The sequence below is a fragment of the Pistacia vera genome, unplaced genomic scaffold (genome assembly GCF_008641045.1).
Source record: "Pistacia vera cultivar Batoury unplaced genomic scaffold, PisVer_v2 Contig42, whole genome shotgun sequence".
Classification (NCBI taxonomy): Eukaryota; Viridiplantae; Streptophyta; class Magnoliopsida; order Sapindales; family Anacardiaceae; genus Pistacia; species Pistacia vera.
Window position 1 is genome coordinate 398234 of NW_022196246.1, and position 144179 is coordinate 542412.

A 144179-nucleotide genomic window follows, 5' to 3' on the forward strand; every position below is an offset into this window, starting at 1 on the left:
TTTTTATTTGTGCTAAATGTGATTTTCATTTTCATTTATTTTTAAATAAGTAGATCTACTTAAGGTAAAAGGTACTTAAAAGATCTTCCTGCATTTCTACTAAAAAAATTGAAAGTAATTTTACAAAAATAATTTATACTAAAAAACACTCTTTATAGCTATTGATTTAAGACATAGGGCGATTCATTTTTATCACTATTCATTAGTTAGTTTAATAGCTCTTAACTTGGTTTGATTATGCAAATGGATTATTGATTTGATATTTCACTTATTTGAGTTCTTAACTGCTTCAACTTAATAAAAAAACCTTCAGTCAAATTGAGTTGACTGAATTATCCTGAAGTAATTTTCTAATAAATTAGACTTATTTGTACTCCATAAAATCTTCTCATGTTTCTTTTCAATTAAAAACTTAAATATTTGATTTTTGTTTATTTTAATCCGAATACTTGCATGTATCTTTATTAAATTTTTAGTAATCATAGATAATCTCAAAAGTTAAAAAGAATATTAGTATTATATATTCGGTTAATTTTATCAAAGCTATTCCTAATTTATTTTGTCTCATTTCTTAAATGATTTTTCCTGCCAAATTCCAGGAAAAAGCTAGGTGGTTGTTCCTTTTAATTACTTTGTTATCCAAAGGCTGAACTACACAAACCGGGCATAAATAGTTGTGCAAGGTACTTAAAATTATTTCTTACATTAATCTTGTTTAATCTTTGTTGGCTTTATAATAGCTATGGTTATTTCATTCATCCTAATCAAACTTTATTATCAAATAGGTTGGAAATGGCATCAGAAATCTTGAACTGTACTTTGTCAAAGATTGGAGATTATTTGCTGGATGCCACCATACGTCAAATTGGTTACATTTATCACTTCAAAACTAACATTGAAAGTTTGAGATCCTCAAAAGATTTGGTGAAACAAGATGTTGACACTGCCATAAGAAATACTGAAGAGATCAAGAACAACGTGACAGAATGGCTATCGGATGTTGAGAAGTTGGAAGAAGAAATACAAGAAAATAAGACACGTCTATATGGAAGGTGTCCTAACTGGTTTTGGCGATATAAAATTAGTAAGAAAGCAGCAAAATTAAACCATGGTAACAGATTTGATAGAGTGTCCCAACATCGGGTTGCTCTACCGGGCGTAGATGTCTTTGCTCCTAAAGGTTTTATGCCTTTCGACTCAACAAAAGCCACTCTTGATCGGATTGTGGAGGCATTAAAAGATGATAAGACTAATGCGGTTGGATTGTATGGGATGGGCGGGGTGGGTAAAACGACCTTGGCAAAAGTACTNTCTATTCTTTCCAAATCTCTTTCAAATAAGGGTGATTGAATGCCACAAATTGAAATGTGTCTTTCCTATCAATATAGGCCGACATCTTCAACAACTGCAAAAGATAAATGTTATAGGGGCGAATCAACTAGAAGAAGTATTTGGACATACAGATAGAACTGACCTCATAAATAACAAAGAAATCATGTTACCTCAACTTCAAGAATTGTCACTCGTTGATTCACCAAACGTCACCAATTTCTGCTCAGTGGGTCACCAGTTCATATTTCCGTCTCTTAAATATTTGTGTGTTCGGGATTGTCCCAAGATCACTACACGATTTTCCTACGCACAAAATGATCAATCCGTGCATGTCGAGGCAAAGGTACTTGTAATTCTTCACACCCTCGAATCAACGTATTGTCTTATGTTTTTGTAGTGAAACAATAATCAAGAATTTACTAAGATATACTAACAACATTTCACTGATTTTGCCATTAAAATGGACCAGAATCATTATTATATTCATGTTTGTTTCTTGTACTGTGAATAATAACATGATAAATTAACTTTAATATTGTCATTTGTGCAGGCAACCAAAACAGGCAAAGAAGATGGAAGTGTGGAATTCCCTACAGAGATCAACGTGGATAAATGGAGTGATTCTAAATTGAGTGATATATTACCGCCATACAAAGACCAATGATAAGGGAAGTGTCAAATAGCAGAAAGAATAAACAACAAAGGGTAACTCAAAACAATAATCAAGAATTTACTAAGATATACTAACAATATTTCACTGATTTTGCCATTAAAATGGACCAGAATCGTTATTAATTCATGTTAATTTGTTTCTTGTATTGAGAATAATAACATGACAGATTAAGTTTAGTATTGTCATTTGTGCAGGCATCCAAAACAGGCAAAGAAGACGGAAGTGCAGAATTCCACAGCGTGGCTGACTGGAGCCATTTTGATTTCAGTGATGTATTACCGCCTTTCGTAGAACAATGATAAGGAAAATGTCAAATAACAGAAAGAAGGAAAAAAAAACAAAGGTAACTCAAAAACACACTCATAAATCATAATTGTTAATTGTTAGCAAAGTAATATAGCTCCAGATTAATTTTTCTCTTTTTGTTGCTCTTGTAGCCTCTAATGGTTATCAGTAGCACTAGACTGCTCAATCTTAGTTACAAGATACGATCATATCATAACATGGACCATATCTTCAAGTTCAAAGCTGAGACCACAGCAGGAGGCTTTGTGAAAGGTATATAAGTTATATAAATCTTTCTCAGATAGTCAAACACATATGTGATATATCAACAAGTGATTCTGTTGACCGAATTTCTCATCAATTTCCAGTTCCTAAACCCACTGAATCCAAAGAAGAAAGGGGCTTGTTCCAAGGCAAGAAAAATCCAACTCTCTTCAATTCCTACGTTTGGATATGTTATGCTGCATTGTGTGAAGAAGGCTATGGTTCTGATATCTCTTCACAATTTCATGCGTCTTTATAGTGCTGTCCTTCATTTCGTATGCACAGACATTGATCACGAGTAAATGTGTTTATTCCTTTTTCTTGCTGAACTCTTTTTTTTCTTCTGGTCTAGACTTCAACTCTATGAAATAGAGAATTTAGCGACATTTTTGTTTTTTACTTTTACTAAATTCTGTTGACCTTTTATATTTTATTATTTTCTAGAAGTTTCTGTTTGGTTTATGAGGAAACTGAAAAATTAATATTATTACTAAAAAGTGAAAACACACCTTTCCTACAGATTATTGTCAGTCAAGATGGGCCATTTTAAAGACAAATTCTGAAAATATAAATGATTTATAATAAAAGTAGTTTTCTTGCTTTATATGAGATTATATTAAAGTTAATAGACTTACAAGGGCTTTTATATCATTTTTATATCTTTTATTGCCTCCTGTGGCAATGAAATAAATAATAATGTTGCTTTGAAGTTTCCGCCACCATCTGATTCTCAAAGGTTGCTTTGAAGTTTCTAAAGACCATGGCATGATTACATAACAAAACAAGCTAGCCAATAAAAAGAGAGCAAACAAAGCCAATGCTTTATGCGATTGTCAAGGTACACAAAACAGCTAAATTCTGAAAACTGTAAAACATATTGAGCAATTTGCTCAGATGCCTCTCCCCGTGACTGGTGGTTGAAGAGCTACTTAATAGCCCAGAACGAGAAAGATCAAAGATTTATATGAATTTCTCCAATCAATTTCTTATTCATTAGAAATTTGGAAAGACTGGAGTTTGTTTTCTTTTTCTTGCCACAGACGTTCTCATGGTTAAGTACTCTTTTTGATTCCTTTGCCATCAAATCATTTTTAGTGATAAAGGTTTGACCATGAAGCCCTGGTGTTTGATTCTCCTGAAGATGTTGAGAAAGTGAATCATTATGCGTGAAGAAACTTGTCTTAGTTTTTCACAGCAGAAACAGATCATGAGGAAGGACCAGTTTGTATTTCTAGCAGAGAGCTTCTCCATCTTGTATTTTAGTTGATTTTAGTGGTGTTCTTTTTCTATGCACGTCTGTTCAAGGGAAATAAATTCATTGATTTTCCATGCATTTTTTTCCCTTGTATTGTAGTTACGATTGGTTTTTGTTTTAATGGTTCTACCCATACCATAATTCATGAGAGGTCTATTTTTGAGTTATTGATTCTGTGGCTGCGTGAAGTCTTATACATTTCTTCTCCCAGTCCAGTTAAAATGTCCTGTGATATGTCCCATATTGAAGGAAATGTTCAACAATGATAAAGGAATGGGATAATAAGTTTTGACTTATTGATTTAGTATTCAGCAAGTGGTTTTATATACAAAATTCAATTACATTTTTTCATTGTATTTTCATGCTTTGATATTTTTTTTTAAATGACGTTTTCTCTCGATTGCTGTCCTCGGGAATAGTTTGATTTGTTGAAGGCGAGACGGAAAGATAGTTGAACACCTTTGTATAACGTTTGGAAAGGTTTTTGTAGAGCTTTTCATGTGTAACAAATGTGTCATTTTGCATCCACATTTAAGAGCATTCTTTTTCTAAAATTAATAATGGTTTAAGAAGCCAATTTCTCATGTGTTTGTAATTCAATCTGATGTTTTCGGAGAGATGATTATGTTTCTGTATACCATGTTTCAGTTGGACCAAAATCATACATTGACCCAGACCAATAAATTGTCTTGAAGTTTTGTTTTTTGAATGAGAATGAAAATTGCCTTGAAAAAATGCTTTCAAATGAGACTAGGCCATTAACAAATTGCCCTGAATGAGTTTGCAAGTGAAATTGAGAGCTTAATAAATTTTTTTGTAATATGTATAGGAAATGTATTTTTACAATAATCTTATCTATGTCGCGCTGGATTCTCAATTTTAGACTTTCCTAAAAAATTGTTGAGATGCCTCAGATGCCTTGGCCTTGACCACTGGCATTCACGGTTGAAAGGCTACTTTGTGTTATCAGCTAAACCATTGGCATTCCCACGGTATGTTCTCTGACGTTTCCTCTTTGAACTCCTCTTTTCCACTTTCTTCATACGTCTCCATTTCCCCTGATTCTTTAACCTTTTTCCTTTTTCATGAATCACCTGAAGAGGAAGGCAATGATAAAGTGAATTGTTGCTTCATCATCACACGATCTATTTTAGTTTTCCAACTTTGAAATTTTACTTTTGGAGTAGTATTCCAATGCTTTGCTTCCTTCTCTCATCTACCTTCTAACTTAATGGTGAAGCAAGAAAAAGATCTTGTAACGTGCATCAATCATCTGGAATAATTTCTTTTGAGTTTATGCATCATAGGTTGGACTTTTCAAGTTCTATTCTCAAATTTTCAAGCTCATTGGTGTTAAAAATTTGCTGGCCAGGTGCATTCCAAGAGTAATATTCATTGGGTAAGTTACTTCGATTTTATATTATTTCTATTCTGATTTTAGCTACCATACTTCAATCCTTTTTATAATCAAATTATATATCTACCATCTAATATGTTATGATCAAGCAACATCTTGACATCTTCAAGCAACTTCATGTTCCCTCTGTTGGTTCTCTTTCATTTTTTTGTTTGCAGGATATACTCTTGTCTCTAATCATACATCTATAGTCAAGTGAAGTTCTGGGTATTATTTGAGGGCGTCTCCTTACAGTAGGTACCAAAAACGTTTTCTATGTGTTTACTTCACTCATCTCATGAATTCTCTAACTTCAATACTTTATTTTCGAGCATCTGTAGTCACATAAGCATCTTATACTGTGCGCTGTTTGGCTTCGTCATATAAGTGTTGATCAAACGAAGTTCTTAGTAGCGATTCCATTCCCTCAATTTTCCTTCTTAAAACTAAAAGTAACAATGGATATTGCTTCCTCTATTCTCATTCCTAATTCTTCTTTAAACTATTTGTCATCCTGCTAGAAATTTCTATCGTGATGAAAAAAATTACTTTAAAAATCCCACCATATCTTCAGTTCAAAGCTTAATTAAATTGTTGTTTTTTTTTTTTTTTTTTTTAAATTAATATCCTTCTTGCTTATGGATAATCACTTGGTGGTCACCAAACATCTCTCTTGTCATATTCAAGTAAAATTTAAATTCCTCTGTTTGTTCTGTTTCATATTTGCAGGATAATACTGTCAAGTGAAGTCTTGGGTAGTATTTGAGGACATCTCCTTACACGGGTACCGAAAAGAATATTATTGCATTTGTCATGTTAATCTAAAATTTTGTTTTTAGTTTACTCATCGAATTTGGGCATTCTGTTCTCAAATCTCATGCTCATTGTTATCATGGATTTGCTAAGTTCTAACAAAAGAAGCTCAAGTGCTTTTTCCAGGATAACATCCTTCTGTTTTGGTATGATTACTTACCCTCTCTAATTGAACTTCATTATTTACTTTAAATATTGTTCGTGTTCTGAATTTTGCTTGACTCCATATCCTTATCCTTTCACTTTCAATATTCGCTTTGATTTTTAAAGAAATAAAGATTAGAAAATCAGAGTCAGGGAAGGATATTACGTAGAATTTAGCTACTTATTGAAGATAAAATTCTATCTGTATTAACTCTTTTATGCAATTATGTACACTAAATCCTGGTAGAAGTCAGCTGAATTGTATCATGAGATTGTTGAAATCACTAGAACTCTCCTATAAACAATATGAAATTAGAGGTACAAACAAATTACTTATTTGCTTATGCAAATACTTTCTTGATCTTGATTTCTCGCCCTAATTCTTTACAATCCAATTCTTTATTGTCAAGAACGCTTTAATCACATAAGCTTTAAGTTCCCTTCATTTGTTATCTCTATATCATTTGTCTTACATCAGCAGGATATTTTTTTTTCTCTAAGATTGTGTATACATTTGCCTTCGAATATCTGTAAGTGAAGTTCTTGGTAGTGATTGAAGTGTCCATGCAAAAGGTATGGGAAAACTAGCTTTAGTGCACTATTTATCTTAATTGTTAATTAAGGTTTTTACCAATTCTTGTATGGATAATTCCAATTTGAAATTGATGTTGAATTGAGGAAAGTATAGAATAAGAAGATACTGATAATTTTCTTTTCTTTCTTGACATTGCTTTAAAAGAAACAGCGCTTGTTATAATACACTTGCTGTTTGGAATAAATTGTGTTTACTTTGCGATGAAGTTGGGCACTGCAAGTTGTGTTCTCAATCTTCATTCTCATTGGTGATAAGAGAATTTGCTAAGCTGTAAATATACAAGCTTGGGTGCATTTACAGAATAACATCATTCGTGTATGATTATTTTATGACTTTCAACTTCATTTTTTTTTTTTTAAGTTTTTTTATTAATATATCGTTATTTTAGCTGTATTTCTTTCACTTTCAAAATTTCAATTTGCTTCCAAGAAAAAGAAAGATTAGATTAACAACTCAAGAACTGGGAAATATAAGAGTACTTTTGAATATTATGTGGAAGTAATTAACTTCACTCGCTGTTTGTTTGTCTTGACTCGTTAAAGATAGTTTAGAATCACTATTAATTTTATGAAGCATAGATGAAAACTAAGATACAAATGTTCCTCATGAAAATATGCATTTCTTTCTATTTATTTATTATTATATTTTAAAATATCATAATCCTTTATTATTTTTTCTTGGTCTTTCATTTTGTAATAAAAAATTGAAAAAACGAATTTTATACAAATTGAAGTTTGATTTGATGAAAGCTTATAGTGGTTCCTTAATATGTGAACATTAATATTGAATTGAATGAGCTTACACCCTATTGACTACCTTTTTACTTTAGTTTTAAAGACACTTTTTGGATTGAAAGACTCTTTAATATTAGTGGCTGGTATAGAACTTTTCCTTACTGTTCTTGGTGATCCTCTATTCTCATGTTAAAGAATATAAGAGAGCTTGTTATAATGTGCAATTGTTAGCTTGACATTAAGTGTTTTACTTATCTTGACGTTAGTCATAGAAGATTGTGTGATCTTGATCTTCATGCTCATGATGATCTCAAAGACTACGTTAAAATTCAGGAATGACTATTTATGATCTTTCAACTTCATTTTCAATCTGTAGATAACTTGAACCACTTCCTTTCACTTTCAAATTATTCAATTCGCTTCCAAGAAAATAAAGATTAGAATAGGGAAAATGAGGGCTTTGAATATAGGTGCAAGTAATTTTAATAGCTATCTGTGCCACTGCCTAAGAAGTATTTGAAGTTACTATTATTTTAGAAGCTTACATACTTTTTTTTTTTTTTTTTAATGAATAAGATCTTGTCTTCATTCTTGAGCAAAATTGAAATGCGATTTTTATATTTTGTTCTGTGTTTAAGCTTTATGTTTCCTTGATTTGGCTCTTTCATTGGTTAGCCATTCAATGTACTATAAATTTGAAGGAAATTTATTACTCTCTAAACTTGTAGGCATCTTTAAATGTTAGTTCAACTGAAGTTCTTGACACTAAAGGAAAGATTCCTTACTAAAGGTAGAAAACCTATTTCTATGAATTATTATTCTTCAATTAAGATGCTAACTAGAAATGTCTATTATGATGAAATTACTTAACAGTTTAAAAATATTAAAAACAAATCTAATAACCCTAATAATTCCAATGAGAAATCGAAATTTTATTTGAGCCATAACATGCTGTTTCTTTAGGATTAATATGAGAGTAAAATAAGGCTTCACTATAAAAGAAACTAAAATTCTAGTACATTTTTCAGTGCAAGAGATTGAGAAGTGCATTCGCAATGGTTGATAATTGACGTCTATTTAATGAATTTTGTGAAAAACAGAACCATAGAACATACTTAATATTTTCTCAAATGAAAAGGTGAAATACATTGAATCTTGATAATTGAAATAAAAATTAGAATTAAATATAGTAACTATATATAGTTTATTTGAATGCTAAAGTACTTGTATCTTATACTGAACTCAGTAATCATAAATATTCTTAAAAGTTTAGGAAATTATTTCTATCTTTGTTATGATGATCGATTTTGTACATTCATCTCAGTATCATACATTTTCATGTGTCCCTACATTTGTTATATCTATATTATTTAATTACTGTTCATTAGCAATATATTACTGTTTCTAAGATCGTGTGCAATTTGGTTCATATCTACAAGTGAATTCTTTAATGCACTAATTTTACATTAATTTTTCATTTAAGGTATTAGCCACTCTGTAGATATTCTATTGCAATTAAAAGAGACTACTTAAATATTAATCAATTCAAAGCCTAAATCTGTTGTTTCTTTTTTTTATCCTTCTCGTGTTTGCATATACCAGTTTGAAATTGATGTTTGAATTGAGGAAGAGGTAGCTGTTTGTTAGATATAATGGATTCTTTTTCTTCTGTTTTCTGGAAAAGAAAAGAGCTAATTGGTGTTTTCACTTTTATCGAGTGGATTGGATGGACGTTCTGTTCTCAATATCTACGCTGATAGTGGATCAGGACTTTGCTAGTTGTAAGATACCATCGACTGGGGTGCATTTCTAGGATAACACAATTCAGGTATACCTAACTATCAATAATCTTGCAACTTCAAATACTTACTATCTGTAATTAATTTTAACTACATTTCTTTCACTTTAATCGTGCCACCCTTGCCCCCTCTATCCAGAATTCACTAAACTTTTCATACAAAGCGTCCCTGTGATAATACATCAAAATATTAAATTCATTGGACATCTCCACACCAAATGATTAACTTCATTCCTATTAACAAAATTGTTTCATACATGACAGTGATCACTTTCAGATTTTTCATAGAAACTCCATTCACTCAATCAAACTAAAATTAATGGGGCATTCAAGACACACTATAAGCTCAGTAAACTACCCAAGCCATTCCAGTAAAAAGTATTTAAAACAAGATTTTCCTTCAACTCCTTCAAAACTGTCAACTGTTCCAGGATTGATGTTGCTGAATTTAAAATCCATACAAATTAACTTTTCCTGAAACATCATGAAATCTCCGAAATAACTAGATATTAGAATCTCGAGAATTTTACATCATTTATTTGGACAAGTAGAGGTACTAAATCATTTCCTAAAAGTACCTAATCTGCAGAAACATATTTTCAGAATTCACAGGGCCGACTTAAAATTCATAGAAAATCCTCAAAAGTCTAACAAAATATCTTGATTTGAGCTTAGACTGAAAACCCAAACATAGATAAAATTATCGGAACTCAGCTTGTCAGAATTCACAGGGTAATTTTGTTTTACAACAGTCACAATTTAAGCAATTTTGGTCTTTAGAATCGCGTATATATACATATCTGCCCATATAACCTTATTGCACTAAATCTCAATTCAGATTACACTTATGCAGTTAGCACCCAAACTTAAACACACAACCAAGGATTTCATAACCAATTAATCATCAGTCAGTCACCAACAATAACAGTCTAAGCTCTACTTACCACCAAATTGCAAGACTTCCTTTGTTCCTCCACCACTTACCCACCAAAATCACCAAAGTCTTCATCTCCTACTCTTGGCTTACTCCCTCTCAACCTTCTCTTCAATTTTTTTTTTGTTTCTTTCACTTTTGCAAAAATCGGCCGAGGTGTGCGTGTGAAAACTCTCTCTCTCTCTCTTCTTTTCCTTCTTCTCCTTCTCTTCTCCTTTCCTTCTCTCTTTTCTCTCCTTTCCTTCTTCTCGATCTTCTCCATTTGGGAGAACATAAATATTTTCTGAAAGCCTGAGATGCCCAAAATACCCCAAGACGTCAGCCTTATCTTGCAAAAATGTCCCAATCTCTCCCATATTATTGTAAACGCAGCAGCTCGATTCTTTGCGTTTCACCCCCAACAATTTAAGACTATTGCAATATACCTCCTGAAAAGTGAAAACACCAAATTAATTACACAAATCTCATAAGTAAATAAACAAATGGTGGCTTACAATCTCCCCCTTAAAGATTTCGTCCTCGAAATTTACCATGTGAAAGATAAGCGATATATGTCCTCTTAAAGTCTCACATTTCCTATTACTCCAAAACAAAGGATAATTCCAGCACTAAGCCTTATAATATAGAAACCTTTCTATTTATTTCTTCTTCATCAACACTTGGTATTAGCATATATTCTCCACAATAAACAAAGTGGGTTTTACGTCCCACCACTGTCCTGAATGACGTTTTGCCACATTTGCACACAATTGCCGTTAATTTCACTAGAAGTTCTATTATTCGACTAGTGCCGCTAGAAGTTTTAAAGAAGCTTTATGATTGAAAACTCTTTAGTAACTGTGGCTGATGTAAAACTTTTCCTTACTGTTCTTGGTGATCCTCTAATTCTCATAGTTAAAAAGAATATAGGAGAGCTTGTTATAATGAGCAATTGTCAACTTGACATAAAGTGTTTGTATTTATCTTGAGTTGGACATTGGAGCTGTGATCTTGAATATTCATGCTCATTGTAATCTCGGAGACTGCGTTAAAATTCGGTATTCTCTTATGATCTCTCACTTGATTATTTACATCTGTAGATAAGTTCAACCACATTCCTTTCACTTTCAAATTATTTCAATTCACTTCCAGAAAATAAAGATTAAGTTGGGAAAATATGAGGGACTTTTGAATATTATGTGGAAGTAATTTTATTAGGTGTCTGTGATTAACTAGGTAAAGATAGTTGAAGTTACGTGTTTTGTGAAGCTATGTATTTTTTTTTTTTTTTTTTCTAATGATAAGGATTTTGTCTCACATTCTTGAGCAAAAATTGAAGATCGATTTTATATTTTGTTATGTGTTTAAGCTTTATGTTTTCTCTATTTGGCTCCTTCTTTTCGTAGTATTTGATGTTACTGTACATTTGCAGGAAATTTTTACTCTTTAAAACTTTTGAGGCATCTATAAGTGTTAGTTCAGTGAAGTGCTTGGCACTGAAGGAGAAGATTTCCTCGCTAAAGGTAGAAATGTTTTTTTTTTTAATGAATTAAATTTCTTCATTAGGATACTTAACTAGTATATCTGTTATGATGAAAAATATTACTTACCATTTTAAAATATTAAAAAGGAATCTAATGATCCAATGAAAATTGAAATTTGATTTGAGCCATAACTGCCGTTTCTTTAGGATTAATTTAGTAAAATAGGCTCACTAGAATAAGGAAAACATGTAAATTCTAATCATTTTTCAGTGCAAAACTTGAGAAGTAGCATCCCCAATGCTTCCTATTGATATCTATTTAATATCTTGTTAAAAACACAACCATAAAGACAAACATTAATATTTCTTCAAAGACAAAGTGAAATAACATTGAATCTTGTAATTGAAAACACAATTAGAAATAAAGAAATAGTATTATATAGATTTATTGAAGTTCAAATACTTGTATCTGTATTGAACTTTGGTAATCATAATCTTCTTAAAAGTTAGAAATTATTTATCTTCATTATTATGATCAACTTATACATTCATCTTATTATTATACACCCCCTCTTCCCTCATTTGTCAATCTTAATCACTGTCATTAGCAATGGTCTAAGATTGTGTGCAATTTGCTTCATATTGTAAATAATTTTGTCTGCAATTTTATCTTATTTTTCGTTAAGGTATTCGCCACTCTGTAGATATTTCTATTGTAATTAAAAAATTACTTAAAAATATAATAAGCTCTACCTTATATACTTCAATTCAAAGCTTAATCTATGGTTTCTTTTTTATCCTTCTTGTGTTATGGGATAATTCCAGTAAAATGATGTTGAATTGAGGAAGAAGTACTGGCTTGTTAGATATTAGAAGTTACATATGGATTTTCTTTTCTTTTCTTTTTTTTTTTAAATTTTTTGGGTTTCGTAAAAAGAAAAAGAGCTAATTGGTGTTTTACTTTTATCATGAAGTTGGATATGGAAGTTGTGTTCTCAAATCTCTACGCTAATTGGTGATCAAAGACTTTGCTAAACATTAATTCAGTAATATAACTATTAATTTAAACTACCTTCTTTCACTTCAATTATTCAAATCACCTTCCAAGAAAAGAAAATTAGAAGATAAAATTATGTGGAAGTAATTTTAAAGATATAGTTGAAGTTACTATTGAATTTTATGGAGCTTATATATTTGTTTGATAATAAAAGATCGATCTTTTTTTTTCATTCTTGAGCAAAAATTGAAATTTCGACTTTATTTTGGTTTTGTGTTTAAGCCTTATGTTTCTCGTTCATTGCAGGAAATTATTACTCTCTAAACTTGTGAGGCATCTTTAAGTTTAGATCAAGTTGAGTTCTATCTTGAATGAGAAACTTCCCTCTCTAAAGTACGAGCTATTTTCATGAATTAATTATTCTTCAATTAGGATGTTTAATCGGCTATGTTTGTTACGATGAAAAATATTATAAGCATTTGATATATTATTAAAAGGAAATATCAATTCCCTCCTTAAATATCACAACAGTCATAAACACCATTGAAATGGTCGTCGTTGACTGTCAATGACGGCCACTAAATCTTGCCACCGTGACAGGACAATGATGGCTATCTCTTTTATCCTGTTTTCAAACATTTGATTTTTGTTTTTGGAATTCAAACACAAATAATTTAGTTAAATTAAATAAATATCATAAAGCTACGATATTGCTGAAAATTTATTAGAAAATTTATATTGTAATTTTTTTTTTTAACTTTTTTATCGTTTACTCCGCACAATGTCTTCCATGGTTTCGATCACATTTAAACTCTTCCTTTTTTTAATCTACTCTCACCAGGTACACAACTCCACTGCAACTACCAGTCCTGTTAGTATTATTTATAAAATCTAACGATCTGAATGTCATTTTTTATATTGTATTATCAATTCTTAGCTTTGAATCTATAAATGAAAACATTTAAAAATAATATAATAACATAATGTAATAGTTATTTAATACTGCTAATCTTGCATTACACAACTCTACGCAACTACAGTCATGTAGTAGTATTTATAACTTGTTTAATTTTGTCAAAGCTATTCTTAATTTAGTTTCTCTCATTTCTTAAATACTTTTGCTGCTGAATTCCAGGAAAACGTGGTTGTGTTCTTTTCAAGTACTTGTTATCCAAAGGGCACTGCCAAACGTGCATAATAGTTGTGCAAGGTACTTCAACTTATTTCTTACATTAATCTTGTTAATCTTTGTTGGCTTATTGCAATGGTTATTTCATCTATCCAATCAAACTTTATTATCAAATAGTTGGAAATGGATCAAATCTGAACTGTATTTGTCAAAGATTGGAGATTATTTGCTGGATGCCACCATACGTCAAATTGGTACATTTATCACTTCAAAACTAACATTGAAGATGAAGAAAAAGTTAATATGAGATTCTAAAAGATTCGGTGGAACAAGATGTTGACATTGCCAAAAATACTGAAGAATCAGAACGATGAAAATGGCTTGGATGCGGACATTCATGGCCGTGAGAAGTTGGAAGAGAAATACAGATAAATAAGACATGTCTATATGATGGTCCTAATGGTTTGGGCGATATAAAAATTAGTAAGAAGGCAAAAAGACAAAGATTAGTGTTGAGTTAGCGCATGTAAAGATTTGATAGAGTTCCAACATCGGGTTGCTCTACCGGCGTAGATGTCTTGTCCTAAAGGTTTTATGCTTCGACTCACAAAAGCCACTCTTGATCGGATTGTGGAGGCTTAAAAGATGATAAGACTAATGTTGGATTGTATGGGATGGGCGGGTGGGTAAACGACCTTGGCAAAAGTACTGGCTAAAAGGGTCAAAGAAGAGAAACATTTTTGATAGTTGTGATGGCTGTTGTATCCCAGATCCTAGCACAAAAATTATTCAAGGTCAGATAGCAGACTCGTTAAATTTAAATTTGAGGAGGAAATGAGCAAGGAAGCAGGCCGATTGTATTGAGATTAAAGAAGAGGAAGAGGATACTCATAATCTTGGATGATGTTGGGCAGAACTTGACTTGACAACAGTAGGAATTCCCTTTGAGGATGATCAAAAGGGTTGCAATATCTCTAACCACTCGTCGACAACATGTATGTCCTAGCATGAGGTGTCAACATCAAATTCCACTAAATGTCTCAATGAAAAAGAAGGGTTGAGTTACTTAAAAGTCATGCAGGTATAAGTGATGAGTCTCCCACCTTGAATGATATGGCAATAAAGTAGCTGGAGAATGCAAGGTTTGCCTTTAGCAATTGTTATCAGTTGGGAGTGCTCTAAGAAAAAACTATCGGTGAATGGAAAGAAGCGCTTCAGAAGCTAAAATTCAAAACTTAATGTTATAGAGAATGTTGATACGATGTTTATGCTTGTCTTCATTGAGTTATGATATTTGAAAGCAGGGATCAAGTTTTATTTCTTATTGTGTTCGCTGTTTCCTGAAGACCATAAATTGATTTAGAGGAATTGGTGAATATGGAATGGGTTAGGTTTGAATCAAGATGCTGACTCATTGAAGACTCAAGGGGCCAATTGCGTGTAATGGTTAGAACCTCAAAGCTTCTGTTTGTTATTAGATGCTGGTGAAGAGATTTATTAAATGCATGATGTGGTTCGTGATTTTGCCTATGGATGGCATCCAAGCAGAACCACGCATTCTTGGTTAATGCTGGCATAACGAGTTGCAAAGGTAGAGAGCCAGGAACAATACATGGCATCATTTGGTAAATGGGAAAGGGAAATGCTTCTGATGTTGATATCCAATCTCCAATTTTATTTGGATGCAGATAGATATGGTTTGATGTATCCAAATGTCCAATTTGATTTGGATGCAGATAGATATGGTTTACTTTGAGCAAAGCTTCAGATGCATTTTTGAAGGGATGAAAGCACTGAAAGTTCTACTCAACTCAAGGGGCAGTTCATGAAATCACTTCAATTCCTCACTAACCTTCGAACTCTGCATCTGAAATATTGCGAACTGAAGGCATATCTCCCTGGCATGCTGAAAAGGCTTGAGATTCTTAGTTTAGAAGGTTCTGTATTGATGAATACCAGAAGAACTGGGGAACTTAGTCAGTTAAGATTGTTGGATTTGTTTAACTGTTTTACGTTGAAAGGATTCCCCCTAATGTGTTGCAGGAGGTTATCTCATCTGAAGAATTACATAGGTAGCAGCAGTTATAGCTCATGGGCGGGTGAAGGATGGATGCAGAAACAAGCAATGTCAGCTTGTCTGAGTTGAATTCACTACCCGATTGACCCATCTATACTGCACTACATGATGATGCCTCCCAAAAGACTTTGCTTTCTCTTCCACATGCAAAGTTATGATAATAAAGTGAATGAATTTTTGAATCCATTGTGCTTGGAAGAACACAATTGCAAAAAGGAATTTTCCAAGTCAAGAATCTTGAACATCAGGAGTGGAAATTCACCAATTTGCTGCATTCAAGCATTGTATCCGACTTTGGAACTTTTAGTGGGTTGGGACTATTGAAGATCCTGAAAATATTGTGCACACCATTGATCCAAAGGGCTATGAGTTGAAGTCTCTTCGAGCTTGAATATTGTAGGAGTTGAAATGCTCGTAGATGCGTCACGCAGCAAGTGCCAGCCACTGGCTTCTCTAATTGGTGGAATTATCTCTTGATTATTTGCGAGTTTGAGAGAAATATGCCATGATGGGAGGCCTCCGAAGGAGTTTCTAGAAAATTGGAAGTATATCTGTACTATGATGTAAGGATATGTATACTTTATTTCCGACAATGTTGCTTCAAAGATTACAAAAACTGAAAAAGCAGATATAAACTACTGCTATAAGCTACAAGAAGTATTTGAACTTGAGGGCTATGCCATAGTGGGGAAGAAAATCTTGTTTTGCTCTCAAATTAGAAGGTTAAAACTATTGGACTTTCTGAATTAAGGTATATGGAAGGGGCCTACCCAGTATTTGAGGGCTCAAAATCTTAAAAAGTTTGAAGTGATTTGCCATAGTCTTGACATATCTCTTCTCTCGTCCCTTGCTCAAAGTTGGTACAATTAGAAGAATCATTGTCGATGGTGTAGAGAGGGCATATTTCGTCTCATCATCAGAAGAAGATAACAAGGGGGAAAATGTAGTTGCAGCAAATGGAAATGACATCCTTCCCAAGCTAAGAAAACTTAAGACTTCAATACCTACCAAACTCACAGCCTTTGTCCACAAAAATTACAAAACAAACTTGGCCAACAACTTTAGAAGAGTTACGACTGTGGGGATTTGCGCAATTCGCGCCGTCTTTCATGTTAACGTGAAGCCGTTATGAAGACTGCATTTGGTATGCTTTTATTTTAAGTTTAGTAAAAATTAACTTTACATCTTGCATGCATGCAATATTGTATAGTATATTATATAACTTATACAGAACTTTATGATGTTTGATAAAATTGATTGTATATATTTATACTATACTATGTTTGTGTGTATAAACTATATTACACAAAATTATTTTTTAAATAAAAAATTAATAATATTTTTAATATAAAGTAGTAATAAATAAATTATGGACTCTTTAAAGTAGGAATTTAAAAAAAAAAAAAAGAAAACCAATACATAACATTTCTCTATAACAAATTAAATATTAAATAAAATAAAATTTAATATTTACTAAGAAATATGCAAATCATGCTGCAATTTCTAAAATAAAATGATAACAATATTTAAATTACCTATCACGTGCCTAATAAAAACATAAATTATCCAGTGTGTATAATAGTGCAATCAATAGAGCAAAAAGTTGGATGTATGACTTATGAGAAGCTGGGCCCTTTGGGCTACTTTTTCCTGTTATTTTAAATTAATTTTTGCAACCTTAACGGATTAAAACCAAGTTTCATGGTTCAAAGTTTGATTAATTAGTCAATTAAGTTTCATAATTTTCACTAAGTTTCAATTATAATAATATTTACGATAGTTCAATCACTTGACTTGGACAATTGCTGTAAGCATAAAAGAAGCTCATTATTACACATATAAGGTTGCCATCAGCATTTTATTGGTATATACTTCTGTATCAACTCTAATCTATTTACTATACTCAGTTTATTTATATTCTCAGAAATTACGGATTCTCGAGTTGATTAATACAACCCTAAGGTGTGTAACGTAGTTCTGTTGTTGAGATTTGGTCTGCCAAATTTGGATAATATTAGAAATTATAAATGTGAAGTAATGAAGTGATATTTGCAACTTGACGTCCTGCCTGCTGTGGGCAGTCCAAACTTTCCTACTTACCCAAATTTGGAAGGAACTTAAATTACATATCTAGCAGAAACTAGAAAGTTTATTTAAGGTCCCCCATTCATGTTTTAGGCCGCCAGTCTTCCAACTTAGAGATACAGGGGGCAATGATTTGAAAACATTCTTCCACTCACCCTTGCTCAATCTTGGTGCAATTGAAACATCTGGAGAGTGGGAATTGCGAAGAATTGGGCAGAATATCTGGTTGTTGGATGATGAAACCCTATTGAATATAAGGCTCGATTGAATTGAATTGCATTCTTACGTTTTAGGGGAGTTATAATTCCAATATTAAGAGACAATTCCATGATAAAGTTTTCATTTTTTTTTATTTTTTATTAATTAGTTTTTTAATGAGAAAGCTTGGGTGATTTTGGTTATTTGTCTTTTTTTTTTTTTTTATTAATTAGTTTTTTAATGAGAAAGCTTGGGTGATTTTGGTTATTTGTCTGAAATTATAATTTATAATAGTATCTTAGGATCTACTGAACAGAAACTGTTTTGACTCACTGTTTTGAATGGTGTTCTGCAGAGAACATGGGAAAGATCAAAATTGGCAACCACATTGGATTACTTGGGTATTGTATATATTTCCTTACATGATTTTGTTGTCAATTCAATAACGCACTATGTTAACATTTGTGGTTCATGTAATATTAACTTCGTCTTTGAGATATGTTGGTTTTATTTGAGCTATTCAGAGTGAATACTCGTGAAGAAGGTGTTTTTGAATTTGATTCTGGATCTAAATTCAATTGTTTGCTTCTGTTAGTTTGACTTTCTGTTTGCATCACATATTCACATCTAGATACGATGCATGTTGAATAGTGCCTTTGGTAGTCAATTTCCCCTCGTTTCGTTGTACGATTATTTTGAAGGTGAGAATTAAGATATGCTTAGATTAACAATGTTGTTCAAAGTTTCATTTGGATATGGCAGTGAACGTAGCTGATATTATAAAAGATAGAGCGTAGTTTGATGTTTGCTACTTTTAATATGAGTTCCAGCAAATCATTACGAGCTTCTGGTGTTTTAGATTTTATTTTTTATTTTACATCTGTGCTTGTTCCTATGCCTGCACTTTGTGTGTATAATGTCTCATCTTGTGCTCTTATGCTCTAATTGTGGCAATGGATGACAGAAAGATTGCAGAATGTTGCCGAGGATTTGGCGCTGATGTGATAGTGACTTTAGAATCCTGCCGAAATTGTAATAATTTCATTGCAAATTTTATGTCAAGATTGGATTTGCTAATAGTCTTGTTTAACTTGTAGGTACCAAACGATGCAATGAAGCACTAGAAAAACTTGATAAGAAGTATGATATTCTTGTCAATATTTAAGGGGTTGAGCTTCTTATTGAACCAGAGATAGTAGATGGCATTGTTAAAGCTCTGCAGGTATAGTTTTTTTTTTTTTTTTTTTTTTAGCATGCATATGCATTTAATTAAGAAAAAAAAGGTAATATGGCCTATCGTAATCCAAATAATTCAGAGAAAGTTTCTTTGAACAATATGAGGTGTCCTTTGACCTTACTTTGACATCCTGATATGGGTTGAGTGAGCTTAACTATATGCGTTACAAATTGTAGTTGAATCTCTTGATTGTGTTATCATATTCACATAATACTTTAAGTTTACTTGTTCTGCTGCAGGTAGCTCCAGATGCAGTTTTTAGCACTGCTGTCACATCTTTAAAACCTTAAGGTGCATTTCATCCAAATCGAGTGAAATGTGAGGTGGATAATTGTGGTTGTGCTATTTATTTTTCAAGGGGACTGATTCCATATACCAAGTGAGAATATATATCTGTATATGTACTATGTTACTATTATTATTTTTTTGATAATTTATTGGGCTGGTTGATGAACTTGCCTACTACTTGATACAGGTTAGGGAAGGTTAATCCACAGTTTCCATGTATGCTTCATCTTGGAACTCAGGTGTCAAAATGGCTCCACCCTTTTCCTTTTCTTGAAAGAAAAAAAAAATGAACCTTCCTCTTGTCAATGTTAACATTATTGTCATTATTATGTTATCTCCCTATGAGTTAATAGTGTTTTATTGTTGGGCCAGAGCTATGATTCAAAGTTTCTGAAGATATATCCTCGGCTTCAACCTACCCCACTTCAACTAGGAAAAGATCTTGAACAGCTGAAAGTTATTGAGAATGGATATAAGATGAAGGTATAGTAGACTTCTTTTCTGTGATTGTGCCTTGAGCGACTTCTTTTATATTAAGTCATCAAACGATAATTTCAGTAAAGCATCACTTTTTTAGAACCTACTGTTAGAAGTGTTTGGATGTGTCATGGAAATCTGATCATTTGGCTGTCTCCTTAATAGCATTGCTAGTAAACTATTTTTCTTTTTGATCATACCTATGACCACATAGGTTTTAATCCTTATTTCACGTTATAACCTCTTTGGCAACTGCATCGTGTAAGGTGGAGTAATACTAATATGCCTAACTTATATGAAACATGTTTCATTCCATGTGGCTTGAACTACTGCATTGCAAGAATACTATATGTTCATATTATAAGTTTTCAATGTAAATATTTATTCTGCTCCACTCATAGAGGTTCAGATCTTTAATAAGCAATCGGTTATTACGTAGTCTGAATAAGGTTATTCAAATGCCCTAAAGTATAGGCTCAATGTTAAGAGTGAAATATGCATTTATGCCATGTCATTGTATTAGAAACTGTTCTCTTTCCTGCACTTAATAATATATAAGCTAATTCATTAGAAATTTGGAAGACTGGAGTTTGTTTTCTTTTTCTGGCCATCAAGACGTTCTCATGGTTAAGTACTTCTTTGATTCCTTTGCCATCAAAATCATTTTTCAGGTGATAAAGGTTGACCATGAAGCCCATGGTGTTGATTCTCCTGAAGATGTTGAGAAAGTAGAATCATTTATGCGTGAGAGAAACTTGTCTTAGTTTTTCACAGCAGAAACAGATCATGAGGAAAGGAATCCAGTTTGTATTTTCTAGCAGAGAGCTTCTCCATCTTGTATTTTAGATTGATTTTAGTGGTGTGTTCTTTTTCTATGCAACAGTCTGTTCAAGGGAAATAAATTCATTGATTTTCCATGCCATGTTTTCCCTTGTATTGTAGTTACGAGTTTGGTTTTTTGTTTTAATGGGTCTACCCATACCAGTAATCATGAGAGGTCTATTTTTTGAGTTAATTGATTCTGTGGCTGCGTAGAAGTCTTATACATTTCTTTTCTCCAGTTCCAGTTAAAATGTACTGTGAATATGTACCATATTGAAGGAAATGTTACAACAATGGATAAAGGAAATGGGAAATAATAAGTTTTGACTTATTGATTTAGTATTCAGCAAGTGGTTTTATACAAATGATTCAATTACATTTTTTCATTGTATTTTCATGCTTTGATATTTTTTTTTAAATGACGTTTTCTCTCGATTGCTCGTCCTCGGGAATAGTTTGATTTGGGTTGAAGGCAGGAGACGGAAAAGATAGTTGAACAAGCTTATGTATAACGGTTTGGAAAGGGTTTGTAGAAGCATTTTCATGTGTAACAAATGTGTCATTTTGCATACACATTTAAGAGCATTCTTTTTCTAAAATTAATAAATGGTTTAAGAAGCCAATTTCTCATGTGTTTGTAATTCAATCTGATGTTTTCGGAGAGATGAGGATTATTGTTTCTGTATACCATGTTTCAGTTGGACCAAAATCATACATTGACCCAGACCAATAAATTGTCTTGAGAGTTTTGTTTTTTGAATGAGAATGAAAATTGCCTTGAGAAAATGCTTTCAAATGAGACTAAGGCCATTAACAAATTGCCCTGAATGAGTTTGCAAAGTGAAATTGAGAGCTTAATATAAATTTTTTGTAATAATGTATAGGAGAATGTATTTTTACAATAATCTTATCTATGTAGCGCTTGGATTCTCAATATTTAGACTTTGCCTAAAAAATTGTTGAGATGCCTCAGATGCCTTGGCCTTGACCACTGGCATTCTCACGGTTGAAGAGGCTACTTTGTGTTATCAGCTAAAACCATTGGCATTCCCACGGTTATGTCTCTGACGTTTCCTCTTTGAACTCCTCTCTTTCCACTTTCTTCATACGTCTCCATTTCCCCTGATTCTTTAACCTTTTTCCTTTTTCATGAATCACCTGAAGAGGAAGGCAATGATAAAGTGAATTGTTGCTTCATCAACACGATTCTATTTTAGTTTTCCAACTTTGAAATTTTACTTTTGGAGTAAGTAATTCCAATGCTTTGCTTCCTTCTCTCATCTACCTTCTAAACTTTAATGGTGAAGCAAAGAAAAAGATCTTGTAACGTGCATCAATCATCTTGGAATAAATTTCTTTTTAGGTTTATGCATCATGAGGTTGGACGTTTCAAGTTCTATTCTCAAATTTTCAAGCTCATTGGTGTTAAAAAATTTGCTGGCTCAGGTGCATTCCAAGAGTAATATTCATTTGGGTAAAGATTACTTCTGATTTTATATTATTTCTATTCTGATTTTAGCTACCATACTTCAATCCTTTTTTATAATCAAAATTATATATCTACCATCTAATATGTTATGATCAAGCAACATCTTGACATCTTCAAGCAAACTTCATGTTCCCTCTGTTGGTTCTCTTTCATTTTTTGATTTGCAGGATATTACTCTTGTCTCTAATCATACATCTATAGTCAAGTGAAGTTCTGGGTATTATTTGAGGGCGTCTCCTTACAGTAGGTACCAAAAACAGTTTTCTATGTGTTTACTTCACTCATCATCATGAATTCTCTACAATTCAATACTTTATTTTCGAGCATCTGTAGTCACATAAGCATCTATACTGTGCGCTGTTTGGCTTCGTCAATATGAAAGTGTTGATCAAACGAAGTTCTTAGTAGCGATTCCATTCCCTCAATTTTCCTTCTTAAAACTAAAAGTAAACAATGGAATATTGCTTCCTCTATTCTCATTCCTAATTCTTCTTTTAAACTATTTGTCATCCTGCTAGAAATTTCTATCGTGATGAAAAAAATTACTTTAAAAAATCCCACCATATCTTCAGTTCAAAGCTTAATTAAATTTGTTTTTTTTTTTTTTTTTTTTAAATTAATATCCTTCTTGCTTTATGGATAAATTCATTGGTGGTCAACCAAACATCTCTCTTGTCATATTCAAGTAAAATTTATAATTCCTCTGTTTGTTCTGTTTCATATTTGCAGGATAATACTGTCAAGTGAAGTTCTGGGTAGTATTTGAGGACATCTCCTTACAACGGGTACCGAAAAGAAATATTTATGCATTTGTCATGTTAATCTAAAATGTTTGTTTTTAGTTTACTCATCATGAATTTGGGCATTCTGTTCTCAAATCTTCATGCTCATTGTTTATCATGGATTTGCTAAGTTCTAACAAAAGAAGCTCAAGTGCATTTTCCAGGATAACATCCTTCTGTTTTGGTATGATTACTTACCCTCTCTAATTGAACTTCATTATTTACTTTAAATATTGTTCGTGTTCTGAATTTTGCTTGACTACATAATCCTTAATCCTTTCACTTTCAATATTCGCTTTGATTTTTAAAGAAATGAAAGATTAGAAAATCAGAGTCAGGGAAGGATATTAGGACTTAGAATTTGAGCTACTTATTGAAGATAAAATTCTATGCTGTATTAACTCTTTTATGCAATTATGTACACTAAATCCTGGTAGAAGTCAGCTGAATTGTATAACATGAGATTGTTGAAATCACTAGAACTCTCCTATAAAACAATATGAAATTAAAGATACAAACAAGTTACTTATTTGCTTATGCAAGATACATTTTCTTGATCTTGATTTCTGCCCCTTAATTCTTTACAATCCAATTCTTTATTGTCAAGAATCGCTTTAATCACATAAGCTTTAAGTTCCCTTCATTTGTTATCTCTAATATCATTTTGTCTTACATCAGCAGGATATTGTTTTCTCTAAGATTGTGTATACAATTTGGCTTCATATATCTGAAAGTGAAGTTCTTGGTAGTGATTGAAGTGATCCCATTGCAAAAGGTATGGGAAAACTAGCTTTAGTGCACTAATTTTATCTTAATTGTTAATTTAAGGTTATTGAAGTGATCCCATTGCAAAAGGTATGGGAAAACTAGCTTTAGTGCACTAATTTTATCTTAATTGTTAATTTAAGGTTTTTACCAATTCTTGTATGGATAATTCCAATTTGAAATTGATGTTTGAATTGAGGAAGAAGTATAGATATAAGAAGATACTGATAATTTTCTTTTCTTTCTTGACATTGCTTTAAAAAGAAACAGCGCTTGTTATAAATACACTTGTCTGTTTGGAATAAATTGTGTTTACTTTGCGATGAAGTTGGGCACTGCAAGTTGTGTTCTCAAATCTTCATTCTCATTGGTGATAAGAGAATTTGCTAAGCTGTAAATATACAAGCTTGGGTGCATTTACAGAATAACATCAATTCGTGTATGATTATTTATGATCTTTCAACTTCATTTTTTTTTTTTTTTTAAGTTTTTTTATTGAATATATCGTTATTTTAGCTGTATTTCTTTCACTTTCAAATATTTCAATTTGCTTCCAAGAAAAAGAAAGATTAGAATTTACAACTCAAGAACTGGGAAAATATAAAGAGTACTTTTGAATATTATGTGGAAGTAATTAACTTCACTCGCTGTTTGTTTGTCTTGACTCGTTAAAGATAGTTTAGAAGTCACTATTAATTTTATGAAGCAATAGAATGAAAACTAAGATACAAATAAGTTCCTCATGAAATATGCATTTCTTTCTATTTATTTATATATTAATTTTATAAATATCATGAATCCTTTATTATTTTTTTCTTGGTCTTTCATTTTTGAATAAAAAATTGAAAAAACGAATTTTATACAAATTGAAGTTTGATTTGATGAAAGCTTATAGTGGTTCCTTAAATATGTGAACATTAATATTGAATTGAATGAGCTTACACCCTATTGACAATCCTTTTTTACTTTAGTTTTAAAGACAAGCTTTTTGGATTGAAAGACTCTTTAATAATTAGTGGCTGGGTTATAGAACTTTTCCTTACTGTTCTTGGTGATCCTCTTATTCTCATAGTTAAAAAGAATATAAAGAGAGCTTGTTATAATGTGCAATTGTTAGCTTGACATTAAGTGTTTTTACTTATCTTGACGTTAGTCATAGGAAGTTGTGATCTTGAATCTTCATGCTCATTGATGATCTCAAAGACTACGTTAAAATTCAGGAATGACTATTTATGATCTTTCAACTTCATTATTTACAATCTGTAGATAACTTGAACCACATTCCTTTCACTTTCAAATTATTTCAATTCGCTTCCAAGAAAATAAAGATTAGAAGTAGGGAAAATATGAGGGACTTTTGAATATTAGGTGCAAGTAATTTTAATAGCTATCTGTGCCACTGCCTAAGGAAAGATAGTTGAAGTTACTATTATTTTATGAAGCTTACATACTTTTTTTTTTTTTTTTTAATGATAAAGATCTTGTCTTTCATTCTTGAGCAAAAATTGAAAATGCGATTTTATATTTTGTTCTGTGTTTAAGCTTTATGTTTCCTTGATTTGGCTCTTTCATTTGGTTAGCCATTCAATGTTACTATAAATTTGAAGGAAATTTATTACTCTCTAAACTTGTGAGGCATCTTTAAATGTTAGTTCAACTGAAGTTCTTGACACTAAAGGAGAAGATTTCCTTACTAAAGGTAGAAAACCTATTTCTATGAATTAATTATTCTTCAATTAAGATGCTTAACTAGAAATGTCTATTATGATGAAATTACTTAACAGTTTAAAAATATTAAAAACAAAATCTAATAACCCTAATAATTCCAATGAGAAATCGAAATTTTATTTGAGCCATAACATGCTGTTTCTTTAGGATTAATATGAGAGTAAAATAAGGCTTCACTAGTAAAAAGGAAAACATAAAAATTCTAGTACATTTTTCAGTGCAAAGAGATTGAGAAGTAGCATTCGCAATGGTTGATAATTGACGTCTATTTAATGAATTTTGTGAAAAACAGAACCATAAGAACATAACATTAATATTTCATCAAATGACAAGGTGAAATAACATTGAATCTTGATAATTGAAATAAAAATTAGAATTAAAGTAATAGTAACTATATATAGTTTATTTGAATGCTAAAGTACTTGTATCTATACTGAACTCAAGTAATCATAAATATTCTTAAAAGTTTAGGAAATTATTTCTATCTTTGTTATGATGATCGATTTTGTACATTCATCTCAGTATCATACATTTTCATGTGTCCCTACATTTGTTATATCTAATATTATTTAATTACTGTTCATTAGCAAGATATTACTGTTTCTAAGATCGTGTGCAATTTGGGTTCATATATCTACAAGTGAATTCTTTAATGCACTAATTTTACATTAATTTTTCATTTAAGGTATTAGCCACTCTGTAGATATTTCTATTGCAATTAAAAAGAGACTACTTAAAAATATTAATCAATTCAAAGCCTAAATCTGTTGTTTCTTTTTTATCCTTCTCGTGTTATGCATATACCAGTTTGAAATTGATGTTTGAATTGAGGAAGAGGTAGCTGTTTGTTAGATATAATGGATTCTATTTTCTTCTGTTTTCTTGGAAAAAGAAAAAGAGCTAATTGGTGTTTTCACTTTTATCATGAAGTTGGATATTGGACGTTCTGTTCTCAAATCTCTACGCTGATAGGTGATCAGGACTTTGCTAAGTTGTAAAGATACCATCGACTTGGGGTGCATTTCTAGGATAACAACAATTCAGGTATACCTAACTATCAATAATCTTGCAACTTCAAATACTTACTATCTGTAATTAATTTTAACTACATTTCTTTCACTTTAATCGTGCCACCCCTTGCCCTCCTCTATCCAGAATTCACTAAACTTTTCATACAAAGGCGTCCCTGTGATAATACATCAAAATATTAAATTCATTGGACATCTCCACACCAAATGATTAACTTCATTTCCTATTAAACAAAATTGTTTCATAACATGACAGTGATCACTTTCAGATTTTTCATAGAAACTCCATTCACTCAATCAAACTAAAAATTTAATGGGGCATTCAAGACACACATATAAGGCTCTAGTAAACTACCCAAGCCATTCCAGAGTAAAAAAGTATTTAAAACAAGATTTTCCTTCAACTCCTTCAAAACTGTCAAACTGTTTCCAGGATTGATGTTGCTGAATTTAAAAATCCATATCAAATTAACATTTTACTGAAACATCATGAAATATCCAGAAATAAACTAGATATATAGAGGAATCTCCAGAATTTTACATCATTCATTTTGGACAAGTATAGAGGTACTAAATCATTTCCTAAAAGTACCTAATCTGCAGAAATATAAATTTCAGAATTCACAGGGCCGACTTCAAAAATTCATAGAAAATCCTCAAAAAGTCTAAAACAAAATATCTTGATTTAAGCTTAGATTGAAAACCCAAAACATAGATAAAATTTTCGGAACTCAGCTTGTCGTAATTTCACAGGGTAATTTTGTTTATATCAATAGTCACAATTTTAAGCAAATTTTGGTCTTTAGAATCAGCGTATATATACATATTCTGACCATATAACCTTACTGCACTAAATCTTCAAATTCAGATTAAACCTTATGCATTTAGTACCCAAACTTTAAACACAACAAACCAAGAGAGTTCATAACCAATTAAATCATCAATCACCAACAATAAGCAGTCTAGGCTCTACTTACCACCAAATTGCAAGACCTTCCTTTGTTCCTCCTCCACTTTACCCACCAAAATCGCCAAAGTCTTCATCTCCTACTCTCGGCTTACTCTCTTCTCAACTCTCTCTCTTCAATTTATTTTTTTGTTCTTTCACTTTTGCAAAAATCGGCCGAGGTGTGCGTGTGAAAACTCTCTCTCTCTCTCCTTCTTTTCCTTCTTCTCTCTTCTCTTCTCCTTTCCTTCTCTCTTTTCTTCTCCTTTCCTTCTTCTCGATTCTTCTCCATTTGGGAGAACAATAAATATTTTCTGAAAGCCTGAGAATGCCCAAAATAACCCCAAGACGTCAGCCTTATCTTGCAAAAATGTCCCAATCTCTCCCATTAATTATTGTAAACGCAGCAGCTCGGATTCTTTGCGTTTTCACCCCCAACAAAATTTTAAGAACTTGCAATATACCTCCTGAAAAGTGAAAACACCAAATTAATTAACACAAAATCTCATAAAGTAAATAAACGAAATGGTGGGCATTACAATCTCCCCCTTAAAGAAATTTCGTCCTCGAAATTTACCATGTGAAGAGATAAGCGATAATATGTCCTCTTATAAGTCTCACATTTCCATATTACTCCAAAACAAAGGATAATTCCAGCACTAAGCACTTATAATATAGAAACCTTTCTATTTAGTTCTTCTTCATCAACACTTGGTATTAGCATATATTCTCCACAATAATAACAAAGTGGGTTTACGTCCCAACACTGTCCTGAATGACGTTTGCCACATTTGTCACACAATTGCCGTTAATTTCACTAGAAGTTCTATTATTCGACTAGTGGCCGCTAGAAGTTTTAAAGAAAGCTTTATGGATTGAAAGACTCTTTAGTAACTAGTGGCTGATGTATAGAACTTTTCCTTACTGTTCTTGGTGATCCTCTTATTCTCATAGTTAAAAAGAATATAGGAGAGCTTGTTATAATGAGCAATTGTCAACTTGACATAAAGTGTTTGTATTTATCTTGAAGTTGGACATTGGAAGCTGTGATCTTGAATATTCATGCTCATTGATAATCTCGGAGACTGCGTTAAAATTCAGGTATGACTACTTATGATCTCTCAACTTGATTATTTACAATCTGTAGATAAGTTCAACCACATTCCTTTCACTTTCAAATTATTTCAATTCACTTCCAAGAAAAATAAAGATTAGAAGTTGGGAAAATATGAGGGACTTTTGAATATTGTGGAAGTCATTTATTAACTGTCTGTGTGATTAACTAGGTAAAGATAGTTGAAGTTACTGTTATTTTGTGAAGCTTATGTATTTTTTTTTTTTTTTTTTTCTAATGATAAGGATTTTGTCTCACATTCTTGAGCAAAAATTGAAGATGCGATTTTATATTTTGTTATGTGTTTAAGCTTTATGTTTTCTCTATTTGGCTCCTTCTTTTCGTTAGTAATTTGATGTTACTGTACATTTGCAGGAAATTTATTACTCTTTAAACTTTTGAGGCATCTATAAGTGTTAGTTCAAGTGAAGGTCTTGGCACTGAAGGAGAAGATTTCCTCGCTAAAGGTAGGAAATGTTTTTTTTTTTATGAATTAATTATTCTTCAATTAGGATACTTAACTAGATATATCTGTTATGATGAAAAATATTACTTACCATTTTAAAAATATTAAAAAGGAATCTAATGATTCCAATGAAAAATTGAAATTTGATTTGAGCCATAACATGCCGTTTCTTTAGGATTAATATTAGAGTAAAATAAGGCTTCACTAGAATAAAGGAAAACATGTAAATTCTAATACATTTTTCAGTGCAAAGAACTTGAGAAGTAGCATCCCCAATGGCTGTCTATTGATATCTATTTAATAAATCTTGTTAAAAACACAACCATAAGAACATAACATTAATATTTCTTCAAAAGACAAAGTGAAATAACATTGAATCTTGATAATTGAAATAACAATTAGAATTAAAGAAAATAGTAATTATATATAGTTTATTTGAATGTTCAAATACTTGTATCTGTATTGAACTTTGGTAATCATAAATCTTCTTAAAAGTTTAGAAAATTATTTATATCTTCATTATTATGATCAACTTATACATTCATCTTATTATTATACACCTCCCTCTTCCCTTCATTTGTCATATCTTAATCACTGTTCATTAGCAATGTGTCTAAGATTGTGTGCAATTTGGCTTCATATATTGTAAATGAATTTTGTAATGCACTAATTTTATCTTAATTTTTCGTTTAAGGTATTCGCCACTCTGTAGATATTTCTATTGTAATTAAAAAAAATTACTTAAAAATATTAATAAAGCTCTACCTTATATATCTTCAATTCAAAGCTTAAATCTATGGTTTCTTTTTTATCCTTCTTGTGTTATGGATAATTCCAAGTTAAAATTGATGTTTGAATTGAGGAAGAAGTACTGGCTTGTTAGATATTAGAAGTTACATATGGATTTTCTTTTCTTTTCTTTTTTTTTTTTTAAATTTTTTTGGGTTTCGTAAAAAGAAAAAGAGCTAATTGGTGTTTTACTTTTATCATGAAGTTGGATATTGGAAGTTGTGTTCTCAAATCTCTACGCTAATTGGTGATCAAAGACTTTGCTAAACATTAATTCAGGTATATATAACTATTAATTTTAACTACCTATCTTTTCACTTTCAATTATTCAAATCACCTTCCAAGAAAAGAAAATTAGAAGATAAAAAATATTATGTGGAAGTAATTTTAAAGATATAGTTGAAGTTACTATTGAATTTTATGGAGCTTATATATTTGTTTTGATAATAAAAGATCGATCTTGTTTTTCATTCTTGAGCAAAAATTGAAATTTTCGACTTTATTTTTGGTTTTGTGTTTAAGCCTTATGTTTCTCGTTCATTTGCAGGAAATTTATTACTCTCTAAACTTGTGAGGCATCTTTAAGTATTAGATCAAGTGAAGTTCTTAGCATTGAATGAGAAAATTCCCTCTCTAAAAGTACGAAAGCTATTTTCATGAATTAATTATTCTTCAATTAGGATGTTTAATCGGCTATGTTTGTTACGATGAAAAATATTGATAAGCAATTTGATATTATTAAAAAGGAAATCTAATTACCTCCTTAAATATCACAACAGTCATACAACCATTGGAAATGGTCGTCGTTGACTGTCAATGACGGCCACTAAATCTTGGCCATCGTTGACAGACAATGATGGCTATATCTTTTATGCCTGTTTTCAAACATTTGATTTTTGTTTTTGGAATTCAAACACAAATAATTTAGTTAAATTAAATAAAATATCATATAAAGCTACGATATTGCTGAAAATTTATTAGAAAATTTATTTTAATTTTTTTTTTTTTAACTTTTTTATCGTTTATACGCACAAATGTCTTCCATGGTTCTTGATCTACATTTAAACATCTTCCATTTTTATTAATCTACTCTCACCATGTACACAACTCCACTGCAACTACCAGTCATGTTAGTATTAATTTATAAAATCTAACGATCTAGAATGTCATTTTTTATATATTTATTTATCAATTCTTTAGCTTTGAATCTTAATAAATGAAATAACATTTAAAAATAAATAGTAATAATAATGTATAGTTTATTTGAATACTCTAATTCTTGCATTTACACAACTCTACTGCAACTACGAGTCATGTTAGTATTAGTTTATACTTGTTTAATTTTGTCAAAGCTATTCTTAATTTAGTTTCTCTCATTTCTTAAATACTTTTTGCTGCTGAATTCCAGGAAAACGCTAGGTGGTTGTTCTTTTCAAGTACTTTGTTATCCAAAGGCTGCACTGCACAAACCGTGCATATATAGTTGTGCAAGGTACTTCAACTTATTTCTTACATTAATCTTGTTTAATCTTTGTTGGCTTTATATTTGCAATGGTCATTTCATTCATCCTAATCAAACTTTATTATCAAATAGGTTGGAAATGGGATCAGAAATCTTGAACTGTATTTTGTCAAAGATTGGAGATTATTTGCTGGATGCCACCATACGTCAAATTGGTTACATTTATCACTTCAAAACTAACATTGAAGATCTGAAGAAAAAAGGTGAAAGATTGAGATTCTTAAAAGATTCGGTGGAACAAGATGTTGACATTGCCAAAATAAATACTGAAGAGATCAAGAACGATGTGAAAAAATGGCTATCGGATGCGGACAGTGTCATGGCGCATGTTGAGAAGTTGGAAGAAGAAATACAAGTAAATAAGACATGTCTATATGGATGGTGTCCTAATTGGTTTTGGCGATATAAAATTAGTAAGAAAGCAGCAAAAAAGACAAAGATTATGTTGGAGTTAGAGCATAGTAAAAGATTTGATAGAGTGTCCCAACATCGGGTTGCTCTACCGGGCGTAGATGTCTTTGCTCCTAAAGGTTTTATGCCTTTCGACTCAACAAAAGCCACTCTTGATCGGATTGTGGAGGCATTAAAAGATGATAAGACTAATGTGGTTGGATTGTAAGGGAAGGGAGGGGTGGGTAAAACGACCTTGGCAAAAGTACTGGCTAAAAGGGTCAAAGAAGAAACAATTTTTGATAAGGTTGTGATGGCTGTTGTATCCCAGACTCCTAACACAAAAATTATTCAAGGTCAGATAGCAGACTCGTTAAATTTTAAATTTGAGGAGGAAACTGAGCAAGGAAGAGCAGGCCGATTGTATTTGAGATTAAAGAAAGAGAAGAGGATACTCATAATCTTGGATGATGTTTGGGCAGAACTTGACTTGACAACAGTAGGAATTCCCTTTGGAGATGATCAAAAGGGTTGCAAGATCTTTCTAACCACTCGTCGACTACAAGTTTGTCATGCAATGAGGTGTCAACATCAATTTCAACTAGATGCTCTAAATGAAAAAGAAGGGTTGAGCTTACTTAAAAGTCATGCAGGTATAAGTGATGAGTCTCCCACCTTGAATGATATGGCAATTAAAGTTGCTGGAGAATGCAAGGGTTTGCCTTTAGCAATTGTATCAGTTGGGAGTGCTCTAAGACAAAAAACTATCAGTGAATGGAAAGAAGCACTTCGAAAGCTAAAAATGTCAAAACTTAATGTTATAGAGAATGTGGATAGAGATGTTTATGCTTGTCTTCAATTCAGTTATGATTATTTGAAGAGCCAGGAGATCAAGTCTTATTTCTTATTGTGTTCGCTGTTTCCTGAAGACCATGAAATTGATTTAGAGGAATTGGTAAGATATGGAATGGGCTTAGGTTTGAATCTAGATGCTGACTCGATTGAAGACTCAAGGGACCAACTGTGTGCAATGGTTGATAACCTCAAAGCTTCTTGTTTGTTATTAGATGCTGGTGAAAAAGATTTTATTAAAATGCATGATGTGGTTCGTGATTTTGCCTTATGGATGGCATCCAAGCAGAACCACGCATTCTTGGTTAATGCTGGCATAAGCGAGTTGCAAAAGGTAGAGAGCCAGGAACAATACATGGCAATCAATTTGGTAGAATGGGAAAGGGGAATAATGCTTCCTGATGGTTTGATGTATCCAAATCTCCAAATTTTGATTTTGGATGCATATAGATATGGTTTGACTTTGAGCAAAGCTTCAGATGCATTTTTTGAAGGGATGAAAGCACTGAAAGTTCTTACTCTAACTCAAGTGCAGTTGTCAATGAAATCACTTCAATTCCTCACTAACCTTCGAACTCTGCATCTGAAATATTGCGAACTGGAAGGCATATCTTCCCTTGGCATGCTGAAAAGGCTTGAGATTCTTAGTTTAGAAGGTTCTGTATTTGATGAATTACCAGAAGAACTAGGGGAACTTAGTCAGTTAAGATTGTTGGATTTGTTTAACTGTTTTACGTTGAAAAGGATTCCCCCTAATGTGTTGCAGAGGTTATCTCATCTTGAAGAATTATACATAGGTAGCAGCAGTTATAGCTCATGGGCGGGTGAAAGGATGGATGCAGAAACAAGCAATGTCAGCTTGTCTGAGTTGAATTCACTACGCCGATTGACCCATCTATTACTGCACATACATGATGAATGCCTCCCAAAAGACTTTGCTTTCTCTTCCACATTGCAAAGTTATGAAATAAAAGTGAATGAATTTTCTGAATATCCATTGTGGCTTGGAAGAACAACAATTGCAAAAAGGAAATTTTCCAAGTCAAGAATCTTGAACATCAGGAGTGGAAAATTCACCACATTTGCTGCATTCAAAGCATTGTATCCGACTTTGGAACATTTTAATTCGAGCTATAGTGAATTCTCTGAAAATATTGTGCCAACCATTGATCCAAAGGGCTTGAATGAGTTGAAGTCTCTTCAGCTTGAATATTGTGAGGAGTTGAAATGCATCGTAGATGCGTCACTGCAGCAAGTGCCAGCCACTGCCTTCTCTAATTTGGTGGAATTATCTCTTGATTATTTGCCAGGTTTGAGAGAAATATGCCATGATGGGAGGCCTCCGAAGGAGTTTCTAGAAAAATTGGAAAGTATATCTGTAACTGGATGTAAGGATATGTATACTTTATTTCCGACAATGTTGGTTCAAAGATTACATAAACTGAAAAAAGCAGATATAAACTACTGCTATAAGCTACAAGAAGTATTTGAACTTGAGGGGCTATGCCATAGTGGGGAAGAAAATCTTGTTTTGCTCTCAAATTTAGAAGAGTTAAAACTAAATAAATTACCTGAATTAAGGTGTATATGGAAGGGGCCTACCCAGTATTTGAGGCTCAAAAGTCTTAAAAAGTTTGAAGTGATTTATTGCCATAGCTTGACATATCTCTTCTCATCGTCCCTTGCTCAAAGTCTGGTACAATTAGAAGAAGTCATTGTCGATGGTTGTAAGAGATTGGAGCATTTCGTCTCATCATCAGAAGAAGATAACAAGGGGGAGGAAAATGTAGTTGCAGCAAATGGAAATGACATCCTTCTCCCTAAGCTAAGAAAATTAAGACTTCAATACCTACCAAACCTCATCAGCCTTTGCCCAAAAAATTATAAAACAACTTGGCCAACAACTTTAGAAGAGTTAGCACTGTGGGGATTTCGCAATTTCGCGCCGTCTTTCATTGTTGAACTTGAAGCCGTTATGAAGACTGCAATTGAGGTATGCTTTTATTTTAAGTTTATGTAAAAAATTTAACTTACTATTTGCATATGTGCATGCAATATTGTATAGTATATTATATAATACTATACAGAATATTATATGATGTTTGATAAAATATTGTATTGTATATATTTTTATACTATACTATTTTTGGTGTATAAACTATATTAGACACAAAATTAATTTTTTAAATAAAAAATTAATATATATTTTTAATTATAAAGAGTAATAAATAAATTTATGAGACTCTTTAAATAGGAATTTAAAAAAAAAAAAAAAACCAATACATAACATTTCTCTATAACAAATTAAATATTAAATAAAAAATAAATTTAATATTTACTAAGAAAATATTGCAAATCATGCTGCAATTTCTTAAAATAAAATGATAACAATATTTAAATTACTATCAGGTGCCTAATAAAAACATAAATTATCCAGTGTGTAATAATAGTGCAATTCAAATTAGAGCAAAAAGTTGGATGTTATGACTTATGAGAAGCTGGGCCTTTGTGGGCTACTTTTTCCTGTTTATTTTTAAATTAATATTTTGCAACCTTAACTGGATTAAAAACCAAGTTTCATGGTTTCAAAGTTTTGATTTAATTAGTCAATTAAGTTTCATAATTTTTCACTAAGTTTCAATTAATAATAAATATTTTAACGATAGTTCAATCACTTGACTTGGACAATTGCTGTAAGCATAAAAGATAGCTATTATTACACATATAATGTTGCCATCGCATTTTATTGGTTATATCTTCTGTATCAACTCTAATCTATTTTACTAATGACTCAGTTTATTTATATTCCTCAGAAATTACGGATTCTCGAGTTGATTAATAGCAACCTACAGTTGTGTAACACAGTTCTTGGTTTGTTGAGATTTGGTCTGCCAAATTTGAAGATGCTTAGATTAAAATATCTAGCAGAACTAGAAAGTTTATTTAAGGGTCCCATTCATGTTTTAGGCCTGCAGAATCTTACCAACTTAGAGATACAGTGGTGCAATAGTTTGAAACATATCTTCTCACTCACCCTTGCTCAAAATCTGGTGCAATTGAAACATCTGAAGATTGGGAATTGTGAAGAATTGGAGCAAATCTTGGTTGTTGATGATGAAACCTTATTGAATAATAAGGATCATCTATTCTTTCCAAATCTCTTTCAAATAAAGGTGATTGAATGCCACAAATTGAAATGTGTCTTTCCTATCAATATAGGCCGACATCTTCAACAACTGCAAAAGATAAATGTTATAGGAGTGAATCAACTAGAAGAAGTATTTGGACATACAGATAGTGGTGACCTCACAAATGATAAAGAAATCATGTTACCTCAACTTCAAGAATTGTCACTCTTTTCTTTACCAAACCTCACCAACTTCTGCTCCGTGAGTTACCACTTCATATTTCCATCTCTTGAAAGTTTGTTAGTTCGGAGTTGTCCCAAGATCACTACAAGATTTTCCTACGCACAAAATAATCAATCCGTGCATGCCGAAGCAAAGGTACTTCCAATTCTTCACACCCTCAAGTCTATATATTGCATTATGTTGTTATAGTTAACAATATTCAAGAATTTACTAAGATACTAAACAATATTTCTCTGATTTTGCCATTAAAATGGACCAGAATTATTATTATATTCATGTTTGTTTCTTGTATTGAGAATAATAACATGATAAATTAACTTTAATATTGTCATTTGTGCAGGCATCCAAAACAAGCAAAGAAGATGGAAGTGCAGAATTCCCTACAGAGATCAACGTGGCTAGACGGAGTGGTTCTAAATTGAGTAATATATTACCGCCATACAAAGAACAATGATAAGGGAAGTGTCAAATAGTAGAAAGAAGAAAAAACAAAGGGTAACTCATAAACATTCTCATAATGTTTATTTGTTAACAAGGTAAATATAGCTGCATTTTAGCTTCTTTCTTTAAATCGTTCTTCTTGTAGCTTCAAGTGGTTCTTCAGCAACACTAGACCGCTGAGTCTTAGCTACAAAATACCATCATATCATAACATGGACCATATCTTTTTCAAACAATCAAACATATATTTTATATATCAGGAAGTGATTTTGTTGATTGAAATTTTTATCAATTTCCAGTTCATAATTATGTGGATTAAAATGCCAGGATTTGGACTAGGGAGTTCAGTTTGAGTGGGCATGTGGATTAAAGTGTCAGAATTCAGAAGATAAGGGCTTAGTTGATATTTAGCTAAGTAACAACAAAACACTGTCGTTTTGTATCTCTCTTAAAGTGGTCGAATATCTTCTCCGTATCCATTTCCTTCTCTTTACTGTTTGTTTTGCTACTGTTTTCATTTAAGTAGCAAACCCTCATTGTATAATTATTCATTCAATCAAATATAGAAATTGAAGCTTTAATTCCTTTTTAATTTTCTCTCAATTTACGATTTCCACTAATTCCAGTGAATCCAAAGACAAAAGGAACTGAAGAGAAATCCAACGTTTTCATATGAAAAATGCTATGGTTCTGATATCTCTTCACAATTTCACATGTCTTCATTGACTGAAGTGATGTCCTCTATTTCACTTGATTATGTTTCTGATACTCATTAATATTTTTTTCAAGGTCACATTCAAGCATGTCTTATGATAAAATTTGAAGTCTTAATTGACTTAAAATCATGATAACCGCATTATATTCTCTCAAGAGTTTTTTTAATTTATGTGCTAATTATGATTCTCCTTGCGCATTTTGTATGCATAGACATTCACGAGTAAATAAGAGTATATTACTTTTTTCTTGCTGACATCTTTTTTTATTTTTTCCTTCTAATTTATACTTCAACTCTATGAGAATTTAGCAACATTTTTGTTTTTTTTTTTAATTCACTAAATTTTTACATGGAGAGTTTGATATATCGGTTAGTGATTCTGTTGACCTTTTATATTTTCTAGAAGTTTTTGTTTTTTATGAGGAAACTGAGAAATTAATGCTGCTACTGAAAACACACCTTTCCTACAAATTCTTGTCAGTCAAGATGGACCATTTTCAAAGACAAATTTTGGAAATATAAATGACTTATGATCAAAAGTAGTTTTCTTGCTTTATATGAGATTGTATTAAAGTTAATAGACTTACCAGGGCTTTTATATCCTTTTATTGCCTCCTGTCAATGGCAATGAAATTAACAATAATAATTTAACAAAAAAAAAAAAACTTTTAATCATTTTAGAAACTAGATCAAACAAAGATCTAGCTGGCGCAGAGTACATGTCAAAACTGATAATTAGTTATGAATCTTCAAACTGTATACTCAGAGATGGTAGAAACCAATCCATCAATAAGAGAAAAACAAAAATTAATGGAACAACATACGTTAAATACACAAGACAGCTAAATTCTCAAAAGTCAGAACTGTAAAACATACTGAGCAATTTGCTCAGATGCCTCTCCCCGTGACTGGTGGTTGAAGAGCTACTTAATAGCCCAGAACGAGAAAGATCAAAGATTTATATGAATTTCTCCAATCAATTTCTTCATTCTGTAAAATCATGTCTTCAACTTGCCGAAAAAGCGAGGCCATGACCAGTAGCAGCATGGATGGCAGTGGTCACATCCCACTTGAAACCGCACAGCCTTCTACTAATTCATTTTCGCTGCTTATTTTGATAGAATGGCCATGCATCAACAGTCATGTTCTCAAACTCTGATTCATCAGTGTTGTATGGAAACATACACGAAACCAAATCAGAAATGACTGCTGTATTATCAACTAAAACCACTGGCATTCTCATGGTTATGTCTCTAGCTTTTTTTCCTTTGAACTCCTCTCTTTCCTTGAGCCACTTTCTTCATGCCTCTCCATCTCCCCTGATTCTTTAACCTTCTTCTTTCTAGACTTCTCTTTAGAACAAGCTCACCGCTTCTTTCCAGAAGACTGTGCACTATCTTCTCCACGCGGAAAGGATTCTTCTTCGTGATCTGACTGCCAATTGCACAAAATCTCTTGTTGCTGATCCACATATTGTGTCTGTAATGGCTCCCCATCTCCAGGAAGCAAGTTGTTAAAAGTCATCTCACCATTAGATCCTCCTTTACGCTCCAGCAAGACCGGATCAGGTCTAATTATGGTACCAAGAATGCTCCTGTTGGGCCTTAGGCCAAAGATAGTCTTCGGATTTGTCAAGGTCGTGAATGCCATTAAAAAAGCTGATTTAATCTGCAAAAGAGGAGAAATGTTTAATTCCAAGTAAAATTTCTGATATACCAAGAGATAAAATGTAGTTTTTTGTTTTCATTTTTCCCTACTGAAATAAAGGGGTAAGATCAACCTAGCCAATAAACCTCACTAAGTATTTTCTTCTTTCTCAACCTAATAAAAACCTCTTGTAGGAGGTCCCCTACAAGACCAGGATGTAGTAGATAAGCGAATATAAGCATTTTTTTTTTTTGTAAAGTGAGAACGTAAACTCTTTGTTGTGTAAAAAATCTTTCATTAGTTCCCATGTTAAACAAATGATTGATTTCATGGTCACTGCAGAACAAGAAACGGAAGTAAATAACTAAATTGTTGAACAAATCTGGAAGTAATTGAAAGAGATCTTCAATTATAAGAAAGAAGTGTACCTATTTTTTAAGTCAAATAATTTTACTCTGAAACATTGAGGTTCAATCTTTACGATTAGAACTATAACATGGACCATATCTTCAAGTTTAAAGCAGAGAAATACGATGCCACAACAGGAGGCTTTCGTGGAAAGTATATAAAAGTTGTATTTTCCTTTTTCAAAAAATCAAACGTTTACTCTTTGAACTCTTCTCTTTCTTTGAGCCGTTTTCTTCATACCTCTTCACTTCCTCTGATTCGTTAACCTTCTTCTTTTTAGACTTCTCTTTGGAAGAAGTTGTCCGCTTGTTTCCAGAATATCTAAAGTTTGTATCTTAAATAAATTGCATTTAATATATCAACGTCATATAAGCAATGATATAATGCATTTGATAACATAAGAATCTAAATTTAGTGTTATTTTATTAGTGAAGCATGGTTGATTCCTAATACTTTTGATATTTTTTATGGAGTTGATAACATCTCTTGAATTATGAAATAATAAAAAATCTCATAAAATTTCTGAAATAATGAAAATATTTATTAACTTATACTCTTATAAGTTAATAAACATTTATCGAATTACTATTTATTTTAACAATAAAAGCTTAATCAATAAAAAGATTTATATTATTTCCTGTAAAACATACTGAGCAATTTGCTCAGATGCCTCTCCCCGTGACTGGTGGTTGAAGAGCAACATAAAAGCCCAGAACGAGAAAGATCAAAGATTTATATGAATTTCTCCAATCAATTTCTTCATTCTATAAAATCATGTCTTCAACTTGCCGAAAAAGCGAGGCCATGACCAGTAGCAGCATGGATGGCAGTGGTCACATCCCACTTGAAACCACACAGCCTTCTTCTCATTCATTTTCGCTGCATATCTTGATGGAATGACCATGCATCAACAATCACGTTCTCAAACTCTGATTCATGAGTGTTGTATGGAAACATACACGAAACCAAATCAGAAATGATTGCTGTATTATCAGCTAAAACCATTGGCATTCTCACGGTTATGTCTCTAGCTTTTTTTCTTTGAACTCCTCTCTTTCCTTGAGCCACTTTCTTCATGCCTCTCCATCTCCCCTGATTCTTTAACCTTCTTCTTTCTAGATTTCTCTTTAGAACAAGCTCACCGCTTCTTTCCAGAAGACTGTGCACTATCTTCTCCACGCGGAAAGGATTCTTCTTCGTGATCTGACTGCCGATTGCACAAAATCTCTTGTTGCTGATCCACATATTGTGTCTGTAATGGCTCCCCATCTCCAGGAAGCAAGTTGTTAAAAGTCATCTCACCATTAGATCCTCCTTTACGCTCCAGCAAGACCGGATCAGGTCTAATTATGGTAACAAGAATGCTCCTGTTGGGCCTTAGGCCAAAGATAGTCTTCGGATTTGTCAAGGTCGTGAATGCCATTAAAAAAGCTGATTTAATCTGCAAAAGAGGAGAAATGTTTAATTCCAAGTAAAATTTCTGATATACCAAGAGATAAAATGTAGTTTTTTGTTTTCATTTTTCCCTACTGAAATAAAGGGGTAAGATCAGCCTAGCCAATAAACCTCACTAAGTATTTTCTTCTTTCTCAACCTAATAAAAACCTCTTGTAGGAGGTCCCCTACAAGACCAGGATGTAGTAGATAAGCGAATATAAGCATTTTTTTTTTTTGTAAAGTGAGAACGTAAACTCTTTGTTGTGTAAAAAATCTTTCATTAGTTCCCATGTTAAACAAATGATTGATTTCATGGTCACTGCAGAACAAGAAACGGAAGTAAATAACTAAATTGTTGAACAAATCTGGAAGTAATTGAAAGAGATCTTCAATTATAAGAAAGAAGTGTACCTATTTTTTAAGTCAAATAATTTTACTCTGAAACATTGAGGTTCAATCTCTACGATTAGAACTATAACATGGACCATATCTTCAAGTTTAAAGCAGAGAACTACGATGCCACAACAGGAGGCTTTCGTGGAAAGTATATAAAAGTTGTATTTTCCTTTTTCAAAAAATCAAACATTTATTTTATATATCAGCAAGTGATTTAGTTGATCGACTTTCAAATCAATTTCCAGTTCCTAATTCCACTAATCCAAAGACGAAAGGAGCTTAAGAGAAATCCAACGTTTTGATATGAAGAAGGCTATGATTCTGATATCTCTTCACAGTTTCATGTGTTTTATAGACTGAAGTGTTGTCCTACATTTTCACTTGTTATTTATTTATGTGTTAATTCTTGTTCTCCTTGCGCATTTCGTATGGACAGGCGTACACAAGTAAAAACATGTATATTCCTTTTTCTTGTTTACCTCCATTAATTTTTTTCCCCTTAAAATTTAGACTTCAACCTTTAAGTAGAGAATTCAGTGTCATTTTTGTTTTTTCTTTAACTAACTTCTTACATAGAGAGTTAGATGTTTGAATTTTAGAAAAAAAGACGAACTCCCATAATAGATAATTCAAGTTCAACTCTTGTCTTGGGTAAACTCATACCTTTTAAAGTTGATGTGTAAATTTCATATACATGTCAGCATAAGATGAGAAATGGAATTTATAACCTTTCCCTTACTATTATCTATTAATAAGAAGTGGTCTCAGACAAATTTTGAGTACCCTGCTTTTTCTCCTTTTCCCCTCGCTTGCAACTTCATTTTTTTTAGGACACTTCAACTGCAACATGATAAAATTCAGATTTTTTTTTTTTTCGCTTTTCTGATAGTGCTCAAGTTTTATATTATTGAGCAACATGCTCAGATGCCTCTGCCTTGACTGGTGGTTGAAGACGTTACTTTGTGTTATCCGCTAAAATCATTGGCATTCTCACGGTTATGTTTCCGACGTTTACTCTTTGAACTCTTCTCTTTCTTTGAGCCGTTTTCTTCATACCTCTTCACTTCCTCTGATTCTTTAACCTTCTTCTTTTTAGACTTCTCTTTGGAAGAAGTTGTCCGCTTGTTTCCAGAATATCTAAAGTTTGTATCTTAAATAAATTGCATTTAATATATCAACGTCATATAAGCAATGATATAATGCATTTGATAACATAAGAATCTAAATTTAGTGTTATTTTATTAGTGAAGCATGGTTGATTCCTATTACTTTTGATATTTTTTATGGAGTTGATAACATCTCTTGAATTATGAAATAATAAAAAATCTCATGAAATAATGAAATAATGAAAATATTTATTAACTTATACCCTTATAAGTTAATAAACATTTATCGAATTACTATTTATTTTAACAATAAAAGCTTAATCAATAAAAAGATTTATATTATTTCGAAATGTTGAAATGAATTTTTGTTATTTAATTAAAATTTCAGGGAGATTAATGTCACCAAATCTTTTTGACAAACTTGTTTTGTTCTTATTATTAGCTGCTTGGGCTGAGAGTCCAATTACCAATTGGGCATCCGTTTCCGGTAGACCGGGCTGGAAGTCCACTGAGCCCGTTGGCCCTGGTGCCCCAGAAAAGCTCCCGTCCTTCTCTGCGTTACAACTGCTGCTGCTGCTGCCCGCCGGGAAGAAAATAGAAAGAGAGGTAACAAGAAAATTTAAAAACATACACAGTACTGCAGTGAAAGTAGCCCAAACAGAGTGTAAGAGCTAAATCTGAGCCCAATGTCTATTTGTTCATCATCTGGATCTTCATGTTCCTCAACTAAATCGTGGATCGTGAACGGCATTGCGGCCGGAGCAACCATGGCTGTAGCCATCGGAGCACGCGCTTATCTGGGTCAATCCATGAAGTTGCGGAGTGGGGTCATGGGCATCGTAGCCGCCCGTTTGCCTTCCTCACGGTTCTAGGGCAAACCCCTCGTTAATATCCTCGGCAAGCCCATGATCCAGGTTCCCTCTTGGCTTTCTCTATTAGATCCCTCTTGAAAAATTGTTTTTTTTTAATTATTTTATTATTTCAATCCCTTTTAATTTAATATGAACAAGTGCATGTAAATTTAATTGAATTGAATTGCATTCTTACGTTTTAGGGGAGTTATAATTCCAATATTAAGAGACAATTCCATGATAAAGTTTTCATTTTTTTTTTTTTTTATTAATTAGTTTTTTAATGAGAAAGCTTGGGTGATTTTGGTTATTTGTCTGAAATTATAATTTATAATAGTATCTTAGGATCTACTGAACAGAAACTGTTTTGACTCACTGTTTTGAATGGTGTTCTGCAGAGAACATGGGAAAGATCAAAATTGGCAACCACATTGGATTACTTGGGTATTGTATATATTTCCTTACATGATTTTGTTGTCAATTCAATAATGCACTATGTTAACATTTGTGGTTCATGTAATATTAACTTCGTCTTTGAGATATGTTGGTTTTATTTGAGCTATTCAGAGTGAATACTCGTGAAGAAGGTGTTTTTGAATTTGATTCTGGATCTAAATTCAATTGTTTGCTTCTGTTAGTTTGACTTTCTGTTTGCATCACATCTAGATACGATGCATGTTGAATAGTGCCTTTGGTAGTCAATTTCCCCTCGTTTCGTTGTACGATTATTTTGAAGGTGAGAATTGAGATATGCTTAGATTAACAATTTTGTTCAAAGTTTCATTTGGATATGGTAGTGAACATAGCTGATATTATAAAAGATAGAGCGTATTTTGATGTTTGCTACTTTTAATATGAGTTCTAGCAAATCATTACGAGCTTCCGGTGTTTTAGATTTTATTTTTTATTTTATGTCTGTGCTTGTTCCTATGCCTGCACTTTGTGTGTATAATGTCTCATTTTGTGCTCTTATGCTCTAATTGTGGCAATGGATGACAGAAAGATTGCAGGATGTTGCCGAGGATTTGGCGCTGATGTGATAATGACTTTAGAATCCTGCCGAAATTGTAATAATTTCATTGCAAATTTTATGTCAAGATTGGATTTGCTAATAGTCTTGTTTAACTTGTAGGTACTGAACGATGCAATGAAGCACTAGAAAAACTTGATAAGAAGTATGATATTCTTGTCAATATTTAATTAAATTTCAGTGAGATTAATGTCATCATTTATTTTGACAATGAAGCTTAATCAATAAAAAGATTTATATTATTTCCAAAAGTCGAAATGAATTTCTGTTATTTAATTAAATTTCAGTGAGATTAATGTCATCAAATCTTTTTGATAAACTTGTTTTGTTCTTCTTATTCGCTGCTTGGGCTGTGATTCCAATTACCAATTGGGCATCCGTTTCCATTGGACCGGGCTCAAAGCCCACTGAGCCCGCAGGCCCTGGTGGCCCAGAAAAGCTCCTGTCCTTCTGCATTACAACTGTTGTTGCCGGGGAGAAAATAGAGAGAGGGAACAAGAAAAAGTCAAAACAAACACAATACTACAATGAGAGCTAAATCTGAGCCCAATGTCTATTTGTTAATAATCAAAATCTTCATGTTCTTCAACTAAATCATGGCTCATGCATGGCATTGTGGCCGTCAACGGCCAGATCTAACCGTAGATTTGGCCCAAAAAAGATATATTGACGCACGACTGGTTAGATTCAATCGGTCGTGTGCTATTATGGTGACTGCCAACCGCCCTTCGGCAGTGGTGGCCGGCTGCCGACATTTAATAGATAGGTGGAGGTGTTTTTATTAATTTTCAATGTTTTGTTGGAGGGTGTTTAGTTAAATTAACAAACCTAGGTGGTGTTATTGTTAATTTTCAAATCCTATCTCGTAATAATCATCAAATTCAACTTTTTTTAAAATTCTATCCAAAATAATAAAACAAACACACCCTGAATTATTGATTTAGTATGAAGCAACTGGTTTTATATATATATATTTTTTTAAATGATGTTTTCTCTTGATAGCTGATCTTCGCATAGCATCCGTCAATGGACTAGTGTGGTTTGTGTTGAAGGCTGGAGATGGAAAAGATGGTTGAGCAAGCTTATGTATGATGGTTTGTAGGAGCATTTTCATGTGTAACAAATGTGTTATTTTGCATACACATTTATGAGCATTCTTTTTCTAAAAATTAATAAATGGTTTAAGGAGCTAATTTCTCATGTTTTGTAATTCAATATGATGTTTTGGGAGAGATGAGGATTGTTGTTTCTGTATACTTCAATTGGACCAAAATCATAAATTGACTCAGACCAGTAAATTGTCTTGAGAGTTCTGTTTTTTGAATGAGAATGAAAACTACCTTGAGAAAATGCCTTCAAATGAGACTGAGGCCATTAACAAATTGCCTTGAATGAGTCAAATTGCCTTGAATGAGTTTGCATGCAGAGTGAAATTGAGAGCTTAATAGTTGGGCCAATGACTAGTGTTTTAAAATTACAAGATTATGTTGACATTCATCAAAATTTATAGCTCAAAAATACCAGCTTTGTGTTATTGGTATGATGTTATCAGTTTCTCGTTCTAATTCTATATTACAATAATCTTATGAAAATATACAATTTCTGTACTAATGTATAGGAAAATGTATTTTTACAATAATCTTATCTATCAAGTGTTAGGATTATCAATACTTAAGATTTTTCCCAAAAAACTGTTGAGATGCCTCAGACTGTGCACTATTACTCTTCACGGGGAAGGATATCATCTTTCTTCACTAATTTGCTTTTTTTTTTTTTTTTTTTCATGAATCACCTAAAGAGGAAGGCAACGATAAAGTGGACTGTTGCTTCATTATCACGATTCTATTTTAGTTTTTCCAACTTTGAAATTTTACTTTTGGAATAAGTAATTCCAATGCTTTGCTTCCTTCTCTCATCTACCTTCTAAACTTTGATGATGAAGCAAAGAAAAAGACCTTGTAACGTGCATTTGTCATCTTGGAATAAATTTCTTTTTAGCTTTAGCATCATGAGGTTGGACGTTTCAAGTTCTATTCTCAAATTTTCAAGCTCATTGTTGATCAAACTTTGCTGGCTAAGGTGCATTCCAAGCGTAACATTCATTTGGGTAAGACTACTTCTGATTTTTGACTTCATTATTTACTTTTTTATATTATTTCTATTCTGATTTTAGCTACCATACTTCAATCCTTTTTTATAATCAAAATTATATATCTACCATCTAATATGTTATGATCAAGCAGCATCTTGACATCTTCAAGCAAACTTCATGTTTCCTATGTTTATTCTCTTTCATTTTTTGATTTGCAGGATATTACTCTTGTCTCTAATCATACATCTATAGTCAAGTGAAGTTCTGGGTATTATTTGAGGGCATCTCCTTATAGAAGGTACCAAAAACAATTTTCTATGTGTTTGTCATTTTAAAATAAAATGTTGTTACTTTACTCATCATTGTGAATTCTCTATAATCCAATACTTTATTTTCGAGCATCTGTTGTCACATAAGCTTTATGTTTTTTTCGTTTGTTTTATTTAACATAATTCAATCTTACTGTTCATTTATGATTGTGTGCTATTTGGCTTCATAAATCTGAAAGTGTTGATCAAATGAAGTTCTTAGTAGTGATTCCATTCCCTCAAGTTTCCTTGTTAAAACTAAAAGTAAACAATGGAATATTGCTTCCTCTATTCTCATTCCTAATCCTGTTTCCATTGCTATTTCATGCAATTTTATGAAATAAACACCAGCTTAATTCTTGTTTTAAAAGTATTTACCATCCTGTTAGATATTTCTATCTTGATGAAAAAAATTACTTAAATAAATCCCAACCGTATACTCAGTTCAAAGCTTAATTAAATTTGGTTTGTTTTCTGTTTTTTATTATTAAATATCCTTCTTGCATTATTGGATAAATTCATTGGTGGTCAACCAACATCTCTCTTGTCATATTCAAGTAAACTTTATGATCTCTTTGTTTGTTCTGTTTTATATTTGCTGGATAGGACTGTCAAGTGAAGTTCTGGGTAGATATTCGAGGACATCTCCTTACAAAGGGTACCAGAAACAAATATTTATGCATTTGTCTTTTACTCTAAAATGTTTTTTGTTTACTCATCATGAATTTTGACATTCTGTTCTCAAATCTTCATGCTCATTATTTATCATGGATCTTCTTAAGTTCTAACAAAAGAAGCTCAAGTGCATTTTCCAGGATAACATCCTTCTGTTTTGGTATGATTACTTACCCTCTTTAATTGAACTTCATTATTTACTTTTAATATTGTTTGTATTCTGACTTTTGCTTGACCACATAATCCTTAAACCTTTTACTTTCATTATTCGATTTGATTTTTAAAGAAATAAAATATTAGAATATCAGGGTTAGAGAAGGATATTAAGACTTAGAACTTGAGTTACTAATAGAAGATAGAATTCTATGCCGTATAAACTCTTTTATGCAAATATGTATAGAAATCTTGGTAGAAGTCAGTTGAATTGTATAACATGAGACTATTGAAATCACTAGAACGATCTTATAAAACAGTATGGAGCAAACGACATATTCCCACCCTAGGTTTAGTGAAATCCAAAGTTAATATCTATGGTTGTATATATATCAAATTCTCACCTTTAAAGTAATGACGTTTCCTTTATTTTAATATATTCTCAACTTTTCATTGAAGTACGACGTACGTTAGCACGCTAAATTGTGCTAGTGCTTTCTTTGATAGAAGATAGACTCATGTTAGCTGTGTCAAAGCCTACAGCTTTTGGCTTTTTTTCGGTTGATTCCGAAGTCCAAAATCACTTTGGAAACTACCGTTGGACTCCCCACAACCTCCTCTATAAAACTCATACAGACCATGTCTTCACTTGCTGACCTCACTTACTGTTTGCGACCACCTCTAATAGTCACTAACGGTGTTAGTTTAAGGATAAGAATCTAGAATAAATGTAATCAAAGGTATTAATTTGGGATTTCGCTAAACCTCGGGTGGGAATATGTCATTTACTTAACAATATATAATTAAAGATACAAACAAGTTACTTATTTGCTTATGCAAGATACAATTTCTAGATCTTGATTTCCGCCCCTTAATTCCTTACAATCCAATTCTTTATTGCCAAGAATCTCTTTAGTCACATAGCTTCATTTGTTATCTCTAATATCATTATGTCTTACACCAGCAGGATATTGTTGTCTCTAAGATTGTGTATACAATCTGGCTTCATATATCTATAAGTAAAGTTCTTGGTAGTGACTTAAGTGATCCCGTTGTAGAAGGTATGGAAAAACTAACTTTAATACACTAATATCTTAATTGTTCATTTAAGGTTTTTGCCAATTTTGTTAGATATTTTTATTTTAATGAAAAAAAAAAAAAAAACTTCAAAATATTAATAAAGGTCAACCATATATACTGTATGTCATCGATTCAAAGCTTACATATGTGGTTTTTTTTTTTTTTTCATCCTTCTTGTTTAATGGATAATTCCAATTTGAAATTGATGTTTGAATTGAGGAAGAAGTATAGTGGTTTGTTAGATATAAGAAGATACATATTCTTTTTTTTTTTTTCTTTTTTTCATTGCTTTAAGAAGAAAAGGAGCTTGTTATAATGTGTACTTGTCTACTTGGAATTAATTGTTTTTACCTTATGATGAAGTTGGACATTGCAAGTTGTTTTCTCAAATCTTCATTCTCATTGATGATAAGAGAATTTGCTAAGTTGTAAAGATACCTCGGGTGCATTTCTGGGATATCATCAATTCAGGTACGATTATTTATGATCTTTCAACTTCATTTTTTTAGGTTTTTTATTGAATGTATATTTTAGCTATATTTCTTTCACTCTCAATTATTTCAATTTGTTTCTAAGAAAAAGAAAGATTAGAATTTAGAAGATCAAGAATTGGGAAAATATCAAAACTATTTTTGAATATTATGTGAAAGTAATTAACTTCATTAGCTGTCTGACTCATTAAAGAAAGTTTGGAAGTCACCATTGATTTCATGAAACAATAGAATGAAAACTAAGATACAAATAAGTTACTTATGAAATATGCATTTCTTTTATTTATTTATGTATTAACTTTATAAAAATCTTGAATCCTTTATTATTATTTTTTTTCCTGGTCTTTCATTTTTTTAATAAAAATTGAAAACGGGACTTTATTGTGTTATTTTGTTTTCAAGCCTTATGCGTTCTCCATTTGGCTCTTATTGAAGATAGAATTCTACACAATACTTATTATGCATTTATATTATTCAGAGTCCTGTTTGAAGGTGTTTGAATTTTACAACATGAAATTGTTGAAATCATTTGAACAATCTTATGAAGGAATATGAAATTAAAGATACTAACGAATTATTTTTTGCTTATGCAAGATGCCTTTTCTTGACCTAGATTTTCCTTTTAAATGTTTTTCTCCCTTAATTACCTCCAATCCATTACTTTATTCTCAAGTATCCCATCGCATTTGGGCACTTTGAGGGACTCAAGATCCTGAGAGAGGATGATTTTTTTTTTTTTAACAATTTATAAAACTCCACTAACAAAAACTTTGATAATTATAGTACAATTCAAAATATAATTCCGAAAATGTAAGCATTAGAAATCAATTTACATAAAACATTATATAGAAGTTCTCTAAAATGTACAAGTATCATGCCGATGAGCATGCTTCTGTGAGCCAACCGAAAGCGTATATCATGTCCCTCACATACCTTGTATCCAATCCTGAAGGGGCAGCTAGGCCAATACCCGCCTACAGAGCCATCCTGGGCCAATACCAGCCCAATAATATCAACCCCACCTAGGTCCCAATACTCGCTTGGTATAACAATGGGCCAATACCCACCTGATAATATGAATCCCACCCAGGCCAATACCTGCCTGATGTAATCATCATCCCACCCAAGCCAATACCCATTGGGTGTAATCTCGCTTAGAGCTCGTCAGGCAATCATTCTGTGCCAATCAAACGGTGTAGATTGTTAACGTTTGGTAGTATAGGCCATCTCAATGCGCGCATGAGACTAATCATATCCCACTCAGGCCATCTGTCTAGTGCCATCTCGTCAAATCTCAACCAAGGTTTATCCTCAGGGTGTCACAATCCACTTAGGCCAATATCCGTCTAATGTAATCCTGTCAAATCCCTCCCAAAGTCTATCCTTGAGGTGCCACTCAGACTAATATTTGCCTAGTGTAATCCCGTCAAATCCCACTCAAGGTCTATCGTCAAGTTGTCGTAATCCACTTAGGCCAATATCCGCTTGATGTAATCATCATCCCACCCAAGCTAATATCCACTGGGTGCAATCCCACATAGAGCTCGTCAAGTGTCTATCATGTCTTGGTAGGATGGAATGTTACGTCATCATTCAATAGAATAGACCATCTCATCGCGCGCATGAGATCAACTATAAATACTAACTGACGTTTGGAGGGGGACGGGTACTATGGAAGAGTGATCTCAAATCCAAACAAAAATATCCACAAACTCACCCAAATATTCAAGCACATCACCCTTCATGAACAAGCTTATGACAATGCATATAAATAATGAACATAATGCTTGCAACATTAAATAGTGCATAATCATGTAAAATTTCCATTTACTCCCAATATTTTCCATCTTCTTAGTCCCAAAACGTTTTAAGCCTTACAATTAACCCCCTGACTGTGACTGGTACTTCAATATTCGCAATGACAAACTGCCCCTGAGAATTCTGCCACCAATTACAGTTAAATACAAAACCCAAAACAAAGTAACCTGGGCCTTGTTAATAACAGGCCAACCCACCACAGAATAATGAAACCCAATTACTCAACCAAATAACCTGAGCCTTATTGTTAAAAGGCCGACGCACCACCAATTAATAAAACCCAACAATATAACAGGACCACAACGTTGATAGATTAACCCACCAGCCAATTAAACCCAAAAATCCAACTAATAAAATCCGGATCATAATAATTTTTAGGCCAGCCCACTAGCAGAACCAAACCACCCTATTAATTATAAAACCCAATATCCCAAATTTATGATTGGGCCATATTTAGAGTCCAATTACAAGAGGCACAAAGAGTTAAAATCACTTTAATCTTTAATAGGCCAGCCCACCAATTTTAATACAATCCAAATACCCAACAAAATAACTGGGCTTCATTTTTCTTCTCACAACCCAAGCCCTATATTCATCCATTCATGCAACCCAAAAGCCAGCAACACCGCCCGACCCTTCCCAATTTCATCAACCAAAAACTTCACCCAAATTTCCAGCATATAGTTTCATGCCCAACGTTCCTCAAAGTCTCCAGCCGAGTACATACCACAATGATTGAAAACCCAAACAAATCATGAATAAGAGTCACATGCAACAAAATAAATCTCTATCATTTCATGTTCATTTCAGCCACTCCTTATCATGCATTCGGCCATAGCAAAGTGACCCCATAACACACCAAAAATCCAGCCTCATGACATCCGTTAAGCTGACCCACAAATGCAGTCCATTCACACCGAATTCCAGCCCCAAAACACCAAAATTCCATCAACAATATAAAGATAGCTTTTTCCAAATGTAAATAAACTTTTTTATGGGGCAAAATATATTATAAAAACCAATATAGGTCAGTAAACCAAATGTATGAATTAACTCCTTCAAACATGAATTTCGACATGAATTTGTTTATGGAATTACTAACCCACTCACCTTGATAAGCTAAATCCTTGATCCGAAGAAGGATCGGAATCCTTAATCATACCACCGCTTGCCCTCCTTTATCCGCAATCCACAAAACTTTTCATCCAAAGGTCTCCCTGTGATAGCACATCAATATTAAATTCATTGGACATCTCCACACCAAAGGATTAACTTCATTTCCTATTAAACAAAATTGTTTCATAATATGACAGTGACCACTTTCAGATTCTTCATAGAAACTCCATTCACTCAATCAAGCTAAAAATTAAATGGGGCATTCAAGACACACATATAAGGCTCTAGTAAACTACCCAAGCCATTCCAGAGTAAAAATGCACTTAAAACAAGATTTTTTTTCAACTCCTTCAAAACTGTCAAACTGTTTCCAGGACTGATGTTGCTGACCTTGAAAATTCATATCAAATTAACATTTTACTGAAACATCATGAAATATCCAGAAATAAACTAGATATATAGAGGAATCTCCAGAATTTTACATCATTCATTTTGGACAAGTATAGAGGTACTAAATCATTTCCTAAAAGTACCTAATCTGCAGAAACATAAATTTCAGAATTCACAGGGCCGACTTAAAAAATTCATAGAAAATCCTCAAAAAGTCTAAAACAAAATATCTTGATTTGAGCTTAGACTGAAAACCCAAAACATAGATAAAATTATCGGAACTCAGCTTGTCAGAATTTCACAGGGTAATTTTGTTTATATCAACAGTCACAATTTTAAGCAAATTTTGGTCTTTAGAATCAGCGTATATATACATATTCTGACCATATAACCTTATTGCACTAAATCTTCAAATTCAGATTAAACCTTATGCAGTTAGCACCCAAACTTTAAACACAACAAACCAAGAGAGTTCATAACCAATTAAATCATCAGTCACCAACAATAAACAGTCTAAGCTCTACTTACCACCAAATTGCAAGACCTTCCTTTGTTCCTCCACCACTTTACCCACCAAAATCGCCAAAGTCTTCATCTCCTACTCTCGGCTTACTCTCTTCTCAACTCTCTCTCTTCAATTTATTTTTTTGTTCTTTCACTTTTGCAAAAATCGGCCCAGGGGTGTGTGCGTGTGTAAACTCTCTCTCTCTCCTTCTTTTTCTTCTTCTCTCTTCTCTTTCTTCTTCTTCATTCCTTCTTTCTTCTCTCTTTTCTTCTCCTTTCCTTCTTCTCGATTCTTCTCCATTTGGGCGAACAACCCACTTTTATGTATAAATATTTTCTGAAATTTTGAAAATACTCCAAATATTATTTTATTCCCAAAATAACCCCGAAACGTCAGCCTTATCTTCCAAAAATGTCCCAATTTCTCCCATTAATTATTGTAAACACAGGAGCTCAGATTCTTTTCGTTTTCACCCCCAACAAAATTTTAAAAACTTGCAATATACCTCCTGAAAACACCAAATTAATTAAACAAAAAATCTCATAAAGTAAATAAACGAAAAGGTGGGTATTAAAGAAATTTCGTCCTTAAATTTACCATGTGAACAGATATAGGATAACATGTCCTCTTATAAGTCTCACATTTCTATATTACTCCAAAACAAAGGATAATTCCAGCACTAAGCACTTATAATTTAGAAACCTTTCTATTTAGTTCTTCTTCATCAACACTTAGTATGAGCATATATTCTCTACAAATGGTTATGGACCCACCACGTTTTTGCTGCGCCATTCTGATTGTCTCATCCCAAAATGTACCTCATTCAAAATCAAAACTATTACTTGAAACCCATAAATTTGAATGATGGTATAGGTCCACAATAATAACAAATTGGGTTTACGATCCCAACACTATCCTGAATGATGTTTGCCACATTTGTCACACAACTACCATTAGTTTCACTAGAAGTTCTATTATTCGACTATTGGCCACTAGAAGTTTTAAAGAATTAGGATACTTAACTAGATATGTGAAAAATATTATTTACCACTTTAAAAATATTAAAAAGGAAATCTAATGATTCTAATGAGAAATTGAAATTTGATTTGAGCCATAACATGCCGTTTCTTTAGGATTAATATTAGAGTCAAATAAGGCTTCACCAAAATAAAGGAAAACATGTAAATTCTATTACATTTTTCAGTGCAAAGAGCTTGAGAAGTAGCATCCCCAATGGCTGTCTATTGATATCTATTTAATAAATCTTGTTAAAAACAGAACCATAAGAACATAACATTAATATTTCTTCAAAAGACAAAGTGAACTAACATTGAATCTTGAATAATTGAAATAACAATTAGAATTAAAGAGAATAGTAATTATATATAGTTTATTTGAATGCTCAAATACTTGTATATGTATTGAACTCTGGTAATCATAAATCTTCTTAAAAGTTTAGAAAATTATTTATATCTTCATTATTATGATCAACTTATACATTCATCTTATTATTATACACCTTCCTCTTCCCTTCATTTGTCATATCTTAATTACTGTTCATTAGCAATGTGTCTAAGATTGTGTGCAATTTGGCTTCATATATTGCAAATGAATTTTGTAATGCACTAATTTTATCTTAATTTTTCATTTAAGGTATTCACCACTCTGTGGATATTTCTATTATAATTAAAAAAAATTACTTAAAAATATTAATAAAGCTCTACCTTATATATCTTCAATTCAAAGCTTAAATCTATGGTTTCTTTTTTATCCTTCTTGTGTTATGGATAATTCCAATTTAAAATTGATGTTTGAATTGAGGAAGAAGTACTGGCTTGTTAGATATTAGAAGTTACATATAGATTTTCTTTTCTTTTCTTTTTTTTTTTTTTTAAATTTTTTTGGGTTTCGTAAAAAGAAAAAGAGCTAATTGGTGTTTTCACTTTTATCATGATTTTTTTTTTTTTTTAAATAAAAAGAACTAATTGGTGTTTTTACTTTTACCATGAAGTTGGATATTGGAAGTTGTGTTATCAAATCTCTACGCTAATTGGTGATCAAAGACTTGGCTAAACATTAATTCAGGTATATATAACTAATAATTTTAACTACCTATCTTTTCACTTTCAATTATTCAAATCACCTTCCAAGAAAAGAAAATTAGAAGATAAAAATTATTAGGTGGAAGTAATTTTATGTATAAAAGACTTTTGAATATTATGTGGAAGTAATTTTAAAGATATAGTTGAAGTTACTATTGAATTTTATGGAGCTTATATATTTGTTTTGATAATAAAAGATCGATCTTGTTTTTCATTCTTGAGCAAAAATTGAAATTTTCGACTTTATTTTTGGTTTTGTGTTTAAGCCTTATGTTTCCTGTTTATTTGCAGGAAATTTATTACTCTCTATACTTGTGAGGCATCTTTAAGTGTCAGATCATGTGAAGTTCTTGGCATTGAATGAGAAAATTTCCTCTCTAAAGGTACGAAAGCTGTTTTCATGAATTGATTATTCTTCAATTAGGATGTTAATCAGCTATGTTTATTATGATGAAAAATATTGATTAGCAATTTGATATTATTAAAAGGGAAATCTAATCACATCCTCAATTCAAATGAGAAATTGAACTTTGATTTGAGCCATTACATGGTGTTTCTTTAGGGTTAGTGACACAGCTTATGGGGGCAAGCAAGGCCTTATTTAATTTCTCTTTTTTTTTTTTTTTCCCCTCTAAAATCTCAAATATTTTATAATTTTATTTATCTTTTTTTTTTTTTTTCCCTCTTTATCTTGTGAATATGGAGTATACATACACAAAAGCACCTCTGTATTATCATTATCAAAATTTACTTTCAGTTATCTAAAATAGTGATATTAAATATTTAATTGTTTTTAGTATCGAATTCGTCTAAATAGTAAATTCGGTCATGCACAGCTGCGATGTTTCCCTTAATAAGCATCTTTACATCTCTGCATTAATTACCACCATGCCCACCCCCACTTTTGTTTTCTTAATTTATTATCGTTTAGTTGTTTTAAACACATATTTTTATTTGTGCTAAATGTGATTTTTATTTTTATTTTTTTAGTTTTAAATCAGAAAAGGTACTTAAAGTGAAAGGCACTTAAAAGATCTTCCAAAGAAATATAATTTTTTAGTTGTTGATTTGGTTTGATTATGCAAATGGATTATTAATTTGATATTTCAGTGATTTCACTTCTTAACTGTTTCATCTTAATAAAAAAACCTTCAGTGAAATTGAGTTGGCTCAATTATCCTAAAATAATTTTGTAACAAATTAGACTTTTTTGCACTCCATAAAATCTTCTCATACCTGTTTTCAATTAAAAACTTAAACATTTGATTTTTGTTCTTGTAATTCAAACACAAATTAATTTAGTTAAATTAAATAAAATATCATATAAAGCTAAGATATTGCCGGAAATTGATTAGAAAATTTATTTTAAATTTTGTTTTACTTTTTCATTGTTTATATGCACAAATATCTTCCATGGTTCTTGATCCACATTTAAATGCATAAACATCTTCCATTTTTATTGGTCTAGTCTCACCATGTATACAACTCCACTGCAACTACCAGTCATGTTAGTATTAATTTATAAAATCTAACGATCTAAAATGTCATTTTTTATATAGTTATTTATCAATTCTTTAGCGTTGAATCTTGATAAATGAAATAACATTTAAAAATAAGTAGTAATAATAATGTATAGTTTATTTGAATGCTCTAATTCTTGCATGTACACAACTCTACTGCAACTACCAGTCATGTTAGTATTAGTTTATACTTGTTTAATTTTGTCAAAGCTATTCTTAATTTAGTTTCTCTCATTTCTTAAATACTTTTTGCTGCTGAATTCCAGGAAAAAGCTAGGTGGTTGTTCTTTTTAATTACTTTGTTATCCAAAGGCTGCACTGCACAAACCGTGCATATATAGTTGTGCAAGGTACTTCAAATTATTTCTTACATTAATCTTGTTTAATCTTTGTTGGCTTTATATTTGCAATGGTCATTTCATTCATCCTAATCAAACTTTATTATCAAATAGGTTGGAAATGGAATCAGAAATCTTGAACTGTATTTTGTCAAAGATTGGAGATTATTTGCTGGATGCCACCATACGTCAAATTGGTTACATTTATCACTTCAAAACTAACATTGAAGATGTGAAGGAAGAAGATAAAAGATTGAGATCCTTGAAAGATTTGGTGCAACAAGATGTTGACAATGCCGTAAGAAATACTGAAGAGATCAAGAACGATGTGAACAAATGGCTATCGGATGCGTACAGTGTCATGGCGGATGTTGAGGAGTTGGAAAAAGAAATGCAAGTAAATAAGACATGTCTATATGGATGGTGTCCTAACTGGTTTTGGCGATATAAAATTAGTAAGAAAGCAGCAAAAAAGACAAAGATCATGTTGGAGTTAGAGCATAGTAAAAAATTTGATAGAGTGTACGAACATCGGGTTCCTCTGCCAGGCGTAGATGTCTTTGCTCCTAAAGGTTTTATGCCTTTCGACTCAACAAAACCCACTCTTAATCGGATTGTGGAGGCATTAAAAGATGATAAGACTAATGCGGTTGGACTGTATGGGATGGGCGGGGTGGGTAAAACAACCTTGGCAAAAGTAGTAGAAAAAAGAGTCATAGACGACAATTTATTTGATAAGGTTGTGATGGTTGTTGTATCCCAGACTCCTAACCCAAAAAATATCCAAGATCAGATAGCAGACTTGTTAACTTTTGAAGTTAAGGAGAAAACTGAACAAGGAAGAGCACGGCGATTGTATTTGAGATTAAGGGAAGAGAAGAGGATACTCATAATCTTGGATGATGTTTGGGCAGAACTTGACTTGACAACAATAGGAATTCCCTTTGGAGATGATCAAAAGGGTTGCAAGATCTTTCTAACCACTCGTCGACAACATGTATGTACTGCAATGAGGTGTCAACATCAAATTCCACTAAATGTTCTCAATGAAAAAGAAGGGTTGAGTTTACTTAAAAGTCAGGCAGGTATAAGTGATGAGTCTCCCACCTTGAATGATATGGCAATTAAAGTGGCTGGAGAATGCAAAGGTTTGCCTTTAGCAATTGTATCAATTGGGAGTGCTCTAAGAGAAAAAACTATCGGTGAATGGAAAGAAGCACTTCGAAAGCTAAAAATGTCAAAGCTTAATGTTATAGAGAATGTCGACAAAGATGTTTATGCTTGTCTTCAATTAAGTTATGATTATTTGAAGAGCAAGGAGATCAAGTTTTATTTCTTATTGTGTTCGCTGTTTCCTGAAGACCATAAAATTGATTTAGAGGAATTGGTAAGATATGGGATGGGGTTAGGTTTGAATCAAGATGCTGACTCACTTGAAGACTCAAGGGGCCAACTGCGTGTAAGGGTTGATAACCTCAAAGCTTCTTGTTTGTTATTAGATGCTGGTGAAGAAGATTTTATTAAAATGCATGATGTGGTTCGTGATTTTGCCTTATGGATGGCATCCAAGCAGAACCACGCATTCTTGGTTAATGCTGGCATAAGCGAGTTGCAAAAGGTAGAGAGCCAGGAACAATACATGGCAATCAATTTGGTAGAATGGGAAAGGGGAATAATGCTTCCTGATGGTTTGATGTATCCAAATCTCCAAATTTTGATTTTGGATGCAGATAGATATGGTTTGACTTTGAGCAAAGCTTCAGATGCATTTTTTGAAGGGATGAAAGCACTGAAAGTTCTTACTCTAACTCAAGTGCAGTTGTCAATGAAATCACTTCAATTCCTCACTAACCTTCGAACTCTGCATCTGAAATATTGCGAACTGGAAGGCATATCTTCCCTTGGCATGCTGAAAAGGCTTGAGATTCTTAGTTTAGAAGGTTCTGTATTTGATGAATTACCAGAAGAACTAGGGGAACTTAGTCAGTTAAGATTGATGGACTTGTTTAACTGTTTTACGTTGAAAAGGATTCCCCCTAATGTGTTGCGGAGATTATCTCATCTTGAAGAATTATACATAGGTAGCAGCAGTTATAGCTCATGGGCGGGTGAAGGGATGGATGCAGAAACAAGCAATGTCAGCTTGTCTGAGTTGAATTCACTACGCCGATTGACCCATCTATTACTGGAAATACATGATAAATGCCTCCCAAAAGACTTTGCTTTCTCTTCCACATTGCAATGTTATGAAATACAAGTGAATGGAGATTATGGCACTTTTTGGGATACTAGAAGAACAATTGCAAAAAAGAAATTTTCCAAGTCAAGAATCTTGAACATCAGGAGTGGAAAATTCACCACATTTGCTGCATTCAAAGCATTGTATCCGACTTTGGAACATTTTAGATTGAGAGATATTAAAGACGGTGAAAATATTGTGCCAACCATTGATCCAATGGGCTTAATTGAGTTGAAGTCTCTTCAGCTTCAATATTGTCGTAAGTTGAAATGCATAGTAGATGCGTCACTGCAGCAAGTGCCAGCCACTGCCTTCTCTAATTTGGTGGAATTATCTCTTTATAAATTGCCAGGTTTGAGAGAAATATGCCATGATGGAAGGCCTCCGAAGGAGTTTCTAGAAAAATTGGAAAGTATATCTGTAAATAAATGTAAAGATATGTATACTTTATTTCCGACAATGTTGCTTCAAAGATTACATAAACTGAAAAAAGCAAATATAAAAAAATGCAATAAGCTAGAAGAAGTATTTGAACTTGAGGGGCTATGCCATAGTGGGGAAGAAAATCTTGTTTTGCTCTCAAATTTAGAAGAGTTAAAACTAAATAAATTACCTGAATTAAGGTGTATATGGAAGGGGCCTACCCAGTATTTGAGGCTCAAAAGTCTTAAAAAGTTTGAAGTGGAAGGTTGCCATAGCTTGACATATCTCTTCTCCTCGTCCTTGCTCAAGTCTGGTACAATTAGAAGATCATTGTCTGGGATTGTGAGAGATTGGAACATTTCGTCTCATCAGAGAGAGAGATAACAGGGGGGAGGAAAATATAGTTGCAGCGAATGGAAATGATCCTTCTCCCTAAGCTAAGAATTAAGACTTCAATACCTACCAAACCTCATCAGCCTTTGTCCAAAAATTATAATCACTTGGCCAACACTTTAGAAGAGTTACTACGACGGGATTTGGCAAATTCCGCGCCGTCTTTCATTGTTGAACTTGAAGCCGTTATGAAGACTGCAATTGAGGTATGCTTTTATTAAGTTTATGTAAAAAATTTAACTTACTATTTGCATATGTGCATGCATATTGTATGTATATTATATAATACTATACAGAATATTATATGAGTGTGGATAAAATATTGTATTGTATATTTTTTATACTATACTATGTTTGGTGTATAAACTATTAGACACAAAATAAATTTTTTAAATAAAAAATTAATATATTTTTTAATTAAAAGAGTAATAAATAAATTTATGAGACTCTTTAAATAGGATTTAAAAAAAAAAAAAGAAACCATACATAACATTTCTCTATAACAAATTAAATATTAATAAAAATAAATTTAATATTTACTAAGAAAATATTGCAAATCATGCTGCAATTTCTTAAATAAAATGATAACAATATTTAAATTACTATCACGTGCCTAATAAAAACATAAATTATCCGTGTGTTAATAGTGCAATTCAATTAAGCAAAAAGTTGATGTTATGACTTATGAGAAGCTGGGCCTTTGTGGCTACTTTTTCCTGTTTATTTTTAAATTAATATTTGCAACCTTAACTGGATTAAAAACCAAGTTTCATGGTTTCATGTTTTGATTTAATTAGTCAATTAAGTTTCATATTTTCACTAAGTTCATTATAATAAATATTTTAACGATTTCAATCACTTGACTTGGACAATTGCTGTAAGCATAAAAGATAGCTATTATTACACATATAATGTTGCCATCGCATTTTTGGTTATATCTTCTGTATCAACTCTAATCTATTTTACTAATGACTCAGTTTATTTATATTCCTCAGAAATTACGGATTCTCGGTTGATTAATGCAACCTACAGTTGTGTAACACAGTTCTTGTTTTGTGAGATTTGGTCTGCCAATTTGAAGATGCTAGATTAAAATATCTGCAGAACTAGAAAGTTTATTTAAGGGTCCCATTCATGTTTTAGGCCTGCAGAATCTACCAACTTAGAGATACGTGGTGCAATAGTTGAAACATATCTTCTCACTCACCCTTGCTCAAAATCTGGTGCAATTGAAACATCTGAAGATTGGGAATTGTGAAGAATTGGAGCAAATCTTGGTTGTTGATGATGAAACCTTTTGAATAATAAGGATCATCTATTCTTTCCAAATCTCTTTCAAATAAAGTGATTGAATGCCACAAATTGAAATGTGTCTTTCCTATCAATATAGGCCGACATCTTCAACAACTGCAAAAATAAATGTTATAGGAGTGATCAACTAAAGAAGTATTTGGACATACAATAGTGGTGACCTCACAAATGATAAAGAAATCATGTTACCTCAACTTCAAGAATTGTCACTCTTTTCTTTACCAAACCTCACCAACTTCTGCTCCGTGAGTTACCACTTCATATTTCCATCTCTTGAAAGTTTGTTAGTTCGGAGTTGTCCCAAGATCACTACAAGATTTTCCTACGCACAAAATAATCAATCCGTGCATGCCGAAGCAAAGGTACTTCCATTCTTCACACCCTCAAGTCTATATTTGCATTATGTTGTTATAGTTAACAATATTCAGAATTTACTAGATCTAAACAATATTTCTCTGATTTTGCCATTAAAATGGACCAGAATTATTATTATATTCATGTTTGTTTCTTGTATTGAGAATAATAACATGATAAATTAACTTTAATATTGTCATTTGTGCAGGCATCCAAACAGGCAAAGAGATGAAGTGCAGAATACCCTATAGAGCTCAACTGTCTCCACAGACCATCTAAATTGAGTGATGTATTACCGCCATACATAGAACAATGATAGGAAGTGCCAATAGCAGAAGAAGAAAAACAGGGTAACTCAAAAACATTCTCATAATGTTTATTTGTTAACAAAGTAAATATAGTTGCATTTTAACTTCTTTCTTTTTTCGTTCTTCTTGTACTTCAATGGTTCATATTACACTAGAACCGCTCAGTCTTAGCTGTACAGATACCATCAATCATAACATGGACCATATCTTCAGTTCAAATCTTTCTGAAACTAATTTGATAATCAGCAAGTTTTTCTATTGACCGAATTTCTCATCAATTTCTAGTTCCTAAACCCCTGAATCCAAAGAAGAAAGGGGCTTGTTTCTATGGTTGTGATATCTCTTCATGATTTCATGTGTCTTTATAGACTGAAGTGTTGTCCTTCATTTCACTTGATTATGTTCGATACTCATTAATTGTTTTTATCAAGGCCACATTAAGCATGTCTTATGATAAATTTGAAGTCCTGATTCATTCAAAATCATCATAACCACATTGTATTCTCTCAAGAGTTATTTGTTTATGTGGCTAATTATAATTCTCCTTGCGCATTTCATTTGGTGGCACAGACATTCAAGAGTAATAAGAGTACATTACTTTTTCTTGCTACCTCATTTTTTTTTTTTTTTTTTAATAGTTTTCCTTCTAATTTAGACTCAACTCTATGAGAATTTAGCAACATTTTTTTTTTTACTAACTTTTTACATGGAGAGTTGATATATCGGCTAGTGATCTTATAACCTTTTATATTTCTAGAAGTTTCTGTTTTTATGAGGAAACTGAGAATTAATACTGCTACTAAACACACCTTTCCTACATTCTGTCAGTCAGATGGGCCATTTTAAGACAAATTCTGAATATAAATGATTTATAATAAAGTAGTTTTCTTGATTGTATTAAAGTTAATATACTTACCCGGGCTTTTATATCTTTTATTGCCTCCTGTGGCAATGAAATAAATATATGTTGCTTTGAAGTTTCCGCCACCATTTGATTCTCAAAGGTTGCTTTGAAGTTTCTAAAGACCATGGCATGGTTACATAACAAACAACAGCTAGCTAATAAAAAGAGAGCACAGAAGCCAATGCTTTATTCGATTGTCAGGTACACAAGACAGCTAAATTCTCAAAACTGTAAAACATACTGAGCAATTTGCTCAGATGCCTCTCCCCGTGTGGTGGTTGAAGAGCCACCTAACAGCCCAGAACGAGAAAGATCAAAGGTTTATATGAATTTCTCCAATCAATTTCTTCATTCTATAAAATCATGTCTTCAACTTGCCGAAAAAGTGAGGCCGTGACCAGTAGCACAATGGATGGCAGTGCTCACATCCCACTTGAAACCACACAGCCTTCACTATTCATTTTCGCTGCATATTTTGATGGAATGGCCATGCATCAACACCTTCCACTAATTCAACATACACGAAACCAAATAGGAAATGACTGACGTATTATCAGCTAAAACCATTGGCATCCTCACAGTTATTTCTCCACCGTTTTTTCTTTGAACTCCTCTCTTCCTCGAGCCACTTTCTTCATGCCTCTCAATCTCCCCTGATTCTTTAACCTTCTTCTTTCTAGACTTCTCTTTGGAAGAAGCTTTCCTCTTCTTTTCAGAAGACTGTGCACTATCATCTCCACGGGGAAAGGATTCTTCTTCATAATCTGACTGCCAATTGCACAAAATCTCTTTTTGCTGATCCACATGTTGTGTCTGTAATGGCTCCCCACTCCAGGAAGCAGTTGTTAAAAGTCATCTCACCATTAGATCCTCCTTTACCTCTCCAGCAAGACCGGATCAGGTCTAATTATGGTACCAAGAATGCTCCTGTTGGGCCTAGGCTAAAGATGGTCTTCGGATTTGTTAAGGTCGTCAATGCCATTAAAAAAGCTGATTTAATCTGCAAAAGAGGAGAAATGTGAAATTCCAAGTAAATTTTCTGATACACCAAAAGATAAAATAATGCTAGATGTACAACAAATCTTACAAAGATTTGTTTACAAACTGATGTAGCATGAATATGATGTATTTGACTTTTTGTATTCACCTTCCATTATTCCTGTCACATCAGTTTGTACACAAATCTTCGTAAGATTTGTTTGTACACTAGCATTACTCAAGATAAATGTAGTTTTCTATTTCATTTTTCCCTACTGAAATAAATGGGTAAGATCAGTCTAGCCATAAACCTCACTAAGTATTTTCTTCTTTCTCAACCTAATAAACCTCTTGCAAGGTCCACTACAAGACCAGGATGTAAGAGATAATGAATAAAGCATTTCTTTTTCTTTATTTTATTTATTTTATTAGTAAAGTGAGAAAGTAAACTCTACGTTGTGTAACAAATCTCATTAGTTCCCACATTAAACAAAGATTTATTTCATGGTCACTGCAGACCAAGAAACAGAAGTAGATAAGTAAATAACTAATTGTTGAACAAACCTGGAAGTAATTGAAAGAGTTCTTCCCAATGTCGTTATCTGGCGCCTATTTAATCATAAAAAATAACAGGTGTAATCAATAATCAAAACAAGAAGCAGCAACCAATAGTCATCTCCAGCACTCTATTCATTACTCAATTTCATAGGTTATATTCTTGAGGCAACTTGTAAAATGAGGTTGGAGGTGGCCCAACTTTACATGATTCCCGTTCTTAGAATTTGGCATAGTTCTAAAAGTTCGACTAACCCCTTAAAAAAGTAAAATGTCAAATCAAGAAAAGCAACAATGTCAATTCTATCAAATCCTCATTTTTTTTCATTTGCCAGAAATCTTATGAACACTTACAGTTAATATCGAAAGGCAACCTGTGTCCTCAATGGAGATGAGAAATGGCCGTCCCTTATTTGTAAACCTAAAAAAAGAGGAACCAGGACAAAAGACCAAGTATAAGTTTACAAATAATGAAAAATTAAATTTCAAAATGAGAAAGTAAATTTATCTTCGTAATAAAGGTATTTTTCATTTTTTAATACCCTTTGCTACTCTTCTTAAAGAAGGTGCCGTTCCCTTTGCAAGATACACCAACATCTGTGGTGTTCAATTTGCGTCCATAAATATCAAAGAAGTGTACCTATTTTTGAAAACAAAAATAAAAAGAATGTCAATAATTTTACTCTGAAACATTGAGGTTCAATCTCTAAGATTGAACTATAACATTACGTCTTACAACCACACTCCTTAGTCCATGTTCATTATGTTATCTTATTCTTTCGTATCATTTCAGGTGATAGGACAGCAACTAAATCCCAGGCTTATACTTGAGATTTTGGCATTGTTGACTCAGAAACAAGTGTTAACTGGATGAACAAGGCTGAGAACACATACCAAAAGACTCCCAAATTATGCTCTGGAGAAGTTTGACACATCATAAAGACTCTGCACCATCAAATTATATAAACAACAATCAGATAAAATACATAATGCTGTCCATAATGTACAGTATTTTACTCAAGAATTTCAAAGATTTAGTGTATCAAAGAGATAAAATCAAGGTGCTACTCTGATGAGAGATTGTATGGAGTAAGTGATAATTACTATTAGACTTTTTTATTTTACAGTCGCTATCAACATAACTTTTGCAAAAACAAATTCTAAGTTATATCAAGTCAATATCAGGGCTCATCCTAGGGAGGCCTCTCTATTAAGAATGCAATAACTATCAGAACCATCATCCCACCCCATCCTGAACTTTTCACTGACAAGTAGCATCATTGTCTCTTGATTCCTACAGTGCAGCCAGCTTCAAAATTCATTGCCTAACTTTGATCTTAAACTAAAGTTTGAAAGTGATATGACTCACTCAACCTACTTAAAATTCTTAGATTTAATAAAAGCATGCAATTGCAATACACAAGAACATCTCACTGAGTATAGATCAAAGTGAGACTACGGGCCCATTTGCGAGTGCAAACTAGATATTTCAATGGGAATATTACCTTCAACACTGCCATTAACATGGTAAGGAGAGCATATGAACCATCCCACCAGAATATACCTATAAAACTAAAAGAAATCAAATTAGGCAGATTGTGATATAAGATTGACTGAACAAAAGGCAGAGAAATACAAACTCAACCTCATTCAGTTCCCTCTGCTGTAAAAAACTTTCAAGATCAAACATAATGGACGTAATTGAGGCCACTTATAAATGCATCCTGAAAAGAGAAACATATAAACAAGCATACGCATGCACAAATTGTTTAAAGTTACAAAACTGCTTGATCTCATCTGACATTCGTTAAAAGGATTACAATCCCTATTGTGACCAGAAAAACAGGCAAGATAAAAACCTTGATAAACTCAGCTGCTTTTGGTCCATTTTAGCATCAAAACTGTCATCCAGAGGAAAAAAACATTGGTCATATTCTGAGAAAAACAAATATAAGAGATGCAACGCAGCTTTGATGCAACGGATCAAAAGGTTAGCAGATGTACCTTATATCAAATGAAAAACCGCTTTTTTCTCTAACATTTAATGATGGGCACACGAGCCTTCGCAATCCCTTAAACACAAAAGATGACATTTTAGATTCCAAAATCTTTAATAAAACGATGATAGGTCAATGAAAGCACACCTGTATCTTTTTGGCAATACCTCGTTGAGATAAGTGCCCTAGAAAGAGCCTGCAAACCAGTTGGTGGTTTCTGATACCAGCCCCGAAATCACAACCTACATAAAAGCATCCAGCCACAGGCCTGAATTTAGTTGACAACAAATCAAATTCCCCAATTTAATATATGACAACATATGTTCTTATTTTAAAAAAAGAAAAAAAAAGCAGGCAATTAAAAATAATGAAACGCATCATAAAAGTCACAAGCACAGAGAAAACAAGATTATCATACTTACATCGATATCACAGTTGGAAGATAAAGCCCTGTCCTGATGAACCAAAAACCTCAGGCTATCAAACAAAAACAGTGAGATGCCATATTTTAAGCTTTTACAAAACAGAGTACGCATAGATAGAAAGAGGAAGTATCAGATGATACCTTGCACTTGGGCCATATGTATTTAATAACATCAAAAACAGATTCTACTGCAGAGTTACGAAGAGCTTGTTCTCTGGAGTTGGAGATAGAAAAGCACAGAAATCCACAATCTCTGTAATACCAATAATTAGATGATAGGTTTCAATACATATAGGATGAAGTACAAATAAAACAAAAATTATTCACAAGTTTGTTCCTATAAGCTCTGACATCCACATCCAGAAAAGCTAACATTTATTATTAATTTTAAAAGTAAAACAAAAATCCCACACACTCTAAAAAAACAACAGCAAGGTCACTTGTTCACACTTCACACTAAAATCGACCTCTACAATGAGAAGTTCAAATTTTAAACAATTATCCGTAATCCAAACAATGCCCAAAACAATCTCAACAACATGATGCTTTTACTTGTTCAATTACGTTAAATTCACCTTTATGTAACTGAAGCATCGGACTCTTAAAGCTACTATTGCCTCTGAACCAGCCACTCCCAACCTCGGCTCAAGTTCCTTAGTCGGCGTCTTCGGCTCCTTTTGCCACTTCGGCTCGCTTCCTCCAATTCACAACTCCACTACTATTCACATCCGCGGAAAAAATCAGCGCGGGAGATTCCACGTACCCGCCACCAAGATCAGATAACGAAATCTCGTTGCGAAACACAGTGTAGGGTTCCAATTGATCAACGGCGGAGATTGAGGGCGTGAGGGACATCGGAAGCGTAGAGAGAGGGAAGGGCTTAGGGTTTCGTAGAGGATGTTCTCGGATTGTTGTTCCATGGTAATGATTGAAGGTTTAGGGTTTAGGATTTGGGCTGTTAAAGCCAGTGAATCGTAAGAGTAGACGAAACGACAGTGAATTCTGTTTTTGGTTGTCGTTTGTGTTGATGTCCATAAATAATTTCAACTAATTTAAAAAATTATGTCGCAATAACGAATCCAAACAAGGCTAGAGATTGAAGCCGGGGCGACCGGTGGGGATCCGACACCCCTCAGTTTTTAAACTTTAACCTTTAACCCCACAAATGTAACTTTTTAACTATCTCTAGTCCCCTCAGTAATTGAATATTATATTTTGATCTCGCTGAATAAATTTTCTCGCTTAGCCACTGGAGTCTGGAAGCAAAGCAATTGCTAAAGGACTTCTCAATCTCAATCAAGCAGAAAGTGTTGACCCATTTGACATCTTTATAATCAATCAAGCAAAAACTGTGGCTTAGACATAGTTACTGTATTATTAACTTTTTAAATAATATATACACATGTACATGTATATTCTTTAATCAGACCGTATTTGAATACCGTTGAATTTACTCATTAAAATGTTATTTTACGTACATATAAGAATTTAATGGTAATTAAATATATGATCCTAACATAATCATATTATGGTGATATATATATATAGAACTCCCATAAAAAGGTAATAAGCCAAGGTAACTAACCTAATCAATAGGACCCCCATAAAAAGGTTTTAACAAACTTATTGTTTTAGTTGATCTTTCAATGCTCGCTAAATTATGGTTATAATGGCAGCCATTGATGATCAGGTGAGGTGACCAGCAAATCAAGAGCATGAGAGATTAATTAATAAACCTTGTTTTCCGAAGTTTAGTTTCAGGGACATGGATGCAATAGCAACTCATCAGAGCTCACCAGAACCTGCATCCTGGTTTTTCCAATATTTTCATTTATATGGTTGATTTGGTTTTTTTCTCGGAAACTTAATCCCTGGAATGGAGATTCATAACCGATTCCGTTTTGATTAATTTCCAAAACTTCCCCTTCTTTTAGCTCAAGAAAAAAACAAAAAATACCATGTCTACGTAGTCTGCATGCCTTTTATACACAAAATTAACCAAATATGAACAATTCCCAATCTTTTGTTTCTCCAACTCCTTCTCCATCAAATTCTCCTCGATCTAATACCATGCTTTATCTTGAATTATCAGCTATGATATGCATTTGCATCGTGGTAACTCTTTTATTCTTCTTACTTCATAAAAATCGTAATAGGCAACGCGATCGCCTTCGAATTCGAGAGCGTGAGGGTAGCGATTCCGATCCAGAAACCCGAGAAAGGCAGGGAATAGCGCAGGAAGCCTTGGAGCAATTACTACCTCTCACAAATTATGGTCACCAGCTGGATAAATCAGAGAACTCAAGTTACTGTGTCATTTGCTTGGAAAGTTTCACCGATGGCGAACCTTGCCGAGTTTTTCCTGTGTGCAACCATATTTTTCATTCAAGTTGCATTGACGCCTGGTTGAAGGATCATTTAACCTGTCCCGTTTGTCGAATTAGCTGCAAGGCAAATGTGTAGTGTACGTGGATGTATGCATGATCTGTAATTAATTTGTCATGGAAAATTTCTACTTTCTTTTTATGATAGGAAACAAAATATATGTATTGAATATAAATTAAGTCCTAGCGGCGGACCTGATCTTCACGGCAAACTTTTAAAAAGACAGAAGCTATACAACACAACTCCACATGATCTTAGGCTTTCTTTTCGCTCGGAAAGGCAAAAAACTTCTCCATAACCAAATATTCACAGTTTTTGGGGAAAACTGTAATTCAATTTTAATTGTTTTTAGCTCATGAGCTTGAAGTAGTTGCCATTTTGTTTTAATGATAGCTAGATTAGATGCATAAGTTGTAATGTACATCGATATGCCAATTGCCAAGGCCCAATTCTACGGTGGAATTACAGGTGAAGGTATTAGTTGATGGCAACAAATAAAGAATTGAGTTGTTTTAGGAAGTTTTTGAAAGTACTTTTCAGAAATTGTTTCCATTATGTAGCTTTTTATTGTTGTAAAAAACAAAATTGTGTGGTGATACTTTATTTATAGAGAAGCACTTCAAAGCAAATATTAAATAAAAACACAGTGATGAAATTCATATAATCCATTTGTAATTAGACAAAACTTTGTATCGATAATTCAACAAAATTATCACTTACAATAGCTTTTAACACTAGCAACTCTACACGGCTTATGTTATAAAATGATTTTTTGGGCGCTGATTGGCGTTTTAAATCAAGCATATCATTAACTTTATTCTTTTGTATATCAATTTTTATCACTAATATGATGGGTAACTATTGGTGTAAACCACCATTGGGTGACTTGATGGTAAAAAAGCAAAGGAGGTTTCATAAACTCTTGAGGTCGAGTCCCCTCGGATACTAATAAAGATGGTCATTGGGACTCTTAACCTATCAATAGTTCCAAAACCCTGGATAATTAGTTGAAGTATACGCAAGCTGGCCCGGACACCCTCTGTAGACGTAAAAATCTACCTGTACGGAAGGAGGGTCTGATCCCGTGAGGTTAAGGCCACTAGCGATCCGCTGCACCTGCACACGTAGAGAAACACACGCGTGAAGCGAACGGGAAACACCAGGGTGGTGTTTGCCGTAGGCACTCCGACGCTCAAGTCAGTAAGGCTGAGAGAGGCTAATATAGTGAGGGCTAAGGAGTAGAGGTTACCGGAAGTCTAGTCGGGGACTGTGACTATGGCGGTGATGTGGAGCTCTCAAGTCAGAGCTTTCAGTGTGAAGGTGTAATGTCCTCCGTTTCTTGTGAGAGGGTTGGCCTCTGTTTATATAGTGGTCGTCTGGTCTCCTAATCCTGGTAGAAGTAGGAGTCCTAGTATGACTCTGATACAAACCCTAGAAGAATTAGGGTTGTGGTAAGCTGTCTTACCAGTGTCCGGATAGGAAGGTGATTCTGATTAGGAGAGTAACTCCGACCCTGATTCTTTAACCTTCTTCTTTCTAACTTCTCTTTGGAAGAAGCTTTCCTCTTCTTTCAGAAGACTGTGCACTATCATCTCCACGGAAAGGATTCTTCTCATAATCTGACTGCCAATTGCACAAATCTCTTGTTGCTGATCCACATGTTGTGTCTGTAATGGCTCCCCAGCTCCAGGAAGCAAGTTGTTAAGTCATCTCACCATTAGATCCTCCTTTACGCTCCAGCAACCGATCAGGTCTAATTATGGTACCAAGAATGCTCCTGTTGGGCCCTAGGCTAAAGATGGTCTTCGGATTTGTTAAGGTCGTCAATGCCATTAAAAAAGCTGATTTAATCTGCAAGAGAGAAATGTGAAATTCCAAGTAAAATTTCTGATACCACCAAAGATAAACATAATGCTAGATGTACAAACAAATCTTACAAAGATTTGTTTACAAACTGATGTAGCATGAATGATGAATTTGACTTTTTGTATTCACTCTTCCATTAATTTCCTGTCACATCAGTTTGTACACAAATCTTCGTAAGATTTGTTTGTACAACTAGCATTACTCAAGATAAAATGTAGTTTTCTATATTCATTTTTCCCTACTGAAATAAATGGGTAAGATCAGTCTAGCCAATAAACCTCACTAAGTATTTTTCTTCTTTCTCAACCTAATAAACCTCTTGCAGGAGGTCCACTACAAGACCAGGATGTAGAGATAGATGATAAGCATTTCTTTTTTCTTTATTTTATTTTATTTTTAGTAAAGTGAGAAAGTAAACTCTACGTTGTGAACAAATCTCATTAGTTCCCACATTAAACAAAGATTTATTTCATGGTCACTGCAGAAACAGAACAGAAGTAGATAGAGTAATAACTAATTGTTGAACAAACCTGGAAGTAATTGAAAGAGTTCTTCCCAATGTCGTTATCTGCGCCTATTTAATCATAAAAATAACAGGTGTAATCAATAATCAAAACAGAAAGCACAACCAATAGTCATCTCCAGCACTCTATTCATACTCAATTTCATAGGTTAAATATTCTTTGAGGCAACTTGTAAAATGAGGTTGGAGGTGGACCAAACTTTACATGATTCCCGTTCTTAGAATTTGGCATAAGGTTCTAAAAGTTCGACTAACCCCTTAAAAAAGTAAAATGTCAAATCAAGAAACACCAATGTCAATTCTATCAAATCCTCATTTTTTTTCATTTGCCAGAAATCTTATGAACACTATACAAGAAGTTAATATCTGAAAGGCACCTGTGTGCCTCAATGGAGATGAGTGGCCGTCCCTTATTTGTAAACCTAAAAAAAGAGGAACCAGACAAAGACCAAGTAAGTTTACAAATATGAAAAATTAATTTCAAAATGAAAGTAATTTATCTTCGTAATAAAGGTATTTTTCATTTTTTAATACCCTTTGCTACTCTTCTTAAAGAAGGTGCCGTTCCCTTCAAGATACACCAACATCTGTGGTTGTTCAATTTGCGTCCATAAATATCAAAGAAGTGTACCTATTTTTGAAAACAAAAATTAAAGAATGTCAAATAATTTTACTCTGAAACATTGAGGTTCAATCTCTAAGATTAGAACTATAACAATTACGTCTTACAAACCACACTCCTTAGTCCATGTTCATATGTTTATCTTATTCTTCGTATCATTTCAGGTGATAAGGACAAGCAACTAAATCCCAGGCTTAATACTTGAGATTTTGGCATGTGTTGACTCAGAAACGTGTTAACTGGATGAACAAGGCTGAGAACACATACCAAAAGGACTCCCAAATTATGCTCTGGAGAAGTTTGACACTCATAAAGACTCTGCACCATCGAAATTATATAAACAACAATCAGATAAATACATAATGCTGTCCATAAGTACATTAGTTACTCAAGAATTTCAAAGAATTAGTGTATCAAAGAGATAAATCAAGGTGCTACTCTGATGCAGAGTGTATGGATAAGTGGATAATTACTATTAGACTTTTTTATTTTACAGTCGCTATCAACATAACTTTTGCAAAAACAAATTCTAAGTTAAAAAGTCAATATCAGGGGCTCATCCTAGGGAGGTCTCTCTATTATAGATATGCAATAACTATCAAACCATCATCCCACCCCATCCTGAACTTTTCACTGACAAGTAGCATCATTGTCTCTTGATTCCTACATGCAGCCAGCTTCAAAATTCATTGCCTAATCTTGATCTTAAACAAAGTTTGAAGTGAATATGACTCACTCAACCTACTTAAAATTCTTAGTTTAATAAAAGCATGCTAAATTGCTAAACAACAAGAACATCTCACTGAGTATAGATCAAAAGTGAGACTACGGGCCCTTTGCGGTGCAAACTAGATATTTCAATGGGAATATTACCTTCAACACTGCCATTAACATGGTAAGGAGAGCATATGAACCAATCCCACCAGAATATACCTATAAACTAAAAGAAATCAATTACAATGTGTATAAGATTGACTGAACAAAGCAGAGAATAACAAACTCAACCTCATTCTTCCCTCTGCTGTAAAAAACTTTCAAGATCAAACATAATGGACGTAATTGAGCCACTTATATAATGCATCCTGAAAAAGAACATATTAAACAAGCTACGCATGCACAAAATTGTTTAAAGTTACAAAACTGCTTGATCTCATCTGCATTCTTTAAAAGGATTACAATCCCTATTGACCAAAAAACACAAGATAAAACCTTGATAAACTCAGCTGCTTTTGGTCCATTTTGAGCATCAAAACTGTCATCCAGAGGAAAAAAACATTGGTCATATTCTGAGAAAACAAATATAAAGAGATGCAACCAGGCTTTGATGCAACGGATCAAAAGGTTAGCAGATGTACCTTATATCAAATGAAAAACCCTTTTTTTCTCTACAAATTTAATGATGGGCACACGACCTTCGCAATCACCTTAAACCCAAAAGATGACATTTTGATTCCAAAATCTTTAATAAAACGATGATAGGTCAATGAAAGCACACCTGTATCTTTTGGCAATACCTCGTTGAGATAATGCCCTAGAAAGAGCCTGCAAACCAGTTGGTGGTTTCTGATACCAGACCCCAGAATCACAACCTACATAAAACCATCCAGCCACAGGCCTGAATTTAGTTGACAACAAATCAAATTCCCCAATTTTAATATATGACACTATGTTCTTATTTTAAAAAAAGAAAAAAAGCAGGCATTAAAATAATGAAACGCATCATAAAAGTCACAAGCACAGAGAAAACAAGATTATCATACTTACATCGAATCACTAGTTTGAAGATAAAGCCCTGTCCTGAATGAACCAAAAACCTCAGGCTATCAAACAAAAACAGTGAGATGCCATATTTTAAGCTTTTCAAAACCAGAGTACGCATAGATAAAAAGGAAGTAGATGATACCTTGCACTTGGGCCATATGTATTTAATAACATCAAAAACAGATTCTACTGCAGAGTTACGAAGAGCTTGTTCTTCTGGAGTTGGAATAGAAAAGCACAGAAATCCACAATCTCTGTATACCAATAATTAGATGATAGGTTTCAAATACATATAGGATGAAGTACAAATAAAACAAAAATTATTCACAAGTTTGTTCCTATAAGCTCTGACTCCACATCCAGAAAAGCTAAACCATTTATTAATAATTTTAAAGTAAACAAAAATCCCAACACTCTAAAAAAAATAACGCAAGGTCACTTGTTCACACTTCCACAACAATCGACCTCTACAATGAGAAGTTCAAATTTTAAACAATTATCCGTAATCCAAACAATGCCCAATAACAATCATCACAACATGATGCTTTTACTTGTTCAATTACGTTAAATTCACCTTTATGTAACTGAAGCATCGGACTCTTAAAGCTACTATTGCCTCTGAACCAGCCACTCTCCAACCTCGGCTCAAGTTCCTTAGTCGGCGTCTTCGGCTCCTTTTGCCACTTCGGCTCGGCTTCCTCCAATTCATCACCTCCACTACTATACATCCAGCGAGAAAAAATCAGGCGCGGGAGATTCCACTTACCCGCCACCAAGATCAGATAACGAAATCTCGTTGCGAAACAGTGTAGGGTTCCAATTGATCCAACGGCGGAGATTGAGGGCGTGAGGGGACATCGGAAAGCGTAGAGAGAGGGGAGGGCTTGGGTTTCGTAGAGGATGTTCTCGGATTGTTGTTCCATTGGTAATGATTGAGATTTTTAGGGTTTTAGGATTTGGGCTTTTAAAGCCAGTGAATCGTAAGTAGACGAAACGACAGTGAATTCTTTTTTTGGTTGTCGTTTGTTGATGTCCTAAATAATTTCAACTAATTTAAAAATTATGTCGCAATAACGAATCCAAACAAGGCTAGAGATTGAGCCGGGCGACCGGTGGGGATCCGACACCCCTCAGTTTTTAAACTTTAACCTTTAACCCCACAAATGTACTTTTTAACTATCTCTAGTCCCCTCAGTAATTGAATATTATATTTTGATCTCGCTGAATAAATTTTCTCGCTTAGCCCTGGAGTCTGGAAGCAAAGCAATTGCTAAAGACTTCTCAATCTCAATCAAGCAGAAAGTGTTGACCCATTTGACATCTTTATAATCAATCAAGCAAAACTGTGGCTTAGACATAGTTACTGTATTATAACTTTTTAAAATATATCTACAACAAGCAGAACTAGAAAGTTTATTTAAGGGTCCCATTCATGTTTTAGGCCTGCAGAATCTTACCAACTTAGAGATATGGTGGTGCAATAGTTTGAAACATATCTTCTCACTCACCCTTGCTCAAAATCTGGTGCAATTGAAACATCTGGAGATTGGGAATTGTGAAGAATTGGAGCAAATCTTGGTTGTTGATGATGAAACCTTATTGAATAATAAGGATCATCTATTCTTTCCAAATCTCTTTCAAATAAGGGTGATTGAATGCCACAAATTGAAATGTGTCTTTCCTATCAATATAGGCCGACATCTTCAACAACTGCAAAAGATAAATGTTATAGGAGTGAATCAACTAGAAGAAGTATTTGGACATACAGATAGAACTGACCTCATAAATAACAAAGAAATCATGTTACCTCAACTTCAAGAATTGTCACTCTTTTCTTTACCAAACCTCACCAACTTCTGCTCCGTGAGTTACCACTTCATATTTCCATCTCTTGAAAGTTTGTTAGTTCGGAGTTGTCCCAAGATCACTACAAGATTTTCCTACGCACAAAATAATCAATCCGTGCATGCCGAAGCAAAGGTACTTCCAATTCTTCACACCCTCAAGTCTATATATTGCATTATGTTGTTATAGTTAACAATATTCAAGAATTTACTAAGATACTAAACAATATTTCTCTGATTTTGCCATTAAAATGGACCAGAATTATTATTATATTCATGTTTGTTTCTTGTATTGAGAATAATAACATGATAAATTAACTTTAATATTGTCATTTGTGCAGGCATCCCAAACAGGCAAAGAAGATGGAAGTGCAGAATACCCTATAGAGCTCAACGTGTCTCCACAGACCAATTCTAAATTGAGTGATGTATTACCGCCATACATAGAACAATGATAAGAGAAGTGTCAAATAGCAGAAAGAAGAAAAAACAAGGGGTAACTCAAAAACATTCTCATAATGTTTATTTGTTAACAAAGTAAATATAGTTGCATTTTAACTTCTTTCTTTTTATCGTTCTTCTTGTAGCTTCAAGTGGTTCATATTACACTAGACCGCTCAGTCTTAGCTGTACAAGATACCATCAATCATAACATGGACCATATCTTCAAGTTCAAATCTTTCTGAAACTAATTTGATAAATCAGCAAGTTTTTCTATTGACCGAATTTCTCATCAATTTCTAGTTCCTAAACCCACTGAATCCAAAGAAGAAAGGGGCTTGTTTCTATGGTTGTGATATCTCTTCATGATTTCATGTGTCTTTATAGACTGAAGTGTTGTCCTTCATTTCACTTGATTATGTTCTGATACTCATTAATTGTTTTTATCAAGGCCACATTAAAGCATGTCTTATGATAAAATTTGAAGTCCTGATTCATTCAAAATCATCATAACCACATTGTATTCTCTCAAGAGTTATTTGTTTATGTGCTAATTATAATTCTCCTTGCGCATTTCATTTCGTGTGCACAGACATTCAAGAGTAAATAAGAGTACATTACTTTTTTCTTGCTAACCTCATTTTTTTTTTTTTTTTTTTTAATAGTTTTCCTTCTAATTTAGACTTCAACTCTATGAGAATTTAGCAACATTTTTTTTTTTACTAACTTTTTACATGGAGAGTTTGATATATCGGCTAGTGATTCTATTAACCTTTTATATTTTCTAGAAGTTTCTGTTTTTATGAGGAAACTGAGAAATTAATACTGCTACTGAAAACACACCTTTCCTACAAATTCTTGTCAGTCAAGATGGGCCATTTTAAAGACAAATTCTGAAAATATAAATGATTTATAATAAAAGTAGTTTTCTTGATTGTATTAAAGTTAATATACTTACCCGGGCTTTTATATCTTTTATTGCCTCCTGTGGCAATGAAATAAATAATATGTTGCTTTGAAGTTTCCGCCACCATTTGATTCTCAAAGGTTGCTTTGAAGTTTCTAAAGACCATGGCATGGTTACATAACAAAACAAGCTAGCTAATAAAAAGAGAGCACAGAAAGCCAATGCTTTATTCGATTGTCAAGGTACACAAGACAGCTAAATTCTCAAAACTGTAAAACATACTGAGCAATTTGCTCAGATGCCTCTCCCCGTGACTGGTGGTTGAAGAGCCACCTAACAGCCCAGAACGAGAAAGATCAAAGGTTTATATGAATTTCTCCAATCAATTTCTTCATTCTATAAAATCATGTCTTCAACTTGCCGAAAAAGTGAGGCCGTGACCAGTAGCAGCATGGATGGCAGTGCTCACATCCCACTTGAAACCACACAGCCTTCTACTAATTCATTTTCGCTGCATATTTTGATGGAATGGCCATGCATCAACAGCCTTCCACTAATTCAACATACACGAAACCAAATAGGAAATGACTGACGTATTATCAGCTAAAACCATTGGCATTCTCACAGTTATGTCTCCACCGTTTTTTCTTTGAACTCCTCTCTTTCCTCGAGCCACTTTCTTCATGCCTCTCAATCTCCCCTGATTCTTTAACCTTCTTCTTTCTAGACTTCTCTTTGGAAGAAGCTTTCCTCTTCTTTTCAGAAGACTGTGCACTATCATCTCCACGGGGAAAGGATTCTTCTTCATAATCTGACTGCCAATTGCACAAAATCTCTTGTTGCTGATCCACATGTTGTGTCTGTAATGGCTCCCCAGCTCCAGGAAGCAAGTTGTTAAAAGTCATCTCACCATTAGATCCTCCTTTACGCTCCAGCAAGACCGGATCAGGTCTAATTATGGTACCAAGAATGCTCCTGTTGGGCCCTAGGCTAAAGATGGTCTTCGGATTTGTTAAGGTCGTCAATGCCATTAAAAAAGCTGATTTAATCTGCAAAAAAGGAGAAATGTGAAATTCCAAGTAAAATTTCTGATACACCAAAAGATAAACAATAATGCTAGATGTATAAACAGATCTTATAAAGATTTGTGTACAAACTGATGTGACATAAATATGATGAGTTTGACATTTTGCATTCACTCTTCTATTTATTTCCTGCCACATCAGTTTGTACACAAATCTTTGTAAGATTTGTTCGTACAACTAGCATTACTCAAAGATAAAATGTAGTTTTCTATATTCATTTTTCCCTAATGAAATAAATGGGTAAGATCAGTCTAGCCAATAAACCTCACTAAGTATTTTCTTCTTTCTCAACCTAATAAACCTCTTGCAGGAGGTCCACTACAAGACCAGGATGTAAGAGATAAGTGAATATAAGCATTTCTTTTTTCTTTATTTTATTAGTAAAGTGAGAAAGTAAACTCGATGTTGTGTAACAAATCTCATTAGTTCCCACATTAAACAAAGGATTTATTTCATGGTCACTGCAGAACAAGAAACAGAAGTAGATAGAGTAAATAACTAAATTGTTGAACAAACCTGGAAGTAATTGAAAGAGTTCTTCCCAATGTCGTTATCTGGCGCCTATTTAATCATAAAAAATAACAGGTGTAATCAATAATCAAAACAAGAAAGCAGCAACCAATAGTCATCTCCAGCACTCTATTCATTACTCAATTTCATAGGTTAAATATTCTTTGAGGCAACTTGTAAAATGAGGTTGGAGGTGGACCAAACTTTACATGATTCCCGTTCTTAGAATTTGGCATAAGGTTCTAAAAGTTCGACTAACCCCTTAAAAAAAGTAAAATGTCAAATCAAGAAAAGCAACAATGTCAATTCTATCAAATCCTCATTTTTTTTCATTTGCCAGAAATCTTATGAACACTATACAAGAAGTTAATATCTGAAAGGCAACCTGTGGGTCCTCAATGGAGATGAGAAATGGCCGTCCCTTATTTGTAAACCTAAAAAAAGAGGAACCAGGACAAAAGACCAAGTATNTCTGGCGCCTATTTAATCATAAAAAATAACAGGTGTAATCAATAATCAAAACAAGAAAGCAGCAACCAATAGTCATCTCCAGCACTCTATTCATTACTCAATTTCATAGGTTAAATATTCTTTGAGGCAACTTGTAAAATGAGGTTGGAGGTGGACCAAACTTTACATGATTCCCGTTCTTAGAATTTGGCATAAGGTTCTAAGAGTTCGACTAACCCCTTAGAAAAAGTAAAATGTCAAATCAAGAAAAGCAACAATGTCAATTCTATCAAATCCTCATTTTTTTTTGTTTGCCAGAAATCTTATGAACACTATACAAGAAGTTAATATCTGAAAGGCAACCTGTGGGTCCTCAATGGAGATGAGAAATGGTCGTCCCTTATTTGTAAACCTAAAAAAAGAGGAACCAGGACAAAAGACCAAGGATAAGTTTACAAATAATGAAAAAATAAATTTCAAAATGAGAAAGTAAATTTATCTTCGTAATAAAGGTATTTTTCATTTTTTAATACCCTTTGCTACTCTTCTTAAAGAAGGTGCCCTTTCCTTTGCAAGATACACCAACATCTGTGGTGTTCAATTTGCGTCCATAAATATCAAAGAAGTGTACCTATTTTTGAAAACAAAAATTAAAAGAATGTCAAATAATTTTACTCTGAAACATTGAGGTTCAATCTCTAAGATTAGAACTATAACAATTATGTCTTACAAACCACACTCCTTAGTCCATGTTCATTATGTTATCTTATTCTTTCGTATCATTTCAGGTGATAAGGACAAGCAACTAAATCCCAGGCTTAATACTTGAGATTTTGGCATTGTTGACTCAGAAACAAGTGTTAACTGGATCAACAAGGCTGAGAACACGTACCAAAAGGACTCCCAAATTATGCTCTGGAGAAGTTTGACACTCATAAAGACTCTGCACCATCGAAATTATATAAACAACAATCAGATAAAATACATAATGCTGTCCATAATGTACAGTAGTTACTCAAGAATTTCAAAGAATTAAGTGTATCAAAGAGATAAAATCAAGGTGCTACTCTGATGCAGAGCGTATGCAGTAAGTGGATAATTAATATTAGACTTTTTTATTTTACAGTCGCTATCAACATAACTTTTGCAAAAACAAATTCTAAATTATATCAAAAGTCAATATCAGGGGCTCATCCTAGGGAGGTCTCTCTATTTCAGATATGCAATAACTATTAGAACAATCATCCCACCCCATCCTGAACTTTTCACTGACAAGTAGCATCATTGTCTCTTGATTCCTACAGTGCAGCCAGCTTCAAAATTCATTGCCTAATCTTGATCTTAAACTAAAGTTTGAAAGTGAATATGACTCACTCAACCTACTTAAAATTCTTAGATTTAATAAAAGCATGCTAAATTGCTAATACAACAAGAACATCTCACTGAGTATAGATCAAAAGTGAGACTACGGGCCCATTTGCGAGTGCAAACTAGATATTTCAATGGGAATATTACCTTCAACACTGCCATTAACATGGTAAGGAGAGCATATGAACCAATCCCACCAGAATATACCTATAAAACTAAAAGAAATCAAATTAGGCAGATTGTGATATAAGATTGACTGAACAAAAGGCAGAGAATAACAAACTCAACCTCATTCAGTTCCCTCTGCTGTAAAAAAACTTTCAAGATCAAACATAATGGACGTAATTGAGGCCACTTATATAATGCATCCTGAAAAAAGAAACTATTAAACAAGCATACGCATGCACAAAATTGTTTAAAGTTACAAAACTGCTTGATCTCATCTGACATTCGTTAAAAGGATTACAATCCCTATTGTGACCAGAAAAACAGGCAAGATAAAAACCTTGATAAACTCAGCTGCTTTTGGTCCATTTTGAGCATCAAAACTGTCATCCAGAGGAAAAAAAACATTGGTCAATACTCCGAGAAAAACAAATATAAAGAGATGCAAAGCAGGCTTTGATTCAACGGATCAAAAGGTTAGCAGATGTACCTTATATCAAATGAAAAACCGCTTTTTTTCTCTACAAATTTAATGATGGGCACACGAGCCTTTGCAATCACCTTAAAACACAAAAGATGACATTTTAGATTCCAAAATCTTTAATAAAAACAGACGATGATAGTGTCAATGAAAGCACACCTGTATCTTTTTGGCAATACCTCGTTGAGATAATGCCCTAGAAAGAGCCTGCAAACCAGTTGGTGGGTTTCTGATACCAGACCCCAGAATCACAACCTACATAAAAGCATCCAGCCACAGGCCTGAATTTAGTTGACAACAAATCAAATTCCCCAATTTTAATATATGACAACATATGTTCTTATTTAAAAAAAAGAAAAAAAAAGCAGGCAATTAAAAATAATGAAACGCATCATAAAAGTCACAAGCACAGAGAAAACAAGATTATCATACTTACATCGATATCACTAGTTGGAAGATAAAGCCCTGTCCTGAATGAACCAAAAACCTCAGGCTATCAAACAAAAACAGTGAGATGCCATATTTTAAGCTTTTACAAAACCAGAGTACGCATAGATAGAAAGAGGAAGTATCAGATGATACCTTGCACTTGGGCCATATGTATTTAATAACATCAAAAACAGATTCTACTGCAGAGTTACGAAGAGCTTGTTCTTCTGGAGTTGGAGATAGAAAATCACAGAAATCCACAATCTCTGTAATACCAATAATTAGATGATAGGTTTCAAATACATATAGGATGAAGTACAAATAAAACAAAAATTATTCAACAAGTTTGTTCCTATAAGCTCTGACATCCACATCCAGAAAAGCTAAACACATTTATTAATATAATTTTAAAAGTAAAACAAAAATCCCAACACTCTAAAAAAAATCAACAGCAAGGTCACTTGTTCACACTTCCACATACTAAAATCGACCTCCACAATGAGAAGTTCAAATTTTAAACAATTATCCCTAATCCAAACAATGCCCAATAACAATCAATCACAACATGATGCTTTTACTTGTTCAATTACGTTAAATTCACCTTTATGTAACTGAAGCATCGGACTCTTAAAGCTACTATTGCCTCTGAACCAGCCACTCTCCAACCTCGGCTCAAGTTCCTTAGTCGGCGTCTTCGGCTCCTTTTGCCACTTCGGCTCGGCTTCCTCCAATTCATCAACTCCACTACTATTCACATCCAGCGAGAAAAAATCAGGCGCGGGAGATTCCACGTACCCGCCACCAAGATCAGATAACGAAATCTCGTTGCGAAACACAGTGTAGGGTTCCAATTGATCCAACGGCGGAGATTGAGGGCGTGAGGGGACATCGGAAAGCGTAGAGAGAGGGAGAGGGCTTAGGGTTTCGTAGAGGATGTTCTCGGATTGTTGTTCCATTGGTAATGATTGAGAGGTTTAGGGTTTTAGGATTTGGGCTGTTAAAGCCAGTGAATCGTAAGAGTAGACGAAACGACAGTGAATTCTGTTTTTGGTTGTCGTTTGTGTTGATGTCCATAAATAATTTCAACTAATTTAAAAAATTATGTCGCAATAACGAATCCAAACAAGGCTAGAGATTGAAGCCGGGGCGACCGGTGGGGATCCGACACCCCTCAGTTTTTAAACTTTAACCTTTAACCCCACAAATGTAACTTTTTAACTATCTCTAGTCCCCTCAGTAATTGAATATTATATTTTGATCTCGCTGAATAAATTTTCTCGCTTAGCCACTGGAGTCTGGAAGCAAAGCAATTGCTAAAGGACTTCTCAATCTCAATCAAGCAGAAAGTGTTGACCCATTTGACATCTTTATAATCAATCAAGCAAAAACTGTGGCTTAGACATAGTTACTGTATTATTAACTTTTTAAATAATATATACACATGTACATGTATATTCTTTAATCAGACCGTATTTGAATACCGTTGAATTTACTCATTAAAATGTTATTTTACGTACATATAAGAATTTAATGGTAATTAAATATATGATCCTAACATAATCATATTATGGTGATATATATATATAGAACTCCCATAAAAAGGTAATAAGCCAAGGTAACTAACCTAATCAATAGGACCCCCATAAAAAGGTTTTAACAAACTTATTGTTTTAGTTGATCTTTCAATGCTCGCTAAATTATGGTTATAATGGCAGCCATTGATGATCAGGTGAGGTGACCAGCAAATCAAGAGCATGAGAGATTAATTAATAAACCTTGTTTTCCGAAGTTTAGTTTCAGGGACATGGATGCAATAGCAACTCATCAGAGCTCACCAGAACCTGCATCCTGGTTTTTCCAATATTTTCATTTATATGGTTGATTTGGTTTTTTTCTCGGAAACTTAATCCCTGGAATGGAGATTCATAACCGATTCCGTTTTGATTAATTTCCAAAACTTCCCCTTCTTTTAGCTCAAGAAAAAAACAAAAAATACCATGTCTACGTAGTCTGCATGCCTTTTATACACAAAATTAACCAAATATGAACAATTCCCAATCTTTTGTTTCTCCAACTCCTTCTCCATCAAATTCTCCTCGATCTAATACCATGCTTTATCTTGAATTATCAGCTATGATATGCATTTGCATCGTGGTAACTCTTTTATTCTTCTTACTTCATAAAAATCGTAATAGGCAACGCGATCGCCTTCGAATTCGAGAGCGTGAGGGTAGCGATTCCGATCCAGAAACCCGAGAAAGGCAGGGAATAGCGCAGGAAGCCTTGGAGCAATTACTACCTCTCACAAATTATGGTCACCAGCTGGATAAATCAGAGAACTCAAGTTACTGTGTCATTTGCTTGGAAAGTTTCACCGATGGCGAACCTTGCCGAGTTTTTCCTGTGTGCAACCATATTTTTCATTCAAGTTGCATTGACGCCTGGTTGAAGGATCATTTAACCTGTCCCGTTTGTCGAATTAGCTGCAAGGCAAATGTGTAGTGTACGTGGATGTGTGCATGATCTGTAATTAATTTGTCATGGAAAATTTCTACTTTCTTTTCATGACAGGAAACAAAATATATGTATTGAATATAAATTAAGTCCTAGCGGCGGACCTGATGTTCACAGCAAACTTTTAAAAAGACAGAAGCTATACAACACAACTCCGCATGATCTCAGGCTTTCTTTTCGCTCGGAAATGCAAAAACCTTCTCCATAACCAAATATTCACAGTTTTTGGGGAAAATTGTAATTCAATTTTAATTGTTTTTAGCTCATGAGCTTGAAGTAGTTGCCATTTTGTTTTAATGATAGCTAGATTAGATGCATAAGTTGTAATGTACATCGATATGCCAATTGCCAAGGCCCAATTCTACGGTGGAATTACAGGTGAAGGTATTAGTTGATGGCAACAAATAAAGAAACGGTTGTTTTAGGAAGTTTTAATGAACTTTCCAGAAATTGTTCCCATTATGTAGTTTTTTATTGTTGTAAAAAACAAAAATGTGTGGTGATACTTTATCTATAAGAAGCACCTCAAAGCAATATTAAATAAAACACAGTGAAATTCATATAATCCATTTGTAATTAGACAAAACTTTGTATTGATATTTCAACAAAATTATCTACACGGCTTATGTTATAAAATGATTTTTTGGCGCTGATTGGTATTTTAAATCACATATCATTACTTTATTCTTTTGTATATCAATTTTTATCACTAATATGATGGGTAACTATTGGGTAACACCATTGGGTGACTTGATGGTAAAAAAGCAAAGGATGTTCATAAACTCTTGAGGTCGAGTCCCCTCGGATACTAATAAAGATGGTCATTGGGACTCTTAACCTATCAATAGTTCCAAAACCCTGGATAATTAGTTAAGTATACGCAACTGGCCCGGACACCCTCTGTAGACGTAAAAATCTACCTGTACGGAAGGAGGGTCTGATCCCGTGAGGTTAAGGCCACTAGCGATCCGCTGCACCTGCACACGTAGAGAACACACGCGTGACAACGGGAAACACCAGGGTTGGTTTGCCGTAGGCACTCCGACCTCAAGTCAGTAAGGCTGAGAGAGGCTATATAGTGAGGGCTAGGAGTAGAGTTACCGGAAGTCTAGTCGGGACTGTGACTATGGCGGTGATGTGGAGCTCTCAAGTCAGAGCTTTCAGTGTGGTGTATTTCCTCCGTTTCTTGTGAGAGGGTTGGCCTCTGTTTATATAGTGGTCGTCTGGTCTCCTAATCCTGGTAGAAGTAGGAGTCCTAGTATGACTCTGATACAAACCCTAGAAGAATTAGGGTTGTGGTAAGCTGTCTTACCAGTGTCCGGATAGGAAGGTGATTCTGATTAGGAGAGTAACTCCGAGTAGAAGTGTATCAGGAATAGGAATGTGACCTTGAATGGGAGATTGATCAGGAGTAGGAAAGTATTCTGAGGGGTTTGTGGGCTCTGGATTCGCCCATGACTTGGAAAGGACTGGGATTAGGAGGCTCGTCCCACGTGGTTTGGGCTGGCTATATCTTGTACCGAATGGGCCTACTCTGGTGGGGTCATATCAGATTGGGCGCTTCTTCTTCAGTGTCGAGCCCGTTTCCTATTCGGGCCAAGGATAATTTTTTGCCCTAACACCCTCCATGATGAAAAAAAAACTATTAATATGAAAAATTATGAGATAACAATATTGGTTGATACATAGTACGGGTTGATACGGTACTTTATTATATCATAGATGTTTTCTATATATTATATATCGCAATTACAATTAGAGATTATTTTGAACAACAAAATTAGTATTTCATGATAAAGATGTTACGAAGGACATATATATATATATATGATCAAAGAGGTGCAATAATTTGTCATTAATGATAGACATGAGTCCATAAATGTGGCTATTAGTTTTATCAGTGTGATTGGCATATAAGCTAAAACAAACAACAAATCTTTAAAATAAAATGGCAATTCGATGAGAAGTTCCCCCAGGTGACCGCACGATTCCTTCTAGGTTATATTGATTCACATTTGATTGAATGATCTAAATCTGCTTAATGTGCAAGCTCAATAATTCTCAAAGATGAATGTTCCTAACTCCTATTATAAAATAGTAAACGACATATTTCCCCGAGGTTATCAAAATCCCAATTAATATCCCTAATTGCATTTATTCCATATTCACACCCTTAACTAACACCGTTAGTGACTGTTAAAGGTGGTCATAAACGGAAGTGATGTCGGCAAGTGAGGTATGGGTTTTATAAAAAGGTTGTGAGAGTCCAACAGTGGTCTCGGAAGTGATATTGGACTTAGAATCGGCTGGAAAGGTTTAGGCTTGGACGTTCTAATATGAGCTTTTTTTGCTAACATGAGCCCATCCTCTATCAAAGAAAATGTCGACTCGCTAGCATGCTAACGTGCATCACATTATAGTAAAAGTTAAAATCGGTTAATAAAAGAAATTTCGTTACTTTAAGGGTAAAATCTGATATTTACAATCAAGAGTATCAACTTGAGATTCGCTAAACCTCAAGTTGGAATATGTTGTTTGCTCTTATAAATACAAAATCTCCGTCACGTTAGCTAACCAATGCTAGTAAAGAGAACGACTAACAAATTAAAGTTTGAACAATAGAATGATCAATTAATAGTTAATGACATTGGTAAAGTGGGTACCTATCTTTGATTGTAGCATGTTTCAATATTAATTAAGTTCTTATTTATGGTTCGACAAAGTCTTATTACCCTTAACACCATGCAGTAGTCTCACATACAATTTGGATTATTTTTCTTTTTGGGAGTAATACTAACCGGATTCTCAACAGTTTTCATATATATCCTTAATTAATTTCTTCCTTTGTATGCATTACCCTTTTTGTTGTGTGAACCGAATTCGTTTTAATCGATTTAACTTCCAGGATTGTTGCAGCAATAACATTATTCAAACTTAAATAATCCTATAATGGTGAGCCATCAATCTACAATTGAACAAGTACGATTAACATTATGGTTTCCGCACCCTTTGTTTCTTTTCCTACTGATGTTTCTCTTCCTTTGCTTTCTTCACAGCTCCTTGCATTATGATTATTATCTTAATATGTTGTACTGGCAATCTGCATTATAGCTGCAACCTTCATTACACTCATCACTTACATTGTCTGTGAATGCATTTGTTCGCGCGTTATCGAAAGTATGAACGCCGCGACATTGACCAGGAAGACTGGGGAATCATCGAGCCAGGATCAGAACTTATCAAACCATAGATATTCCTGCGGATCATAATTATCGGTCTATCGATGTAATAGAAGGAATGCCAAGTAGCATTGAAGAGAGAAGAATTCTGAGGCAGCGCTTTAGAAAAATTGCTGCCACCAGTAGTTTATAGAAGTAAAGAAATTAGATTAGGGATCATTCCGGAGAATGCTCTATCTGTTTGGATGATTATACAGACGCGAAACCTGTAAGTTTTTCCGGCGTGCAACCATATGTTTCATTCGATATGCATTGATGGTGGTTGAAAATCATCTAACTTGCCCGGTTTGTCGTAAATGTTTTATAGATGCATAGCAGCAAATTAACTATATATTAGGAGAGTTTTGGGTACAACGTATATATAATCCCTGTAAATGAGAACGCGTTACATATAATGATATGCGGTTTGAGTGACGAGACATATTAGGAACGTCTTGAATTTGCTCGTGGCAGCCGCAAGTTGATGGCTAGCTAAGATTCAAAACGGATAATATCTGAGAAGAATTGTTAAACAATTATTTGTAAAACCAATTTGATCTTTATATAACACATAGTTTTTGTAACCTATAAGGAGCTCATCTATCTCCTTTTGTAAGATGTAAGTACCACGCAAGTGAAAAATCAGGAGATTTCTTCATCTTATAATTATTTGCATCTTTCATGATTATTAAAACAGTTAATAGTATTTTCCCTGATTTTCTATCATTTTCTTGACATTCAAGCACCCTGAATTAAGTCAGAAACTAAGAGAAATAGTGGAATATACTTCTATTCTTCAGAAGCGATGACTGCATATACCAACTGTAATTAATATATCAAATGAAAGGAAGGAAACATGTTTAAGAAAAAAACTCTGAAAATGGCATTAACTGAAAAGCAATAAGAACATACAGATTCATATTGGGGAAATTTGTAGCCAATGAAGGGATTACTTTATTCATATTGAAAACTTGCAGTGTGTAACCCACAAATTTCTGAAATAGGAATTTAATAAAAAAACTAAAGGTCTCATGTTTGAACTCCGCTGCTCAATCCCTGGACAACATGATTGCTGAGAGCATCATGGAAAGGAATTTGTTTTAGATTGTTTGGTTGCATTTCAAAAATATTTATAGGATTTCAAATTAATGAGCTAATTTTGAGCTTCTCTTGTAACTTAAAATTTAAAAAATATCCCTTTTTATTTTAAAAGTTCAAGTTGATCTATTATTGTATGGAAAATAATAGAGACACTGGAAGTATGCACCGAATTTGTGTACCGAATAACGTGGTTCAATCCTGACCGTCGATTAATTATACTTAATATTAATTGTAGTCAGGATTGTGTTACGTTATCGGTGCACTACTCCCGATGACTGTAGCATTACTCTTATTGATATTAAAGTCCAATAAATTAATACAAGAAAATCTTTTACATTGTCTTAGCAACAAAACAACTAATAAATCTTTTGATCAAACCAATTTTCGTAAGCTCCTACTCTCATAACATAGCCTTTTCTTGAATAAACCGTACCAAACAGACTCTAAATCTTATGAATCATATTATATGTTTTTTATATTTGATTCAATTTTAATTGTTTTCCTTTTTTCTTAAAACTATATTAAGAAAACAACATATATCACCATTTAAACATATTTTATATTATAATTTTAAGGCCATGATATCGGAAAGCATGAGTATAACTTATGTTGAAAGTTAACAAATTGCTGAATACAGCACTAGAATTACCAAAAACCAACCATCTGGCACTTTGTTCAAACAAAACTTATCTGTTTTGCAACTTGAAATTAATATAAACACACCACTTTGTTCTGAAAATCAACTCCCTAAATTGGTTTATATCCACAACTTATTAATTAAAAATAAAACTAACAAACTTTTCAGGCACTTAGTTTTGTTTCCAAACAAAGGAAAAATATTAGATTTGATCTGCTACAATTTCAGAACTAAACCAAATTAACAACCAACTGTTATGACACTAGATAGTTTGATTTGTTCTAACAAAAATAAGACTTCCACTTGGTTTTTACATAAACTTTATAAAACAAAATCGTTAGGACAATCATGCTTCTTCAATTTTCTTTTTTATTTTCTCATCATTCTTTGAATTCTCCATACAACAAACACTGAAAATTTAATTTCATGGCTCCTCTTCTCCCACCTGCTCTCATTTCCTTTCTTTCCAGACTGCATCGATTGTTTCAGATTCGATTTATTATCTGAGACCGGACTTATAGTTGTTCTTTACATTTTTCTCTTTGTGTCAGCACTTTGGTTGCTTATTTCCCTTTATTGCTACACCATTGAGATCATAATATGGTACATCCTGAAGAGGACAGCCGGCGAAATCAATACAAATGTTCGAAATCATGGTCCCTGATTCTGATCTTCGTGTGACGTTGAAATCTCGCTAGCGAAATGGGAACCTGGTTGAGGAGATTTATAACAGGTTGAGAGGAGTCACCCAGGAAAAGCAAGACCAAATACTGGAGGACTTGCCATTATTGCTGCCACCAATAAGTTACAGAACAGGAAAAATGAAAACAATTTGATTGAATGTGCAGTTTGCTTAGATATTTTGTTGTGAAGAATTGATTAGAGCATTCCCTTTATGCAACCACATCTTCCACTTAGTTGCATTGATCAGTGGCTGAGACATCAATTTAATTGCCCCTCTGTCGGAGTCCGGTGATGGATGTATGATCTGCATATTATCAGAAATTTGTATCCCCAATTTTTTCTTTTACTTTAGATTTTTGTTACATATGAATGGTCATCTTGTGTATAGTGGATATTGTCTTTTTTACTTGGAAAATTTTGAGTTTGACGAAGATTTATCATTCTCAAAAATTGTAATTTGTAGATAAACTTAAAACCTGGGTTTAAATTTATAAATAGTAAAACCAACATTTTATCATTTCATATCTTCTATGATATTATTATATCTCTAATTTGCAACTGGAAATGTTCAATTGTAATTTAGCTTTTGATAAGTGTTTTAAAATCATGAATCAAATTGCTCAAATTGTTCCGAAGATAGCAGATACAAACTGTTTTTGAAATTTGAAAATACCTGTCACAACGGCTTTACGTTTCTTTTCCCCATTCTAATAAAAGGATTATCACCATCATAATCATCCTTAAACCTTTGTGATAGGGATGAAATCCCAAATGTCATCACCATCTTTATCATCGCCGTCCACATCATTCACCACGCGCCGCCACAGTCGGCATTTTTATCTGCTCTGTGCACAAGGCGTGATCTTTCCCCTTACGAAATCACAAAAAATTAAACCCATCTCCCAAAATGGGTTTTTCTCGAATATCTTTTGTGCTGGATTATTAAAGACTAAAAAAGTTGCAGTTCTTAATGCCAATGTCGACGCCCGACTGGCCGACAAGGCGGCTACGGAGAAGCTGGAGAACGACCTGCCGCTTTTGAGTAACATCCCGCCGTGGAGTTGGCCATTTGCGCTGAGTTGGAATTGCCGAAAACGTTTTGTTTCTGGGTTTTCTCCGAAGCAGGTTTGTTTTTAATATAGGAAGAGTTTAGGGTTTTAGCGGCACAGAGAGACGGAAAGTTGAGACACGTGGCTGCATCGCAGTCTGCAGATGGTTCTACAGAGTCGGCAAGAATGTGCCATGTGGAGTTCTATGATATTGTTAAAATAATTCATCAAGGCCAGACTGTCTTTTAGAAACAAAAATGCTACAGACATCAGCCCTTATGTTTGTTTTTTTCAAAAATTTAGGTTTTGGAAAAGTTTTTGAAAAAGGTTAAAAAAATTGAATTTGCGTATTCACAATAGAATTATAAATTAATAAAACTTTTTATTTATTTTTTACAAAATACCCCCTATAATAAAACATTAAAAGTTACAAAAATACCCCTAACCCACCCTCAAACACCCCCACCGACGACCACCATCGAAAGTGGTCGGAGTCGTCGTATGGCGCATGACCGGTTGGATCTTGCCGGTCAACGTCACTATGGCCTTTTTCACCAGATCCACGTTGGATCTGGTCGGAAAAGGCCAATCTACGGTCAGATCTAATCGTCAACGGCCAGATCTGGCCGTATTTGCTCTCAACGACGGCCAACAAACGGTCGTCGTTGATGGTCAACGACGACCGTTTGTTGGCCGTCGTGACCGAGTGTTACGGCCAAGATCTAGCCGTCAACGGCCAGATCTTGCCTTGATCTTGCCTTTTCCGGCCAGATCCACGGTGGATCTGGCCGAAAAAGGCTAAATCGACGCACTACCAGCCAGATTCAGCCGATAGTGCACCATCCTACCAGATTCCGGCCATTTTCCGGTAGTGATGGCCGGAATCTGGTAAATGTGAATTGTTGGGGTGTTTTTGTAATTTTAAAAAAAATATTTAGGGGTATTTAATTAAATTAACAAATTTAGAGGGTTTAAAAAAAATTAAATAGTATTCCAAAAAATGAGAGATTTTGGATATTTTACTGTTTAACTTTTTTGGGAAACAAACGCAGCACAGGTTTTTTACATCGAAATTTTGTACTGATTTACGTGTTTCCTGACTCAGATCATTCAATGTATTTAACGTTATTAAATTTTTTTTAAATATAAAAATTTAAAAAAAAAATCTAAAATAGAAGCTCTTATGATCGTCCATATATAATGGACGACGGTGCATAAAGAATGGACGACAATCCTTTTTTTTTTGGGACGGGCGTCCCTACTCTAGGTAAAAAGCTTCAAGCTTCAAGTTCTAACTTCTCATCTTCTATAATCTTTTGCAACTCACCCGACGTTGTTTCAAAGCTCATAACCAATGGCTTCTTCTATGCCTTCCTCTACTTCTTCCTTCTCTACAACTTTTCACACTTTTGCACAACCCAAAACCCAGGAAAAGTTATGGATTGCAAAGAGAACCCATATGCAAAAAGGCAAATTTAGATGACCCAAGTGAAGATTTGATTGATAGAGTCAATGAAAAAGCCATGGAAGGCCATGAAGAAAAAGTGGCATCAAAAAAGCACAACAGATTTGATGGAGGGAGTCAATGAAGGAGCCATGGAAGGCCATGAAGAAGAAGAAGTGGCGTAAAAAAAGCACATGGGTTGTGCAAAAGCATGAAAGACGGTTTTTTTTTTGTTATAGCATTTTTGGCTTCCTAGCAGGAAAAAGAAACTCCACCTTTTTCGATACAATTTTTCGGTGAATATAACATTTTTATTTTAGAAATAGATTAATTTCATTTTCAATGAATGTCATTGTCATAGCTAAATACTTCCGATTACCTAAGTTATTATATGGGATAAAAGTTAGCTCATAATCTAATCTGACAAATTTTCTTATAATCCTGACATAATAATTCATAATTAGTCTACTCGTAATTTTCTAGATGAGACCCATAACAAGCGGATATAATTTATTTACAAGTTAATTAATTACGAGCTGTCACGTTAATACTGTGAGAGAAAGTTTGTGAACTTGAATGATAAATATAATTCTATTTTCACTCAACATATAAAAAAATACTATGGAAAAAAAAAAAAAAAAAAAATTGTATGATATCCCATATCATTTGGTCAGATGTTGCGTCAAATGGTTCATTGCATAATGCATACACATATTTGCCTGTATCGATTAGTTGAAATGGTCATCACATTATCATAAATAAAGAATCAAATAAAAAATTTGGTTGATTATTTAGTCAACTGTAGTGAAGTAACGGTTCGACATTCTATGAACAGCTAAAAACATCCAATATATAAAATTTATTACAGCAATATATCAACAGTTTGCAAGAATCAGCCGAACAGGAAAGAGTCATAACTCAAATTTGATGACCTTACTCCTAAAACACCATTCATATTATAGTAGACGAATAATACTACACCTATTTTTTAATAAAATGACAAATAAACCCTCAAAAGACTGCGAATACCCTCAATACTTTAAAAAAAAAAAAACTACAGTTCAATCCTAGTTTTTATCGGGTACCCGAACCCGATTCCGGTTCCATAGTAGATATTAGAGTCAGAGAGCCAGAATCTGAACCCGCATACCCACCACCCTAAATTCGGGCACACCCCTAATTTAAAGCAATAAGAACATACGATTCATATGGGGAAATTTGTAGCCAATAAAGGGATTACTTTATTCATATTGAAAACTTGCAGTGTGTAACCCACAAATTTCTGAAATAAGGAATTTAATAAAAAAACTAAAGGTCTCATGTTTAACTCCGCTGGCTCAATCCCATGGACAACATGATTGCTGAGAGCATCAATGGAAAGGAATTTGTTTTAGATTGTTTGGTTGCATTTCAAAAATATTTAAGGATTTCAAATTAATGACTAATTTTGAGCTTCTCTTGTAAGCTTAAAATTTAAAAAATATCCCTATTTTATTTTAAAAGTTCAAGTTGATCTATTATTGTATGGAAATAATAGAGACACTGGAAGTAGTGCACCGAATTTGTGTACCGAATAACGTGGTTCAATCCTGACCGTCGATTAATTATAACTTAATATTATTGAGTCAGGATTGTGTTACGTTATCGGTGCACTACTCCCGATGACTGTAGCATTACTCTTATTGTTATTAAAGTCAATAATTAATACAAGAAAACTCTTTTACATTGTCTTAAGCAAACAAACAACTAATAAATCTTTTGATCAAACCATATTTTCGTAAGCTCTACTCTCCATAACATAAGCTTTTCTTGAATAAACCGTACCAAACAGACTCTAAATCTTATGAATCATATTATATGTTTTTATATTTGTATTCATGTTAATTGTTTTCCTTTTTTTCTTAAAACAATATATAAGAAAAACAACATATATCAACATTTAAACATATTTTATATTATAATTTTAAGGCCATGATATCGGAAAGCTGAGATAACTATTGTTGAAAGTTGAACAAATTGCTGAATACAGCACTAGAATTAACCAAAACCAACCAATCTGGCACTTTGTTCAAACAAAAACTTTATCTGTTTTTGCAACTTGAAATTAGATATAAACACAACCACTTTGTTCTGAAAATCAGACTCCCAAATTGGTTTATATCCACAACTTATTAATTAAATAAAACTAAACAACTTTTCAGGCACTTAGTTTTGTTTCCAAACAAAGGAAAAAATTTAGATTTGATCTGCTACAATTTCAGATCTAAACCAAATTAACAACCAACTGTTATGACACTAATAGTTTGATTTGTTCTAACAAAAATAGACTTCCACTTGGTTTTTACATAAACTTTATAAAAACAAAATCGTTAGAGACAATCTGCATTCTTCAATTTTCTTTTTTATTTTCTCATCATTCTTTGATCTCATACAACAAACACTGAAAATTTAATTTCATGGCTCCTCTTCTCCCACCTGCTCTCATTTCCTTTCTTTCCATGACTGCATCGATTGTTCAGATTCGATTTATTATCTGAGACTCGGACTTATAGTTGTTCTTTACATTTTTCTCTTTGTGTCAGCACTTTGGTTGCTTATTTCCCTTTATTGACACCATTAGATCATAATATGGTACATCCTGAAGAGGACAGCCGGCGAAATCATATAACAATGTTCGAAATCAGGGTCCCTGATTCTGATCTTCGTGTGACGTTGAAAATCGCTCTAGCGGAAATGGGAACCTGGTTGAGAGATTTATAAACAGGTTGAGAGAGTCACCCAGGAAAAGCAAGACCAATACTGGAGGACTTGCCATTATTGCTGCCACCAATAGTTACAGAACAAAAAATGAAACAAATGATTGAATGTGCAGTTTGCTTAGATGATTTTGTTGATGAAGAATTGATTAGAGCATTCCCTTTATGCAACCACATCTTCCACTGAGTTGCATTGATCAGTGGCTGAGACATCAATTAATTGCCCGCTCTGTCGAGTCCGTGATGGATGTATGATCTGCATATTATCAGAAATTTGTATACCATTTTTTCTTTTACTTTAGATTTTTTGTTACATATGAATGGTCATCTGTGTATAGTATATTGTCTTATTTTACTGGAAAATTTTGAGTTTGACGAAGAATTTATCATTCTCAAAAATTGTAATTTGTAGATAAACTAAACCTGGGTTTAAATTTATAAATAGTAAAAGCAACATTTTATCATTTCATATCTTCTATGATATTATTATATCTCTAATTTGCAACTGAAATGTTCAAATTGTAATTTTGCTTTTGATAAGTGTTTTAAAATCATGAATCAAATTGCTCAAATTGTTCCGAAGATAGCAGATACAAACGTTTTTTGAATTTGAAAATACCTGTCACAACGAGCTTTACTTTTCTTTTCCCCATTCTAAATAAAAGGATTATCACCATCATATCATCCTTAAAACCTTTGTGATAGGGATGAAAATCCCAAATGTCATCACCATCTTATCATCGCCGTCCACATCATTCACCACGCGCCGCCACAGTCGGCATTTTTATCTGCTCTGTGCACAAGGCGTGACTTTCCCCATTCACAACAAACAAATTAAACCCATCTCCCAAAATGGGTTTTTGCTCGAATATCTTTTGTGCTGGATTGATTAAAGACTAAAAAAGTTGCAGTTCTTTAATGCCAATGTCGACGCCCACTGGCCGACAAGGCGGCTACGAGAAGCTGGAGAAACGACCTGCCGCTTTTAGTAACATCCCGCGGTGGAGTTGGCCATTTGCGCGAGTTGAATTGCCTAAAACTGTTTGTTTCTGGGTTTTCTCCGACAGTTTTGTGTTTAATATAGGAAGAGTTTAGGGTTTTAGCGGCACAGAGAGACGGAAAGTTGAGGACACGTGGCTGCATCAGCAGTCTGCAGATGGTTCTACAGAGTCGGCAAGAATGTGCCATGTGGAGTTCTATGATATTGTTAAAATAATTCATCAAGTGCCAGACTGTCTTTTTAGAAACAAAAATGCTACAGACATCAGCCCTTATGTTTGTTTTTTTACAAAATTTAGGGGTTTTGGGAAAAGTTTTTGAAAAAGGTTAAAAAAATTGAATTTGGCAGGTATTACAATATAGAATTTATAAATTAATAAAATACTTTTTATGTTTATTTTTTACAAAATACCCCCTATATAAAACATTAAAGTTAACAAAAATACCCCTAACCCACCCTCAAACACCCCAGCCGACGACCACCATCGAAAGTGGTCGGAGTCGTCGTATGGCGCATGACCGGTTGGATCTTGCCGGTCATACGTCACTATGGCCTTTTTCAGCCAGATCCACGTTGGATGGGTCGGAAAAGGCCAGATCTACGGTCAGATTCTAATCGTCACACGCCAATCTGGCCGTATTTGCTCTCAACGACGGCCAACAAACGGTCGTCGTTGATGGTCAACGACGACCGTTTTTGGCCGTCGTGACCGAGTGTTACGGCCAAAGATCTAGCCGTCAACGGCCATTATATTATATATCGACAATTACAATTAGAGATTATTTTGAACAAACAAATTAGTATTTCATGATAAAGATGTTACAAAGGATATATATCGTTTATACATATGATCAAAGAGTGCAAATAATTTGTCATTAATGATAGACATGAGTCCATAAATTTAGTGGCTATTAGTTTTATCATGTGTGATTGGCATTTAAGCTAAAACAAACCACAAATCTTTAAAATAAAATGGCAATTCGATGAGAAGTTCCCCCAGGTGAAAACGCACGATTCCTTCTAGGTTAATATTGATTCACATTTGATTGAATGATCTAAAATCTGACTTAATGTGCAAGCTCAATAATTCTCAAAGATGAATGTTCCTAACTTCCTATTATAAAAATAGTAAACGACATATTTCCATCCGAGGTTTAGCAAAATCCCAATTAATATCCCTAATTGCATTTATTCCATATTCACACCCTTAAACTAACACCGTTAGTGACTGTTAAAGGTGGTCATAAACGGTAAGTGATGTCGGCAAGTGAAGGTATGGGTTTTATAGAAAAGGTTGTGAGGAGTCCAACAGTGGTCTCGGAAGTGATATTGGACTTAGAATCGGCTGGAAAAGGTTTAGGGCTTGGACGTTGCTAATATGAGCTTTTTTTTGCTAACATGAGCCCATCCTCTATCAAAGAAAATGTCGACTCAGCTTAGCATGCTAACGTGCATCACATTATAGTAAAAAGTTAAAAATCGGTTAAAATAAAAGAAATGTCGTTACTTTAAGGGTAAGAATCTGAAATATTTACAATCAAGAGTATCAACTTGAGATTCGCTAAACCTCAAGTTGGAATATGTTGTTTGCTCTTATAAAAATACAAAATCTCCGTCACGTTAGCTAACCAATGCTAGTAAAGAGAACGACTAACAAATTAAAGTTTGAACAATAGAATGATCAATTAAATAGTTAATGACATTGGTTAAAGTGGGTACCTATCTTTGATTGTAGCAAGTTTCAATATTAATTAAGTTCTTATTTATGGTTCGACAAAGTCTTATTACACTTAACAACCATGCAGTAGTCTCACATATAATTTGATTATTTTTCTTTTTTGGGAAGTAATACTAATTACACGGATTCTCAACAGTTTTCATATATATCCTTAATTAATTTCTTCCTTTGTATGCATTGCCCTTTTTGTTGTGCGGAACCGAATTCGTTTTAATCGATTTAACTTCCAGGATTGTTGCAGCAATAAACATTATTCAAAACTTAAATAATCCTATAATGGTGAGCCATCAATCTACAATTGAACAAGTACAATTAACATTATGGTTTCCGCACCCTTTGTTTCTTTTCCTACTGATGTTTCTCTTCCTTTTGCTTTCTTCACAGCTCCTTGCATTATGATTATTATCTTAATATGTGTACTGGCAATCTGCATTATAGCTGCAACCTTCATTACACTCATCACTTAATTACATTGTCTGTGAATGCATTTGTTCGCCGTTTATCGAAAGGTATGAACGCCGCGACATTGAACCAGGAAGACTGGGGAATCATCGAGCCAGGATCAGAACTTATCAAACCATAGATATTCCTGCCGATCATAATTATCGGTCTATCGATGTAATAGAAGGAATTCCAAGTAGCATTGAAGAGAAAAGAATTCTGAGGCAGCAGGCTTTAGAAAAATTGCTGCCACCAGTAGTTTATAGAAGTAAAAAAATTAGATTAGTGAGCAATTCCGGAGAATGCTCTATCTGTTTGGATGATTATGCAGACGGCGAAACCTGTAGAGTTTTTCCGGCGCGCAAACATATGTTTCATTCGATATGCATTGATGGGTGGTTGAAGAATCATCTAACTTGCCCGGTTTGTCGTAAATGTTTATTAGATGCATAGCAGCAAATTAACATATATATTAGGAAGAGTTTTGGGTACAACGGATATATATATATATATAATATCCCTGTAAATGAGAACGCGTTACATATAATGATATGCGGGTTGAGTGAACGAGACATATTAGGAACAGTCTTGAATTTGCTCATGGCAGCCGCATGTTAATGGCTAGCTAAGATTCAAAACGGATAATATCTATGAGAAGAAATTGTTAAACAAGTATTTGTAAAAACAATTTGATCTTTATATAACACATAAGTTTTTGTAACCTATAAGGAGCATCATCTATCTCCTTTTGTAAGATGTAAGTACCACGCAAGTGAAAAATACAAGAGATTTCTTCACCTTATAATTATTTGACATCTTTCATGATTTATTAAAACAGCTATAGTATTTTCCCTGATTTTCTATCATTTTCTTGACATTCAAGCACCCTGAATTAAGTCAGAAACTAAGAGAAATAGTGGAAAATATTACTTCATATTCTTCAGAAGCGATGACTGCATATACCAACTGTAAATTAATATATCAAATGAAAGGAAGGAAACATGTTTAAGAAAAAAACTCTGAAAATGGCATTAACTGAAAAAGCAATAAGAACATACAGATTCATATTGGGGAAATTTGTAGCCAATGAAAGGGATTACTTTATTCATATTGAAAACTTGCAGTGTGTAACCCACAAAATTTCTGAAATAAGGAATTTAATAAAAAAACTAAAGGTCTCATGTTTGAACTCCGCTGGCTCAATCCCATGGACAACATGATTGCTGAGAGCATCAATGGAAAGGAATTTGTTTTAGATTGTTTGGTTGCATTTCAAAAATATTTATAGGATTTCAAATTAATGAGCTAATTTTGAGCTTCTCTTGTAAGCTTAAAATTTAAAAAATATCCCTATTTTATTTTAAAAGTTCAAGTTGATCTATTATTGTATGGAAAATAATAGAGACACTGGAAGTAGTGCACCGAATTTGTGTACCGAATAACGTGGTTCAATCCTGACCGTCGATTAATTATAACTTAATATTAATTGATAGTCAGGATTGTGTTACGTTATTCGGTGCACTACTCCCGATGACTGTAGCATTACTCTTATTGTATATTAAAGTCCAATAAATTAATACAAGAAAACTCTTTTACATTGTCTTAAGCAAACAAAACAACTAATAAATCTTTTGATCAAAACCATATTTTCGTAAGCTCTACTCTCATAACATAAGCTTTTCTTGAATAAACCGTACCAAACAGACTCTAAATCTTATGAATCATATTATATGTTTTTATATTTGTATTCAATGTTAATTGTTTTCCTTTTTTTCTTAAAACAATATATTAAGAAAAACAACATATATCAACATTTAAACATATTTTATATTATAATTTTAAGGCCATGATATCGGGAAAGCATGAGTATAACTTATGTTGAAAGTTGAAACAAATTGCTGGATACAGCACTAGAATTAACCAAAAACCAACCAATCTGGCACTTTGTTCAAACAAAAACTTTATCTGTTTTTGCAACTTGAAATTAGATATAAACACAACCACTTTGTTCTGAAAATCAGACTCCCTAAATTGGTTTATATCCACAACTTATTAATTAAAAATAAAACGAACAAACTTTTCAGGCACTTAATTTTGTTTCCAAACAAAGGAAAAAATTTAGATTTGATCTGCTACAATTTCAGAATCTAAACCAAATTAACAACCAACTGTTATGACACTAGATAGTTTGATTTGTTCTAACAAAAATAAGACTTCCACTTGGTTTTTACATAAACTTTATAAAAACAAAATCGTTAGAGACAAATCATGCATTCTTCAATTTTCTTTTTTATTTTCTCATCATTCTTTGAATTCTCCATACAAACAAACACTGAAAATTTAATTTCATGGCTCCTCTTCTCCCACCTGCTCTCATTTCCTTTCTTTCCATGACTGCATCGATTGTTTCAGATTCGATTTATTATCTGAGACTCGGACTTATAGTTGTTCTTTACATTTTTCTCTTTGTGTCAGCTCTTTGGGTGCTTATTTCCCTTTACTGCTACACCATTGAGATCATAATATGGTACATCCTGCAGAGGGACAGCCGGCGAAATCATATAACAATGTTCGAAATCATGGTCCCTGATTCTGATCTTCGTGTGACGTTGAAAATCGCTCTAGCGGAAATGGGAACCTGGTTGAGGAGATTTATAAACAGGTTGAGAGGAGTCACCCAGGAAAAGCAAGACCAAATACTGGAGGACTTGCCATTATTGCTGCCACCAATAAGTTACAGAACAGGAAAAATGAAAACAAATTGGATTGAATGTGCAGTTTGCTTAGATGATTTTGTTGATGAAGAATTGATTAGAGCATTCCCTTTATGCAACCACATCTTCCACTTGAGTTGCATTGATCAGTGGCTGAGACATCAATTTAATTGCCCGCTCTGTCGGAGTCCGGTGATGGATGTATGATCTGCATATTATCAGAAATTTGTATACCAATTTTTTCTTTTACTTTAGAATTTTTGTTACATATGAATGGTCATCTGTGTATAGTGGATATTGTCTTATTTTACTTGGAAAATTTTGAGTTTGACGAAGAATTTATCATTCTCAAAAATTGTAATTTGTAGATAAACTTAAAACCTGGGTTTAAATTTATAAATAGTAAAAGCAACATTTTATCATTTCATATCTTCTATGATATTATATCTCTAATTTGCAACTGAAATGTTCAAATTGTAATTTTAGCTTTTGATAAGTGTTTTAAAATCATGAATCAAATTGCTCAAATTGTTCCGAAGATAGCAGATACAAACTGTTTTTGAAATTTGAAAATACCTGTCACAACGAGCTTTACGTTTCTTTTCCCCATTCTAAATAAAAAGGATTATCACCATCATAATCATCCTTAAAACCTTTGTGATAGGGATGAAAATCCCAAATGTCATCACCATCTTTATCATCGCCGTCCACATCATTCACCACGCGCCGCCACAGTCGGCATTTTTATCTGCTCTGTGCACAAGGCGTGATCTTTCCCCATTACGAAATCAACAAAATTAAACCCATCTCCCAAAATGGGTTTTTGCTCGAATATCTTTTGTGCTGGATTGATTAAAGACTAAAAAAGTTGCAGTTCTTTAATGCCAATGTCGACGCCCGACTGGCCGACAAGGTGGCTACGGAGAAGCTGGAGAAACGACCTGCCGCTTTTGAGTAACATCCTGCCGGTGGAGTTGGCCATTTGTGCTGAGTTGGAATTGCCTGAAAACTGTTTGTTTCTGGGTTTTCTCCGAAGCAGGTTTGTGTTTAATATAGGAAGAGTTTAGGGTTTTAGCGGCACAGAGAGATGGAAAGTTGAGGACACGTGGCTGCATCAGCAGTCTGCAGATGGTTCTACAGAGTCGGCAAGAATGTGCCATGTGGAGTTCCATGATATTGTTAAAATAATTCATCAAGTGTCCTGACTGTCTTTTTAGAAACAATGATGCTAAGATATTTTTACACCAAAACTTTATACCGGTTCATGTGTCTCTTGACTCAAACCATTCATACATTTAATGTTATTAAATTTTTTAAATATAAAAATTTAAAAAAAATCTGAAATAGACGCCCTTACAACTGTTTATATGTAATAAACACTGGTCCATAAGGAATGGATGACCATCCTTTTTTTTCGGGATAGGCATCCCTACTCTAAGTAAAAAGCTTCAAGCTTCAAGTCCTAACTTCTCATCTTCCATAACCTTCTACAACTCACCCGACGTTATTTCAAAGCTCATAACCAATGGCTTCTTCTATGCCTTCCTCTACTTCTTCTTTCTCTACAACTTTTCACGCTTTCGCACAACCCAAAACCCAGGAAAAGTTATGGATTGCAAAGAGAACCCATGCTGTAAAAAGGCAAATTTAGATGACCCAAATAAAGATTTGATTGAGGGAGTCAATGAAACAGCCATGGAAGGCCATGAAGAAGAAGAAGTGGCATAAAAAAAAACACAATAGATTTATGGAGGGAGTCAATGAAGAAGCCATGAAAGGCTACGAAGAAGAAGAAGTGGCGTCAAAAAAGCACATGGGTTGTGCAAAAGCGTGAAAGACATTTTTTTTTTTATATTTTGGTTATAGCATTTTTGGCTTCTTGGCAGAGAAAAGAAACTCCACCTTTTTCGATGCAATTTTTCGGTGGATATAACATTTTTATTTTAGAAATAGATTAATTTCATTTTCAATGAATGTCATTGTCATAGCTAAATACTTCCGATTACCTAAGTTATTATATGGGATAAAAATTAGCTCATAATCTAATCTGACAAATTTTCTTATAATCCTAACATAATAATTCATAATTAGTCTACTCGTAATTTTCTAGATGAGACCAATAACAAGCGGACATAATTTATTTACAAGTTAATTAATTACGAGCTGTCACGTTAATACTGTGAGAGAAAGTTTGTGAACTTGAATGGTAAATATAATTCTATTTTCACTCAACATATAAAAAAATACTATGGAAAAAAAAAAAAAAAAAAAATTGTATGATATCCCATATCATTTGGCCAGATGTTGCGTCAAATGGTTCATTGCATAATGCATACACATATTTGCCTGTATCGATTAGTTGAAATGGTCATCACATTATCATAAATAAAGAATCAAATAAAAAATTTGGTTGATTATTTAGTCAACTGTAGTGAAGTAACGGTTCGACATTCTATGAACAGCTAAAAACATCCAATATATAAAATTTATTACAGCAATATATCAACAGTTTGCAAGAATCAGCCGAACAGGAAAGAGTCGTAACTCAAATTTGATGACCTAATTCCTAAATCATCATTCATATTATAGTAGACGAATAATACTACACCTATTTTTTAATAAAATGACAAATAAACCCTCAAAAGACTGCGAATACCCTCAATACTTTAAAAAAAAAAAAACTACAGTTCAATCCTAGTTTTTATCGGATACCCGAACCCGATTCCGGTTCCATAGTAGATATTAGAGTCAGAGAGCCAGAATCTGAACCCGAATACCCACCACCCTAAATTCGGGCACACCCCTAATTTTGGAGGGGCCATCTGTCTGATTCTAATAAAGAAAGCTGGGTAGGTAAGTGTTTTTTGCCTATTACTATCAAGTCAAAACCTTAATTTTGAAAGTAGAGTAAATATGATTGAATGCCATGACTGATTTGATTTCTGAGATCAATTAAGAATATGTTTGTCTAGTATAATTCATAAACAAAAGTTTTAGAACAGAAGTAGTGAAATAATATTTGATATTAATAATTGGGGATTATTCTATTTCAGAATTACAAATTGAGCTTGGAATGATCACTTGAATCAAAATGAAGGATACAAAGGGGAAGGACACCACATAACACTAAGATAACAAAACACCGAAGAACAGCAATCAAATAATTTCATACCCTCGTCGTCATCGAGTCCTAACACCATCATCATAATCGTCGTCGTCCTCGTCGTCGTCATCATCATCATCTTCATCATCATCATCAACAAAATCTCCAATGTCATCATCATCGTACACATCATCATCATCATCATCGACGACGTCGTCGTCGTCGTCCACATCAATCACCACGGGCATCCCACGCGCCGCCACAGTCGGCATTTTTATCTTCTCTGTGCACAAGGCCTGATCTTTCCCCATTACGAAATCAACGAAATTAAACCCATCTCCCAAAACGGGTTTTTGCCCGAATATCTTTTGTTTTGGATTGATTAAAGACTGAAAAAGTTGCTGTTCTTTAATGCAAATGTCAACGCTCGACTGGCCAACAAGTCGGCTACGGAGAAGTTGCGGAAACGACCTACCGTTTTTGAGTAGCATCCTGGCGGCGGGGTTGGCCATTTACGCCGAGTTGATGTTACTTGAGAAGAGTATGTTTTGTGTTTCTTCTGAAGGCGAACAGGGAGGTTTGGGGTTTAATATAGGAAGGGTTTAGGGTTTTAGCCGCAGAGAAAGATGGAAACTCTGAGGACACGTGGCTGCATCAGAAGTCTGTAGATGGTTCTACAGACTCGGCAAGAATGTGCCGTGTAGAGTTCAATGATATAGTTAAAATAATTCATCAAGGGGCCTAACTCTCCTCTTTTAGAAATAGATGGATCCCATTTTCAATTAATGTCAAGTTAAATCCTTCCATTGACCGCGGTTTTTACTTTTAGGGGGTGTTTGGATCATATAATATTCTTTTATCTTAATAATAAGATTACCAGAAAAAAAGATTACATTATAGATTATCGGGTTTAAATTATTATTATTATACTTGGTTCAATTTGGATGTATTAATAATTAATATGTTTGGTTGATAGTAATAACATATATTCTGAAATACCTTTTTACTAGAATGTCTTTTAAATGATTATTAGATATAAATAATTGAGGGCTTGTTTGTTTTATTATTTTAAACCATATTCTCTATCTTATTCCCAAATTACTTATATGATTAATTATTTGAGAAATACTACTCTATTTTTTAATTACTTTTAGACTCCTTAAGTTTATTGACTTAATTAAACACTCTTAGAAAAAAAAAGTTTAAAAATTAACAAAAACAACCCCAATCACCTATAGTTGCCAGATTTCAGCAACCACCGTTAGTGGTGACTAGAATCTGTCACAACGGCCTAAAAATGATCGGAAATGGCCGTTTATTCACTGATCTGGCCTTTTCGGCCAAATCCGTGGTGGATCTAACCAAAAAAGGCCAAATCTGGCCATTAGCAACGGTCAAAGAAATGGTCATCGTTGACGGTCAACAACGGCCAACTCTTGGCCGTCATTGACGATGAACGACAACCAACTCTTTGGCTGTCTCTGACGGCACGATCTGGCCTTTTGCGACCATCGACGGTCAGATCTGGCTGTAGATCTGACTTTTTTCGGTCAGATCTATGGTGGATCTGGTCGAAAAATGCTAGATCGACACACCACTGGCCATATTTGACTCCTCTAAGTCATAAGGGCAAATTCTGATCAGATTCCGACGGTGGTGGCCGGAATCTGGCACTGTGGTGGTGGGGTGTTTTTGTCATTTTATAAATTGAGTGTTTTGTAATTATTAACAAAGCCAATGATATTTTTGTCCATATTGTCCACTATTTTGGGGCAAAATTGGACAGAAATTATGTTTACCCAGGTGATGTTTTAATACCAACCCCCCATCAGGTAATATTATTCTCGGCAATTTATCCCCTTTTGGACACTATTTATCATCTTATTTTTCGAAAATATTTTTGTATAAAAATACCAAACACGGTAACATGCTCAATTAAACAAATATTACTCTTGTTAAAAATTTCAGCCCGATCTAAACAGGCCCTTAATGTTTCTATTTTCAATAAGCATACAAAATACTATGGAGAAAAATAAAAAAGAAACTGTTAAGAAATAGATACTTAATACTTTGGGTCTTAAGTGGAATCTTGGACTTATTTGGGTCATATATTGGAGTCCTGGACTAGCTTCTATAAATGTGATCATGCTGTCCTGTTTTTTCTCCACTCTTTGGAACTGGAATTCCAGAGCAATTTTTAAATCTTCACCAGAATTTGCATATATGTATGATCCATCAAAGTGGTTCGGATAATTATTAGCCCTCTAAAGATCATATGCACGAGGGAACAGGCTGTGAAAGATTAATCCTTTTGAGTATTCCTTTTGAGTTCTGGAACTTGTTGAGGCGGATTTGGTGAGGGCGATCACCTCATTCACTTCTAACCATCCACCTTCATTGAGCAAGACGTTTCGGTGATTGAAAATTTTCATGAACAAGAGGAACCATAAGCCCCAAGCATGATTACTGAAATTAAAGGATGCGCAAAGGGGCTTCTTGCAAGAGTGTTGGAGATCAGGACCATGACGATGTTCAAATCCATTTTCCATATTGAGCTTCCTGAACAAAGTGCAGCCGAGGACAAGTGCAGGGATTCAAAGTAAAGAGGGTCGGATTTTTCCTGTGTACTTGAATGGGTCCAGTTATGTAACCTGCATTTTTCTTTGCTTCGAGTGGAGGAAATTGAAGATTCACAAGGATCTCACAGTCCATATAATCATTTCTTACAATCTGATTGCTTGCGTGGATATCTCTACAGCTGTTTCAGTATCATAAACACCTTCATCAGCAATATCTACTCTCATTTGCGAGGCTGAAGAAAACTTAAATAGTGACACCGTGCCATTGAATTTTATAGCAGACTGTAATGTGAAGCTCAATTTGTAGCTGATATTCTTGAGAAAAGATTTTTCTGCTTTTGAGCTTGATGATGGAATGGAAGGTTGAAACCATGGAGAAATCATCTGATCACTAAGAAAGAGAGGACTTGAACAGCACTCTACAATTTTTCCTGATGAAATTTTGACTGATGCATGGAACAACATTTCTTTAAGAGAGCCATTTGGATAATGCCCTTTTCTTTTCCTAACTTGATGATGCTTCTTTGGGCACAAATTTCATACTTTCGCAATTTCAGTATACATATACTTCAAACCTGGAATTCTCAGATCCTGAGTCTCGGTGCTTTGAAATGCAATCCTATCAAAGTAGCCCGAATCCTATCAAAGCTAAACCTTTTTGAACAACATAAGAATTATCTACATATCTAGTTGTGCTCAAGATTAGGCAGGCAATAGCAATAAGCTGATTAGTCTTCACGTCCCATGACCCTTTGATAACAAATGCTGTGTTGGGATCAAAGGGCTAGTAATCGGCGGTATAGTTAGTATCAGGAAATTCTTTCAGAAATCTCAAGCTTTGTCTGTCCACTGAATATTAAATTATGATAAAAAACATCACTCGGGCAAATATGGAATGCTCTCATGAAATAGACAACAACTCTTTGAAGAATTGCAGACATTGACATATCTCAATTCTTATGCTTTGAATGAATATTCAAGTACAGAGCAAATGCTATTACACAGCTGTAAACTGAGGAATGCATTAATTGGAATACTAATCTCATCAGAAGATCCATCATCGAACTCTTCTATAAGCTTAGTAAACTTGTAATTTATTAGAGGAAAAATGATTAAGTGGTCCAAAATAATTTAAATCATTAGTCGGACTCAAGCTCTCCAAAGTTCCTCTAATCAAACTAGTAATGGTACTTGAATATTTTACAGCATATAGTTTAGGTAAATTACCTTCTTTACAGTGACTAAAACTTGATCCTACCATGCAAATCTTTGAAGAAAATATAGACCGAAATCCCTAAAATCGGGAAACTCTGTGAATTGGGATGACACCTCCTTGACATGTATATTCTGTCACACGTAAAATTCTGTACAGCATTGTATAAACTCAAGGTGCGGAGTTTCAAAACACCCTTAACCTTGAAAACGCCTTCAGATGTTCTTAAGAAATGTCTAGTGCTGAAAAACAGGCCTCAAGAGATATTCAATTAAGTTTTGATTGAAGAATCTATTACCAGTGTAATGACCATGTTGCTGAGTAAATGGGAAGTTGATGTATTCTAAAGCAGCCTCTGTTTCAGGGATGATAGGGACACAGTGATCTCTGTAAGAGACTTGAGGTTCTGCAGATGAAGCGATGATCAATTAGAAGATGGTAAAATGAAGAAAAGACAGGTATATATGAAACCATGGTGGACAACACAACCTATGTGAAGATGTAATCAGGGAAGAATTGAAAGCCATGCTCGTTTCTTCAACTGAAGAAGAAGATTTGGTAGTAATTATTGTATGCCTGGAGAGGTTTTTAAGTCAATCTCCTGGGTTCTCCGACTTCTTCAATAAGTTTCTTGATTCAGAACAAGCCGTTAAATTCAAAATGAGGGAGTTCACTCGGATTTAGCCTAAGGTAGCACTTGGTGAGTCTCTTTCCCTAAAAATAAAATCATCTGAGTCAATATATAGTTTCATCTCTCTCTTCCTCCTGGAAAATTTTCTACTTATAGCCTTATAGGTGGCCTTCAAATATATTAATAGTATAAAAAGTTTACTTAGACTAGGCCAAAGTTATAAGGTGAAACAAGTGGAGTGATATCTTCCTTTTTACTAAAACTGGATAAACTTAGAAGGAAAACATTTAGACTGGCAAATGTTGCATCAAATGGTTCACTGCATAGACATATTTGCTTGTGTTGACTAACTGAAATGGTCATTACATTATCATAGATAAAGAATCAAATATAATTTGATTGATTACTCAGTCAATTGTAATGAAGTAGCAGCATAAAACTTCGATATTCTATGAACAGCCTGAACATCCAATATGTTCTATAAACAGTTTGCAAGAATCAGCAGAACAGGAGAGAGTCATAACTCATAACTCAAATCTGATGACCTTATTCCTAAAACATAATTCATGTTAGTAGACATAATGAAGTCTTGCCGACATTGAGGGAGAAATCACAAATTTGTTGAAGCCTTGCCGGCATTTTCTACTATAAATAAGAGCTCAATCTTGCACTCTCAAGCGAGTGAGCTGAAAAATATTTAGCTTCTAAAGTGTCAGTCTCTGAGTGTCTTGGAGAGATGATAAGAGCTTGAATGTTTATATTTTGATAGTGATTTAATTGGTTTATTTATGGAAAAATGTGTTTAAAGTGTGGAATTTGGATTATTTCTTTCATAAATACCATTTATGGGATCACGGGTGCATATTGAGTGTTTTCATGCTCAAACAGGTTGTTGAGGGAAAAGAATGATGTCGATAGGATTCACGACGTGTAGGAACAAACGGCACAAGAATCGGGGTCGAAATGAAGAAGTTGTGGCACTTCGAAGATGTTACGAAAAATCTGGAAATCTTTCATTATGAGTATGCCTCGATGTTTCTGTCATAACTTGAGCTGTGGAAATCGGAATTCGACGATTCTGGTGGCGTTGGAAAGCTTATTCAGAGAGCTACAATGTTTGTGTTGATGACTTGTTCAAATTCTGAAGATTACGGATGCCTTGGACATAAAGAACGATCGCCGCGGTGACCATTTTTACTGCCGCAGCGATGGGTCACGGGTTTGTGTTAATTTACTGCCCTAATCCGAATCTAAATGGGCTAAGTTTCTAATTTTTTTTCCTAAGCACGACCAAGAACCCCAGGGATATAAAAGAGAGTTTTTAAGAAATTAAAAAGGGACTTTTGGAAGGAGAAGAGGACGGCTACCAAGTTGGAGATCGGGATCCTAAAAGTTCTCGTTCACCGATTAGAGAAGTTTATCTTTTTCTTGAATTGATGTCATTGATTAGAATGATGGATTTTTTTATTTTCATTATGAACTAATTCTCTTTTCTAGGGCTGCAAATGTAGCCCAATTTATGAACATGTGTTGACATTATTATTTTGATTCTATATTGAGTATGATTTCTAAGTTTTATTATCGTGTGTAATGCTTTTAATTCTCAGGGCCTGAGAGTTAAATGATATCATGGATTAGGTTGAAATCGAGAGATGAAACCTGATTTGTCTTAGGTAATAGAACCATAGATTGAGCGAACGCTACAGATAGGTTACCACGATCTGTGAGGCTCCGGTAAATTCCATAGAGCTTAATAATCTCTTAGCTCCTAAATCCAACTTAGAGATATATTGGGTTGTTGCTTAAGGGTTAATTTGTTAATTGCTCGAGAGAGAGTTTGTGGAATAATAGGGAGTTTGGCCTTTAGAATAAGCTTGATTAGGTTAGTAATAATTGTCAATGCATAAGATTAAATTGGTGTGAAATCTATGCCCTAGGTTTAGTCATATTGATCTTTAAATCAAAGCTTTAACAAATTCTGCATTTATTTAGTTTTTAGTTTGTTACATTGTCATTAAAACTTCTATTAAAATTATGTTTTATCAAATAGCAATAGGATATAATAGTTTGGTAATTGGTAGGTAGTTCCCTTGGGATTCGACACTCGTTTACTTGAACTTTACTACTTGCTCGTTTTCATACACTTGCGAATAGCCTGTCAAGAGACTGATACAGAAGATTGATTGTCAATAGAATTGCTCATAGGAAGATTAAGAATATTAAAAAAAAAAAAAAAAAAAAAGGGATAAAAATTAGGCTTTCATGTGGCCTAAAAGAATTAAGAATCAAAGGATAGCATAAAACAAAGTGAAGTGAGGAGAAGCACTCCTGCTGGGTGCCTCCTAATATGAAAGATTGTAGTCATTATTCTACAAATCCAAGAGTGTTTTTTTGGTAAATCTCGATGGCACAAGGAAACGTTATTGAAAATAAACAAATAAAAATACATTTAGAAAGGGGGACGTAATGAGTCTTACCCTAAAGAAACTAAATACACAGATATAAAAAGAAAATGACACGACCCATCCTGACCCTCCCTATCCTATAGGCTCTGAGTGCACCCATGAGACTCAGATGACCGAGACCTGCCATGTGAAAAAACTATAAACATGTAAAACCTGTTTATAAATCAACATAATAAAACATTTCCTCATTTGTTCATCATGAACATACATAAAACTTTCTTAGAAACTAAGGGAAAACAAGTGGTATTAGATTTTTCTATATCTTTTACAATCAATCACACAAGATAAACATGTGAAATAAAACATAATCTGCTGCGGAACAAACGTGACATTTTACACACATGATGCAATGATGACATGTGGGCTCAATGTCCAGAGGAATCACTCCTTGACACAATCTTCCTATGAACGTAGGGGAAAAACATTCTAAAAAGGGGTGAGTTGAAATACTCACTAAGTGGGGGATGGGGTAAAACATTTTTCTGAAAAACTTTTATACAAACAATGATTCTTCATGCTTACTAAAAACACTTTCAAATAAACATGTTTGCAATTTTCTCAAACCCTTACATATGAACTGGATACAACACGCTCAAAACTCTTATCTGAATACTTAAAATATAACTGTAAATGCTCATGCTTCTAAAAATAGTGTTTTCTAAAAATCGTGTTGCAACCATCTATGTCATCACTCAAAGAACACTTATGACCCTGAAAAATAATAACTATGAAAGGTCATGCTGCAAGCATCCGAAACATCACAAACAGTCACATATCTTTGAAAAGAAATAATGCCTTATGAATGTCATGTACATAACAATGACTTCGCACAATTGTGATTTAATGCAATTAATCCATAGTTTTTTGAAACTAACAACTGAATCTGATTCTGATAATCCACAAAAGAGATCATACTGCAAACAATCCACATCGTCCCTCAATGAATTCTTATTGTATTTGGAACAACATTTTTAAAACATACAACCAATGTTTATGCTTGCAAATTATTACTCAAGCATCTCAAAATTTCTCATGTCTTTAAAACAACATTAGTAAAATCATATTTCAAATGTCTAAATCAGTCTTATAAAACTAGTATTAATTATTAATAAACATTTTGATGATATGATCTAAAAACTGATTTATGAAAACTATGCACTGATATCTGATTTTTGAATACAAAAAACCTTATGTTGATAACTAAACTTTAAACTGAATATTGTAGCTTTTACTAGAACGGAAAAACTCAGAGTTGAATACTGCTTAAATATTAAATACTGAAAATTGTTTTTTTGACTCTTAACTGAAAAATGGATTTTGATACTAATATCTGAAAACTCTCACCCCAACTAGTACCCAAGGGTAATTCCATCCAACCTGGCAAGACCTAAAATTGCTCAGGTTGAAACATTAAATCCATCCTACTAGGCAAACTCAAACACTGCTCAAGCCTTTAAACCCAGCGGAATTCGCACGCTCAGGTCCGACACAACCAAATTAAATCCAACTAAGTGGAATCAGACACCGCTTAAGCCTTCGACCCAACGAGACCATGCATCACTCAAGTCGGTACAACCATATCATGTCTAACGATATCTGTCTCGCCCAGGCCTTCGACTCACTTAGGTCGGCACAATCATATCTTGTATAGCAATATCTGCCTCGCTTAGGCCTTCAACCCATTTGGGCTAGCACAATCAAATCCTGTCTACCGATATCTGCCTTACTCGAGTCGGTAAAATCATATCCCGTCTAGCGATATCCGCCTCACTTGATCCTTCAACCCACTCGGGCCGGCAAAATCACATCTTACGCATGCGCAGAGTCATAACATAGTATAGGGGGGATAGGCACTATGCAACATGGTTTGAAAATCACTTTTATCTCTATACTGATCTTAATCATTTTTCTCATAAAACTTATGCTTTTCTTCTTTATAAAAGATATCCTTAAAATCAAAATATTTTATGTAATGTAAATGGGTAAGCATGTAATTTTATAAAACTTATGCTCTTTCTCATAAACATATATCTTCACATGCATGCATCAGTTAACATCCAAACAAAGAAAGTTGTGACCAATCCAATATATCAACCCAACTACCACTTCCCATTACCAAAGTCTGGACCCATTTTTAATCATTCTCCCTCCTTTACTCTTCCATTGGCCGAGCTCAAACAACACCCCATAATGAAATTGTTCCCAAATCTAGCAACCCACATTTCATATAAAATATAAAGCCATTTTCTTTTATATAAAATTGTACCATGCAAAGGAGATGAAACTTATTATTTTAGAGTCAAACAAAAGCTTTTCGCCTTACCATCTCACCAACAAAATTATTTCACAAAACCCATCATGCATAGCACATATAATCATCATATAACATGCATGAAAATGAAGTATTAACCAAAAATTAAAAGAAAAACCACATGACTGCCGACACTACAACTGAAGAAAATCAATTTCACCACTCAACAATTTGGTTTCCCTATTCAAGCAAAAGGATTCTACACATACATCAATACACTCATACAAATTACCCAATATATATACACCCTTATTTGGCCGAAAATCAAAGCCTTCATATCACTCATTTGCATGTTAAATAATTATGTAAAGAAAATAGATAATATTCCCTCTCGGCATCCTGGACGTTTTAACTCTTTGGATTACCCTCGCTCATCCACAAATCTACACCTTCGGATCGGCCCTTGCTTATCCACGATTTGCACCTTGGGATCGACCTGGCTCGATCCATGATTTACACATTCGATTGGCCCTGCTCAATCCCAGGATCTACACCTTCGATTGGCCCTACCCTACCCGTCCCAGATCTACAACTTTGTGGCCCTACCCGACCACAGATTTACACATTCGGATCGACCCTGCTTGATCCTGGATTACACCATCATTGGCCTTGCCGATCCACGATTTACACCTTCGGATCGACCCTACTCGATCCACGAATTTACACCTTTGATCAGCTTGCTCGGTCCATAAAGCTACACTTCAGTCGACAGACCGGTTGAAGGTTCTTACACCTCAAATCGACAAGTCATCGACCCAATCCCACAACGATCCATCCGACCTAACGAGTTGCTATCACTAATCCGCCTAAGTCTGCACTCATTCGATTAAATCTACTCTCTAAGCTAAATACTCTTTAACTTAGAGATGGGGGCTATTGTTAAGGCCAAAAATCGTCTTGGGCTTGACGAGGCCCAATAACGATAAACATGTTACGGCCCAAGACCTCAACCAATCCCGATTGGGCCTACGCTTAAATCACCTTGCCCGCCCCACTCTATGAGTTGGGCTATCCTATAAGTTAAGTTAAACTGGTTTTAGCCCATTAGCCTGCAACAGTCTACAAGGAAATCAGAATCCCATTTTATTTCCTCTTCTACTAAGATTCAAATCTTACTCAACCTATTAAACTTGATATGATAAGTAGAAATCATATCTCTTTTATGATGGAATTATCCCCAAATAGACTGTGTCCCTACATTCCAAATCTTATTTAACTATTAAACTTAATCTGATAAGGTCAAGAAATCATATTTCTTTCTTGATAGGGATTATCTCCCAAAAAGAGGATTCAATGTCCTACTAGATACCAACCTCTTGGGTCACTATAAAAACAACTGGCCCTCTCTTAGGGCATCCCCCACGTCAATCTACACTATTCAAAACCATCTATTTGCTCCTAAAGTTCTTGCTCCTAAGAACCTGACGCCTCTGTCGTAGTCCTAGCCTCCGACAAGACACCTGGTATTCTTCATCCTTAATTCTTATCAATATCTCTTTTAATCTCGCTGACTTGAGCATCGGAGTGCCTACGGCAAACCCCACCCCATTTTTTACAGAAGTTCATGCTTGTCCTTTCATGTGTGTAGTCTAGCGGATTGTTAGGGCCTCACTGATCAGACCCTATTTTCATGATGTAGATTTTTGCATCTACTATTTAATTGTACCATGCAACAAGATAAACTTTTTTTTTAGCCCATAGTCAATCTACACTATTCAAAACTATCTATTTGCTCCTAAAGTTCTTGCTCCTAAGAACTCGACGCCTCCGTCGTAGTCCTAGCCTTCGACAAGACTCCTAGTAATTCTTCATCTCCTTAATTCTTATCAAATAATCTCTTTCAACCTCGCTAACTTGAGCGTCGAAGTGCCTACGACAAACACCACCCCGGCGTTTTACAATAGCTTCACGCTTGCCCTTTCATATGTGCAAGTCTAACGGATTTTCAGTGGCCTCAATCTCACGGGATCAGACCCTATTTTCATGACGGTGGATTTTTTGCATCTATAGTTTGGCGCCCAGCGTAGGGCCCTGACAATCATCTACCAATGATGACTTACAACATGGGAGGTGATACGAAACTCCTTTTGACTAACAGTGTTAATCAGAAAATCTCATCACGATAAGAATTTTTTTTTTCTTTATTTTTCTTCGTTTGTTTTATCTATTCACATGCCATATTATATCTATTTGGCATATCATAATTTATTTTATATTATATCCATTCAGCGGGTAGTATTAGACCTTGAAGCTCATATTATTGTTCTAAATTAATAATAGAATAATAATGTGTCAGAGTTTAAAGTGGTGTTCCTAAACCACTTGATTCATTGACTTTGCTTCAACAATCTCTCTTCTCTAATCCTCTGTTCAAATAAGGCAATAACTTCTGTCTCTAACCTCTCTGCACGCGCCTTTTCACTTCAATCATCAAACCACCAGGTGGTCCGCCAGCATCATTAGAGCTTTGCAATGCATTACCCATCACAAAACCAGTCAATTTGTTCATTCAAGAAGATGCCGCAATACGCTAGCATCTCTAGGACCTCCGCTCCATTAGAAGGTAACTCAAACTCGACCAGCCTTGATCCAATCCCAATTCAACTTCATGGAGATTTGCCACCACTTTGAAACCCAAAACCCGTCCATCTGTTCTCCTAAAATCGCCCTAACAACTTCTCCAATCACATAGTAAAATCCTAAAAACACAGTAGTAATCCTCTCAAAACACCTAAAGTCATCTACTAAACACGAAGAGAAACTCCCCAAACAAAACCTACTTAAGTGACGCCACCCCACTCTCGCCTAATCTCCTTACCCCACCATATTCCAAAACTCTAAACTTGAACCATCGCCCCTTCCCAACTAATACATATCAACTCAAACCACCTTCACATCACAATCTCCATCACACCTGTCACAAAAGCCCTCACGCTCCCCGTTATTTGCAAACTTTCCACTCTTGACTACAACTTAGCACCACTAAACAACACGAGTAGTCCATTTAATGATATTTGGGTTTGCACATACAATATCAACATGCCCATTCGGATCAGCCCAAAAGTGAATCATGTGCCCACTCAACTTCAACTGGTTCAGCTCTGACATAGAAAGTAACACCCCTCTCTCCACTTGGTCCAGCAAGCATGGGTGGCAGCACTTGAAGGGGAAAGGTACGTGTCATTGTCTCCTTTTAACTACCACTCTATTTGGTTAAATCTTTCTCTATTCGGCCCATTACTTAAATACATGCAGTCCATTTTTCCATTTAGCTTACTCTTTATTCAGTCCATAACATATGCACATCGTGCATATTAACTCTTAATTCGACTATTTGCTTAAAACATGCATGTCACTGCTCCAGCTTCAATCGAATGTTTTCAACTACAAAGTCGGTCACGCCGACTGGGCCACATAGCCCTCAAAGGTTTCAACTACAAGTCGATCATGCCGACTCGACTGCAAGCTCCATACAAGCTCCACTTTCCATACACCATCGAATCAGCCCTCCCCGATTCACGGATTTACACCATCGGATCAGCCCTGCCCGATCCATGGATTTACATCTTCGGATCGACTTTGCCCGATCCACAGATTTACACCTTCAGATCGACCCTACTTGATCCATGAATTTACACCTTCGGATTGACCCTGCTCAATCCACGGATCTACACTTTCGGATTGACCCTGCTTGATCCACGGATTTACACCTTCGGATCGACCCTGCTCAATCCACGGATTAACACTTTCGGATTGACCCTGCTCAATCCACGAATCTACACCTTCGGATCGGCCCTGCCCGATCGATGGATTTACACCTTTAGATCGACCCTGCTCAATCCACGGATTTACACCTTCAGATTGACCCTGCTTAATCCACGGATCTAAACCTTCAGATCGGCCCTATCCGATCCACGGATTTATACCTTCGGATTGACCATGCTCAATCTATGAATTTACACCTTCGGATCGACCCTGCTCGATCCACAGATTTACACCTTCGGATTGACCCTGCTCAATCCACGGATCTACACCTTCGGATCGGCCCTGCCTGATCCACGGATTTGCACCTTTGGATCGACCCTGCTCGATCCATGGATTTACACATTCGGATTGGCCCTGCTCAATCCACGGATCTACACCTTCGGATTGGCCCTACCCGATCCACAGATCTACACCTTTGGATTGGCCCTACCCGAGCCACAGATTTACACATTCGGATCGACCCTGCTTGATCCATGGATTTACACCATCGGATTGGCCTTGCCGATCCACGGATTTACACCTTCGGATCGACCCTACTCGATCCACGAATTTACACCTTTGATCAGCTTGCTCGGTCCATAAAGCTACACATTCAGTCGACTAGACCGGTTGAAGGGTTCTTACACCTCAAATCGACAAGTCATCGACCCAATCCACACAACGATCCATCCGACCTAACGAGTTGCTATCACTAATCCGCTCAGTCTGCACTCATTCGATTAAATCTACTCTCTAAGCTAAATACTCTTTAACTTAGAGAGTGGGGGGCTATTGTTAAGGCCAAAAATCGTCTTGGGCTTGACGAGGCCCAATAACGAAATAAACATGTTACGGCCCAAGACCTCAACCTAATCCCGATTGGGCCTACGCTTAAAATCACCTTGCGACCTACCCACTCTATGAGTTGGGCTATCCTATAAGTTAAGTTAAACTGGGTTTTAGCCCATTAGCCTGCAACAGTCTACAGATAGGAAATCAGAATCCCATTTTATTTCCTCTTCTACTAAGATTCAAAATCTTACTCAACCTATTAAACTTGATATGATAAAGTTAAGAAATCATATCTCTTTTATGATAGGGATTATCTCCCAAAATAGGACTTAGTGTCCTACTAAGATTCCAAATCTTATTTAAACTATTAAACTTAATCTGATAAGGTCAAGAAATCATATTTCTTTCTTGATAGGGATTATCTCCCAAAAAAGAGGATTCAATGTCCTACTAGAATTCCAACCTCTTTGGGTCACTATAAAAACAGACGCTTGCCCTCTCATTAGGGGGCAATCTCCCACAGTCAATCTACACTATTCAAAACCATCTATTTGCTCCTAAAGTTCTTGCTCCTAAGAACCTGACGCCTCTGTCGTAGTCCTAGCCTCCGACAAGACACCTGGTAATTCTTCAACTCCTTAATTCTTATCAAATAATCTCTTTTAATCTCGCTGACTTGAGCATCGGAGTGCCTACGGCAAACGCCACCCCAGTGTTTTACAGAAGCTTCATGCTTGTCCTTTCATGTGTGTAGGTCTAGCGGATTGTTAGTGGCCTCACGGGATCAGACCCTATTTTCATGATAGTAGATTTTTTGCATCTACATATTTAATTGTACCATGCAAAGAAGATAAAACTTATTATTTTAGAGTCAAACAAAAGCATTTCGCCTTACCATCTCACCAACAAAATTATTTCACAAAACCCATCATATATTTTACCACCAGCATAGCACATATAATCATCATATAAACATGCATGAAAACGAGGTATCAACCAAAAATTAAAAGAAAAACCACATGACTGCCGACACTACAGCTGAAGAAAATCAATTTCACCACTCAACAATTTGGTTTCCCTATTCAAGCAAAAGGATTCTACACATACATCAATACACTCATACAGATTACCCAATATATATATACACCCTTATTTCGCCGAAAATCTAAGTCTTCATATCACTCATTTGCATGTTAAATAATTATGTGAAGAAAATAGATAATATTCCTCATAAACTAAAATATCATCAAATAAGTCAACCAAGCACAATTCATAATCAACCCATTTCACATGAATTTTTATGCAATACTATTCCACTCACAAGCCCAGCACTTCCTCACGGATTTCCTCCTTCCTTTTCACCAAATCTTACAAAAATTGAGTGATGTCCTTTTCTTCTTCACTTAGTCGGCGCTTATTTCTCTCTCTCTTCCATATTTTGTTTTTTTTCTTTCTTCACTCTTTCACTCTTCTTCTCGGCTGAAACCCGTTTCTCCTTGTCTTCTCCTTTTTCCTTTCTTCCCCACCCCCACCCCCTTCTTCTCTCTTTCCACCACTTATTTTGGAGAACACTGTTCGTCGAAAAAATCTGACAGATTTTACTTTAGTCATCACTTGTTTTAGATATTATCTTTACTCCCAAAAAAATCACAAATAAAATTTAATAGAACAACTTATAAAATATTGGTATTACAGAAAAAGTCTAGAGATTATGTGCCACGAAATTCAAATACAATACAATTAAGAACAACCATAAAGCCTTAAAACTCAAACAAAACCAACAAGAAGCATAATAACAAGAGTCCCAAAAAAAACAAAAAATCTAGGTTGGAGGAGAATTCCATCAGTATCTGTTGCATTGTTCAAATTCAATGAATTCACATGCGAATGTGCTAGATATAAGAGCCAAGCAATCTTCAGGTTCACCTTTCATTGTATACTTGCTAGCAGAGGCCAATTAGAGGAAGTGTAAAACACATTTGAAAGTTCAAATTGACGTAAAAATCTTTCATCTTCTGATTTAGTTCTGAAAACAGAAAAAGAAATTTAAAACACAGAATCATTTTCTGATATTTAAGAGTTTGAGTAAGATTTATACAGCCTAGTTAACAAAAAAGCCTGTAATTGTGGCATGATAGATCCCTTCGAAAGTATTAATAGTCACCATTCTCTGTTTTGAACTTGAAGACATGTGTTATGCCCAAGGAAATAAAGGGCTGACGTAGGAAAGTCACGTGAAGGGCGACCTGCTCCCGTCAGAGCAGCACGCACACGTCAGACCTGCCAAGTGNCATGTCTTTTTGAGGTGTTTGGAGATGGAAATACTATGATGTTATTCAGGAAAAGTATGTCTTTAAACAGGTTTCGCAGTTTTTCTACATGGCACGTCTCGGATAGCCGAGTCTTGTGGGAGCGCCCGGATCCTACGGGATGAGGAAATTCAGGACGGGTTGTGTCAATTATTTTTAAAAGTATTGGAAGAAAAAGGGTATAATAGTCAGCTCAGTTGTAATTTATATAGTTAACATTTTTAGCTTTGTTAGTTAGTGGACTCCAGCTCGATAGACTAACTAGTGTTACTGTGTTGTCTATAAAGAAACAGTTTATTCAATAAAAATCAGAGTTCATTTTCCCGAAATTACTATTTAAATCAGCAGTTTGTACAGCGATTGTTTTGCAGTTATTTAATGTAATCTTATCTCTTTATGAATCAATAAAAAGGGATTGAATATGAAGTTGTATTATGGAACATGTATGAGTTTTTTATGAGTGAAAATTATCTTATCTCATGCATTTGTTCATCTTTATGAAATTGGAAGCCTGAGACTTGATTTGTTTGGCTTCCAATTTCCAACAAAGCATCTGTTTAAGCCTGAGTTAAAAATAAAATTCTTATCATACAAACACATTACTATCTCAAAGAAGAATGTAACGAGTAATGCAAGTAGATCATAAAAGTAACAAAAGGCACAATTTGGATGGCAAGTACATAGTATGGAAAATTAAACACAAAATTTAGGATTAATTATGCTTCAAATTGTTCCTGCAACGTCTAGCCACTTTGTGTCCTAAATATGATAATCTGTCGGCAGTTTTATGAACATAACCCATGTAGGCATCCCACCAGGGCCTTCTGATTGCGATAACTGTGTAAGGAACAGAGATTCCTGCAACAAATCCCAAAACAATGTTCAAGTAAAGAATCCATGTATCAGTAGAGCTGTTGCTGCTGTCAATATCAATCTTCTTATCTTTATCAGAATCATCAACTTGACAATTTACTATAAGTGGAGCTCCACAAAGGCCTGAGTTTCAGCCAAAACTAGATGCATCAAAAGTCGTCAAATGCCCTAAGTAAGGGATCCTGCCAGATAACTTATCATTTTATAAGTTCAAATTACCCAAGAAATCTAAAGAAGACATGCCTGCAGGAATTAGACCTGAAAAACCATTGTCAGACAGATCAAGGGATGACAAGTGCTGCAACTGCGAGATGCTTGGAGGAATTTGGCCACTGATATGGTTTCCTGACAGGTTTAACAACTACCAAACCCACCAACTTTGAAATTTCTTCAGGAAGTTCTCCAGAGAAGTTGTTTCCGGAAAGGTATATACTTGTCATAAGAGAAAGAGTCTTTGTGAACTTTTGAGACTGGTTTTTTTTATTTACAACATAGCTTTCTTCATAATAGTGCTCAATGCTGCTCCCATAAAACAGATACATGTTTTTCTTTTGCACTAGAGTCATGGAGAAAAACTCCCCAAATGTAGTAGGAATACTACCATTAAAGTCATTTTCCGCCAGGTCCAAGACCTGAAGTGAACTCAGTTTTGAAAGAGAGAAGGTAAGTTCTCCAGAAAAAACTATTTGACCTCAAGCGCAGTATCCTAAGATGTGCAAACCCATCGCCAAACCATGGAGGAAGTTTACCCGTCAGACAGTTGTTTCCAAGATCCAAAGTTTCCAACGACTGCAAAACCTGGAAAGATAATGGAATTTATCCCGCGATCTTGTTGTTGCTTAGGTGCAGTGACCGAAGATTATACAAGTAGCCCAAAGAACTTTTGGAATTTCCCCTGACAGATTATTGTTTTGTCAGTCTAAAACCTGTAGAAAAAAACTGTTCGCTATGCTTGAAGGTATTCTCCCAGTTAAATAGTTCCTTGAAAGATCAATCACACAATTGATGACATCAGTCCAACAGACTCAGGAATTGAACCAGATGGTTGGTTGCCTGAAAGTGAAAGAAAACTCGAAGACCACAAGGATTCACCAATAGTCTCCGGAATAGGACCAGAAAATTCATTGTTTGAAAGAGCTAGTACATCAAGATCGAAACTCGGCACAGGAATAGATCCTTTCAAGATGTTGGAGCTCAAATGAATCTGAGCATTAGTGCTTACATTTAGCGGATTTGGTAGTTGACCTTTCAAGAGAGGTTGAAATGATACATACTGCCAGAGAGGTTGCAAAACCAGTTGGGTATAGGATCCAATATACTAGCTTTTGAGAAATCAAGATACTTGAGCCCTCTTTGAGATTTAAGCCAATATGGAAATGATGGACCCAAACGACAGGAACCCTGGGAAAGAAACTCAATGACACGACCCGCCTCGACCCTCCCTACCCCATAAGCTCCGGGCGCACCTATGAGACTCGGGCGGCCGAGACGTGCCGTGTGGGAATCTAAAAACCTGTATTCTAAATACGTTTTTCATAAAAAAAAAAAACATTCGCTTGGATTCGTTTTGGAAGCATAAACACATAAGATATATATACGTATACATTTGAAAATCTGAAAGCTAACTTGTACGTTCATAAAATCCAAAAAAAAACGGATGGTATCAGATATTCATAACTTTTATAATCAACACAGGAGATAGACATAAGGATAAAACATAATTCGGTAGCGGTAACAAGCATGACATTTTTACACACATGATGAGTCGATGACGTAAGGGCCCAACCTCGAGAGGAATTACTCCTCAGCACAACTCTTCCTGTGAACCTGGGAAAAAGGGTCTAAAAAGGGGTGAGCTGAAATACTCAGTGAGTGGGGGATTGGGGAGAGTTTGCAAAACATTCTTCAACAATAGTCATGGCATGCAATAGTTATTACAAATCTGAAAACAACATGTTCTTGAACGTGGTTGGAAGTAACTAAATCATTCTGTATGCATGTATAACTCGTTTTCTAAATTGTTCTAAGTACTGTAATATCATCATTTAAGCTAAAAACAAATTCTGAATTATAGTCACATGAATGCTTAAAATTCTTTTTCTGGAAAATTAAACAAAACTGTAAGTGCTTATGCTTCTGGGAACAATATTTCCTATAAGTCATGCTGCAACCATCTATGTCATCACTCAATAATGCATATGAGTATGAAAAAATAACTCTACTAGTCATGCTAAAACATCCAAACCATCATTAATGAACACTCATGACTCTCAAAACAAAATCTGGTAACAAATTTATAACTATTGTGATGATAAAAATTGAAGACTGATTTTCTTGAAGCTATGCACTGATAACTGATTTTGGAATACTGTAAACTTTATGCTGATAACTGAAATTTAAACTGGATACTGTAGCTTTTACTGATACTGAAAACTATAAGCTAATATCTTATTTTAAAACTGTGGCTATATGAAGGTTCTCTTAACATTCTAAAACTCTATTGAGGCTATCGCTCGTAGCAGATACTAAAAACTGAATGTGATTTTGAACATTCTAAAACTGATTCTGATGTTATAACAGAAAACTCTCACCGCAACTAGTACCTCGGGGAAATCTGTCTTACCTGGTGGGCGTCTCACACACAGGCAGAGCAAGGGATGTACCTGTCATACCGGCAAGATCTGTCATCGCGCGGGCAGAGCCACTGAAACTGTCATACCTGGCGGACCACTCAATGCCAGGCAGAGCCATAAAATCTGTCATACCGGCAAGATCTATCATCGCACGGGCAGAGCCACTGAAACTGTCTTACCTGGCGGACCAACTCAAGCCCAGGCACAGACCAATAAAATCTATCATACGCATGCACAGAGCAAAAATTGAAACTGTCATACCCGGCGAATCCTGCATTGCTCGGGCAGAGCCATAATCTGTATCTCTGGGGGATGGGTACTCGTTGGGTGGTTTGAAAACCACTTTTACTCTTATATATAGTCAACATGCTTTTCTTCATGAAAAATGCATAGTTTGCTTGAAAAATATGATATTTATGCCAAGGGGGGAAAATTTAGATTATGAACATGCCCCAAAACTGACAAATAACCCTTTTTCGTTTCTCATTTAGTATATTATCAAAATCACTAAACTCCATTTAATCATGCATCTCATGTTAATCTCAAGTAACATTATAAGTCAAGAACTACCACATATGTGCTTATAAATATGCATATATGACATAATATAAAAATCACATCCAGGGGTGAAACTGAAAATTTCCAACATGTTTTAAAACTGACAGTTTAACCCAGATAAAAATTACTTTCAACATCACATTCATACATATGTCCATCACTAATCAAGATATATACCACATTTCATATAAAAGTAAATCATGCCAAACGTATGAAATTCCATGCAAAATGGGGGTAGAATGCAAGTTTTAAAACATACTTTCAAACTGACAGAATGCACCCCTTCTCTTTTTCTTTCCAAGAAACCATCTACCAAGATCACGAACCTCAACCCGTATACAATTCAACCAATTCTCTACTCTCAAAATTTTATTCATATAGCGTGATACATATAAATTCTATATACCAAACTTCATCAAACATTTAAAATAAAATCATAAGTTAACATGCAAACGTGGATTTAAGCTTTTGGAAGAAGATTTGGTTTAATCCACTCACCAAATCAAGCTATAATTCAATGGGGCATTCAAGACAAATATATGTTGATCCAGTAATATTTTCAAGTCACTTCAGAATCAATAACTATTTAAAAACAATTTTCTTTCAAACTCATTTAAATTCGCAATGTTTCCAGATATGAGGTTACTAACTTGTAAAATTCATAACAATTCAGCCCCTAATCTAAACCTCATGAAACTCTCCAGAATAAAAATAGACACATATAGGATACGAATTTAAAACACTCAATTTGGATAAGTATAAGTGATTATTTCAGTGTCTGAAAAATGCATGCTCTACAGAAAACATGAAATTCCAGAATTCATAGCAGAATTCAAAATTCATTAAAAAATCCAATACTTCGATTTTGGGGTGAAATCAATTTTCAACCAATCTTAATAAGCCTAAAACAAATATCGAGAATTTAGCTTCATTTACAAACCCGAAACATATATAAAATTTTCAGAAGTTTAGGCTGTCAGAATTTCACAGCATAACTTTTATAACCAAAAACATACTTTAATAACTCTTGGTTCTTTAGAATCAACATATATGCTCTACCCATATAAACTATGCATTAAATCTCCAATTTCAGTTAACCACAATAGTCAGCCACCATATCCAACATATAATTTCCCATAATTTTGTTCTATCACAAACATTGTGAATATGCATAAAAATGCACATATGCTTGTCAAAATTAATCAATATATGAAATCCATAATTTCCATACCCTTCATTCCAACCATTACTGCCACCAATTAATTTCCAAACAAACCAGCCCTACCAAAATTAGCTGGAATTCTCAATCATCAACCAAATCAAACAGGCGGAAATACAAATTCTCTTTCCATTCAACAACATTGGTATAGGCATAATTATTATACATGCATGTCCACACTTACTTCCAAATTTCATTATATATATAAAATCATTCATGCATGCCAAAGATAGTTTACAGAAGATGAATATAACCATATCAAAGCTTAAATAAATTTGAAGGTAAGGAATTATGCACAAAATAGAAATCATTATAAAAACATGATTTTATGCAAAGTTCTACTATTCCCCTTACAAACATCATGCTTGTAAGGATTTTCGCAAAAGCAAATGGACGGTAGTAAAAGGAAATCAACATGCAAGGGCATAAGCTTAAGTTTTTAAGGAAAACAGTTTAGATCCACTCACTATTCTAACAACCGAAGCTCCTGCACTCTCCTCCACTCTTCTCTCTCACTCTACCATTTTCAGCTGCACCCATTCCCTTCTCTTCTCGTTTTCTTCTTTTCTCATGGGCGGAAAATCAGCCTCCCCTTTTTTAACTTTTCTTTTTTGCTCTGCTCTCGCTTTCTCCCTCTGCTCTCGTCTCCTTCTTCTTCATTTGGGCCAAAATAACCCCTTTCTTTCTTTTTTTATATTTTAATCTTTCTAAATTTATGCTTCTGCCCCTAGATTACAGGTAATCCGCTAAACCCTAACCACATCAGCTTTTCTTTCAAAAAACCTCCAGATTTTGCCCTTATTACATGCAAACCCAGCAGCTTCCTTTTCTTGCAAATTTCATTCCCAATAAAACTTTAAAAACTAACAGAAATCCCTTCCATAAAAATAAATCACACAAAATATGTAATATGTATAGGATTAAAAACGGGGTTTCACACTCAAACTGGAATGGAGGTACCCAATGGGACTGACATTCAAAATGAAAGAGTTGGAAGACAATCCAAACTTAGGGTTTACTGAGCTTCGAAAAATGCACTTCGGTAATAATACCAGTCAAATTGTTGGAAGAAATGTCTATATATAACAACTCGGAGAGCTTCCCTAGAGAATCTGGGAGAGAACCATTTAGTCTATTCCCATGAAGCGTCAGTTCAGACAGATGTAACAGTGTACACAAAGAAGCAGGGATGGGACCGTGAAGCAAATTATTTCGTAGGTCGAGTGTGACAAGACTACGAAGCTGACTCAACCAATGTGGCAATTCGCCTACTATTGTATTATTTTGCAATTTCAATTACCTCAAACTAGGCAAAGGACTGTTGGCTCCACAGTTATCAGCTACTTCAAGGAATCTAGGTAGAATTTTGGTTAGGTTATTGGCAGCCAACTCTAAATATATCAAGTTGCAAAGCTTACCAGTGGAGCTAGGGAGACCGCCCCTCAACACCGCTGCCGAATAAATCAAGAAAGCGGAGAGATGTCATATTCTCCATAGTGGCAGGAAGTTGTCCATGCAATTGGATGAAATCCAATTTGTTGTAAAATCAAGTCTAGCTAACCAAGATCAAGATTATAAACAACCAAATAAAGATCAAACGAAAAACAAGAAAAAGAAGAACACGCGATCTTTTACCATGATTAACTTGTTCAAGATTGAACAAGCTACGTCCACGTTGAGCTCCAGAATATAGAGGCTTGCTGCACTATTATTACACTCACCAACGATTACAGATTACACAATCACACTTCCCTTCTAATCCTTACTTACAAGAACCACAATAGCTTCACTCCTATAGCGGTAAATCAATAATCCTAAAAAAAATTCTAACCTAATTCTCTACCCACTAAGAAACGCAACTCAGATGGGTGGATTAAACCACAGATTTACATAACAGCAAAAACACTCTACAAAAAAACCTAACAGAGCTTTTAGAGACTTCTATCGAGCGAGAGAGAGTGCAAAAATTGGGAAAATCTTCTGCTTTTATATGGTTGACCAACATGTGAGTTTCAGCCGTTGGATTGCTTGGAGATCAATGGCCAGAATTGCAGGATATATTAAAACTAAAACGGCAGCGTATAAGGCTTCATTAAATAACAATCTCCATCTTGAAGCCTTATTCTTTTCCAGGTAGCAACAAAATTTATGCAACAAGCTTCTCACATACTCCTTCTTAGCTCTATACACAATCAGTTGATGTGCAGTAGGTTCAAGCAATGATTGAACTTTGCAAGAGTTATCACTTTTGTTCCCATATCAACTGGGTTATCTTCAATTGGTATTTTCAACAGATTCAGGTTCCCTTTTGTGATTTGATCTCAGACAAAATGATACTTCACATCCACGTGCTTCATCCTCTCATCATGTACAGGGTTTTACTTAGATGAATGGCACTTTGACTGTCATAGTACATAGTCACAAGTCCGTCCATCAAACTTGCTTCTTTCAAGATCCCTTGGAACCATATTGCCTCCTTGAATGCATCAGTCACTACCACGTACTTAGCTTCTGTTGTGGACAGTGCAACCAATGGCTGTAGTTGTGATTTCCAACTGATGCAGTTTCCACCTAAGGTGAAGCAATAGGCAGCAGTGGACTTCCTTGAGTCTTGATCACCTGGAAAATCAGAGTCTACATACTCAACAAGATCAAATGTAGAGTTTCTTTTGCAAAAGTCTAATCCAACATGCATTGTGCTATTAATGTATCTAAGCAGCCATTTTAATGCAACCCAATGTTCTATTCCTAGATTTGACATGAGCCTACTCAGTAATGATATTGCAAATGAAAGATCAGGTCTTGTGCTTATCATGGAGTACATGATAGATCCTATGGCACTTGAGTAGGGAATATTTTCCATTTTCAGCCTTTCAGCATCAGTTTTGGGGCACTGTAATTTACGCAATGTAAAGTGACCTGCTAAGGGTATGTTGACAGGTTTAGATTCAGTCATTCCAAACCTAGAAGTTAGTTTTTGCAGGTATGGTAGTTGGTGAAGTCTTAGCCTATTTAATTTTCTGTTTTTATGAATTATCATCCCCAAAATCCTTTTTGCACACCCTAAGTCTTTCATATCAAACTCAACACTTAGTTTTGCTTTTAGTTCATCTATGTGTGACTTCGATTTGCATATTAGTAGCATGTCATCTACGTACAGCAATAGGTATATAGGCATTTTATTTATGCACGCAAAATAGAAACAGTTATCATATTTGCTTCTAGTAAACCCAACTCCTACTGTGAATGAGTCAAATTTCTTATACCACTACCTAGGGGATTGTTTAAGGCCATAAAGAGACTTATGCAACAGGCAAACATGTTCAGGTAGGTTTCTATCCTTAAACCCAATAGGTTGGCACATATATATATTTTCTTCTAATTCACCTTGCAAAAATGTTGTTTTAACATCCAATTGTTCCAATTCTAAATCATAATGAGCCGCAATTGAAAGCATTAGCCTAATAGTCTTAAACTTAGCTATTGGTGAGAAGATTTCAGTAAAGTCAATACCCGCCCTCTGTGTGAAGCCCTTAGCCACAAGTCTGGCTTTGAAACTTGGAGGGTTTGAGCTTGTTATGCCTTCCTTTAATTTGTAAAGCCATTTACAGTCTACCAGTTTCTGGTCAGTAGGTTTTGGGACCAGGGATCAGGTTCTGTTTAGCTTTAAGGACTTCATGTTAGAGTCATGAAAGTGACTCTATTTTGGTGATAAAAATACCCCATTTGTGATTAAATTGAAGTATATTGAGACAATTGAAGAATTTATGAATTTATTCACGAAAATCGCTTCCTAATATTTTTCTTATGAATATAACATGTTTGGAATAATTTTGAAAAAAATATGAGTTAATATTAGGTAATGGTTTATGGATTAAGGGTGATTTTGTCTCATTTATGCTGTTTTGGGGGTAAAATGTCATGTTTTAAGGGCTGATTCTGTCATGTTTCAATCATGCAGGGACCAAATGGAAATTTGCCAAATTTTGTATAAAACTCCAGTTCAAGTTTGCAGAAACGTGGCTGCCGCCCACCAAAACTCTTCACCTTCTCCGATCAAGCTCCGACGACCTTTCATCTTCATTTCCGGTGACGTTTCGGCTTCCCCTTGCTCCGGTCACCATCATCCCTTCGTCACCACCGTGAAACACGCACCCACCGCGACGCTTCATCTTCCCACCGCGACTCTTCGTCTTCCCGACCAGTTTTGTCCATTTTCCGACGACGTTCCAGCTCCCCAAGGGTAGATCTTCATTCCCCACGGCCGGATCTACACTTTCCATGCTTCAAAAGCCGCGAAAACCGTCGGAATCCGTGATTTTACCGCCGCGCCTCTTCATCTTCCAGCCCAGATCCTGTTCATTTTTGGCGACTTCTCACCTTCCCAGGACCTGATCTAAACTCCCCATCACCAGAGCTTTCCATCGGTACCTTCGGATCCCATTTCCGCCACCGTTTTCCGGAGACCCGCCGGAAAATTAACGTTTTCCGGCGAACCGCGGCTGTTCGTATTCTGGGCTGTCCGTTGGTCGTTTTCGGCCCTTCTTCGCATCATATCGCTGTCGGTTACCTCCTCTTTGCTATGATCAGCTATGTTTCCACCGTTTCGGCCTCCGTCATCACCACCATGCGCGGCTAAGCTCCCGGTTGTCTGTTACGGTGTAGGCGAGATCGAGATTGACTCCACTGATCTCCTCATCAGCTCTCGACTAGTTGGATGAGCCCGAATGTTGGATATTTGGTTAAGTTTCTTGTATTCAGATTATATTTGTTTTCGTTTCAGTTTGTTTGCGATACTTTAATATTATTCTGATGCTCGATGTGTTGAATTGATAATGTCCATTGAGAACGTTTATTGATATATAACTTTTCGCATAATTGAATGTCGGTTTGAGATTATTGAATGTTGATTATGACTTTAAATTGCTTCGGTACTGATTGCAATCAAGTTGTAGTAGCGTTTAATGTCATCTCTACTAGGAATGCATTTATTGTGTAATTAGTTGATTGGATGATACAGGTTGATAGGTTGTACTTGTTAACGTTGTACCAACTAGTGGTGTTTAAGGGTTTAGCATTTTTCGGTTAGTCAATGATAGTCTTTAACCAATCGATCTGTAACTAAGACGACGGGGAGACAGGATAGATTATGCCTAGATTGCCGGGAGATATTTCTATGGATTTGCCTAGCCTTGTAGGATTAGGAAATTGAAGAGCGAGGAGAGGAATTGTGAGAGTTGGTCTTGAGTCAAACCGAACCCGTAGCGACAACGCTTTTAATATTGTGTTTTAGTTAGCAATTTATTTAATGCTTTTAATTTCCTGCAAGTAATTAGTTTCCTTAGTTTTAATCAATCATTTTGCCAATTTCTCTTTCGGTAACTCAAATATACATTAGGTCGTTAGTCTTGCTCTCTGTGGATTCGACCCTGCTTACCGCTAACTATGGTACTTAGGTTTAATTTTGTGACCGTGACGACCGGTCTAACACTTCATTTCCTCCTTCATGGCTTCTAGCCATTTGTCTATGTCTTTGGAGCTGATGGTTTCTTGATAGGTTTCAGGTTCTTACCTTTGTGTCTCTACACCAGCAACCAAGGCTGTGTATATTAGGTCAACATAGCTGAACCTGTTTGGGGCCTTATCTCCCTTCTGACTCTATCTCTTGATTGCTGGTATTCTGCCAGGTTTTCATTCTGGCCTTCATCGAAGTTTTTAGGTTGTTCCCCTTCTTTATCTTGATCCTCATTGTTAGGCAGTGTAGGGTTTTCAGGTTCAGAGGCTTTTGGTTGTTTAGTGTGCTCTGTCAAGTTTGCTGGCTCTAGCTCAAATTGAGATCTCTCAGTTTGATCAGGCATTTTAGGATCACTTCTTAACTTACCAGCATTGTCATTTGAAATCTTGCAAGGAAACATGAACTCATTAAAGACTACATCTCGACTGATTATAATCATAACCCTTGGGGCATCCCTTTCCCACAACCTATAGACTTTGATCCCTTCTTGATACCCTAGAAAAACACATTTAAGGGACCTAAGGTCTAACTTCCCATCTCTAGTATGTGCATAAGCTACACACCCAAACACTCTTAGGTAATTAAGGTTTGGTCTCCTCCCTGACCATCTCTCTTCAAGACATTTAAAGCTTATCGAATTAGAGGGACTCCTATTGCTTAGGTGAGCAATAGTGGTTAGGGCTTCTCCCCAGAAAGTTTTGGACAATCAAGCAGTAAATAAGGGGCATCAAACATTTTCTAGAATTGTTCTATTCATCCTTTCTGCAATCCCATATGCCTTAATACCACCTGATTACTACAGTAATTATCAACTCTAGGTTACAGCACTCCAACCCATTATCGGTCCTAAGGGCCTTGACTTTTCTGTTTAATTGGGTTTCAACCAAGATTTTCCAGCCTTTGAACTTAGTCAAGGCTTCGTCCTTAGTCTTGAGAAGGTATACACATACCTTCCTACTGTAATCGTCTATAATGGAGAGGAAGTATGTGTATAGTAGTTTTCTTAAAGTTGGATGCATGATTCGACTCTAGAGATTGAGGATAGGGTTCTATCGGTGTGTCAAATGCAGGGGATAGTTCTTTCTCCCCAACTTCCTCGTTTTCATGTCTCGACACACCTAACTCTATGGTTGGTTCTCTTTCACTGTTCTCGGCTTGGTTTCCCTCAAAGCTCTCTTTCTCTCCAAACTCAGCATATAATTCCCTCTCAAGCCTAGCTAGTTCATGACACCCCATCTGGTGAGGTGCACCATTGGGATTATCTACAACTTGACTCGGCAAATGGCATTCCTCTCTCTTATAAACCGCTTCAGCTATTTGACCAATTTGGGTCTCTAGCTTACTAATAGATTGGGAATGGGAATGTAATATCTGATAATGCTGCTCTAAGTCATTGAACCTAGCATTCATGTCATCTTTCTGTTCTTGCATGGTTTGGAGCATTTGAGCCATCATTGATTCCAGTGGACTGGGCTCATGAGTGGGCTGTTGGACGGGAGGTGGGATCCTAGGTTGGGCGGTTGGTTGGACCGAATACATGTCCCAATAATTGCCCTGTTGATTGGAAGAACTATATGGCATATTATGGGAGACATTCTGAGATTGTTCCTGCTTCCATGCAAAATTAGGATGGTTATGCCACTCACTATCAAATGTGTTTGAATACGGATCATTCCGTCTCTGGAAACCTTGTGCATTATGCACTTGCTCCTCAAAAGTGAAGGGAGCTGGTTCCTCAAATGCGTACTCAACAGCTAAAAGGTCTGAAGGCATAGAAAAGACATCCTGACTTGTCCTACCGGGAGGTGGTTGCCTAAAAGCTTGCCCATGTATAGATATGAACGTGTCAAATTGATAGGCTAAAGACTCCAACTTGGAGTCTATATCGTCCAAAGGAGAAACCTCATAAATGCCACCATTCCTAGGCGGCTGCCCTATGATAGGAATCCTAGAAGCAAGATGGTTGTGCATGGGATACAGATTATCATCCATCCTACGTGCTTTCTATTTTCAAATCCAAGGGTACTAAAATTGGTTGATATGACTATCTACCAAGCATTCATCACAAGTGTACCAAAGGTTCCACCAACAACCACAACATCAAAATTAAACGAAAAGGAAAAAGAAAAAGAACAAAAAACAAATTCAAAAACCACACATAAAGAAAAATAAAGCTAAATATGAAAACACCCCCAAAAAAAAAATAATCCACACAATCAACAATTAAAATAAACAGTCAAACAAAAAGAAATTATTACTAAATCAAAAACTAAATCCTATGAATAAAAACAAAATATGCAAAACTAATACAAACATGCAAACTAAATGAACACGAAACATGCAAACATCACACAAACGATTAACAAGAACTAAAAAGAACTAAAGCTAAAAAGATTAGAAAATATCACAATCGGGTCACGCTTAAACTTTGATGCACATGACACACTGCAACGTTTCCCCAATTGCGATCTTCCTGCAAAATAAAAACAAACACGAATGAAACTGTCCTAATGAAAATTAAATAACATAAAAAAAAATTAGACTAAAAGTATTTACAAACCCAAATACACACAAAGTCAAAAGCACGTTGCTCCCCGGCAACGGCGCCAAAATTTTGTTAGACCGGTCGTCACGGTCACAAAATTAAACCTAAGTACCGTAGTTAGCGGTAAGCAGGATCGAATCCACAGGGAGCAAGACTAATGACCTAATGTATTTTTGAGTTAACGAAAGAGAAATTGGCGGAATGATTGATTAAAACTAAGGAAACTAATTACTTGCAGGAAATTAAAAAGCATTAAATAAATTGCTAACTAAAACACAATATTAAAAGCGTTGTCGCTACGGGTTCGGTTTGACTCAAGACCAACTCTCACAATTCCTCTCCTCGCTCTTCAATTTCCTAATCCTACAAGGCTAGGCAAATCCATAGAAATATCTCCCGGCAATCTAGGCATAATCTATCATGTCTCCCCGTCGTCTTAGTTACAGATCGATTGGTTAAAGACTATCATTGACTAACCGAAAAATGCTAAACCCTTAAACACCACTAGTTGGTACAACGTTAACAAGTACAACCTATCAACCTGTATCATCCAATCAACTAATTACACAATAAATGCATTCCTAGTAGAGATGACATTAAACGCTACTACAACTTGATTGCAATCAGTACCGAAGCAATTTAAAGTCATAATCAACATTCAATAATCTCAAACCGACATTCAATTATGCGAAAAGTTATATATCAATAAACGTTCTCAATGGACATTATCAATTCAACACATCGAGCATCAGAATAATATTAAAGTATCGCAAACAAACTGAAACGAAAACAAATATAATCTGAATACAAGAAACTTAACCAAATATCCAACATTCGGGCTCATCCAACTAGTCGAGAGCTGATGAGGAGATCAGTGGAGTCAATCTCGATCTCGCCTACACCGTAACGGACAACCGGGAACTCAGCCGCTCATGGTGGTGATGACGGAGGCTGAAACAGTGGAAACGGAGCTGATCATGGCGAAGAGGAGGTAACCGACAGCGATATGATGCGAAGAAGGGCCGAAAACAACCAACGGACAGCCCGGAATACGAACAGCCGCCGTTCGCCGGAAAACGTTAATTTTCCGGCGGGTCTCCGGAAAACGGTGGCGGAAATGGGATCCGAAGGTACCAATGGAAAGCTCTGGTGATGGGGAGTTCAGATCAGGTCCTGGGGAGGTGAGAAGTCGCCGGAAATGAGCAAGATCTGGCCTGGAAGATGAAGAGGCGCGACGGCAAAACCGCGGATTCCGGCGGTTTTCGCGGCGGCTGAAGCTTGGAAATGCTAGATCCGGCTGTGGGGAAGGTGGATCGACCCTTGGGGAGCCGAAACGTCGCCGGAAAGCGGCGAAATCTCGCCGGGAAGACGAAACGTCGCGATGGGAAGATGAAGCGTCGCGGTGGGTGCGTGTTTCACGGTGGTGGCTTGTGGTGGAGGCACGCCGGCGGAAGATGAAGGGTCGCCGGCCTGGAAGATGAAACGTCGCCGACCGGCGACCAGATTCTGGTGGGAGGCTAGGGTTTTGGGTTGGTTTGCGTGCGCGTCCCCCATTTCACGATGGTCACCTGGAAGTTTATACCCATTGCGGCAAATATCCATTTGGTCCCTGCATATTAAAAATGACAAAATCAACCCCAAGATCATGACAATTTGACCCCTGAATGGCATAAATGAGACAACATCAACCCTAGAAAATAAATCACATCCTAATATCAACTTACACAATCTCAAATTTCAATCCAAACATGCCAAATTAGTAAGAAAAACTCAAAATATGATTTTTAAACATAAATTCATAATTTCTCTTAATTGTCTCAATATAACTTCAATTCAATAACACATAGGGTCTTTTTGTCACCAAAGTAGAGTCACTTTCATGACTTTAACAGGCCCCAAAGGTCAGCATGCACATAGTCCAAACACTTTGCAGCAAGATGAGTTCTTTTGTGGAAACTCATCCTGTGTTGTTTCCTAAGAACACATGTTTCACAAAAGCTTAAATTAGAAACAGAGTCATTACCAAAATAAACCTGCTATTTCAATTCATTTTTGCTATTTTGGCCTATGTGGCCCAATCTCAAATGTCATTTCTCTGCAGCAGATACATTAATGGATAGTATAGCAGTATTAAACACACCAAGATAGTATTAACCACATAAGATATAAAGGTCATTCCTTTTAATACCCTTTATCAATACATTTCCATTTTTGTACACTTCTAGGCAACCAGTTTGTGCTTTATAAGAATAGCCAGATTCATCTAATGTTCCAAGTGAAATCAGGTTACGATTAAGCTCAGATATGTATCTAACGCTAGTGAGCAGGACCACCTTACCATCATTCAGTCTAATGGTTATGTCACATATGCGTTGCACCTCACAGGAATGGTTATTTCCCATGAATACAGTTTCCTGTTCACCAATTTTAAGACTTTGGAACCAATTTCTGTTTGGACTCATATGAAAAGTACAGCCTGAGTCTAGCACCCACTTATTACCTCTATCCGTATTTAAAATAGTAAGTGCTTCAGAGATCTCAATGTTACTGCTAGTGCTAGCTAGGTTGGTTTCAGTACTAGCCTATTTGTTCTTCCTAATCCATTCATAACAATTTTTCTTGAGATATCCTGTTTTATTACAAAAGAAGCACTTCCTAGATTCTCCCTTAGGTTTCCCATTCCCCTTGCCTTTCTTTCTGGTTTTAGTGCCTAAGTTACTCTAAGAGTTCTTACTAGATTCTTTATTAAACTGCCCAGAATCAAATCTGCCTTTAACAAATAGATTATTACCATTTCTCTTATGTGTTCTTAATTCTAGTTCCCTAGACTTTAACCCAGACACTATCAAATCCACACTAGGTACCATGCCACTATACTATAAGGCATTCTTTACAACTAGGTATTCTTCTAGTAGGGAATTTAACAAAATTATGGTAAGACTAGAGTCTCTTAGTTCTTGGTCAATACCTTTTAGGGTTAGGGTCGTCTTTAGAAATTCGTCCAAGTTTTCATCTAAAGATTTAGCTACATCCATTTTATATGAAAACAATGCACCTTTTAAAAAAGCTAAATTAGAAGCAGACTTAAGAGCATATAAAGATTCAAGTTTACCCTAGAGATCGATTGGAGATTCCAAGCCATCCACCTTCCGCAGCATGATGTCGGACAGGTTCATGATGATCAAATTATACGCTTCTTCGTCTACCTCTGCCTTCTTCTTTATCTTTTCTTCAGGCCATTTGGTGTCATCCTTCTCTAGAGCAATTCTCACCTTATTGTGGGATAAGAGGGCCTTCATCTTCTTTTTCCAAGTGTTGAAATCAATCTTCCCATCATACTGGGAGATTTCCATGTACGTGATACTTAATGGTGGAAAAGCAAACCCGTAGCGGGTTAGCAATTTTGGCGGGTTGGGTTAGGCTCGCCACTTTGTTGGAATTGGCTGGCCCAGCCCGACCCGCCAACCCTAACTCGGCGGGTTATGGTGCGGGCCGAGCCGAGTTAACCCTATTTTTTTAATTTTATTTTTTCTTTTCTTTTCTTTTCTTTTGTGTAATTATTTTTAGTTAACTTTTCAAATATCAATAATTCAATTAAATTAAATTTTCTTTTTTTTTGTTAACAACTTAACATTTCAAATATTAATTCAATTTTAATACAATAAAATTGTAATATAAGAAAAACTGGATTTATTTATTTATATCAAGTTACAATTTCCAAAAAAACTAATTTGGGGGTTGACTATGACCTCCCTCATCCATATCATCTATATTATAAAATTGAAATGATTCTATTAAAGTATCGTCGACAACCTCGTATTGATATTGATGGCACGACCATTCCCAATCTCGAAGATATGTGAGGACTTCAATCATTTTTTGTGAAAGTTTAGTCCTCCTTTCATTTAAAATTCTTCCACTTGCACTAAATGTTTGTTAGGATGAGAAAATTGAGACAAAAAAAGAGAAAACATCCAAGGCAAGTCTTGATAATACCGAAAAAATACATTTTCTGGTTTTCCAATATTCTAAGACATCAAAGTTGGCTATTTATTGTGGATCTGCTGGTAACATTTCAGAGGTTCCCAAATATTGTTGAAGCTTATTACTCTGTGACTGCATGGAAGACAGTATATTCATTGACGTTGTTGGTGCTTCTGAAGAGGAGGTTATGCTTCGGGTTCGGGTCCTCTTCGGCCTATTAAATGCACTCTCGGTGTAGAAGCTTTCACGTGTTTCTTCTTATGCAACTTCCCTGGGAATTTCACGTCTTTGCGGGTTCCCATACCTATTTTCATATTAGAAATATACCCCTGCAAGACAATCTCTTCCCTCTCCTAGTTGATTGGCATATGCTTCGTTTTGTAAATTTTCAGATAATGTGTCTAAACCATTTTCTAAACCTGCTACTTTAATTCTAGGATCCAATATAGCACCTAAACAATAAAGAAAATGAATGGGTTTTCAATATTTTGAAGAAAAAAAAATTTCCATTGCCTTTATTGGTTCCTTTAAAATTTCATTGTTTTTGTTTGTTGTAAATAACTCTGAAATTTTTATAATTGTATGTATTACCAATTGGCCAGTAGGATAATACACACCAAAAAGTTGTAAAGTGGATTGGTAAAAAATTTTAAGAAAAGAATGAAATAGTTTAGCTATATGCCAATCATTTTCTACCAAATAATGAGGACCTCTATTATTTGCTACAAAATAACTAATTAAATTTGCATAAGGTAGACATGAAGCAAGCATTAAATAAGTATTATTCCATCTAACAGGCATGTCTAATGCAAAAGTTCTAAGAGACATATTTAATTTTATACAAGCATCTTGAAATTCAGCATTTCTTTTATTACTACTAGTAATCCAAGCTAAACAATCCCTAATTCTATCAATATTTTCTTTAATTGTTTTCATACCACTTTTCACAATTAAATTAATAATGTGACATGCACAACGTTGGTGAAAAAACTTCAGATTGTTATAAAAAGGATAATTACTTTGAAAAAAATCTATAGCTTTAATATTAGCACTTACATTATCTAAAGTTAAACTTATCACTTTATTAACAATATCATAATCTTCTAAAACTTCAACAATTTTATTATAAATTTGTTGACCACTATGATCCACATCCATTAATCTAAATCCTAATAAAGATTTATTTAATTTACATTCGTTATTAAAATAATGACTAATCACACAAATATAATCTTGTTTAGCTCTACCACTCTAAATATCGTCAGTTAGAGCCACACTAACATGACAACTATGTATTTTATTTTTTAATTCTAATTTCATTTTCCCAAACAATTTTATTAAATCATTTCTAGTTGCAGTTTTAGAATAACTTTTAAATCCTGGAAAAAATGAATTTTTAATAAATCTTTCAAAATATTTATCTTTAGCCATATTAATAAGTTGATCAGTTGCAACAATATATAAAGTTGATTGTTCCCTATATACATTAGAATTATAACGCCAAGTAGTACCCATATAAGTTATTTGAGTTTGATTGGTTTCTCTATTTCTATGTTGACCAATATGTTTATTAGCATGCCTTTTTAAAGTACTAGTACCATTACCTGAATCAGCTTTATAAATATTACCACAATATTTACATCTTACTTTCTTGACTTAAAATCCATTTTCTGTCTCGTAAAACTTGTCGAAATCCATCCAAACATCTGATATGTGTCTGTCTTCGGTTTCGACAACAGTTGATGAACCCGCTTTAGCTTGAGATGAAGTTGGACGAAGACGACGATTACAAGGATAACTTCTAGAACCACCGAAAGCTGTAGGTGTAGCAGCATAGGGAGGAATCAAGGGCATATTTTGAGATGTATCAGATTTTGAGACTGGGAAAGCGTGACTATTTGAATCTCCTGCATTTATGTTAGTAAATTCAGCGAGACTGGGACTAGGACTAGGACTAGGACTAGGATAGTAGTTTCCTTCATCATTGAAATTGATGGGAGAGAAATATCTATCCATTGTAGTTAAAAAAAAAAAAATTGACGTAGAAGAAGTAAAAAATTAAAGAAGGAGAATTAGAATGTGGAAATATGAATTGAAAATTGCAAAAACTAATAAAAATTAAAATAAGAGCAAATTGATAACAAAGAGAATAATTGAGAGATTAAAGATTAGAGAATTTGAGATGTGAGAAAATATGAGAGTTTAGGGCCAATTTATAGAAAAAAAAAAAAAGGAAAAGAAAATGATGAAAAAGACCCCTCCAACTGCTATAAAACAGCTATATTTCAAGAGTAAAGGAGGTATTCGAAAAAAAAAATTTGTTTTTTTTAATTATTTTTCGACCAACCCGCGGGTCAACCTGACTGGTTGGCCGTTGTGTGTAACAGCCAACCCACTGGTCAACCAACCGAGTTGGCGGGCCTTCTCCAAAAAAGACAAAATAGCAACCCGCAGGTCCCTGGGTTGCAATTTATCAACCCGGCCTGCCAGGGGGTTACATGCAGGTTGGGTTCAACCCGGCCCGCCTTATTGGCGGTCCGGGTTGAACCCTCTTAAATGCGGGCCGGGTTAGGGTTGACCTGCCTAACTCGGCCCATTTGTTCCACCTCTAGTGATACTCATGATTTGAGTTCGACAATAAACCCTAAGGAATCAAGATTATGATTATGGACTCGATTCTCTAAGATTTTTGGAGATTCTTGTTGTATTTGGAACCCTGGGACTCTTGGAACTACTTAATTAAAAAGCCCCAAATTTTTCGGAAACCCTAGAAAATTTCCCAAATCAAGAAAACCCTAGAATATAAAATTCGAGGAACCCTAAACTTGGCTCTGATACCACTGTTGTAAAATGAAGTCTACCTAACCAAGATCAAGATTATAAACAACCAAATAAAGATCAAACGAAAAGGAAGAACACGTGATCTTTTACTGTGGTTCACTTGTTCAAGATTGAACAAGCTACATCCACGTTGAGCTCCAAAATATGGAGGCTCGCTGCACTATTATTACTCTCACCAACGATTACCGATTACACAATCACACTTCCCTTCTAATCCTTACTTACAAGAATCACAATAGCTTCACTCCTATACCCGCAAATCAATAATCCTAAAGAGAATTCTAACCTGATTGTCTACCCACTAAGAAACGCAACTCAGATGGGTGGATTAAACCATAGATTTACACAACAGAAAAAACATAGATTTACACAATAGAAAAAAACACTCCACAAAAAAACCTGGCAGAGCTTTTAGAGACTTCTATCGAGCGAGAGAGAGTGCAAAAAAGGGGAAATCTTCTGCTTTTATATGGTTGACCAGCAGGTGCGTTTCAGTCATTGGATTGCTTGGAGATCAATGGCCATAATTGTAGGATATATTAAAACTAAAACGGCTACGTATAAGGCTTCACTAAATAACACAATTTGAGATATTCTACCATTCTCCAGCTTCCCGCAAATAGCTGAGAACAATTAGCTGTGAGATACAAATTTGCACCAAGGTCCAAAGACCTCAAGTTTTGTAGCCCTCTAAGACCAAGAGGTATCGTCCCATACAAATTGGCTTAATGTAAATTAATGGACTCGAGGCTACTGATATTTGAAAGCCAATTAGGTATTTCTGATAGGAAGACATTACGACTTAGGTCTATGACAGCCAAGGAGGTAAAATTAACAACATTAAGAGATGACTTGAAACTGGAAATGCCACAAGACTGTTGCAGTTGTCGACTACTTAAGCATTATTGGGTAATGCAGACGTATTCAGGGGTCCCGCTGCCCGATCAATGAACGATATAGAGACAGTAGCGAGAACAAAACAACAATAAAGCAAATCACAGATAATAAACATAGAGAAAATAACACGCATGATTTACCCTGGTTCACCTAATATGGGCTACGTCCAGCCGAGTCAATATTTTCTCATCTCTCTCTCTCTCTCATTTACAATAAATAAATTGCCCTATGATTTGCTATCACACTCATAACAAGAGAAAAGTATGTTTATATACTAGGTATAAATGACAAAACCCAATGTGGGCTACGTCCAGCTGAGTCAATATTATTGCAATATGCCTCACCTCTCTCGTTTACAATGAATGAATTGTTCTCACACCCATAACAAGAGAAAAGTATGTTTATATACTAGGTTTAAGAGATTAAACCTAGTTTTACAAGAATTCCTATTCCTAAGCCCAACCCAAAAAGGAATTAATAACTTAAAAGGAATCCTACAGCGGTTATACATGGAAAAGCCCAAAACCGCCTACGGGCTCGAGACCCCCGAGTGCGTCTCCGTTACCCATTAACGCTGAAGTAGTCGACAACTCCAACAATAACAAGAGAAAAGTATGTTTATATACTAGGTATAAATGACAAAACCCAATTTACAAGGACTCCTATTCCTAAGCCGAACCCAATAAGAAATTAATAACTTAAAGAAATCCTACAACAGTTATACATGGAAAAGACCCAAACTGCCTACAGGCCCAAGGGCGCTATCCCCACGATTCCCACCTACTCACCGAGGAGCGAGACCCCCGCCCGCTGACTGTTGGAGTTGTCAACTACTCCAACAGTCAGTGGGCGGGCCCGTTGGCGGTTTGGGTCTTTTCCATGTATAATCTTCTTTTATGTATTAATTACTTGTTTGTTGACTTGGAAACAAATCCAAGTGTAAGTCAATATTGGATAGTAGTCAGTGGAGCGACATTACAAAGTTTCTGAAATTACACCGAAGATGTTGGTTTGTCAATATTGGAGAGTTGTCAGTGGAGCCATATTACAAAGTTTCTGAAATTACACTGAAGATTGTTTTGTCCAGCAGCACTCAAACGGGGAAATCCTTTCTTTGATGGTACATTAGTCAACATTGTACATCAATTGCCTAACATGTTATGACAATAAATATAATTTCAAAATATACCAAGGTGATTATTTTATACCAGAAAATCTATGATAAAGTCTACCAAGTCAAGCACTTATTTTATACCAAGATTTGACTAGCTAGTTGGAGTAGGATTAATTCCATGATTATGACTAATATTGACTCTACTTGACTTCAATTTCTAAAGAAAAATTTTACATTCTTCATTCATCAAGGCAACTTTAAAGTTACGGAAGATATTGGAGCAATAAGCAACTTGTGAAATACTCTTTGAAAATATACAAAGCCAAATGCGGTATACTATATACCTTGTATGGTGCGATAGGATAAAATGCACAATGTGCGTATTGTTTAAGAAAATCATATTTCTCTGTTAGCTTATCACATTTTTCCTATAGTAAATGATAAAGTCTATCAAGTCAAGCATGTGGGAGTAGGATTAATTCCATGATTATGACTACAACTGACTCTGCTTGACTTCCATTCTAAATTGACTTCAATTTCTAGAGAAAATTTTACATTCTTCGTTCATCAAGGCACATGTAAAGTTGTGGAAGATATTGGAGCAGTAACAACTTGTGAAATACTCTTCGAAAATATATGTACAAAGCCAAATGCGGTATCCTATTTCTTAACTTGTATGATGCGATAGGATGAAATGCACAATGTGCGTATTGTTTAAAAAAAAAAAAATCATATTTCTCTGTTTGCTTATCTAATTTTTCTGATAGTGCGATTTTTGGTTTTTCTTCACGCCATTTTGTACGATTACCATTGGATGAAGAAAATGGAGAGTATATATGCTTGTCTTGCGCAATTCCATGGCTTAAAGTGACTCACAGCCTTTGCCAAACCAAACATGGGGAGATTATCAGTTCATTGCGTTGTGTTAGCAATTCTATGTGCCTTAACAAGTGAATATGCTAGCAATGCCGATACCAACATGTCAAATTGTTCTCAAAACGACCTACAAGCTCTTACCGACTTCAAAAATGGCCTTAAAGATCCTAGAAACCGGCTGTCATCATGGCAAGGAAGCAACTGCTGTCAATGGCAAGGAATCAGTTGTGACAATAGTACTGGAGCTGTTGTCACCATTGACCTTCGTAGCCCATATCTAATGGCTTTCGATACTTCAAGCAGGTATGCTTCTTGGAACTTAAGTGGGGAGCTTAGATCTTCATTAATAAAACTCAAGTCCTTACAATATCTAGACTTGAGCAGCAACACATTTAATGATATTCTGATTCCAGAATTCTTGGGATCATTGGAAAATCTGCGCTATCTGAACCTATCAAAATCCGGGTTTAGTGGTGCTGTTCCTTCAAGTTTGGGGAAGCTATCTAGACTGCAGTATCTTGATGTTTCCACTGAACTTTTTGGTTTAAGTGCTGATAGTCTAGAATGGGTGACTGGTCTTGTTTCTCTCAAGTATCTTGCTATGAATAGTGTTGACCTTTCATTGGTGGGCACTAAATGGTCTGGGGTCTTAAACAAGCTTCCGAATTTAACTGAGTTGCATCTTCAAAGTTGTGGCCTTACTGGTCCCATTCCATTGATTAAACCTGTTAATTTGACTTCACTTGCTGTTCTAGACCTTAGTTTTAATGACTTCAATTCAAAGTTCCCTGACTGGCTTATTAATAGTAGTACTCTTGTTCATGTGGATTTAAGCAATTGTAAGTTACATGGAAGAATACCACTAGGCTTTAATGAGTTACCTAATCTGCAGTACCTGAATCTTGCCTTAAACAATAATCTTTCGGCAAGTTGCTCTCAGTTGCTCCACGGAAGCTGGAAAAAGATACAGTTTCTCAACTTTGCTTCAAACAAATTACATGGCAAGCTTCCTTCTTCTGTTGGTAACATGTCTTTTCTCAATTATTTTGATCTGTCCAATAATGCTGTTGAGGGTGGCATTCCAAGTTCCATAGGTAAACTT

The 144179-nt window shown here is 34.6% G+C and overlaps 8 protein-coding genes, 2 long non-coding RNA genes and 3 pseudogenes across 11 annotated transcripts in view; 7 read left to right on the forward strand and 6 right to left on the reverse strand.

The window, feature by feature from the left end:
• The first annotated feature begins 1894 nt into the window (after nucleotides 1-1894).
• Nucleotides 1895-2896, forward strand: LOC116142839. Its single transcript, XM_031428255.1, has 4 exons — nucleotides 1895-2037; nucleotides 2200-2348; nucleotides 2443-2563; nucleotides 2659-2896. Exons 2-4 carry the CDS (start codon nucleotides 2301-2303, stop codon nucleotides 2811-2813), a joined length of 324 nt encoding a protein of 107 aa, XP_031284115.1. The 5' UTR covers nucleotides 1895-2037; nucleotides 2200-2300; the 3' UTR covers nucleotides 2814-2896.
• A 15603-nt stretch (nucleotides 2897-18499) lies between these two features.
• On the forward strand, nucleotides 18500-20937 carry LOC116142846 (annotated as a pseudogene).
• An 11390-nt stretch (nucleotides 20938-32327) lies between these two features.
• Nucleotides 32328-36691, forward strand: LOC116142848 (disease resistance protein At4g27190-like). Its single transcript, XM_031428261.1, has 3 exons — nucleotides 32328-34859; nucleotides 35680-36372; nucleotides 36578-36691. Exons 1-3 carry the CDS (start codon nucleotides 32328-32330, stop codon nucleotides 36689-36691), a joined length of 3339 nt encoding a protein of 1112 aa, XP_031284121.1.
• Nucleotides 36692-38758: 2067 nt separating this feature from the next.
• Nucleotides 38759-67597, reverse strand: LOC116142849 (annotated as a pseudogene).
• Nucleotides 67598-68746: 1149 nt separating this feature from the next.
• LOC116142850 (E3 ubiquitin-protein ligase ATL76-like) lies at nucleotides 68747-69205 on the forward strand. Its single transcript, XM_031428262.1, has one exon. It carries the CDS (start codon nucleotides 68747-68749, stop codon nucleotides 69203-69205), a length of 459 nt encoding a protein of 152 aa, XP_031284122.1.
• A 1458-nt stretch (nucleotides 69206-70663) lies between these two features.
• LOC116142851 lies at nucleotides 70664-74757 on the reverse strand (annotated as a pseudogene).
• A 554-nt stretch (nucleotides 74758-75311) lies between these two features.
• On the forward strand, nucleotides 75312-76646 carry LOC116142800. The gene is made up of 3 exons (XR_004130048.1): nucleotides 75312-75879; nucleotides 76085-76239; nucleotides 76331-76646. It is a non-coding gene; the product is annotated as an uncharacterized LOC116142800 (long non-coding RNA).
• A 503-nt stretch (nucleotides 76647-77149) lies between these two features.
• Nucleotides 77150-82641, reverse strand: LOC116142799 (terminal nucleotidyltransferase 4B-like). Of its 2 annotated transcripts, none has more exons than XM_031428205.1 (13): nucleotides 82181-82641; nucleotides 81733-81845; nucleotides 81587-81643; nucleotides 81310-81405; nucleotides 81160-81230; nucleotides 81010-81052; nucleotides 80793-80873; nucleotides 80652-80711; nucleotides 80029-80079; nucleotides 79670-79767; nucleotides 79072-79120; nucleotides 78693-78737; nucleotides 77150-78140 (listed from the first exon to the last, which is right to left on the reverse strand). In XM_031428205.1, exons 1-13 carry the CDS (start codon nucleotides 82533-82535, stop codon nucleotides 77691-77693), a joined length of 1569 nt encoding a protein of 522 aa, XP_031284065.1. In that variant the 5' UTR covers nucleotides 82536-82641; the 3' UTR covers nucleotides 77150-77690. The 2 variants fall into 2 exon arrangements, with proteins under 2 accessions (XP_031284065.1, XP_031284064.1); XM_031428204.1 differs by lacking the exon at nucleotides 79072-79120 and adding an exon at nucleotides 79500-79548 and having other exon boundaries at nucleotides 77151-78140.
• A 981-nt stretch (nucleotides 82642-83622) lies between these two features.
• LOC116142852 (E3 ubiquitin-protein ligase ATL76-like) lies at nucleotides 83623-84081 on the forward strand. Its single transcript, XM_031428263.1, has one exon. The coding sequence runs from the start codon at nucleotides 83623-83625 to the stop codon at nucleotides 84079-84081; it is 459 nt and encodes a 152-aa protein (XP_031284123.1).
• Nucleotides 84082-106030: 21949 nt separating this feature from the next.
• Nucleotides 106031-111931, reverse strand: LOC116142832. Its single transcript, XR_004130051.1, has 3 exons — nucleotides 110879-111931; nucleotides 108260-108484; nucleotides 106031-108176 (listed from the first exon to the last, which is right to left on the reverse strand). It is a non-coding gene; the product is annotated as an uncharacterized LOC116142832 (long non-coding RNA).
• An 8803-nt stretch (nucleotides 111932-120734) lies between these two features.
• On the reverse strand, nucleotides 120735-123676 carry LOC116142853 (receptor-like protein EIX2). The gene is made up of 6 exons (XM_031428264.1): nucleotides 123615-123676; nucleotides 122170-122408; nucleotides 121896-122071; nucleotides 121329-121527; nucleotides 121115-121240; nucleotides 120735-121018 (listed from the first exon to the last, which is right to left on the reverse strand). The coding sequence occupies exons 1-6, from the start codon at nucleotides 123674-123676 to the stop codon at nucleotides 120735-120737; spliced, it is 1086 nt and encodes a 361-aa protein (XP_031284124.1).
• Nucleotides 123677-127658: 3982 nt separating this feature from the next.
• Nucleotides 127659-128261, reverse strand: LOC116142854 (secreted RxLR effector protein 161-like). The gene has a single exon (XM_031428265.1). It carries the CDS (start codon nucleotides 128259-128261, stop codon nucleotides 127659-127661), a length of 603 nt encoding a protein of 200 aa, XP_031284125.1.
• Nucleotides 128262-143042: 14781 nt separating this feature from the next.
• LOC116142856 (receptor-like protein EIX1) overlaps nucleotides 143043-144179 on the forward strand; it is a 2486-nt gene continuing 1349 nt past the window's right edge. Inside the window, exon 1 of the mRNA XM_031428266.1 lies at nucleotides 143043-144099. Coding sequence (XP_031284126.1) covers nucleotides 143097-144099 — 1003 coding nt within the window. The 5' untranslated portion in view covers nucleotides 143043-143096. The remainder of the gene's footprint in view (nucleotides 144100-144179) is intronic.

Excerpts from the sequence above, each read along its gene's own strand:
- LOC116142848 (XM_031428261.1), top strand. The coding sequence starts at position 32,328 with ATGGCTGTTGTATCCCAGACTCCTAACACAAAAATTATTCAAGGTCAG. Across the intron at positions 34,860-35,679 it reads TTATGAAGACTGCAATTGAG|AAATTACGGATTCTCGAGTT; the intron begins GTATGCTTTTAT and ends TATATTCCTCAG. Across the intron at positions 36,373-36,577 it reads CCGTGCATGCCGAAGCAAAG|GCATCCAAAACAAGCAAAGA; the intron begins GTACTTCCAATT and ends TCATTTGTGCAG.
- LOC116142854 (XM_031428265.1), bottom strand. The coding sequence starts at position 128,261 with ATGACTGAATCTAAACCTGTCAACATACCCTTAGCAGGTCACTTTACA.
- LOC116142839 (XM_031428255.1), top strand. The coding sequence starts at position 2,301 with ATGATAAGGAAAATGTCAAATAACAGAAAGAAGGAAAAAAAAACAAAG. Across the intron at positions 2,349-2,442 it reads AGAAGGAAAAAAAAACAAAG|CCTCTAATGGTTATCAGTAG; the intron begins GTAACTCAAAAA and ends TTGCTCTTGTAG. Across the intron at positions 2,564-2,658 it reads AGCAGGAGGCTTTGTGAAAG|TTCCTAAACCCACTGAATCC; the intron begins GTATATAAGTTA and ends ATCAATTTCCAG.
- LOC116142850 (XM_031428262.1), top strand. The coding sequence starts at position 68,747 with ATGAACAATTCCCAATCTTTTGTTTCTCCAACTCCTTCTCCATCAAAT.
- LOC116142799 (XM_031428205.1), bottom strand. The coding sequence starts at position 82,535 with ATGGAACAACAATCCGAGAACATCCTCTACGAAACCCTAAGCCCTCTC. Across the intron at positions 81,231-81,309 it reads GTATTGCCAAAAAGATACAG|GTGATTGCAAAGGCTCGTGT; the intron begins GTGTGCTTTCAT and ends TTGTGTTTTAAG. Across the intron at positions 79,768-80,028 it reads ATAATTTGGGAGTCCTTTTG|GTACACTTCTTTGATATTTA; the intron begins GTACGTGTTCTC and ends TTTCAAAAATAG.
- LOC116142853 (XM_031428264.1), bottom strand. The coding sequence starts at position 123,676 with ATGATAGATCTTGCCGGTATGACAGATTTTATGGCTCTGCCTGGCATT. Across the intron at positions 122,409-123,614 it reads GGCATTGAGTGGTCCGCCAG|GTTTTTAGATTCCCACACGG; the intron begins GTATGACAGTTT and ends TTTAGAATACAG. Across the intron at positions 121,528-121,895 it reads TTGGACTGATGTCATCAATT|GTCTTGGACCTGGCGGAAAA; the intron begins GTGTGATTGATC and ends AGTTCACTTCAG.
- LOC116142852 (XM_031428263.1), top strand. The coding sequence starts at position 83,623 with ATGAACAATTCCCAATCTTTTGTTTCTCCAACTCCTTCTCCATCAAAT.